The 132,963-nt window shown below is 42.8% G+C and overlaps 1 protein-coding gene across 2 annotated transcripts; it reads left to right on the forward strand.

Annotated features, from left to right (window-relative positions):
• Positions 1–8,781: 8,781 nt before the first annotated feature.
• On the forward strand, positions 8,782–97,609 carry LOC134355256 (calcium-activated chloride channel regulator 1-like). 2 transcript variants are annotated; one of them, XM_063065053.1, is made up of 14 exons: positions 8,782–9,132; positions 9,307–9,450; positions 23,571–23,721; positions 26,633–26,741; positions 36,466–36,631; positions 50,064–50,285; positions 53,710–53,934; positions 54,016–54,193; positions 57,951–58,057; positions 58,143–58,364; positions 73,573–73,834; positions 89,757–89,924; positions 94,424–94,651; positions 97,087–97,609. In XM_063065053.1, the coding sequence occupies exons 1-14, from the start codon at positions 8,971–8,973 to the stop codon at positions 97,146–97,148; spliced, it is 2,406 nt and encodes an 801-aa protein (XP_062921123.1). In that variant the 5' UTR covers positions 8,782–8,970; the 3' UTR covers positions 97,149–97,609. The 2 variants fall into 2 exon arrangements, with proteins under 2 accessions (XP_062921123.1, XP_062921121.1); XM_063065051.1 differs by having other exon boundaries at positions 96,577–97,202.
• Positions 97,610–132,963: the final 35,354 nt, after the last annotated feature.

A 132,963-nucleotide genomic window follows, 5' to 3' on the forward strand; every position in this document is an offset into this window, starting at 1 on the left:
CACACTGAATACTTTACATTACCACAGGAAGTTCATAAAGCATCAGTGTTTTATAAACTGTTCAAGCACTCTGTGGGTGAATCGTGTAACAATCTCAAAGCAGTGTGGCAGAAGGATATTGGAAGCGATACTGAAGATAATGAGTGGTCAAATATTTTATTAAATCTGGGTAGACATATTAGGGAAGCCAGAGGGAAATTTATACAGTATAAGATAGTACACAGATATTATTGGTCACCAACTAGACTCTACAAAATGGGGATTGTTAATAATAATTTATGCTGGAAATGTAAAAATGAGGTGGGCACATATTTTCACATGAATTGGGAGTGTTCCATGTCCGTCCATTTTGGTGTAAAGTTCTTGATCTATTGGGGAATTAGTCAGGTTCCACACTGCCCTTGTGCCCACGGCTTTGTCTCCTAGGTGATAGGACAATGATACCTAATGTAAACAATGACAAATTTACTATTTTAAAGGTGGGTCTCATCACAGTTGCAAGAATTATATTGCAAAACTGGAAAAAACCCAGATGTCCCACTGTGAAGGAATGGACTGAGGAAATGATTAAGATTTCATCAGATGAACACATGTTGGGAAGAATTAACAGTGAGGGAAAAGTGCTAGACCTGTGGGATCAATTTTTGTTGTATGTTAATTTAAACTTAAATTAGAACATATTTCTGTCTCTAAGTTTTATTTGTTTTCCTGCCATGAGATGGCTGTGTAAATATGCTGTACTGTATCTGCTCTATGATATGCTGTGCTGCTTTGTAAAATAAGAATAAATAATAATAAAAAATTGAATTATAAAAAAAAGAAGATACTAAAAGCTTTTTTAAGTATATAAAGGGTAAAAGAGAATTGAGGGTAGGTATAGGACTACAGGTGTTCCCCGCTTTTCAAACGTTCGCTTTACGAAACCTCACTGTTACGAAAGACCTACATTAGTACCCTGTTTTCGCTTTCAGAAGGTCTTTTCACTGTTACGAAAAAAGAAGTAGCACGCGGGGAAAACCAGCGCGCGATAAAAGCCAGCGCACACCCCGAGCAGCCGCTCTCCCCGGATTCGGAACTGCATTCTCGCCAGCATTGCTTATACACGTGCCTGTGAATAGCCGTTAGCAAGATGAGTTCTAAGGTATCGGAAAAGCCTGAAAGAGCTCGTAAGGGTGTTACACTTAGCGTAAAACTAGACATAATTAAGCGTTTTGATCGTGGTGAACGAAGTAAGGACTAAGTGAGTTTGGCTTGTGGAAGCTGACGAAGATGATGTTGAAGAGGTTTTGGCATATCATGACCAAGAACTGATAGATGAAGAGCTGATGCAATTGGAAGAAGAAAGGATAACAATCGAAACCGAATGCAGTAGCGAAAGTGAAGTCGGCCAGAAACTGAACGTGAAGCAACTGCGTGAGATTTTCACCGCAATGATAAAGTACGACTTTAATTTTGAAAGGGTACGTAGGTTTAGGGGATATTTGCAGGATGGTTTGAGTCCTTACAAAGAACTGTGTGATAGAAAAATGCGCGAGGCTCAGCAGTCAAGCAAGCCTTCCACATCAGCCACAGCAGACGATGAATCTCGACCTTCGACATCGAGGCGGGCAGTCATAGGAGAAGATGAGCTGCCTGCTCTAATGGAAACAGATGACGAGATGACACCTCAGTGTCCCACCACCCCGTGATTCATGGAGAATGCAGCGGTAGCCGGGAGGCACACAGCACATCTTTGAGAAAAAAGCCGAAATAAACAAGCTAATTAATTAGGTGTTGCCCGACACATAATTGTTGGCCCAGATCAGAGACGATGCAATCGGCAATCGGCACTGATCTAGGCCGACAATTACGTGTTGGGTGGCACCTAAATAATTAGCATGTTTACTTAGGCTTTTTTCTTAAAGATGTGCTGTGTACTTCCCAGCTACCGCTGCACTCTGCATGCTTCGTGGCAATGTATCAGTCGGCGGCCTGGAGGGTGGGGTCCACTGTACCACCCCAACCTGCGACAACTCAGCCTAACACACCATTGTCCCGATTCGGGTAAGTGAAACTACACTGTACATACATTATTTCTACTTTATATCGGCTGTGTATTTTTACGTGTTATTTGGTATGATTTGGCAGCTTCATAACTTAAAGGTTACTGGAGAGCGCTTGCGCCGTGTTTTTACCAACAGCGCTTGCGTGAGATTTTCGCTACGGAGAACAGTTCAGGCAATGATTGTGGAAAAGTATTTCTACTTTATATAGGCTGTGTATTTATCATATCATTCCTGCTTTTACTATGTTACTGTTATTTTAGGCTTTATGTGTTATTTGGCATGATTTGGTAGGTTATTTTTGGGACAGGAGGGCACAAATTCAGGATTGAAGGATGTCTATTTAGAACAGAGATGTGAAGAGATTACTTTAGTCAGAGTGTGGTAAGGCAGGGGTGTGGTATGACTGGAAGAATTGGATCATCCCATGATGGAATGGCAGAGCAGATTTGATGGGCCAAATGGCCTACTTCTTTGCTCCTGTATCATATGGTCTTATGGTCTTATTATTCAGCCTTGTAGGTGGCTGACAGGTTTTGGGGAGTCAGGAGATAAGGTACATGCCACAGGATTACTAGCCTTTAACCTTCTCTGGTAACCATGGTGTTCTATGGCTAGACTAGTTCAGTTTCCTGTCAATGGTAACCCCCAGGATGTTGACAGTAGGGGATTCAATGATGGTGATACCACTGAATGTCAAGGGATGGTGGTTAGATCTTCTCTTCTTGGAGATGGTCATTGCCTGGCACTTGTGTGGCACAAGTATGACTTGCCACTTGTCAGCCCAAGCCTGGATATTGTCCAGGTCCTGCTGCACTTGGGTAGGAACTGATTCACTATCTGAGACGTCCTGAATGGTGTAGCACATTGTGCAGTCATCTGCGAACATCCCCACTTCTGACCTTAGTTGTGAGTGTGACAAAAGAACCAGTTATCAGAAGATTGATGCCGATAAGAGGACAATGGGTGAACATGCAAGGTGCTAATAAGAGAGAGACAAGAGGGATTAATGAAAAGGAGACACAGATCCGAGTATTGTCAGAGACCGGTGTGGCTTTGAACCCTGAACTGTTTGAAGTTTGATGGACAGGCGATACCCCAGCAGGGGGATAAAAGGGGACAGGTTCGCTAAGGCGAGACACACGACTCCCACGAGGTAATGAGACCCTGGAAGCGGTGTGCCCCCACAAGTTGGTGGCAGTTTTCGAGGTCTGGTCGCGGGACCAGCCATAGACACACAGGGTGGAAAGATACAGTCGGGCGGGAACCTGGTGTGTGTGTCCGCCCTTGCCTGGGTGCCGGGTTCACCGCAGAAGAACGATCGTATCTGGAACGGAGGGGTCACAGTCGGTGACCTCAGAAGACATTACAAAGGGCTCGCCTGAAAGCTAACTGCGAGGAATATCGAAGGTCAGTTTGGAATCCGTTTTGAATATTCATTCGCTTTCGCTCTCTCTCTTCTCCCCGCCCCAACGGCACAACAGCGATTACTGCGAATTGAATTGAACTAAATTGAACTGAATTTAGCTGATCATTTACCCCTAGACTGCGATTGAGCTTGATTGATCCTATTATCCTAGTTCTGTGTACATGTGTGTTTTATCATTGCTAAACTGCTGCATTTATATCCTTTTGATTAGAGTACTGTGTTGCTTATTTCTTTAATAAAACTTTCTTAGTTCCAGTAATCCAGACTCCAACTAAGTGGTCCATTTCTGCTGGTTTGGCAACCCAGTTATGGGGTATGTAACATGAGTAATCTCTAAATTGCACCAATGCTTAATACCTGCAGCGACCATGATCATGTATCTTAATCACATTCATGGGCAACAGATTAACACAGGCATAAGCATTCAACCACTTAATCAATTCTTAGAGCAATTACATGGTATTCAGCAAATCAAAGCCAGGATGACTCCCTCACAATGAAACCTCTCTCTGGGCTGCAGCTTGTTAGCCACTTGCTGAGAGCCACTGGACTCAGTGGTGAGTAAACCACCTTTCTCAGACTCTGTAATCAAAGATCGATATGACTTGGGTCCCACCAAAAACTAACAAATTGGGATGACGCCCATCCAAACTTTGATCTGCGTGGATAACATGTAAATACTGGCCCCATGCAATTGCCTGTCAGCGAGAAATAACAGATCGTACACTGCATACAATCATAAAGGAAGTATATTTATAAATGTTAACTTAAGTAAACAGTAATTAAAGAAGAAAGAAAAAAAAGAAAAGGGCTCATCATAACTTGGGTTTAGGTGCAATCTGCCCCTTTTGTACAGGTCATACCCCCGCCCGCCCCCCCCCCGAAGAAATCCCATTGATCCAAGAATCTGAAGCCCTGCCCCCTGCACCAGCTTCTCAACCACACATTTATCTGCCAGATCATCCTGTTTCTACCCTCACTGGAGCATGGCACAGGTAGTAATTCCAGAAATTATTACCCTGGGGGTTCTGCTTTTCAGCTTTCGGCCTAACTCTCTAAGTTCTCTCGTCAGGACCTCATTGCTTTTCCTTCCTGTGTCATTGGTTTAATATGTATCAAGACCTCTGGCTGCTCTCCCGCCCTTTTCAAAATGCAGTGGACATGATCCAAGATGTCCCTGACCCTGGCACCTGGGAGGCAGCATACCAGCCCATTCATGTCCAAAGAATCTCCTGTCTGTTCCACTGACTACTGAGTCCCCTATCACTACCACTCCCCTCTACATCGACTTCTCTAACTTCCGCTAATGCCCCACCTCCCCCTCGTACCCCATCCGTTATTTATTTATATACACACATTCTTTCTCTCTCTCTCCTTTTTCTCCCTCTGTCCCTCTGAATATACCCCTTGCCCATCCCCTGGGTTCCTCCCCCCCTTGTCTTTCTTCCTGGGCCTCCTGTCCCATGATCCTCTCATATCCCTTTTGCCAATCACCTGTCCAGCTCTTGGCTCCATCCCTCCCCCTCCTGTCTTTTCCTATCATTTTGGATCTCCCCCTCCCCCTCCAACTTTCAAATCTCTTACTCACTCTTCCGTTAGTCCTGACGAAGGGTCTCAGCCAAAAAAACGTCGACTGCACCTCTTCCTAGAGATGCTGCCTGGCCTGCTGCGTTCACCAGCAACTTTGTTGTGTGTTGCTTGAATTTCCGGCATCTGCAGAATTCCTGTTGTTTGCACTCCCCTCTTCTCCCTCTTTCCCTTCCGCACCACAGACACATGCTCAGTGCCATCAACCTGGTCTCTGTGGCAATCCATGGGAGGTCATCCCCCACAACAGTATCCAAAATGATATACTTATTATTGAGGGGAATGGCCACAGGGGTGCTCTGCACTAATTGCCTATTCACCTTCCGATTTCTTCTCCTGACAGTCACACTACCCACCTCCTGCAACTTGGGGGTGAACACTTCCCTGTAACTCCGATCGATGACCTCCTCACTCTCCTGCACAAGCCAAAGGACATCCAGCTGCTGTTCCAGATCCCTAGCATGGTCTTCAAGGAGCCGTAGCTGGATGCACTTCACGGAGATGTAGTTCCCTGGGAGACTTCGGGTCTCCCAGAACTCCAGTATCCGACGTGAATAATGTGGTCAAATGGGTCAGCAAATTTGCAGATGACACCAAGGTTGGTGGTGTAGTGGACAGTGAGAAGACTATCATGGCTTGCAGCAGGATCTGGACTAGCTGGAAAAATGGCAGTTGGTATTTAATGCTGACAAGTGTGAGGTCCAAACAACCAGTGCGTAGTAGGACACTGAGGCGTGTGGTAGACAGATATATCTGGGAATACTGATCCATAATTCCTTGGAAGTAGCATCAAAGGTAGATAGGGATGTAAAGAAAGCTTTTGGTACATTGAAGTTCATAAATCAAAGAATTGTGTACAGAAGTTGATATGTTATGTTGGTAAGGCTTATTTTGGAGCATTGTGTGCAGTTTTGTTCACCTACCTATAGGATGGATGTAAGATTGAAAACATGCAGAGAGTATTTATAATGCTTTTGCTGGGACTTGAGGACCTTGATGGGAAGGATATTGAGGGCTATGGTCCGGATGCAGTTCAATGGCAGCAGGTAGATTAAAGATCTGCACAGACTAGATGGGCTGATGGGCCTGCTTCTGTGCGACTCTGTCTTTGCAACTGTTTTACTTGTATCCTTCAGGACTGTAATGCCTCCATGATATCTCCTTACACCTCATCCATTTCAGAGAGGACCCACTTTCTCTCTTCCATCTGCAGTACATCATCTTCTTCAGATTATAGAAACATAGAAACATAGAAAATAGGTGCAGGAGTAGGCCGTTCGGCCCTTCGAGCCTGCACCGCCATTTATTATGATCATGGCTGATCCTCCAACTCAGAACCCCGCCCCAGCCTTCCCTCCATACCCCCTGACCCCCGTAGCCACAAGGGCCATATCTAACTCCCTCTTAAACATAGCCAATGAACTGGCCTCAACTGTTTCCTGTGGCAGAGAATTCCACAGATTCACCACTCTCTGTGTGAAGAAGTTTTTCCTAATCTCAGTCCTAAAAGCCTTCCCCTCTATCCTCAAACTGTGACCCCTCATTCTGGACTTCCCCGACATCGGGAACAATCTTCCTGCATCAAGCCTGTCCAATCCCTTTAGGATCTTATACGTTTCAATCAGATCCCCCCTCAATCTTCTAAATTCCAACGAGTACAAGCCCAGTTCATCCAGTCTTTCTTCATATGAAAGTCCTGCCATCCCAGGAATCAATCTGGTGAACCTTCTTTGTACTCCCTCTATGGTAAGGATGTCTTTCCTCAGACTAGGGGACCAAAACTGCACACAATACTCCAGGTGTGGTCTCACCAAGGCCTTGTACAACTGCAGTAGTACCTCCCTGCTCCTGTACTCGAATCCTCTCGCTATAAATGCCAGCATACCATTCGCCTTTTTCACTGCCTGCTGTACCTGCATGCCCACTTTCAATGACTGGTGTATAATGACACCCAGGTCTCGTTGCACCTCCCCTTTTCCTAATCGGCCACCATTCAGATAATAATCTGTTTTCCTATTTTTGCCACCAAAGTGGATAACTTCACATTTATCCACATTAAATTGCATCTGCCATGAATTTGCCCACTCACCCAACCTATCCAAGTCACTCTGCATCCTCTTAGCATCCTCCTCACTGCTAACACTGCCACCCAGCTTTGTGTCATCCGCAAACTTGGAGATGCTGCATTTAATTCCCTCATCCAAGTCATTAATATATATTGTAAACAACTGGGGTCCCAGCACTGAGCCTTGCGGTACCCCACGAGTCACCGCCTGCCATTCTGAAAAGGTCCCGTTTATTCCCACTCTTTGCTTCCTGTCTGCTAACCAATTCTCCACCCACACCAATACCTTACCCCCAATACTGTGTGCTTTAAGTTTGCACACTAATCTCCTGTGTGGGACCTTGTCAAAAGCCTTTTGAAAATCCAAATATACCACATCCACTGGTTCTCCCCTATCCACTCTACTAGTTACATCCTCAAAAAATTCTATGAGATTCGTCAGACATGATTTTCCTTTCACAAATCCATGCTGACTTTGTCTGATCATTTCACTGCTTTCCAAATGTGCTGTTATCACATCCTTGATAACTGACTCCAGCAGTTTCCCCACCACCGACGTTAGGCTAACCGGTCTATAATTCCCCAGTTTCTCTCTCCCTCCTTTTTTAAAAACTGGAGTTACATTAGCCACCCTCCAATCCTCAGGAACTAGTCCAGAATCTAACGAGTTTTTAAAAATTATCACTAATGCATCCACTATTTCTTGGGCTACTTCCTTAAGCACTCTAGGATGCAACCCATCTGGCCCTGGGGATTTATCTGCCTTCAATCCCTTCAATTTACCTAACACCACTTCCCTACTAACATGTATTTCGCTCAGTTCCTCCATCTCACTGGACCCTCTGTCCCCTACTATTTCTGGAAGATTATTTATGTCCTCCTTAGTGAAGACAGAACCAAAGTAATTATTCAATTGGTCTGCCATGTCCTTGCTCCCCATAATCAATTCACTTGTTTCTGTCTGCAGGGGACCTACATTTGTCTTTACTAGTCTTTTCCTTCTTACATATCTATAAAAGCTTTTACAGTCCGTTTTTATGTTCCCTGCCAGTTTTCTCTCATAATCTTTTTTCCCCTTTCTAATTAAGTCGTTTGTCCTCCTCTGCTGAACTCTGAATTTCTCCCAGTCCTCAGGTGAGCCACTTTCCCTGGCTAATTTGTATGCTTCTTCTTTGGAATTGATACTATCCCTAATTTCTCTTGTCAGCCACGGGTGCACTACCTTCCTTGATTTATTCTTTTGCCAAACTGGGATGAACAATTGTTGTAGTTCATCCATGCAACCTTTAAATGCTCGCCATTGCATATCCACCGTTAATCCTTTAAGTGTCATTTGCCAGTCTATCTTAGCTAATTCACGTCTCATACCTTCAAAGTTACCCCTCTTTAAGTTCAGAACCTTTGTTTCTGAATTAACTATGTCACTCTCCATGTTAATGAAGAATTCCACCATATTATGGTCAGTCTTATCCAAGGGGCCTCTCACGACAAGATTGCTAATTAACCCTTCCTCATTGCTCAAAACCCAGTCCAGAATAGCCTGCTCTCTATACGCTTTAAACATGAAAAAAGTTTCCAGCTAAATAGAATTTATTATTTACAGGAGGTTTTTGTTGGATTCATTCCAAGATGAACCATTCTTGCAGCTCTGCGTCTGAAGCAGTTCATTGTTATGTTACAGCTTGCCGATGCTGAACAATCGGATTAAGTTAAAAATTCTGAGTCACTGCCATCCCTTTTTTTGTGTTCTGGGGACAATTTTTCACAATTATTTTTGATTTATTGGCAAAATCAGAGGAACATAAGCAAAGGAAGCAAGAGGAGTGGAGTAAAACTTCATTGCAACAATGGTTCAGCGAAACGCTTTTCCCTTGGTGTTCAGTTACCTCCTCTGCGTTTATGCTGACAGCAGCTGTGGAATACATGTGGTAGATAATGGATATAAAGACATTGTGATTGCAATTAAACCAAGTATCCCATATGATAAGGAGCTCCCTGAAAAAATCCAGGTAAGATCTAAAATGAATTCAGATCTGTTGCTTTGTGTCAATGTTGTGTTGTATTACCTTGAAATTAGGATTTGATGACAGGAAGAAGAGCTAAAAGAATATGTATCCATAATTGCTCTGGTCTCATAATTAAAATACAATGAGACATTGGTTTTAAACTTGTGTTTCCTTTAGGCGATGATGATTGAAGCCTCCTCCTTCCTGCATCAAGCTACCAAAAAGTGGCTCTATTTTTCAGATGTTAAAATCCTTTTGCCTAAAACCTGGCCAGTTAGCTCCAGCTTGGTTCAAAGACCAACTAATCAATCATATGAGAAGGTAAGAACAAAGAAATCAGAGAGTGATAGTAAATGATTGTATATCATATTGAACAATGATAGAGAGCTAGTATCTAGTTGCCCAGGGTTCAATACTGAAATGGATGTTTTGGATAACATTTATAAATTTATGGATGAAGGAGTGGCAAAGTGTGAGAGGGTGATAATGTATGCTGATGTAGATGGAGCTGCTGAATAGGCAGCAAGTTACAGGTGAAGTGAAAATCTGAGGTATATACAATATCACACCAGTAATCTGCTGTCTAATCATTCAGAAATTAATCCGAATGAATCCTTCGGAAAGATGGTTCGGCATCTAGCTCACAGATGATGTTACCCACCCCGCTGAAACTCACCATTTCTGTTCTCCCTTCAACTCATCAGGATGTCAATTCATGTGTTTGATTGAACGTACTGGAATCCCTTTTTCTGTGCTCTCTTTATCCTCCCTGGTGCCCCGTCTCCAAAGCCCCCTTTCACTACACTGAACCCCAGTTTCTGCTCTCTCCCTTTCAACTCACCAAGTCCTGGTTTCTGCCCGCCTCCCCAACGCACCGGGACTGTTTCATGTGATCTGTTTAAACTCAATAGCACATTTCAGATCTGATGAGGCATATAAAAATTCAATAAGCACAAAATAGAATAAATATAATTGTACCAGTAATCCTATGAAAGACATAATAGAAATAAAGTGCATTGTTGGGGGTGAGGTTTGAGGGGTGCTCATGGGCTGATGTGTGTGTAGTGGTGGTTTGGGGTGGGGGTGTGAGTTTAATGGATGGAATGTTGATCAGCTTGACAGCTTGGAGGGAAATAATTGATTTTATATCAGATTTCCCAAAATGTTTAGGATTACAAATGCGATAGAGCTTGATTGATTCCTATTATCCTAGTTCTGTGTACGTGTGTTTTACCATTGCTAACCTGCTGCATTTATATCCTTCCTATTAGAGTACTGTGTTACTTATTTCTTTAATAAAACTTTCTTAGTTCCAGTAATCCAGACTCCAACTAAGTGGTCCATTTCTGCTGGTTTGACAACCCAGTTACGGGGTACGTAACAATAGTAACCCCACTTACAGAGACTAGGTCATTGGCAATCCAAACGTTCATCAGATACATTTTAAATATTACGAGAGTACAGTAGTTCTTTTGGTTTCCTTACCTACACCTCCCTGTAATCCGCACCTACTCCTCTTCCAGCCTGGTCATTCACTGCTTGTGATGTGGCCTCTAACGGTGGTGAAAACAAGATTCAAGTTTCAAAATTGTTTATTGTCATTCTTCAATACACCAGTGTAAAGGAGAATGAAGTGATTGTTACTGCTAATCCAATGCAGTGAAAAAAATCATAATAAGCAGAATGAACACAATAAACCCCCAAAAAACACAATAAATATACTGTAAGTATAAAAGCAATCCTATAAAACACAATATACAAATAACTGTTTGAGTGTGGCCACATACACATAAGAATAGCTTGTACTGTAAACATAGTCTGATTGTATGTACATAAGGGCAGGAATCTTTCCACATGAGGTGACCCTAATAGGAAAGAAGATGGGAGATCTTCTTTCCTGTCTGTTAGGAGATAGGACAGGAGGCAGGATTGAAATAAGCTGCAGAAGGTTGTAAACTTAGTCAGCTCCATCATGACTTCCCAGCATCCAGGACATCTTCAAGGAGTGATGCTTCAAAAAGCTGGCATCTATTGTTAAGGACCACCATCACCCAGGACATGCCCTCTTCTCATTCCCACCATCAGGGAGGACTACAGGAGCTGGAAGCAATGTACTGCTGCCACTTAACAAGTTTCATGACATATGCCGGTGATATTGACCCAATTCTGATTCCATTTCTTTGACCGTCTACCATCAGGCAGAAGGTAACGGTGTAAGAACAAGGACTGTCAGGCTGGGTGACAGCTTCTTCCCTCAGGCTGTGAGACTTCTGCAGGTCAGACAGCATCAATGAGAGATTACTAAACCTGATTCTGATTCTGAAATGGTAAAGTGACAGAGTGAATCTTGGCAAGAGGAAATCATTTTGGTAGCAGCAGGGCTACCAGGAACACTCTGACTGTGACTGTGTCAGTGTAAATATGAGGTGGGCGTGTAAGTGTAAAATGACAGTGCATGGGGGGGTGGGGTTGAAGGCTACTGAGGGGCTGGGCAGAGGCGTGGCTAATATGGGTGCGGTGGTCAAAAACATGAGAAATTCTGTAGATGCTGGAAATCCAAAACGTCTCTCAAAAAATGCTGGAGGAACCCAGCAGCTCTGGCAGCAGCTATGGAAATTAAAAAAACAATTGGGCCGAAGTCCTTCTTCAGAACTGGACAGGAAGGGGGAAGATGCCAGAATAAAAAGATGGGGAGAGGGGAAGGAGGATAGAAAGAAGGTGATAGGTAAAGCCTGGTGGATAGGAAAGGTAAAGGGCTGGAAAGGAAGGAATTAAAGGGCTGGAAAGGAAGGAATCTGATAGGAGAAAGGGAAGGAGGAGGGGACCTAGAGGGAAGTGATAAGCAAGTAAGAAGAGATAAGAGGACAGAGAGGGAAATAGAAGAAGAGGGGAGGAGAAGGGTGAGGGATTTTTTTTAACAGATGGAGAAATCTATATTTATGCCATCAGGTTGGAAGCTACCCAGACGTAAGATAAGTTGTTGGTCTCCACCCTGAGGGTGGCCTCATTGTGACCTCAGGGGAGGCCATGGATCAACATGTTGGAATGGGAATTGGAATTAATATATCTGGGAAGTTCTGCTTTTAGTGGATGGAACATAGATTCTCAACAAAACGGTCCCCCAATTTACAATAGATCTTACCACTGTAGAAGAGACCGCATTGGGAGCACCAGACATGATGGATGACCCCAGCAGATTTGCAGGTGAAGTGTTAACTCAATGAAAGGGGCCCTGAATGGACATGAGGGAGGAGGTGAATGGACACCGGTAGTACTTTGGCCAGTTGCAGGGATAAGTGCCAGGAGGGAGATTAATGAGGAGGGATGATTGTACAATTGAATCACAGAGGAAGCGATCCCTGCAGAAAGTAGCGGGTGTGCAGGTAAAGATACCTTTGGTTGTAGGATCCCCTTGAAGATAGCAGAAGTTCTGGAGAATGATGTCTTGGATGTGGAGGCTCATGAGGTGGTAGATAAGGACAATGACTCTTTTCTCAGTTCCTTCTCCTCTATTGCATCTGCTACCAGGATGCGGCTTTCCATTCCAGGATATCAGCGATGTCTTCCTTCTTCAAAGAATGAGGTTTCCCTTCCTTCACCATTGATGCTGCCCTCATTGTGAGGGAGGAGAAGATGGCGGCGCGCCTGTGTGTGCGCAGCCCTCCGGTGGAAAATGATATCGTATCTGTTAAATAGGGGCTGTGGACAATTCTGATTTGATGGAGAATAGACGTGAAAGCACAGAGGGATATCTGGAGAAATTTCTGAAACGCCCATTCGCTGCTGTTGTTACTGCGTGGTCGGGAATCTTTCGGAGGGTAGACTTCAAAATCCCCGGCCTTGCCTGCTTTTGGCGACTGAGAAGGAGGTCGAATTGTTTGGACAGAGATGGTGCTCGGTAATCGGTGTCGGAGAGCTGATCAGAGCTCGAAGTTTTTGGATGACTCAGAGTCGGATTGTGGTCGGCATGGCAGGAAGAGTTTTTCTTCCTTCTCCCATCTGCATGAGATGTGGGACATTTGAGAAACTTTGAACTTTACTGTGCTCGTGGACTTCTTCATCAAGTTATGGTATTGTGCACTGTTGTAACTATATGTTATAATTATGTGGTTTTGTCAGTTTTTTCAGTCTTGGTGAAGCACCTTCAATTACTCCAAAAGACTGAGGTTTGGTAAAATACCAAAAGGCTTTTATTCGCTGTACAATACGACCTCCACAGTGAGTGTCTGCCCCCGGACTGAGGGGGAGGGGCAAGGCGAACACCTTTATACAGGACTCTGTGGGAGGAGCCACAGGGGCAGTCAGCAGATGGGTGTGTCCAGACAGGTAACCCAGTTACAACATATATACATGGTTTACCACATTCACCCCTCATTTTTTTAAAAAGAGTCCCGCGGGGTGAAGTGTCTGACAATATTTACAAGAAGTATATTTACAGGTTAAGTCTATCAGGCGGTCGAGTCCATCGCTGTGATCTACGTAGCACCGGCGATGGCGGTTGTGCTGGCTCCGGCCTGACTTCAGGTGCCAGCACGTTAGGCGTCGGTAATCCCTCGTGCGTGTGCATCGCGCCCGGTATGGGAGTGTCGTGTGGTGTCTGTATAGGGTTTGGGGTGCACGGTGTCTTGTAGGTACATACATTGGTGGGTACGGGGTCAATAGTCACCACGGAGTGTTCAGGATAGGGGCCCGGAGCTCCTGCGGGCACCAGGTCGCGGATGGAGACCGTGTCCTCCCACCCATCAGGTAAAACCACGTAGGCATACTGGGGGTTCGCATGAAGTAAGTGAACCCTCTCGACCATCGGGGAGTATTTATTGCTGCTCGCATGTTTCCGAAGCAGCACTGGCCCCGGGGACGTCAGCCAAGTTGGTAGGGTGGTTCCAGTGGTCGATTTGCTGGGAAACGAAAAGAGCCACTCATGAGGGGTGGCATTGGTGGCCGTGCATAACAGGGAGCGGATGGAGTGGAGTGCCTCGGGAAGAACCTCCTGCCAGCGGGAGACCGGCAGTCCCTTTGACCTGAGGGCTAAGAGTGTGGCTTTCCACACCGTGCCATTCTCCTTCTCTACCTGTCCATTCCCCCGGGGATTATAGCTCGTGGTCCTACTGGTTGCAATTCCCCTAGCCAGTAGGTATTGGCGCAGCTCGTCACTCATAAACGAGGACCCTCTGTCACTGTGAATATAGCATGGGTATCCGAACAGAGTGAAGAGCTTGCGCAGGGCTTTTATAACTGACGTGGTAGTGGTGTCGGGGCAGGGGATGCTGAAGGGGAACCGCGAGTACTCGTCAATTACGTTAAGAAAGTACACATTGCGGTCGGTGGAGGGAAGGGGGCCCTTAAAGTCAACACTCAGTCGCTCAAAGGGGCGGGTGGCCTTGATGAGTGGTGCCTTTTCAGGTCGGTAGAAGTGCGGTTTGCACTCTGCGCAGACTTGGCAGTCCCTGGTCATCATCCTGATCTCCTCAAGGGAGTAAGGCAGGTTCCGGGCTTTCACGAAGTGGAAAAGCCGGGTGACTCCTGGGTGGCAAAGATCTACATGTAGGGCGTATAGCCGGTCAATCTGCGCGCTGGCACATGTTCCCCGGGATAGGGCATCGGAGGGCTCGTTGAGCTTCCCAGGCCTGTACATGATGTCATAGTTGTAGGTGGAGAGTTCGATTCTCCACCTCAGAATTTTATCATTTTTGATTTTGCTCCGCTGCTGATTATTAAACATGAACGCGACTGAGCGCTGGTCAGTTAGCAGCGTGAACCTTTCGCCGGCAAGATAGTGCCTCCAGTGCCTTATAGCTTCCACTATGGCCTGGGCCTCTTTCTCTACCACAGAGTGCCGAATTTTAGGGCCTTGAAAGGTACGGGAGAAGAACGCCACTGGTCTTCCTGCCTGGTTGAGGGTAGCAGCCAGCGCAAAGTCGGAGGCGTCACTCTCTACTTGGAAGGGAATGGCCTCATCCACCGCATGCATTGCTGCTTTGGCAATGTCCCCTTTTATGCGGTTGAAGGCCGTGTGGGCCTCGGCAGAGAGGGGGAATGTGGTGGACTTGACCAGGGGGCGGGCCTTGTCTGCATAGTTAGAGACCCATTGGGCGTAATATGAAAAGAAGCCCAGGCACCTTTTGAGGGCTCTGAGGGTATTGGGAAGAGGGAGTTCCAACAGGGGGCGCATACGGTCGGGGTCAGGGCCAATGACTCCATTCTCCACGACAAACCCAAGGATAGCAAGTCGGGTGGTCCCAAATACACACTTGTCCTTGTTATAGGTGAGGTTGAAAGATTTGGCCGCTTGGAGAAATTTTTGGAGGTTGTTGTCGTGATCCTGCTGGTTGTGACCGCAGATGGTGATGTTATCCAGATATGGGAACGTGGCCTTCAGTTGGCACTGATCCACCATCCGGTCCATTGCCCTCTGGAAGACAGATACACCATTCGTGACACCAAAGGGGACGCGCAGGAATTGATAAAGCCTGCCGTCCGCCTCGAAGGCAGTGTAAGGGCGATCCTCCCGGCAGATGGGGAGCTGATGGTAAGCGGATTTTAGGTCTATGGTCGAGTACACCTTGTACAGTGCTATCTGATTGACCATATCCGCGATGCGGGGTAGAGGGTACGCGTCGAGCAGCGTGAACCTATTGATGGTCTGGCTATAGTCCACGACCATCCTATTCTTCTCCTCGTTCCGAACAACCACCACCTGCGCCCTCCAAGGACTTGTGCTCGCCTCAATGACCCCCTCCCTGAGCAGCCGCTGCACCTCCGACTTAATGAAAGCTATGTCCCCCGCGCTGTACCTCCTGCTTTTAGTTGCCACGAGTTTACAGTCGGGGGTCAGGTTGGTGAACAGCGGTGGGGGAGGGATCCTGAGGGTGGAGAGGCCGCAAGTGGTGTTGGTAGTGTGGCAGTTGGCATGATGTTGGGTGGGATGTGCGGGTCGGTGTGTGTGTGTGGTCAGTAGCGGGGTACGTGACATATCTCTACAAAACAGGGGATTTATGACAGTAATTGGTGGGAGGGGCCCATCATACTTCATTGTCACGCTTTTCAGGTGGCTCTGGAAGTCCAACCCCAACAGCACAGGGGCACACAGTTGAGGCAAGACCAGTAACTTAATGTCCCGATATTCTGTGCCCTGCACCACTAGGGTCACTACACAACCCCCCTGGATGTCTGTTGTATGCGACCCGGAGGTCATGGTGACCCTCTGACTTACCGGCCGTATCCTGAGTCCACAATGCTGCACCGTGGCCAGGTGGATAAAACTCTCCGTGCTGCCTGTGTCAAACAGGCAGCTTGTCCTGTGCCCCTCCACCAGGATGTCCATCATTGACCTTGCGAGCTGGTGGGGAGCGCTTTGGTCGAGGGTCACGGAAGCCAAGGTGGGGTCGCTGTCTTGGTCCGGCGCGGTGGGGTGGCCCGTGAGCACCTGTTGGTCGTAGGCGGTGGGAGGTGGTGCCGACCAAGATGGCTGCCCCCATGTCTCGCACGTGGTGGCGGCGTGCAGGGAAGATGGCGGCCCCCATGTCTCGAACGTGGTGGCAGTGTGCAGGGAAGATGGCGACCCCCACGTCTTGCACGCGGCGCTGCTCGATCCCGCTCGCGGTTTTGACTTACAGACCTTGGCGAAGTGGCCCTTCTTTCCACAGCTGGAACAGGTAGCTTGTCGGGCCGCGCAGCGTTTCCGGGGGTGCTTCTCCAGTCTGTAGAAGTAGCACTTCGCGGACTCACGAATGGCTGCAGCCAAGGTCGATTTGCCGGCGGATTGCAGGGTCTGCGGCGCCCACGATGCCATCGGGGGATCGCATGCCTGGAGAGCCTCGGAGTTATGCAGAGCGGCCTCCAATGTATCAGCCAGCTCGATCGCCGAACTTAGGGTAAGATCGGCTTTTTCCAGCAGCCGCTGGCGCACGTACACTGACCTGGTCCCCGTAACGAAGGCGTCTCTCACTAGGAGTTCTGCATGCTGTGCCGCCGTCAGCTCCTGGCAATTGCAGGCCCGCACGAGTGTCTGTAGGGCCCGGACAAACTCAGCACTCGATTCCCCGGACCGTTGTTGCTGTGTCGCTAAGCGATGCCGAGCATAGACGCTGTTTATCGGCCGCAGGTATTGTCTTTTGAGTGCGTTCATCGCGCCGTCGTAGTTCAGCTGGTCTCTGATCAGCGAATAAACCCGTGGACTGACCCTGGAGAGTAGAACTCTGCGCTTCACTACGGGGTCGGTCGCTTTAATCTCCTCTAGATACGCTTCGAAGCAGGCCAGCCAGACTTCGAAAGCGTTTCCAGTGTCAGGCATTTGCGGATCGAGGTCTAATTTGTCTGGTCTCAGGGTCTGTTCCATGTTTTAAAATGTACAGCGAATAAAATTGAAGCACCTTCAATTACTCCAAAAGACTGAGGTTTGGTAAAATACTGAAAGGCTTTTATTCGCTGTACAATACGACCTCCACAGTGAGTGTCTGCCCCCGGACTGAGGGGGAGGGGCAAGGCAAACACCTTTATACAGGACTCCATGGGAGGAGCCTCAGGGGCAGTCAGAGGAGCCACAGGGGCAGTCAGCAGAGGTGTGTCCAGACAGGTAACCGAGTGACAACATATATGCATGGTTTACCACACTTGGTCTGTCCTGTGTTTTGAGATATCACACCGGAGGAAATAATGTATCATTTCTTAATGCATGCATTACCAAATGACAATAAAAGAGGACTACATGTCTTCATAATCTAATCTAAACCACATCCTCTCCATTTCTCAAACACTCACGTTCATCCCATCTTCCTGCCATTTCAACAGTGATAGAGTTCCTCTTGTCCTTAACTACCACCCCATGAGACACTGCATCCAACACAAGTTTCAAAGTTTACAGTAAAGTTCAAAGTAAATTTTAATATCAAAGTATACTGTATATATGTCACCATACACAACCCTGAAATTCATTTTCTTGTGAGCATACTCAATAAATCAAAAGAATAATAACTATAAAAGAATCAGTGAAAGATTGTCCAACTAGGACATTCAACTAGATTGCAAAAGACAACTAACTGTACAAATAAAAAAGAACTAATAATAATAAATAAACAATAAATATCAAGAACTTGTGATGAAGAGTCCCCTTGAAAGTGAGTCCATTGGTTGAGGAAACATTTCGATGATGGGGCAAGTTAAAATGAGTAAAGTTATCCCCTCTGGTTCAAGAGCCTGACGATTGAGGGCTAGTACGTGTTCCTGAACCTGGCAATGTGAGTCCTGAGGCTCTTGCACTATTTTCCTGATGGCAGCAATGAGAAGGCAGCATGTCCAGCCTGCTGAGGGTCCTTGATAATAGCTGCTGCTTTCCTGCTAGACTGTTTCATGTAGATGTTCTCCATGGTTGAGAGGGCTTTACCCATGATGAGCTGAGTCATTTCCACTACTTATTGTAGGATTTTCCATAAGAGAGCATTGGCATTTCTACACCAGGATATAATGCAGCCAGTCGATATACTCTCTACTACACATCTACAGATGTTTGTCAAAACTTTAGATGTCATGCCAAATCTCCACAAACTCCTAATGAAGTAGCAACACCACCATGCTTTCTTCATAATTGCACTTACTGGCAAGGACAGGTCCTTTGAAATAATAACACCTAGGAATTTAAAGTTGCTAACACTTTCCCATCCGATGCTCTGATGAGGACTAGCCAATGGATTTCTGGTTTCCTTCTCCTGAACTCTATAATCAGTTCTTTGGTGTCACTGACATTGAGTAAGAGGTTGCTGTTATGCCACCACACAGCCAGATTTTTAATCCCCCTCCTATGTGCTGAGTCATCACTATCTTTGATCATAAACACAAAATAATCTGTTGATGCTGGGGTCAAAGCAACACTCACAGTGTGTTGTGAGTGTCACTATCTTTGATCATACTGGTGTCATCAGCAAGCTTGAATATGGCATGGGAGCTGTGCTTAGCCATGCAGTCATAGGTGAATACAAGTAGAGCAGGGGGCTAAGCACACAACCTTGTGGTTCACCTGTGCTGGTGCAGATTGTGGAGGAGATGTTGTTGCCAATCTGAACTGACTGGAGTCTGCAAATGAGGAAATCCAGAATCCAATTGCTCATGGAGGTATTGAGACCGAGATCTTGGAGCATATTGGTTAGCCCTGAGAGGATGATAGTATTGTATGCTGACCTGTAGTTAATAAAGAGCATCCTGATGTATGCATCTTTACTGTCCAGATGTTCCAGGGTAGAGTGAAGAGCCAATGGGATGATGCTGCTGTAGGAAAATTGGAGCAGATCTAAGTCACTTCTCAGGCAGGAGTTGAAATGTTTCATCACCAACCTCTCAAACACTTCATCAGTGTGGATATAAGTGCTTCTGGGCGATAGGCATTGAGGCAGGTCACCATGCTCTTTTTGGGCACCAGTATAATTAAAGCCTGCTTGAAGCAGGTGGGTATCTCAGAATGCTGAAGTGAGAGGACAAAGATATCAGTAAATACTCTAGCCAGTTGATTAGCACAGGTCTTTAGTACTTGGCCAGTACACCATCTGGGCCAAATCCTCTCTGTGGGTTCTTCCTCCTTCAGGATACTCTCATGTCGGCTCAAAGACTGAAATCACAGGATCATCTGTGGATGTGGGATTTCGTAAGGGTTCCTCCATGTTTGTGAGTTGATGAATTTGCTGCAACTTCTGCCATCTCCAAAGGGTTTCTATCACCAAACCTATTTTTACCTCCCCCGCTCTCTTCGCTTTCTGCAAGGATTTCTCCCTCTGTGATTCCCTTATCAATTATCCCTCACCACTTATCTTCCTCCCAGCAGTTATCCCTGCAATTGGCCAAAGTGCTACACCTGCCCATTCACTTCCTCCTTCACTTCCATTCAGGGCCCCAAACATTGCTTCTCTGAGAGGTAATACCTCACCTGTAAATTTTCTTATGTCTGGTGTTCCCAATGCAGTCTCCTCTATTTTGGAGAGATACATTGTAAATTGGGGCACAGCTTTGTCAAATACTTCTGTCAAAAGCGGAACACCCTAGTGGCCAAACATTTTAATTGCAATTCCCATTCCTGTTCCAGCATGTCGGTCCATGGCTTCCTCTGGTGCCAAGATGAGGCCACCCTCAATTATGAGGAGCAACACCTTATATTCCATCTTGGTAACCTCCAAACTGACAGCATGAATATCAATTTCTCCTTTTGATTTAAAAAAAATTCCCTCCCAAACCCTTCTTCTTTTCCCCACTCTGGCCTTTTATCTCTTCTCACCTGACTATCACCTCCCTCTGAATCCACTCTTCTTTCCCTTTTTCCTATGGTCCACTCTCCTCTCCTATCAGATTCCTTCCTCTCCAGCTCTATACCTTTCCTACCCACCTGGTCTTGACCCGAAACATAGACCATTTTTTTGATTTCCATAGATGCTGTCTGACCTGCTGAGTTCCTCCAGCATTTTGTGGATGTTGTGGTGCTAGGGTGTATTAATAGGTGGAGGAGTTCATCATCCTGTCTGCAGAGACCAGGTGGCCATTTTACAGAACACCTGTACTTTGTCTGCAGTGGCTACCACAAGTTTCCAGTTCATGTCATTTTAACCAGCCTTTCCACTCTAACACTGATCTGTCTGTCATCAGCCTCCTCCAATACATTTGAGATGAACAACTTAAAGACACAGCCGCATACAGCACAGAAGTTGGTCTTTTGTCCAACTCATCTATGCTGACCAAGATGCCTACCTGAGCTGGTCCCATTTTCCTATGTTCGTCCTGAATCCTTTGAACACCTGACTGTTCACAAAGGTTGTTGGCATTGTGAATAGTGCAGAAGGTTGTTGTAGCTTTCAATGGGATATTGATATCATGCAGAGCTTAGTTGAGAAGCGGCAGATGGAGTTCAATCCAAAAAAATGTAAGTTTTACATCTTGGAAGGTCAAATTTGAAAGCCTAATACAAGATTACAGTTAATAGCAGAATTATGAGCAGTGGGGAGGAATAGAGGGATCTTGGGGACCATGGCTATAAATCTCTCAACATTTCCACACAAATTGCCTGTGGTAAAGAAAGTATATCGTGTGCTGGCCTTCATTAGTTGGGGAAATGAATTCAGGAGCTGTGGGGTAATGTTGCAGCTCTATAAAAGTCTGGTTAGACTACATATAGAGTATTGCATTCAGTTCTGATCCTCTCATTATAGGAGGGATGTGGAAGCTTTAGAGATGGTGCAGAGAAGATTTACCCAGGTGCTGTCTGGATTAGACAGCATGTCTTATGAGGATAGGTTGAGCAAGCTAGGACTTTTCTCCCTGGAGTGAAAATGATGAGATGTGATTTGATGCTGGTGTACACAATGATGAGAGGCATAGACAGTGTGGACAGACAGTGACTTTTTCCCAGGGTGAAAATGGCTAATGTGAAGGGACATAATTGTAAGTAGATTGGAGGAGTGTATAGTAGGAAGGTCAGAGGTAAGTTTCTCCACAGAGTGGTGGATGTGTGGAATGCACTGCCTGGGATGGTGGTAGAGGCAGATACATTGGTGACATTTAAGAGAATGATAAAAAAAAAAGGGAGGGCTATATGAAAGGGAAGGGTTAGATTGATCTTGGAGTAGGTTAAAAGGTCGACACAATACCCTGGGCCAAAAGGCAATGTTCTATGTTCTATGTACCTGTCCAAATATATTTAAATGTGTAATTGTACCTGCTTCTACCACTCCTCTGACAGCTCATTCTACATACTGATGTGTAAAAAATTTGCCTTCTGATCTCCTTTAAATCTTATTCCACTCTCCTTAATCCAGTGCCCTCCAGTTCTAGACTCTTCTACCTTGGAAAATTATTGTATCCAGGCCCCTCATGATTTAATAAGCCTTTGTAAGGTCAACCCTCAGTTTTCTTTGTCTCAGGAAATCCACTCCCAGAAGTTTCTCCTCATAGCTCGAGCCCTCCAGTCCTGGGAAAAGCGTCATTAAGGTAAGCTAATTGGTCATTGTAAATTGTCCTGTGATTAGGCTCAGATTACATTGGGGGATTGCTGGGCAGCACAGTTTGAAGGGCTGGAAAGGCCAATTCTGCACTGTATCTCAATAGATAAATAAAGAATAATAAATAAATAAAGAATCTTTTCTGCTCCCTTTAAGCTTAATGATGACCTTCATATCACTGAATAACCAGAAATGAATACGATACTCCAAGTGAGGTCGCACCAATGCCATGTTCAGTGTAACACCATGCCTTCCCTATTACCACTCTCAGGTTGGAGCAACAACAACAACATTTCATACTTTGTCCGGGTAGCCTCCAACCTGATGGCATGAATATTGAATGCTCTAACTTCTGCTAATTTCTCACCCATGCCCCTTCTCTATTTCTCCATTCTCCATTCTGGTTCCCCTCTTACCCCTTCACTTCCCTATCACCTCCCTCTGGTGCTCCTCTTCTTTCACTTTCTCCCATGGTCCATTCTCCTCTCCTAACTGATTTCTACTTCTTCAGCCCTTTGCCTCTTCAACAAACCCCTTCTCAGCTTCTCTCTTCATTCCCCTGCTCCTTCTCCCACACACATCCCCTCTCAGCTGGTGTCACCGAACGTCTGCCAGTTTATCCTCCTTCCCCTCTCCCGCATCTTATTCTGGCTTCTTGCCCCTTCATTTCCAGCCTCGGCCTGAAACATCAACTATTCATTCTGCTCCATAGATGCTGCCTGATTTTGTGTGTTGTCTGAATTTCCAGCATTTGCCAGAATCTCTTGTGTTTGTGAACAGTCTCTATTTGCCTGGGTCAGTGTTCTCCAACAACCCATGAAAAGTTTGACACCAACCATAACAAAGCAACCCATCCTTCAGCCTAAACATTTAATCTCTTCACTACTGCCACACATTATCTGCTCTGTGAACTGTCTAAAAAATGGACTGTAATCCAGCCTACTCCAAGAGCACTTCCCAAATCATTGCCCAGCAACCAAATAGCACAAAGAAAGCAGCCACGGGAGAAAACCACCACCTGCAGATTTGCACCAGGACACAGAAATACTACATTGATTCAAGATGCTGGGCTTTCCCAGTTGAACAAGGGCAGTTCAAGGTAGACAATAAATGCTGGTATAGTTAAAGCAGAGTTGTTAGGTTCTTGATTCGTAAAGGCATCAAAAGTTATTGGGAGAAGGCAGCAGAATGGTATTGAGAGGGGTAATAAATCTACCGTGTTTGAGTGGCAGAGCAGACTCTGTTGGACAAATGGCTCAATACTGCTCCTGTTTCTATGGTCTAATGGCCTGGTCTTCAAATGTCAAATAATAAATACATTAGAAAGAAAGATTTGAAAAAAATGTTCATACCAATTCTATCCACTATGTATTTCTTGTATTACAAATTTAGCCTCACAATCCTATGGATTATGCACAGTGTTTCTATTGCAGGGATTTTCAGGTAGAAATGTGCAATTATATTTCACAGGCAAATGTGATCATTGCTGAACCCAATCCTCTGCATGGAGACACCCCATACACCCTGCAGTATGGAGGATGTGGGGAGAAGGGCCATTACATTCACCTTACACCGAGCTTCCTACTAAATGACAGTCTGGTTCAAGTTTATGGTAGAAAAGGTAAGTTAACATCTTTACAGAATATGTTTTAAAGCTGATGAAACTGTGTCTAGTGGTTTCCTGTGACAACAACCTGGGGAAACAACATAGAAAGTTAGTGGGTGAAAAACTTGTGCCAGTCAGGTATGTTAAGTGACTACATATGAACCACCCTTTGTTCAGGTGGGTGACAGGAGAGTAAGGGTGGAGTTGAGGGGGGGCTTGACTAGGACATGAAAAGTGGATCAGGGATGTGGAAATACTAATGGTGGTAATCTGAGAGCCAGAATGTCTCACTGGGCCAAATCTCCTCTTAAGAGAAATGAGACATATTGCTGCAGTATTTAAACATACAGAAATGTGATTTTTAATAGCAGTAAATTAAAGTATTACACTGGAAAATGCATTTTTTTGGTGGGTGTCAGGAGGATTATGCTGGAGTTGCTGGGTGTGAATAAAGTACAAGATAGATGAATGGGCAATGGGACCAAGGTTAGTAATGTAGGTAGGTGATGGGACTTAGATTTAGATTTCTTTATTATTAACCACATGTACATCGAAACATACAGTGAAATGTGTCTTTAGCATTAACAAATAACACAATCTGAGGATGTACAGGAAGCAGCCCGTAAGAGTCATCACACATTCTGAAGCCAACATAGCAAGCTCACCCACTGTGTTCAGCAGTACAACACGGAGACAACATACACCAGGCATCAACAATGAAACAAACTCCTTTACTACCCCCCTCACTTCACACACACACACACACACACACACACACACACACACACACACACACACACACACACACACACACACACAATTGGGACTTCTTCTGGGACAGGTCTGACCTGTAGAAAAGAGACAGGTTGCACTTGAATGTGCGGCGGGGGCGGTAATATCCTTGCGAGCAGGTTTGCTAGAGCTGTTGGGAGTAGTTTAAACTACTATGGCAGGGGAATAGGAACCAGTATGATGGAGCTGAGGATGAATCAGCAGGTTTACAAATAGATAATGGATGTAGTCTAAATGTAATAAAGGACAAACCAACGATTGGGTACAAATGCAGACGCAGCAAAGTTAAATTGTACCACAGAGGCAAAATTCAAAAGGGTGAAGAATGCAAGATTGAAGGTGATCTGTTTAAATGCGTGTAGAATTCAGAAAAAAATGATGGAACTCAAGGCGCAATTAGATTGGTCAGTATAATGTTGAGCATCACAGTGAAGTGGCTGAAAGAAGGTCATATTTGGGAACTTAATATCAAAGGATATTCCTTGTATTGAAAGGACAGGCAGAAAGACAAAGGTGGTGGTGTGGCTCTATGGGTAAGATATGGACTTACATCTTTAAAAAGAGGTGACAGAGGGTCAGAGGATGTCAAATCTTTGTGGATGGAGTTAAGAAACTGCAAGGGTAAAAAAAAAACATTATGGGAATCATATATAGGCCTCCAAACAGTAACCAAGATATGGAGTTGAGATTGCAAAGGGAACTGGAAAGGGCATGTTATAAGGGTAATGTCACAATTGTAATTTGGGACTTCAATATGCAAAGGGATTAGGAATATCAGATTGGTTTTGGATTGCAAGGGAGGGAATTTGTTGAATACTTATGAGATGGCTTTTTAGAGCAGCTTGTGCTTGAGCCTACTTGGGAAAGGCTATCTTAGATTAGGTGTTGTATAATAATCCAGATTTTATTAGGGAGCTTAAGGTAAAGGAGTCAGTGATTATAATAGGATTGAATTCATACTACAATTTAAGAGGGAGAAGCATAAGTCAGATGTATCAGTACCGCAATGGAATAAAGGGAATTATTGAGACAGAAGAGAGGAACTTTATCAGGTGAATTGTAGGGAAACACTGGCAGGGATGACAGCAGAGCAGAAGTGGCTGAAGTTTCTGGGAATAGTTCACAAGGCACAGGAGAAGAAGCTCTCAAATGGTAGGGGTAGGCAACTGTGGCTGACAAGGGAAATTAAGGACTGTATAAAACCCAGGGAAAGGGCATATAGTGTAGCAAAAGTGAGTGGGAAGTTGGATGATTGGGGAGTTTTTAAAAACCAACAAAAGGCAAATAAAAAAGCCATAAGAAGGGAAAATGATGTTGGTGAGATAGTAATGGGGGATAAAAAATGGCAGATGAACTTAATATGTACTTTGTATCAGTCTTCACTGTGGAAGACACGAGTAGTGTGCCAGAGGTCTGTGAGTGTCAGGGAGCAGGACTGAGTGCCATTGTTATTACAAAGGAAAATGTGCAAGGCATCAATCAAAATTGAGGGGCGACCCTTTGGGACAAAGTTATAGAGGGATTTTTCTAGCCAAAGAGTTGTGAATCTGTGGAATGCTCTGCCACAGACAGCTGTGGAGACAAAGACCGTGGGTATGTTTAAAGTGAAAATTGATAGTTTCCCGATTCGTCAGGCATCAAAGGTTATGGCGAGAAGGCAGGTGTATGGGGTAGAGTGGGATCCAGGATCAGCAATGATGGAATGGGCTGAATGGCCTAAATCTGGTCCTATGGTCTTATCTTTAGAGAATGGATGAGACTAACACTGAGTGGAAAAGGTTTTCTGTTTTTACACAACTACTTGTGAACTTTTTCCAGCAGATTAGTACCCTAGTGACAGAGAGCTTTAAGATAGATAATTCTAGGGTAAGCTATTTTTATCCCCTTATTAATTCCTGCCTCTCTTTGTAAGGAGTCTGGACACTTTTCCCATAACTGCATGGGTTTGATTCGCGCACTGTGGTTTCCTCCTATATTCCATAGATGTGTGCATTAGTAGGTTAATTGGTTGCATGGTTGGGGGGGGGTAATTGGGCAATGGAAGCCAGAAGAGCTGTTACTATGCTGTACCTTGAAAAGACACTTTTCGAAGTTTATTGCATTCCGTTGAACAAATATACTCCCTTTCCTACAGGACAGTTATTTGTTCATGAATGGGCCCATCTCCAGTGGGGCGTGTTTAATGAATATGATGATCAGGTGCCCTTTTACCGATCCAGTGATGGAATCATTGAGGCAACAAGGTGAGACAATTCAAGTTAATTTTTTGCATATCATAGTCAATTTCTCTCCATCCTTCCCTATCCCAGATAATTTCGTATCATAAAATTTAGAGTCATAGAATCACAGAAGAGTAAAGCACAAAACAGGCCCTTTGGCCCATCTAGTCTGTGCCAAACCTTTTAAACTGCCCTCTCCCATTGACATGCACCTGGACCATAGCCCTCCATACTCCAACCATCCATGCGCTTATCCAAACTTTTCTTAAACATTGAAACCGAGCTTGCGTGCACTACACTTTCATGACCATGTGAGTGAAGAAATTTCCCCACGTGTACCCCTTAAACTTTTCACCTTTCTCCTTTCACCCTTAATCCATAACTTCTGGTTATAGTCCCACCCAGTCTCAGTGGAAAAAGCCTGCTTGCTTTTAACTTGTATATATGCCTCATAATTTTGTGTACCTCTGTCAAATTACCTCAGTCTTCTAAATTCCAATGGATAAAGTCCGAAAGTATTCAATCTTTCTTTATAACTTAGCAACGTCCTTGTAAATTTTCTCTGTATTGTTTGACCTTTATTTACATCTTTCCTCTTGTTAGGTGACCAAAGCTGCACACAATACTCCACTTTGAATTATGAAGGCCAACATGCCAAAAGTTTTCCTTACGACCCTACCTACCTGTGTTGCCACTTTCAACTAATTATGTACCTGTATTCCCAGATCCCTTTGTTCTACCTTTTTGTTTTATAGTTAACATTTACAATGCAGATATATGTTCACTGTTAACAAGGTTTCCTTCTCTGGAATGCTGACAGACCTTCTGAATATTTCCAGCACTTCTAATTTTTTGCAGATTTAATCTGTGCTTTTTCTGGTGTAAGGATAGGAAACACTTAATTTCAACAACAACTGCCGACCAAGCTGTTGAAAGACTTCACAGCCTATTAATATTCCCAGGCTATTAACTGCTGTTATTTCATATAAAATGTGGGAGGTCAGACAACATCTACAGAGAGGAATTAGTTGATGTGTTGGGCTGAAACCCTTCATCAGTCCAGCATTTTGTGTTTGTTACTCTGAATTCCCAGCATGTGTTTATGCTGTAATTACAACTTGTGTGAAGTTACCTAGTTGTAGAGTATAAATTGACCAGAACTTTCTATTGGACGGGATGTGTGCCCACCTTAAGAAGAACCTTGCAACGCACACACAAAACGCTGGAGGAACTCAGCAGACCAGGCAGCATCTGTGAAAAGTAGTCAGAGTTAGAAGATGGGCGGGAGGGGGAGGAAGAAACACAAGGTGAAAGGTGAAACTGAGGTGGGCTAGGGGTGAAGTAAAGAGTGGGGAAGCTGATTGGTGGAAGAGATACAGGGCTGGAATAGGGGGAATCAGATAGGAGAGGACAGAAGGCCATGGAAGACAGAAAAGTCGGGGGGAGCACCAGAGGGATGTGATAGGCAGTTAAGGAGATAAGGTGAGAAAGGGAAAAGGAAATGAGGAATGGTGGGGGGGGGGCATTACCAGAAGTTCAAGAAACTGATGTTCATAACATCAGATTGGAGGCTACCCAAACGGAATACAAGGTGTTGTTCCTCCAACTCAAGTGTGCCTCTTCACGACAGTAGAGGAGGTCATGGAATAACATGTCGGAATGAGAACAGGAAGTGGAATTAAAATGTGTGGCCACTGGGAGATCCCACTTTTTCTGTGCAGATGGAGCGTAGGTGCCTGGCAAAGCAGTCTTCCCTTGCCACCCCTCCAGGGATAGGGTTCCTCTTGACCTCATCTACCACCTCATCAGCCTCCGCGTCCAGCACATAATTCTCTGTAACTTCTGCCACCTGCAATGGGATCCCACCACCAAGCACACCTTTTCCCCTGCCCACTTTCTTCTTTCCGCAGAGTTCACTCCCTAGGCGACTCTCTTGTCCATTCCTTCCTCCCCACTGATCCCCCTCCTGGCACTCATTCTTGCAAGTGGAACAAGTGCTACACCTACCCCTACACCACCTACCTCACTACCATCCAGAGCCTCAAATGGTCCTTCCAGGTGAGGCAAAATGCTTCACCTGTGAGTCTGTTGGGGTCACTTACTGTAACCGGCGTTCTCTGTGTGGCCTTCTGTATACCAGTGAGACCTGACGTAGATTGGGAGACTGCTTCACTGAGTACCAATACTCTGTCTGCCCTTCCATCAGTATCTCTGTCATTTATCAACTTTCCAGCTCTTTACTCCGCACCCCAACCCCCGCCCCCCCGGTTTCTCCTGTCACCTTGTGTTTCTTCTTCTCCTTCCCCCACCTTTTAACACCGACTCCTTATTTTTTTCTCTCTAGTCCTGATGAAGGCTCCTGGCCTGAAACATCGACTATATTCTTTTCCATAGATGCTGCCTGGCTTGCTGAGTTCCAGCATCTTGTTTGTGTTGCTTGGATCTCCAGCATCTGCAAATTTTCTCTTCTTTGCATTAAGAACCTCATTAATGCAAGCAAACTAGGATCCTGAGACATACTAAATCCCTGATGTAATAGAAGGAAAGTTTGTGGTGTATGTTCATACTGTAAGAGCAAGAGGGTTACAAGGTAGAAGTTAAGACCATTCAAAAACAAAGGAGAGTCTTTATTCCAGGGGCCATAGGAAGTTGAGGAGGTACCAAATGGGTCCTTTGCATTGATATTCAATAAGGAAAAGGACATGGAAAACAGTGAGATCTGTGCAGGTTATGTTAATATTTCAGAGCATGTTGATATCAAGAAGCATGACGTGTTAGGTTTCTTGAAGAAAATTAAGCTGGATAAATCCCCAGGGATGGGATCTATCCCGGATTATTGGCAGAGGCAAGAAAACTGATTGCTGGGGCCTTAACAGAGATCTTTGCATACCTTCTAGCTATATGTGAGGTCCCAGAAAATTGAAGAATAGTCATTGTTGTTCATTTGCTTGAGAATAGCAATTGGTAATTTGGCAAAGTATAGGCAGGTTAGTCTCAGATCACCTATAGGTGTAGGTTGGAAAATTTGGGTTATTCTTTCTGGAGTTGACAAGATAGAAGTACAGTATATAAAACTATGAGATGCACAGATACAGTACACAAGAGTCCTGCAGATGCTGGAAATCTAGACACCCACAAATACTGGAGGAACTCAGCAAGTCAGGCAGCATCTGTGGAGGAAAACAAGAAGTTTATGTTTCAGGCCTTAATTGCTGCAAACAGGAGGTTCCGGTGACATCATCACCCAGAGTGGCTGCCTAAAATAATTGTTCCTCCGAAAAAACGTTTATTTCGCCCCATTAAACTGCCAAATACAAAATCTCTCGATAATACTTGAACTGGTAAGGGGGGCAAGAATTTGGAAAGGGATGGAAACAAAAAAAGCACCATTGCCGGCCTGTAAATGAAGAAAATACAGAGAACAGCTCTGTTACACAGGCACATGATGACGAACTTAACGCTAACCTTCATTCAAATGAAGAACAGACATCCCACCTCTCCCGGAAGTTCCGGGAGTCTCCGACATGTTGATAGTGGCTTCTTGATGCCCGCAAATTATATACAATATCCCGGAAATCAAATTTTTAGAGAGCGAGCGGGGGCGGGGGGGGGGGAGGAGAGAGAGAGAGAGAGAGAGAGATCTTGATTGGGCTCTCTTTGTGCTAAGTAGACCTATCAGTTTTCTCTGTGGGCGGGCTTTACAGTCGATCTCTCTCTCTCTTTCCTTGTCCATCAGTTCAGTTTAGTGTCCTGCAGCGCCATGGCAGAGTGTTTCAAAAAAAGAAATATAAAACGTACTTCACCCCAGACTACTCTAAAGTGTACCCCTGCCCAACAGGGGTCAAAATAATGACAGTGTTGCTCGCTGCACTGTTTGCAACAGTGACTTTTCTATTGCCCATGGTGGGTTAAATGACTGCAAAAGACATGTTGAGGTGAGTTTAATAGGTGTCATTCGTTCATTAGCATAGCTAACGTTATTTAAACTAGCTGGCTAGCTGCTAAGGAGCTACTCTATTGATGTCCTACGTAATGAGGCCAAACTCCCTGTAGACTTGCTTAAAGTTGTAATAGAAGAAAAAAACGACTCCATGATGATATAATATACTATAAATACATATTTTAATGCAACATTTTCTGCATAAGACAATATAGTAAGGATACAGAGAGCCAAGATGAGGTGAATCCAGAGCAGATTTTGACTTTGGCAGAGAGATTTCCAAATGTGATCAAGGCAGATGCAAGAGAACAGCTCAATTTGGAAGTCCTGGATTATGTCTCAACTAACCTTGAAAGACCTGTGCCAAACTACAGAAGTTTGCCAGTTGATGAGTTGATGAAGCTGCTTTTGGTGCTGCCAAATTCTAATTGTGATGTAGAAAGGGCATTCAGCATGGTGCGTCACATTAAGACAGAATTTAGAAGTCACCTGTCTCACAAAACACTTTCGAATCTGATGGCTTGCAAAATTAACAAATTCATTGACACAGACTGCTATGAGGTTGAGACTTCCGGCAAAATGCTCAAATCTGCCAAGCAAGCCATATCACAGGACAAGGAAAGCTTGCAAAAGAAATAGAAAAGCTATTTGCATTAGCATTTAGCTATTAGCATTGAGACTGCCAACAAAATACTCAACAAGGAATATATATATATATATATGTGTGTGTGCGTAAATAGTTTCAATATGTGATCAAATAAATTGTTGTGTTCGGAACGGAGGGGTCGTCTATGGTGGAGTTTGTGGAAAAGTTACTACGGGACACACTGGAACTTGACATCTAGAGAGCACATCAGACGTTTGCCCCAAGACCCTCTGGGGGTAGGGAAGCCACGGTCAATAATAATCAGATTCCTCTGCTACAAAACCAAAGTAGAGATTCTGCGCAAGGCCTGGGAAAAGAAGAAGGTATTTTTGAACGGGAGATTAATATATTTTGATCAAGGTTACCCCCCAGCGGTCCTGCAGAAATGTAAGGAATATTCTGAAGTGAAGCGAGTGTTAAAACAGAGAAAGATCAGCTTCCAGACTCCCTACCCTGCTAAACTACGAGTGTTCTATGAGAACAGGATGCGGCTGTGGAGGAGACGACTGCAGACTTGAAGAACAGAGGACTGCCTGTCAACGTGATCACACCGAGGGAAAGCTTGACTGAGCAGCTATCCCGCTCCACCTGGGAAATGGTGGGAAGACCGAGAAAGCAGGGGACAGAAGAAGAGTGAGAGAAGAATATCAGCGAGAGACTGTGAGTTTTCAGAAGACAGCCCTCACCCGCACCAGAAGAGCTTTGAGGTCTGACTAATCTCAAAAGTGTTGATAAGCTAAACAGAAGCCAAAATAGATGACACTATATTTATCTCAAGAAATACATATTACGCACAATGTGGATTTTCTATTACTCTATTATTTTATTTTTTATTCATTCATTCACTCCTTTTTCTCCACCTAAATGAGAACATATATATGAGAGGAATACATAGGGAAGTCTTTTCTGTGTAATGGACATAGATTTTTTCACTTACTTTTTTGGGTGCTGCAGTGGGGGCCCTCAGCCCATAGGTAGGAGAGGCTATTACCTCACAGCTAGATGTTTCCTCTAGCTCAGCCCAAGATCATTTACTAGAGATCTCAGCCTTGGAATCACACCTTCGTTACCTTTTTTTTTCATTTGTGTTTCTTTGTTCTTACATGTTCAGGGAGTAGATTGGCTAAGTTCTTTTCTGCTAATTTCAATGATACACTGACAGATAAATACACAGGACTAATGATAAAGTAAAATTCATTTCTTTTACTGTCAATGGGCTGTTGAATCCAATCAAACGTAGTAAAATTCTATCTAAAATGAAGAAAGAGCAAGCCTATGTAGTATATTTACAGGAAACTCATTTAAATGATAATGAGCATGGAAAACTAAAGAGAATGGGCTTCACTAATTTGTTTTTCTCCTCATATAAATCAGGACATAGGAGAGGAGTTGCTATTCTCATCTCAAGCAAGCTAAATTTTGAAAAAGTATTCAAAATGTTAGATAAGGAGGGCAGATATATTCTAGTAAGGGGCAATATAGATGGGAATTCAGTTACTATATTGAATATATATGCACCTCCAGGAAGTGATATTAGTTTCTTCCAGAAAATCACTAATATTATGGTAACGGAAACAGAAGGTCTGCTGGAAGGAGACGATAATCTTAGCTATACCGAAAGAAGGCAAGGGTAAAATGGAATGTGGGTCATTTAGACCAATATCTGTTCTTAATGTAGATTATAGATTATTTACCTCCATCATGCCCAATGATTAGAAGAGTTTCTACCCACACTGATACATAATGATCAGATAGGTTTTATATAACAATGCCAAACACAAGACAATGTACAAAGGACACTGCAAATTATGGATCGTATAAAAAAAAATAAAATGGAAGCAATAGTGATAAGTGTGGACGCTGAAAGGGCATTTGATTCAGTTAATTGGAATTTTCTTTACAGAGTTTTACATAGATTTGTTTTACATGACACAATTATTAAAACTATACAGGCACTATATGACAATCCCACTGCTAGGATTAAAATCAATGGATATTTATCAAATAGTTTTACCCTAGAAAGGGGCACGAGACAGGGTTGTGCATGGTCACCACTACTCTTCACATTACATCTGGAACCACTAGCTCAATACATCAGACAAAATGAAGATATCAGGGGAATTACTATTAAAGGGACAGAGCATAAATTGGCCTGTTGCGTGGATGACATTTTGATCTATCTAGGGCAACCAACATACTCTTTACCTAAATTGATGCTATCTTTTGAATAATATGGTCAATTATCAGGATACAAGATTAGCATAGGTAAAACCCAATTACTTTCATATAGCTATAGCCCATCAAGAGAAATTGAAAGTAGATATCTCTTGGCATAGCAAATAGAGTCTTTCAAATATCTGGGAATCATCATGCCAAAAGATTTGGCAAAATTATTAGAATGCAATTATTTGCCTATATATAAAAAAAAAGAAGACATAAAACAAGATGGAATCTAATTCCTTTCTTTAGTCTCAGTTCAAGGATTGAATCCATTAAAATGAATATATTGCCCAGACTACTATATCTCTTTCAGACCCTACCAATAGAGATTAGCAAAAATCAATTCAACGAATGGCACAAAGTGCTATCAAGGTATATATGGCAAGGTAAAAGACCTAGAGTTCATCTCAAGACTTTGCAATTAGCCAAGGAAAAGTGGGGATGGGGCCCACCTTCTCTTCGAGATTATTATTTTGCAGCACAGATGAGAGCTGTGATATGTTGGTGCAACCCATCATATGACACTCAATGGAAAAACATTGAGGAGGGGATACCTTCCATCCCCATACAGGCAATTTTGACTGATAACAACCTACAAAGTTATATAAATACTATTGATAACCCATGGGTGAAATGGACTCTTAAAATATGGAAAACTATCATAAAAGAATATAAACTATAGGGAGATATTGTAATTCTTAAATGGTGTGCGTATGACTCGGATTTTATGCCAAATAAACTGGATGCTAGATTTAAGGACTGGACAGCTAAAGGAATAACAGTTCTATGCAATATAATGAAAGAAGGAATACTGCTCAATTTTGAAATGCTTAAAGAGAAACAATTATTAGAAAAACAAGACTTTTATCTGTATTTGCAGATGCAACATGTTAATAGGAGCGTGAAAAATGTAACTGAAGCAAGCACGTTTGATAGAACTGCTTAGAAAAGCATATAATTCAGATAATGGTAGTAGAATCATTTAAGCGTGTATAAGGGTCTGTCAAATCTTAAAACACACTCAACTTCATACATTAAAACAAAATGGGAGAATGAAGGAGGGATAACCATATCTGAGGAAGAATGGACAATAATATGGAGGTATCAATGGAAGTGTACCAGTTCACAGAAATGGAGGGAATTTGGATGGATAAACCTGATAAGGTATTTTATTACGCCCTCTCAGAAATCCCATTATGATAATAACCTCCCTGTTTGCTGGAGAAATTGTGGAAATCAAAATGCAAACCATTACCATATTTTCTGGGATTGCCCCGTTATCAAAGACTATTGGAGTGGGATACACAATGCCCTACAAGATATTTTTAAATGTGAAATACCCTTACAAAGTAAGACCATATATTTTGGGTATATACCTCAAGAATAGTTGAAAAGAGATAAATAGTTAATGAATATACTGCTGGTGGTTGGTAAAAAGACCCTTACCAGGAAATGGTTATTACAGGAGAGCCCAACTTTAAACGCATGGATGGAAATTACAATGGATATTTACAAAATGGAGACGATAACAGCATCTGTCAATCATAAATTGGATCAATTTGATTTATACTGGGGAAAATGGTTTAACTACATAACACCCCATAGGCCTGATTTTATTCTCACAAATTAATGATTATGTTGTAAAAAAAAAGATCACTCCCTACTTGTACATAGTTTTCCTTTTGTTTGTTCTTTCTTTTCTATAAGTGTATACCTCAGATAAATACTATGTGGAGATTTGTGGCAAATATGAATATATGATATATACATACAGTATCTGAAATACATCTTATGGAAATGTTAGTATAATGCTGAATTTCAATAAAAAAAATTACAAAAAAAATTGCTGCAAACTGCTGTGGATTCCACGTCAATGGACATATTTAAAGTGAAGATTGATCAATTTTGATTCAGAACCATGAAATTAGAACTTCCCTTTAGAACAGGGATGAACAGGAATTTCTTTAGCCAGAGGATTGTGAATCTGTGGAATTCAATGCTGCTGGCATTTGTCATTAGGTATATTTAAAGTGGGAGTTAATAGGTTCTTGATGAGTAAGAATATTAAAAGTTACAGGGAGAAAGCAGGAGAATTGGTTTGAGAGGGATAATAAATCAGCCAGAATAGAATACTGGAGCAGACTAGATGGGCTGAATGGCCTCATTCTGCTCCTATGTATTATGGTCTTATGGGACATCTTTACAGGAAACAATGAAGGGTCATGGCCCAAAATATCAACTGTTTATATCCCTCCATAGATGCTGCCCGACCTGTTTTCCTCAAGCACTCTGTGTGTGTGTCCTATACATAAGGTAGATTGTCAGTCTTTTCCTAGGGTGTGTTTAAGGCAGAGATTGATAGGTTTTTTTGATTGGATATGGCATCAAGGGTTACGGGGAGAAGGCCGAGAACTGGGGTTGAGGAGGAGACAAAAATAAAGATCAGCCATGATTGAATGGCGGAGCTGACTCGATGGGCCAGGTGACCTAATTCTGCTCCTATATCTTATGGTCTTATAAAACGTCAAATAATAGAGAGCACAGACTTAAGGTTATAGGGAGCAAGTTTAAAAGAGATGTGCGAGTTAAGAATTTTTACACAAAGAATGTTAAATGCCTGGAATATTCTGCTGGGAAACCGGTAGAAGCAGATACAGTAGTGATCTTGAGAGGCATTTGGACAGGTGGGCATTGGAGGGAATAGTGAACATGTGCAGACAGATGGCATTTGTTTAGCTTGGCATTATGTTTGGCAGTGACAATGTGGGCTGAAGTGCCTGTTCCTGTGCTGGGCTCTCCTGTGTTCTATGTGTACCTCCCACCTGAGGGAAATTCCAATTCTCAGCCTCTTCTAATAAAGCTGGCACACAATTACTCAATGGTTAATTATTGAAATGTCACTCAGAAACAAATCTGATTTATTTTTGTCATTGGTCTTTCAGGTGTTCAAAGGGGGTAGAAGGAAGCAGAAAAGTTTGCAATAGAGGTAGCTGTTCAAACTGTTCCATTAATAAAAAGACAGGATTGCCAGATGGACATTGTGCATTTTATCCAGAGAAGAACCAGAGTACATCATCTTCAATAATGTATAATCAAGGACTGAAAAATGTAAGTGGAGTCACCGGACTGCTTTCCAAACTGATGATGAACTTTTCTACCTACAGCTCATTGTATTAGTTACAGTTGATCACTGCAGAGCATCGTCAGAATCAGAATCAGAATCAGAATCAGGTTTATTATCACCGGCATGTGATATGAAATTTGTTAACTTAGCAGCAGCAGTTCAATGCAATACATAATCTAGCAGAGAGAGAAAATAATAATAATAATAAATAAGCAAGTAAATAGTTTACAGTATTGAATAGATGATAAAAATGTGCAAAAACAGAAATACTGTATATTAAAAAATGTGAGGTAGTGCCCAAAGCTTCAAAGTCCATTTAGGAATCGGATGGCAGAAGGGAAGAAGCTGTTCATGAATCACTGAGTGTGTGCCTTCAGGCTTCTGTATCTCCTACCTGATGGTAACAGTGAGAAAAGGGCATGCCCTGGGTGCTGGAGGTCCTTAATAATGGACGCAGCCTTTCTGAGACACTGCTCCCTGAAGATGTCCTGGGTACTTTATAGGCTCGTGCAATATCCCAGCCCAGCCTGAATTCAGCTGCTTCAGAATCAGGTTTATTGCTTCAAGTTCAAGTTTATTGTCATTCAACTGTACACATGTATACCTCGCTAAACTAAACCCTATTCCTCCACACTCAACCACACACTACATATAACCCACACAGAACACATAAAGTAATATTACCACAAATAAACTAACAAATACCAAAATATACTCCAGAAGATTGACATCTGGCGTAAGGTGACACTCACAACACGCTGGAGGAACTCAGCAGGTCGGGCAACATCCGTGGAAAAGATCGGTCGACGTTTTGTGGCCGGAGCCCTTCGCTGTTGTGAGTGTTGCTTTGACCCCAGCATCTGCAGATTATTTTGTGGTGGTGTAAGGTGCATTTACAACACAAGTCAAAAAGTAAGCTGCTTAATGTTACTGACGCATTATATGTGAAAAGACCTGGTTGGTAGCAGGGAGTTGATTCATCTCATGGTCTGGGAGGAGAAACTGTTCCCCATCCTAACAGTCACTGTCCTAATTTCTGCCTGACGGTAGGGGTCAGAGAGATGGTGGGATAGGTGAGAGGGATCCTTGACAATGCTAAGAGCTCTGCGTATGCAGTGCTCCTTGTAATAATCTCAGATGGGTGGAAGAGAGACGCCAATGATCTTCTTAGCAGTCATTACAATCCTTTTTAGGGTCTTGTGGTCAGGTGCCTTGCAATTCCAATACCAGATGGTGATGCACCTGGTCACAGTATGCTCCTGTAAAAATTAGTTAGCAGCATGAACAGCAGAGGGTTGAGCATGCAGCCACAGAGGGTGGGTGATGGCGCCAGTTCTCAGTGTGATGGAGCTAGAGGTGTTGCTGTCTGTGGCCTTTGTGTCAAGAAGCCCAAAATCCAGTTACAGAGAGAAATGCTGAGATCCAACGAGGACAGTTTACTCACCAGCTTCTGAGGGATGATCATATTAGACACCGAGCTGAAGTCGATAAACAGCATCCTGGCATATGACGCAACATTTTCCAAGTGGGACAGGACAGAGTTGAGGACAGAGACTATTAGCACTGACTTATGCTATGGAATTTGTTGTTTTGCAGCAGCAGTGCTTTGCAATATAATAAAAAACTGCAAATTACAATATAATATATAAATAATTAATATTGGAAAAAAGAGCCAAATATTGAGGTACTGTTCATGTGTTCGTGAAACATTCAGAAATCTGATGACAGAGTTGAAGAAGCTTATCCTAAAATATTGAGGGCAGTTTTTCAGGCTCCTGAACCTCCAGCTGAATGGTAATAATTGGAAGAGGGCATGTCCTCCAGAGTGAGGGTTCTTAATGATCGGTGCTGTCTTCTTAACTCTGTGAAGATGTCCTCTATTCAAAGACCAAGTAAACTTATTATCAAAGTAGCTACAGTTCACTGCCCTGAGATTCAATTCCTTGCAGGCATTCGTAGAGAACAAAAAGAAGCACAATAGTGTCAGTGACAAACTGCCCTCAAACAAAAATGGAGAAATAACCAATGTGCAGAAGGTATCAAATTGTACAGTTGTAAAAAACAAAAAAAAATAATAAATAAACAAATTACAACAGGGATATTTAAATTATCCTTAGTAACAGGAGAGGTACCAAGGTTTCAAAGGGCATTTATTATCAAAGGATGTATAAATTATACAACCTTGAGATTTGTCTGCTTACAGGCAGTTGTAATGCAAGGAACCCAAAATAACCCAATTAAAAAAAATAAGACCAATCCCCAGTGTGCAGAGAAAAAGAGAAAAAAAACCCCACAAAACTGATCACTTAAACAGTAGAAGCAAGCAACAACAACAGCATTCTAAACCAAATTGATCCCTTAGATCCAAATACCCAAAGCAGCCATATAAACACCGTGGCTACCAGAGCAGGCAAAAGGATAGGAATTCTGTGGTGCATAACTCACTTCCTGACTCCTTGAAGCCTGTCCACCATCTGCAAGGCTTAGGTCAGGAGTGTAATGGAATACTCACCACTCTCCTGGACGAGTGTGGCTCCACCAACACTCAAGAAATTTGACACCATCCAGTACAAGGCAGCCAACTTGATTGGTACCTCTTCCACAAACATCCAATCCTTCCAGCAATGAACGGCTGCACCCATGTGTACTATCTACAAGTTGCACTGCAACAACACACCAAATTTCTTAAGGCAACAACTTCCAGACCTACAACCACTACCATCGAGAAGAACGAGAACAACAACTAAAACGACAGGAATTCTGCAGATGCTGGAAATTCAAGCAACACACATCAAAGCTGCTGGTGAACGCAGCAGGACACTGATGAAGGGTCTCGACCTGAAACGTCGACTGTACCTCTTCCTAGAGATGCTGCCTGGCCCGCTGCGAGAACAGCAACTACCTGGGAACACCACCACTTGGAAATCCCCCTCCAAGTCACTCACCATCCTGACATGGAAACATATCGCCGTTCCTTCATTGTCGCTGGGTCAAGATCATGGAACTCCCTCCCTAACAGCACTGTGAGTGTACCTACACCTCAGGGACTGCAGTGGTTCAAGAAGGTAGATCATCACCATCTTCTCAAGGACAACAAGGGATGGGCAATATATGTTGGCTTAATTGGCGATGCCCACATCCCATAAATGAATAAATTAAAAAAAGCCTGGAGTAGGCTCAAAACCTCAGCATTCAGTTCATCATGTTAGCAGGGCAAATCCCCGCAAAATGCGCAGACACGAAGCACAGCATCTGGGGCAGTCTCACAGCCTTAGCATTGCAGAGGGATAGAAGCCCTCAGCCTATCTGAGCCAGCATTTAAATTGTCCGAACCTCACTCTGGGACCCAGACGCCGCTGCCGGCAAATTGCTCTGGGTCTAGATTTCACTTCCGACGGAACCATTCTCAACCTCTCCAAATTGACTCAGCAACCATTCTCAACCTCTCCAAATTGACTCAGCACTCAGTGATCCAACCATACCTGGCTCTATTTTTTCCAATATTTTTATTATTAATTTTACATATGTATACAGAGTACAAGAAAAAAAATATATCAATACATTGTACTAAACCGCATATAAAGACTCCTTACCCTATATTCATACAGATTAATTAATTCGTAACATTGAAATATAGTAATATTATTATATTAAACAATCTAACCCACTACCAAGACCAAAGCTGATTAGTAAAGAAAAAAAGGAAAAAAAAATTATTAGTCATCATCTGTGCATTAACAGCAAATCAAAGGTTTTGAAGATAATTCAGAAAAGGTCCCCACAGTGTTTGAAAGTATTGGCTAGATTCAGAGATTAAACATCGAATCTTCCCTAAATTTTAACATGACATCACATCACGTAACCATTGAGCATGAATAGGAAGGGCCACATCTTTCTATTTAAGCAAGAGCGTTCTTCTGGCCATCACCTGGCTCTTGACACCCTGCCTTTCCAGTCTATGTGGGTTGACTTTTAGATTGTCCAAACAGTGGATTATGGCCTTGCATTAGGATCCAGGCTTCAGCACAGCAAATCACTCTGGGCCTTGAATTTGCTATGGACCTGGATTTCGCTGGCGAAGGACCCATTCTCGTTCTTTCCGATTCGGCTTGTCATTTAGAGTGTTTCACCCTCATACACTGGTTAGTTGGTAGGAAATCGGATCTCCTCTGTCCCATCTTCTCCCCTCTGAATCATTCACTCCAACCAGCCAGCTCCAACTCCAAGTGTGTTGACTTCGTAATGCAACAGCAGGGCACATCCCACAAATTCACTTTGCTCATTTCTTCATTGTTTGCGGTGAGACTTTATCACAACTTACATAAAAAAAAGTGTTATTAATTATGGTTTTACTTGAATTCATTTGCTTTCAAGCTCCAAGTACACTTTTGCATGTCTTTGGTAGCACTGAAGATTGGAGAATAGCTAATGTTCCACTGTTTACGAAAGCCTCAAGACCTAAACTTGGAAATTATGGGCCAGTGAGTCTGACATCAGTATGGGAAAGTTATTGGAAGTTATTCACTTGATAGAGGTGTAAAAGACGATGAGAGGCATTGATCATGTGGGTAGTCAGAGGCTTTTTCCCAGGGCTGAAATGGTTGCCACAAGAGGACACAAGTTTAAGGTGCTGGGGAACAGGTACAGAGGAGATATCAGGGGTAAGTTTTTTACTCAGAGAGTGGTGAGTGCATGGAATGGACTGCCGGCAACGGTGGTGGAGGTGGATACAATAGGGTCTTTTAATAGACTTTTAGATAGGTACATGGAGCTTAGAAAAATAGAGGCCTATAGGTAAGCCTAATAATTTCTAAGGTAGGGACATGTTCGGCACAACTTTGTGGGCCGAATGGCCTGTATTGTGCTGTAGGTTTTCTATGTTTCTATGTATTCCAAGGGACTGGTTATATAAGTCTCTTTAGATAGACTGGTTATATGTCTATTTAGATAGACATGGACTGATTAAGGATAGTCAGCATGGCTTAGTGTGTGGTAGGTCATGTTTAAGCAACCTTATAGAGTTATTCAAGAAAGTTACCAGGAAGGCGGATGAAGGCAAGGCAGTGGATTTTGCCCATACAGACTTTAGCAAGGCATTTGACAAGGTCCCACGTGGCAGATTGATCAAGAAGGTTCAATAGCTCGGCATTCAAAATGAGGTAGAAAATTGGATTAGATATTGACTTTGAGGGAGAAGCTAGAGTGTGGCAGTAGATAATTGCCTCTCTGATTGGAGACCTGTGACTAGTGGTGTGCCGCTACTGTTGTTTGTGATCTACAGTATATCAAACAATCAATTAGGGATAGTATCAATTCCAAAGAAGAAGCATACAAATTAGCCAGAAAAAGCTGCTCACCTGAGGACTGGGAGAAATTCAGAGCCAGCAGAGGAGGACAAAGGGCTTCATTAGGAAAGGGAAAAAAGATTATGAGAGAAAACTGGCAGGGAACATAAAAGCTGACTGTAAAAGCTTTTATAGATATGTGAAAAGAAAAAGATTGGTTAAGACAAATGTAGGTCCCCTACAGACAGAAACAGGTGAATTGATTATGGGGAACAAGGACATGGCAGACCAACTGAATAACTACTTTGGTTCTGTCTTCACTAAGGAGAACATAAATAATCTTCCGGAAATAGTAGGGGAGAGAGGGTCTAGTGAGATGGAGGAACTGAGGGAAATACATGTTAGTAGGGAAGTGGTGTTAGGTAAATTGAAGGGATTAAAGGCAGATAAAACTCCAGGGCCAGATGGTCTGCATCCCAGAGTGCTTAAGGAAGTAGCCCAAGAAATAGTGGATGCATTAGTGATAATTTTTCAAAACTCTTTAGATTCTGGACTAATTCCTGAGGATTGGAGGGTGGCTAATGTAACCCCGCTTTTTAAAAAGGAGGGAGAGAGAAACCGGGGAATTATAGACCGGTTAGCCTAACATCGGTGGTGGGGAAAATGCTAGAGTCAGTTATCAAAGATGTGATAACAGCACATTTGGAAAGCGGTGAAATCATCGGACAAAGTCAGCATGGATTTGTGAAAGGAAAATCATGTCTGACGAATCTCATAGAATTTTTTGAGGATGTAACTAGTAGAGTGGATAGGGAAGAACCAGTGGATGTGGTATATTTGGATTTTCAAAAGGCTTTTGACAAGGTCCCACGCAGGAGATTAGTGTGCAAACTTAAAGCACACGGTATTGGGGGTAAGGTATTGATGTGGATAGAGAACTGGTTGGCAGGAAGCAAAGAGTGGGAATAAACGGGACCTTTTCAGAATGGCAGGCAGTGACTAGCGGGGTACCGCAAAGCTCAGTGCTGGGACCCCAGTTGTTTACAATATATATTAATGACTTAGATGAGGGAATTAAATGCAGCATCTCCAAGTTTGTGGATGACACGAAGCTGGGCGGCAGTGTTAGCTGTGAGGAGGATGCTAAGAGGATGCAGGGTGACTTGGATAGGTTAGGTGAGTGGGCAAATTCATGGCAGATGCAATTTAATGTAGATAAATGTGAGGTTATCCACTTTGGTGGCAAAAACAGGAAAATAGATTATTATCTGAATGGTGGCCGATTAGGAAAAGGGGAGGTGCAACGAGACCTGGGTGTCATTATACACCAGTCATTGAAAGTGGGCATGCAGGTACAGCAGGTGGTGAAAAAGGCAAATGGCATGCTGGCATTCATGGCAAGAGGATTCGAGTACAGGAACAGGGAGGTACTACTACAGTTGTACAAGGCCTTGGTGAGACCACACCTGGAGTATTGTGTGCAGTTTTGGTCCCCTAATCTGTGGAAAGACATTCTTGCCATAGAGGGAGTACAAAGAAGGTTCACCAGATTGATTCCTGGGATGGCAGGACTTTCATATGATGAAAGACTGGATCGACTAGGCTTGTACTCGTTGGAATTTAGAAGATTGAGGGGGGATCTTATTGAAACGTATAAAATCCTAAAGGGATTGGACAGGCTAGATGCAGGAAGATTGTTCCCGATGTTGGGGAAGTCTTTCTACTGATTTGATGCCATTCTTTACCAGTAGAGCCACAGCACCCCCTCTGCCTCCGGTATAATGTGTAACCTTAGACATTCAGCTCTCAGCTACAACCATCCTTCAGCCACACTTCAGTGATGGCAACAATATCGTATTTGACAATCTGTAATATTACAACAAGATCATCCACCTTAACTCTTATACTCCGTGCACTTGGATACAACACCTTGAGTACCGTATTTGCTATCCGTTCTGAACCTGCATTCCAATGATTTGATACAGTCTGTTGGCTGCAACGAAGTCCCATCACCTGCCTGTCCTTCCTGACAACCTGACTGCATGCCATCTTTATTTGTTTTACCATTCGCCCTATCCTGAGTCCCTTCACACCGGGCCCCACACCGTGCCAAATTAGTTTAAATCCTCCCCATCAGCTGTTTCAAACCTGCCAATGAGAATATTGAATTCCTTGGATTCAGATGCAACCCCTCACTTTTGAACAGGTCATTCCTCCCCCAGAAGAGATCCCAATTATCCAAGAATTTGAAGCCCTGCCCCTAACACCATCTTCTCAGCCACGCATTTTTCTGTCAAATCATCTGGTTTTTACCCTCACTAGTATCTGGTTTCCTCCTCTTCTTGTCAATAATCAGCCCTTTGGTTTTGCTGAAGTGAGTGAGAGGTTGTTGTTGTGCACCTCCACTCATCCAAAATACCTATATTCTGATTCATCATCTCCTTTGATTCGGCCAACAACAGTAGCTAAACTTAAATATGGTGTTGGAGCTGTACTTAGCCTCACAGTCATAAGCATCAAGTGCATAGAGCACTGGGCTAAGCACAGACCCTGTGGAGCACCAGTGCTCATAGTGATTGTGGATCTGATGCTGTTACCAATCTGAATGAACTGGGGTCTGCAAGTGAGGAAATCGAGGATCCAGTTGCAGAAGGAGGTATTGAGGCCTAGGTCCTGGAGCTTATTGATTAGTTTTGAAGGGATGATTGTGTTGACTGCAGAGCTATAAAGAATGAAGAGCATCCTGATGTATGCATCTTCACTGTCCAGATGTCCCAGGCTTAAGAGAAAAGCCAATGAAACGGCATCTGCTGTGGACCTGTTATAACGATAGGCAACTGGAGTGGATTCAATTTGTTTCTGAGAGGAGTTGATAGTGTTCATCATCAATCTCTCAAAGCATTTCATCACAGTGGATATAATTGCTACTGGACAACAGATATCGAGGCAAGTTGCTGCATTCTTCTTCGGTACCAGTATAATTGAAGCCTGCTTGAAACAGGCGGGTAACTTAGTCTGATAAAATGAGATGTTTAGGATATCAGTAAACACTCCAGCCAATTACTTAGCGCAGGTCTTCAGTACTTGGCCAAGTACGCCACCAGGGCCAAATGCTTTTCGTGGGTTCACCCTCCTTAAGAATGCTCTCAGATTTGCCTCATAGACTGAAATCACAGGTCATCAGGGACTATGGGAGTTTGTAAAGGTGCCTCCATATTCTGTCAGTCAAAGGTTAGCATTAATTTTGAGAGTGTCAGAGTATAAAAGCAAGGATGTAATGCTGAGGCTTTATAAAGCACTGGTAAGGCCTCACATAGCGTTGTGAGCAGTTTTGGGATCCTTATCTAAGAAGAGACTCATTGCATTGGAAAGACTTCAGAGGAGGTTGACAAGAATGATTCTCAGAATGAAAGGATTATCTTATGAGGAACATTTAATGGTTCCGGGCCTGTACTCACTGGAATTTAGAAGAGTGGTGGATTGGGGGGTGGTGAATGAACTCATAAAAACCTATCAAATGTTGAAAGACTTGGAGAGAGTGGATGTGGAGCAGATGTTTCCTATAGCAGCGCGGGGTGGGGTGATGTGGCTAGGATCTGAGAGCACCGCGTCAGAGCAGTGGGATGTCCATCTTGAATAGAGATGAGGGGGCATTTCTTTAGCCAAAGGTTGGTGAATCTGTGGAATTTGTTGCCCTGGGCAGCTGTGAAGGCCAGGACATTGGGTATATTTAAGTCGGAGGGAAATGGGTTCTTGATTAATCAGACCGTGAAAGATATGGGGATAAGTCAGGAGAATAGCGTTGAGGAGGGAAATGGATCAGCCATGATGAATTGGCAAGGTAGCCTCGATGGGCTGAATGGCCTAATTCTGCTCCTTTAGGCATTGGCTTTGTGGGAGAAGCCAGAGTGTGGTGATAGATGGTTCCTCTCTGAAATGAGATCTGTATTTAATGTAGTGCTGCAGGGATTGGCACTGGGTACATTGTTGTTTGTCATCTTCATCAATGATCTGGATGATGATGCAGTGAACCAGATCAGCAAATTTGCAGATGGCACTAACATTGGATGTGTAGCAGCCAGTGAGGAAGACTATTATGGCTTGTAGCAGGATCTGGACCAGAAGGGAAAATGAGCTGAAAAATGGCAGATGAAATTTAATACAGACAAGCACAAGATGTTGCACTTCGATAGGACCATTCAGGGTAGGTCTTACACAGTGAGTGGTAGTGCACTGAGGAGTGTGGTAGAACAAAGGGATCTGGGAATACAGGTCCATAATTCATTGAAAGTGGTGTCACAAGTTCTAGGTATCATTAAAAAATCATTTGGCACAATAGCATTCATAAATCCAAGTATCCAGTATAGCAGATGGAAAGTTATGTTGAAGTTGTATCAGATATTGGTGAGGCCTAATTTTGAGTATTGTATGCAGTTTTGGTCACTAACCTCCAGGAAAGATGTAAATAAGGTTGAAAGAGTACAGAGAAATTTTACAAGGATGTTGACAAGGATGAAAACCTGAGTTATAAGGAAAGATTGAATACATTTAGACGTTATTGCTTGGAACATAGAAGATGGAGAGGAGATTTGATGCAGGTTTACAAATTTATGAGGGTTACAGATAGGGTAATGCAAGCAGGCATTTTTCACAGAGGTGCGGTGGGACTACAACCAGATGTCATGACTTAAGGGTGAAAAGTGAGAAATTTAAGGCAAACATGAGGGGAAATTTATTCACTCAGAGGGTCATGAGAGTGTGCATAATTGGTGTGCTGGGATTTCAATGCTTAAGCGAAGTTTGGATAGGTACATTGGATCATAGGGGTGTGGTGGAATATGGTCCCAGTGCACGTCAATGGGAATAGGTAGTTTACATGGTTTCATCATGAAGTAGATGGGCCAAACAGCCTGTTTCTCTGCTGTACTTTTCTCTAAAGTGAACACAAACTGCATGGAGCTCATCTGGGAGTGAAACCTTTTTGTCACATTTGCCATTTGCTTTTACTTTGTCAGAGTTGATAGCATTCAAGCTCTTCCACATCTGTTGAGCATCCTTCTGTGATTCAAGTTTAGTCTGGAATTGCCACTTCTCATGTGAGATGTCTTTCTGGAGATTGTTTCTGGTCTTCTTGTATCAATGATGGAGCTGGTTGAGTCCATAACACTCTGCAGTTTTCTCCATTTCTGTGCATTGGTATCTTCATATCAGGTGGTGATACAACCAATCAGGAATTTGCCAGTGTCAGTGACCTTAACCTCACTGTATTATAGAAACATAGAAAATAGGTGCAGGAGTAGGCCATTCGGCCCTTCGAGCCTGCACCGCCATTCAGTATGATCATGGCTGATCATCCAACTCAGAACCCTGCCCCAGCCTTCCCTCCATACCCCCTGATCCCTTTAGCCACAAGGGCCATATCTAACTCCCTCTTAAGTATAGCCAATGAACTGGCCTCAACTGTTTCCTGTGGCAGAGAATTCCACAGATTCACCACTCTCTGTGTGAAGAAGTTTTTCCTCATCTCGGTCCTAAAAGGCTTCCTCTTTATCCTCAGACTGTGACCCCTCGTTCTGGACTTCCCCAACATCAGGAACTATCTTCCTGCATCTAGCCTGTCCAATCCCTTTAGGATTTTATACATTTCAATACGATCCCCCCTCAATCTTCTAAATTCCAACGAGTATAAGCCTAGTCGATCCAGTCTTTCCTCATATGAAAGTCCTGCCATCCCAGGAATCAATCTGGTGAACCTTCTTTGTATTCCCTCTATGGCAAGGATGTCTTTCCTCAGATTAGGGGACCAAAACTGCACACAATACTCCAGGTGTGGTCTCACCAAGGCCTTGTACAACTGCAGTAGTACCTCCCTGCTCCTGTACTCGAATCCTCTCGCTATAAATGCCAGCATACCATTCACCTTTTTCACTGCCTGCTGTACCTGCATGCCCACTTTCAATGACTGGTGTATAATGACACCCAGGTCTCATTGCACCTCCACTTTTCCTAATCGGCCACCATTCAGATAATAACCTGTTTTCCTGTTCTTGCCACCAAAGTGGATAACCTCACATTTATCCACATTAAATTGCATCTGCCATGAATTTGCCCACTCACCTAACCTATCCAAGTCACTCTGCATCCTCTTAGCATCCTCCTCACAGCTAACACTGCCACCCAGCTTCGTGTCATCCACAAACTTGGAGATGCTGCATTTACTTCCCTCATCTAAGTCATTAATATATATTGTAAACAACTGGGGCCCCAGCACTGAGCCTTGCGGTACCCCACTAGTCACTGCCTGCCATTCTGAAAAGGTCCTGTTTATTCCCACTCTTTGCTTCCTGTCTGCCAATCAATTCTCTATCCACATCAATACCTTACCCCCAATACTGTGTGCTTTAAGTTTGCACACTAATCTCCTGTGTGGTACCTTGTCAAAAGCCTTCTGAAAATCCAAATATTCCACATCCACTGGTTCTCCCCTATCCACTCTACTAGTTACATCCTCAAAAAATTCTATGAGATTCGTCAGACATGATTTTCCTTTCACAAATCCATGCTGATTTTGTCCGATGATTTCACCGCTTTCCAAATGTGCTGTTATCACATCTTTGATAACTGACTCTAGCATTTTCCCCACCACCGATGTTAGGCTAACCGGTCTATAATTCCCCGGTTTCTCTCTCTCTCCTTTTTTAAAAAGCAGGGTTACATTAGCTACCCTCCGATCCTTAGGAACTAGTCTAGAATCTAAAGAGTTTTGAAAAATTGTCACTAATGCATCCACTATTTCTTGGGCTACTTCCTTAAGCACTCTGGGATGCAGACCATCTGGCCCCGGGGATTTATCTGCCTTCAATCCCTTCAATTTACCTAACACCACTTCCATACTAACATGTATTTCCCACAGTTCCTCCATCTCACTAGACCCTCTGTCCCCTATTTCTGGAAGATTATTTATGTCCTCCTTAGTGAAGACAGAACCAAAAGTTATTCAATTGGTCTGCCACGTCCTTGTTCCCCATAATCAATTCACCTGTTTCTGTCTGTAGGGGACCTACATTTGTCTAAACCAATCTTTTTCTTTTCACATATCTATAAAAGCTTTTACAGTCAGCTTTTATGTTCCCTGCCAGTTTTCTCTCATAATCTTCTTTCCCTTTTTAATTAAGCCCTTTGTCCTCCTCTGCTGGACTCTGAATTTCTCCCAGTCCTCAGGTGAGCCGCTTTTTCTGGCTAATTTGTATGCTTATTGCTGATGATTGTACATTGTTCAATGTGATTCTACTCTCAGCCATCAAAGCACTCCTGAATGATGTCCAGGCATGGACTAATAATTAATATTTCAAATTGAACAGGTTAGGTCAGAATCCCTAACACAGGGGGTGGGGAGGGTCGAGGAGCGTCGACTCAGACCATGCGTCGGGCATTTTCATGCCTTACAAGGCGCAGATTGGAAGTCTGTGTGGGGCGCCACTCCTCGCACAGACTAGAGCAATGTGTGATTAAGTGCCTTCTTCAAGGGCACAAACATGCAGCCACAGCTGAGGCTCGAAATAGCAATCTTGAGGTAACTAGACAAATGCCTTACCCGCTTGGCCACGTGCCTAACACAAGCATCCATCCTATTCCAAGAGAATATTCCCTGACTCATAATCCTGAACATTTTGGGAAGTCTGATAGGACCATAAGACTGGAAGACATCGCAGCAGAATGAGGTCATTTCACCTATTGACTGTGCTCTGCCATTTAATCATGGCTGTTTGTTTTTCCCTCTCAACCCCATCACCTGCCTTCTCCCTATATCCTTCGACACCTCAAATACCTATCAACCTCCACTTTAAATACAAGATGTTAGATCTGCAAAAAGAGATTTAAATAGAATATGGTTCCGATGGGGGCAAATGGGTTTAGTGCAAAAGGGCAAAAAGCTGCATGGACAGGTTAGGTCAAAGGGCATATTTTTCTCTTTGACCAGGTGACCTGTTGATTGAAGGATAAATATCAGGTATAAACTGGGAACAATCCCCTTACTACTCTTTGATACAGCTCTCAGAGATCAGTTGTAACCTTCAGGTGAGGACCTCCTTCTGGCTACCCATCTACTTAACACATTTTTTTTTTCTAGATGGACAAGTTCTGCACTGACAAGACTCACAACACTGAAGCACCCAACATGCAGAATAGAATGTGCAATTGCAGGAGCACTTGGGACGTGATCAGCCATTCGGAAGAACTTAGAAGCATTTCTTCGCCCCACACTGGTTCAACCAATCCAACATTCACAATTCTACAGGCCAAGGACCGTGTACTTTGCTTAGTCCTTGACGTATCATCAAGCATGAATGGGGTAAGGTCTTTTATGATCAGGCTATTTGATGAAATGTGTAGATACGGTAACAATAGAGTGACATTGTAAAAGCATTCTGATATTTATTGTTGAACATTGTTGATTTTTGTTGCATATTGTGGCCTGAGCAATACACCACAGAAAATTCCTCAAATATGTAAATTATATGGCAAATAAAGTTGATTTTTGCTTCTTGATTTTTGATCGTTGAAGAGAGGCCACGGTGTGGGAGCTCTGCAATATCTTGTCTGCAGCATTTCACTTTCATTTACTGTATGTGATTAGAAACAAACGTATGAGCACCATTTGTTTCAAATTTATGCAAAATGTTGAAGTGGGCTTAACATTCCTGTTGGACTAAGAGACAGCATTCACTCAGTGATGGGGTGAGATTTTGGCTGATGTGTGTAAATGATCATTTAGGCAGCTTTCCCATCTTATTACTTGAGCCGATGTTACTTCTTTCTGTCCTTTATTTCTTCCAATCTGTAATGATTAATACCACTCAGAGAAAGCACAGAATGTAGGACCACCCCTTGGACCCAGATGGTCAGTGATGCTTTATAATCCAATGGGTAGTCAATGGAAGAATAGAATTGTGGATATGAAGACAGTCTGAGTTTTGGCTGTAACACCCTGGGAAAGGTTTCATTTGTCACGCCAAACAAAGCTATCGGACGATTGAATGCTAATGAGAGAGATAAGAGAGACATGGAGAGACGTTCAAAATGCTAATAAGAGAGGAGAGAGGGATTAACGGAAAAGAAACACAATTCAGAATATTGACAGACCGGTTGCTTTGAACCTGAACTCTTTGAAGTTTGATGGACAGGCGATACCCCAGCAGGGGGATAAAAAGAACAGGTTCACTAAGGCACGGGACACCACGAGACCACGAGATAACGAGATCCTGGAAAGAGCGGTGTGCCCCCACAAGTTGGGGAGAGTTTGGAGGTCCGGTTCGCAGGAACCGACCATAGGCTCACAGGGTGTAAAGGTACGATCAGTGGGAACCTGGTGTGTGTGTACGCCCATGCCTGGGTGCCGGGTTCGCCGCGGAAGAACGATCGTATCCGGAACGGAGGGGTCACAGTTGGTGACCACAGCGGGATAGAAGACATCAAAGGTCTACCTGAACCAAATTGCATCCCCCCCCCCCCAACGGCACAACAGCGATTACTGCAAACTGTACTAAGCTGAACTGAACTCTGCATCACTTAAGACTGATCATTTTACCCCTAGACTGCGATAGAGCTTGGTTTGATCCCTATTACCCTAGTTCTGTGTATAGGTGTGTATTATCATTGCTAACCTGTTGCATTTGTTATCCTTACAATTAGAGTACTGTGTTATTTATTTCTTTAATAAAACTTTATTAGTTCCTAGTAATCCAGATTCCAACGAGTGGTCCATTTCTGCTGGTTTGGCAACCCAGTTACGGGGTACGTAACACATTTCTAACGTAATGGTCTTTCTGTAGAAGCAGTGTTTGGGTTATGGTTAGAGATAACGCGGGCTTTGGAATGTGAGCCATGCAATGAAGGGAGTGTGTTTTCCTGTTGTGTGCCTGACACTGGGGTGAGCTGGTTTTTTGTTTGGCGGGAGATGAAGGGAGAAGACATTGGAGAGAAGAGGTCATAGGACTCAACCCAGAGTGGGGCCGTGATCTGACGAAGCTCAGGGAGATCGAAGGAGGATGGGCAAAGGGGAAACCGTGAGCTCCAACTTGTGTGCATTAGACTGTTCCATTAAAATGGGCTCTTTTCTTTTTTTTCGCTTTTTCTTTTCCAACCCTTTAGGCAAATTAAGAATTATGAAGCTAAATTGTTTAATTGTATGTGGTGTCTGTCTATTATTTTGTGGTACTTCATTGTAACAGGGTAATAAATCACACTGCATCCACACAAACAGGAGGTTTCAGGGTGAGCTCACACTTCAATCTCACAAGTTTGGCGGAGACAGAGATTGTCTTCCCTAGACTTACGCAGCTGACGAAACCAGAGTGTTTCACAGCTAACCAGCCATGAATAATACAGAGACTCAAAGCAATTAGATTCTTTGGACAGTGTGGCCATCTTTATTATGCTGAGGACACATCTCTAGACATTCCAAACAGCTACATATTGTACGTGAATTTACCCACAAACAAGAGAAAATATACAGATGCTGGAAATCTGAGCAACACACACAAAATGCTGGAGGAACTGAGCAGGCCAGGCAGCATCTATGGTAAAGAGTACAGTCGACGATTTGGGCCGAGATCCTTTCTTACCCCACCCTGAATTTACCCAACCTGATCCCTCAGCTGGAAGCTGGGAATGCTTGGATAAAATGGATAGCTTTCTGTGTTCGCTTGTCAGACCTTCGGTGTATAATGGTGCAGAGATCACCAGGTGCTGTCAGTAGGTTAAAGTGTCGGTTGTGGTGAACAGCAAGAGCAAGTGAGGTCGGTGAGCAGCAATGGGCTAAGGTAAGGTAGGATTTTACCTTTTTCCTCAACTCCGCTGGTCCACTGCAAGGGCAGTGGTTGCAGTGAGTGGAGTGGCAGCTCCTGAGAGCAGGGAGAAGTTAGGTGTCACTGAGGACAATTTCTCAGACCATATGGATGGTTGGAGCAGCAGTTGGATCAGTGAGCAGAGTACAGGAGGCAAAGACAGCATTTCCAGGAGGTGGTCAGACCAAAAGTTGAGCTAGATATTCATTTTCTAGGGACCAAAGGACCTACTGTTAACCTTTGTTTCTAGGACAGAAGCCTGACCTTGCCAAGGGAGACTTGTGTTAACTAAGTTAAACTTCAGACCAATATTCCTTGTTCACCCTCACATCATAAACAAAAGAACGAGGTTTGCATTGGAGCACGGTTTAACCCAAAGAAACAATGTGATGCTCCTAGTGTTCACTTAGTGTACATACAGTCTATGTATATAAGCTAATCACGTGTATATGCAGAAAATATTCAACAGTCTGTTTTAAAAATTATTTTTATGTTTAAATTTATTATGTTTTTATGCTGCATCAAATCCAGAGTAACAGTCATTTTATTCTCCTTTATGCACGTTTACTGAAGAATGATAATAAACAACCTTGAATTGAACTGCATTGGACAATTTATGAAAATCAGAAGAAGCTGATTCTGTTTTAGTTGTAGACAGCAGTAGGAACATTGAAAACAGCACTGAATGAATATCCCACACTCTGGGGATGTTGAGCCCCACATTACCAAACAGGTAAATGTGCCGGTCACTTGCTCATCCAGTAATGTGGAGCTGAATTGCAACAACAGCCTGATTCCAGCAGAATGGCCGCAGCTTCATGGTTTACATCTAAAGGCATTAAGATTCAGTTGTATCCAGCACTGTCTGGCCCATTAAACGGGGCTGAGATTAATCTTACATCACACTTTGTGCTTTATGTTGGTGAACAGGAGAATCGCATTGTCAGGCTTCGACAAGCTGTTGAGATATTCTTGCTGCAGGTCATTGAAAAAGGATCACAAGTTGGAATTGTCACTTTTAACCATGATGCCAACACTAAAGCACAGTTAGAAAAGATTGTTAATCCTGATGTGAGGAAGCATCTTGTACAGCTGCTACCAACATCAACTGGAGGGGGAACGAGTATCTGTGCGGGGGTTCGATCTGGCTTTCAGGTAGGTCTGGAAAACTTCATTAACACATTCCTTTCAGGGATTACATTTTACCCAACTTGTTGACAACTCATTGTCTTTCAGGTACTTCGTGGCGATGATGGAGATACAAGTGGTGATGAAATTATTTTGCTTACGGACGGAGAGGACAACAGTATTAGCAGTTGTTTCACAGAGGTGGAACTGAGTAGAGCCACGATCCACACAATTGCTCTAGGGCCAAAGGCAGACAAGGATCTAGAGAAGCTCTCAGCAAAGACAGGTAATCAGCACCAAATAGCCAGATAGTTAGCAACTGGATGAACAGTGTGAGAACATTTTTGGAGGTGGGGCAGAGTTCACCAGGATATTTCCTGGGGTGGAGATCTTCACCAATGAGGAGGGATGACACAATTGTAGTAATACATTTGATTTATAGACTCTGTTCCTTCTGTATTAAAGGCGAATGACTCATTTTAAGGGTAAGATTTATTTCTCCCATGTCATCAAAACATCGAAACATGTGAGTAAATGCATTATTTGTGTCAATTTCCAACACAGTCTGAGTGGTGACAAGGCTGGCTGAATATTGTGGGCCAAAGGGCATGAACTGTTGTGTGTTCTATGTTCTGGCAGCAGCCTGCAGGAATTGTCAAACCATAGCAAACCACAACTTATTAATCCGAACTTGTACGTCTTTGGAAAATGGGAGAAAACCGGAACACCTGGAGGAAGCCCACGTAGACACAAGAAGGAAGTTCAAACCTTTTACAGACTGTGGTGATAATTGAACTCCAATCTTACAGCTGGCACTGTACTGGGTTGCCTTTCTAATGACCTGCTGCACTTGCCTGCTAACTTTTGGTGATTCCTACACAAGACCACAGAAATCCCAATGTCCTTTCATCAAAGTTATGAACCTAATCAAAGTAACATGTCCACCAACTGATCCTTGGCAGACTGTCTAGTTATGTCTCTGCAGCTTAAGAGACCCCTTTATTCCAACCTTTTGTCTTCTATGCAATAACGAATCTTCATCCATGGTAGCACACTTCCCCGAAAAGTCTTGTTAAATCCACACGTGTATAGAAGAGAATGATAGACATTGTCACCATCAGTGTTGAAATAAAGCTTAATCCATTTAGTAGATTTTTTGAACTTCTTGTACATGAAGGTGACTAGTATTCTGGTGGGCAGGTTTGCTCAAACTGTTGTGGTGGGTTTAAAGTCATTTTACAGTGAGTTGAGTTGGCATAGTGATAGATCAGAGGATGAAGCAATTGGTATAAAGGTAAATGCAGTGTGTAGAGAGATTGTGAGGCAGTGGATAGAGCATAATTGCAGTTTGTCGGATTGGTTGAAATGTGTCTATTTTAATGCAAGGAGTTGAGGACAAGGGTGATGAACTTAGAGCACGGGTCAGTACATGGAACTACGACATTGTGGCCATTACAGAAACTTGGCTGTCACAAAGCCTGGAATAGCTAATGGATGTTCTGGGGTTTAAATCTTTCAGACGGACAGGGAGGGAGGTAAAAAGAAGGCATTGCTAATTAGTGATAGTATCACAGTGGCAGAAAGCAATGTCGTTGTGGAAAGATAATCTACTGAGTCAGTGTGGGTGCAAATCAGAAACAAAAATGGAGCAATCACACTGTTGGGAGTATTCTACAGACCCCCCAATAACAGCAGACACCGAGGAACAGACTGGCAGGCAGATTTTGGAAACGTGCAAAGATAACAGGGCTGTCGTCCATGGGTGTCTTCAACTTCCCCACTGTTGATTGGCTCCTCTGAAGTGTAAAAAGTTTTGATGAGGCAGAATTTGTTAGGTGTGTCCAGGAGAGATTGCTAACACAATATGTGGACAAGCTGACTAGAGGATAGACCATACTGCACCTGGTACGAGGTACTGAACCTGATCAGGTGACATTGCTTTCTGCCACTGTGATACTATCACTAATTAGCATTTCGGAGGAGCGACAACAAACTTCTGATGTTACATAACCTTGGATAGGATGGGAGTATGGGAATGTACTTACTTGGGGAAGGGAAATTTTGATCCTAATAGGCAGGAACTTGGGAGCATAAAATAGGAAAGGATTTACTCAGGGAAATGCACAACAGAAATGCGGAGTTTGTTTTTTTAATTTATTTATTGAGATATAGTGAAGAATAGGCCCTTACTGCCCTATGAGCTGCGCCACCCACCAATCCCCCTATTTAATCCTAGCCTAATCACAAGACAATTTACAATGACTAATTTACACACCGACTGGTACGTCTTTGGACTGTGCGAGGAAATGGGAGCACTTGGAGGAAACCCAGGCTGACACATGGAGAAGGCACAAACTCCTTGCAGACAATGGCAGGAGCACTTGCATGGGGTTCTGGATAGGTTTGTCCCATTGAGGCAGGGTAAGGATAGTAAGCTGAAGAAACTATAGTTAACAAAAGATGGTGGAATGTCTAATCAAGAGAAAGAAAGAATTTACTTAAGGTTTCGGAAGCAAGGTGCTCCAGAGTTACAAGGCAGCCAGAAGAGAGCTTAAGAATGGACCAAGGACGGCGAGTAGGGGACATGAGAGGTTTTGGCTAGCAGGATTATGGAACATCCCAAGGTGTTCTATACAAGAAAATTCTGGGAGAGAAGCACGAATATGAGCTACCTCGAAAAGTAAATCAGAATTGAGACGTGGGGCCATGATGAGCTATATTTCTTGCCAATTAAAGCATTGAGGAAAAGTGAAACTTAGAGGCAAATGCAGAGGAGAGTGAGTGGTTGAACGGTCGCTCTCTCCTCGGAAGGCTGCTGGGTTTGGTTCACTGTCCTCGGAAAGGCCACTGTGTTCGAGTCACCATCCTTGGAAAGGCCACTGTGTTCGAGCCGCTCTCCTCGGTGTTCTCAGAGATGTTATCAAACTTGTGAGATTTGTGGATTGAACTGTCGTTCAATCTGACCATAGGTCATATTGGTGTCTTTTTGTTCGATGTGTTTTTTTCCGTGAATTTCGCCCATATTCTTTCTTGTTGCCGATTTGCGGGCTAGGGGTTTGGGGTTTGGTGTTCTCGTTGCTGTTTCTCTGTGTCGGTGACACGTTTGTTTTTGTGTGCGGTGGGGGGGAGTGTTGTTTGGGATTTGAGGTCTGATGTCCTTGTTGCTGTTTTTATTCCAACTGGGCGACCTGCTAGTTTATTGTGTGCGAGAGAGGAGGTGGGGGTTTGATGTAATTGTCACTGTTCTTTTCCCTTGTGGGTGATATCTTAGTTTTTAAGTGACGGAGAGTTGAAGAGATTTGGAGTTTGCAGCTTTTGTTTCTTTTTCTTTTTGTGTGTGGTGGGGGGGTAGATGTGTTTTCTTTGAACAACTCCATAATTTTTCTGCATTTCATGACTACCTGGAGAAGATGATCAGAGTTGTATTCTGCATACATACTTTGATAATAAAATGAAACTTTGAACATATGTGACAAACAGGAGGATAACTAGAGTGAAGATTGGACTGATCAGGGATAAAAGAGGAAACCATGGATAATATCTGAGTTATGGATTATTTTTCCTTTTCCATTAAGTGGGAAGTCAACAGTTTGCAGCCACTGATGATGTGGGCACAAATTCACTAATTGATGAACTCAGTGGACTGGAATCCGGAGATGTTGACATTAACCAATAGTCAATTGAGGTTTGATTAGCTTAGAGAATTAATTTCCTATTTTGCTTATGCTACCAAGTGCACTTGAGAGTGGAGGTTGGAGACTGCTCCAGCTGCTGCACGCTTCTGTCTGTGAGCTTGGTGGTGATTTGTCCCGCTATGTGGTGAACTGGGAGTGAGGTGATGGGCCTACTCCGGCTGTTCCAGGCTCCAGGCTGATGGACTCAGTTTGGTTCAGAATGCTGTCGCTTTTTTTCTCGCTTTCTCTGTGCATTGGATGCTGGTCATTTTTTAAAATTAGTTTCTTTTGGGTTGTGTGGCTGCCTTATTATTCCTTGATAATAAATGTAATTTGAATTCTTTGAAATTTCCATTTTCCATTAATTAGGAGGTCTACAGTTTACAGCCACTGATAACGTGAACACAAATGGACTAATGGATGCATTCAGTGCCTTAGTATCAGGAGATGGTGACATTAGCCAACAGTCAATCCAGGTTTGATTACCTTAGAGAGTTAATTTCCTATTATTTTTAAGTTACCATGTGCTTTGTAATAATATGTTTATTTCCTCTTTTCTAGCTTGAAAGTAAAGGAAGAACTGTTGATGAAAACAGTTGGTTTAATGATTCACTTGTCATCGATAAAACTGTTGGAAACAACACACATTTTGTGTTCACTTGGAAGGAGTCCACACCACAAGTATTTGTACGTGACCCCAATGGAAAGGTATACAGCAACAATGACTTTGAGATAGAAGAGAACATGCACACCGCACGGCTCGAAATTGAAGGCACTGCCCAGGTATTCTCCTATGTACCTGAAAGATTATCTCTATTTCTCTCTTCACAGATGCTGATGGCCCTGTCTAGTTTCCACAGAGTTTTGTAGGTTTACTTTCCGTTAACGTTGCAGTCAATTGCATTATTTGGACTTGTTCATTCAGTCTGTATTGACTGTTCTACAGATCAGATTGGAATATTGAATACAGTTCTGTTTATCACACTACACTCACTTCTCTCACTTTACACTTATGACAGTGAGGCTAATTACAGCTTCAACGCAATATTGATATTTTGCTAATGGCACCACTGTTGTTGGTTGGATCAAATGTGGAGATGAATCAAGAGATTAAAATCTGGCTGAGTGGTGCCACAGCAACCCCTCACTCAACGTTAGCTGGCAAGGAGCAGATTATTGGCTTCAGGAAGAAGAATCTCTCAACCTCTACCTTAAATATGCATAAAGACTTGGCTCCCGCAGCTGCCTGTGGCAAAGAATTCCAGTTTCACCACTCTCTGGCTAAAGAAATTCATCCTCATCAATGAACAAAAAAGACGTCCCTCTATTCTGAGGCTTGGTCCTCTGGGTTTGGATCTACCAGCACTGGAAATATCCTCTCCACATCCACTTTATCAAGGCCTTTCACTGCTCTCCAGGTTTTAATTTCGTCATCCCCCACATTATTCTGAATTCTAGTGAATACTGGCTCAGAGCCATCAAATACTTTTCATATGACAAGCCATTCCATCCTGGAATCATTTTCGGGAACACCCTTTGAACGCTCTGCAATTTTAGCACATCATTTCTAAAATAAGGAGCCCAAACCTGCTCACAATACTCCAAGTGAGGCCTCACCATTGCTTTACAAATCCTCAACATTACATCCTTGCTTTTATATTCTGGTCCTCTTGAAATGAATGCTGACATTACATTTGCCTTTCTCACCAACGTGCAAATTAACTTTTAGGGGAGGAGTCCCAAGTCCCTTTGCACCTCAGTTTTTTGTATTTTTTCTCCACTTAGAAAATAGTCAACCCTTCTATTTCTTCTACCAAAGTGCATGCCAATACACTTACCGACACTGTATTCCATCTGCCACTTCTTTGCCCATTCTCCTAATCTAAGTCCTTCTGTAGCCCCTCTACTTCCATTGAACTACCTACCATTCCACCTACCTTCATATAGTCTACAAACTTTGCAACCTGGCTATCAATTCCATCATCGAAATCATTGACAGATAACATAAAAAGAATTGTTCCCAACACAGACCCCTATGGAACACCAATAGTCACCAACAGCCAGCAAGAAAGGCTCCCTTTATACCCACCCTTTGCCTCCTGCCTATAAGCCACTGCTTTATCCATGCTAGAATCTTTCCTGTAATACCATAGACTTGTAGCTTGTTAAGCAGCCTCATAGGTGGCAATGTCAACGATCCTCTGAAAATCCAGGTACACAAAACCAACCAATTCTCCTTCATCTATCCTGCTTCTTACTTCTTCAAGGAATTCCAACAGATTTGTCAGGCAAGATTTTCCCTTGAGGAAACCATGCTGGCTATGGCCGATTTTATCATGTGCCTCCAAGTACCCTGAGACCTCATCCTTAATAATCGACTCCCACATCTTCCCAACCACTGAGATCAGAGTACCGACCTATAGTTTAATTTCTTCTAACTCTTCCCTTCTTGAAGAGTGGAGTAACATTTGTAATCTTCCAGTCTCTAGAACCATTCCAGAACTTTGTGATTCTTAAAAGATCATTACCAATGCCTACACGATGTCTTCAGCCACCACTTTCAGAACTCTGGGGTGTACACCATCTGGTCTAGGTGATTTATCTACCTTCAGACCTTTCAATTTCCCAAGGACCTTCTCTCTAGTAATGGTACCTTCACTCATTTCATGACTTCTGACACCTGGAACTTCCACCATACTGCTTGTGGCTTCCACAGTGAAGTTGTGTCATCTTGCTTTTCGAATACTTCTTCTTTTGGAAAAATATATCCTGAACCTTCCGAATTGGTTCCTGAAATTCCAGCCATTGCTGCTTTGCCATCATCCCTGCCAGTGTTCTTTTCCAATCAATTCTGGCCAACTCTTCTCTTCTGCCTCTGTAATTCCCTTTACTGCACTGTAATACAAATATATCCGAATTTAGCTTCTACTTCTCAAATTTCAGGGTGAATTTGGTCATAATATGATCACTTGGCCTGAGGGTTCTTTTACCTTAAGCTCTCTAATTATTTCCAATTCATTGCACAAGACTCAATCCAGAGCAGCTGATCCCCTATTGGGCTCATGCACATGCTGCTCTAACAAGTCATCTTGCAGCATTCTAGCAATCCCTCCTCTTCGGAATCCATCACCAACAGCATTTTCCCAATCTACCTGCATATTGAATTTCCCCATGACTATTGTAACATTACCCTTTTAGCATGCATTTTCTATCTCCCGCTGTAATTTGTAGACCACATTCTTATCTTTTTGGGGGTTTGTATAAACTCCCATCAGATCCTTTTACCCTTGCATTCTTTAGCTCTATCCACAATAATTTACCAACTTCCAACTCTATGTCAGCTCTTTCTAATGATTTGATTTCATTTTTAACCAACAGAGCAATGATGTCCCCTCTGCCTTTCTCGTGTATCTTTGGACATTAAGCTTCCAATTATAATCTTCTTCCAGCCATGATTCAGTGATGCCTTCAACATCATACCTACCAATCTGTAACTGTGGTACAAGTTGATCTACATTATTCCATTTACTGCGCAAATTCAAACATAACACCTTCAGTCCTGTATTCACCTTTTTCCATTTTGTCCACCATTTACATTGCAACGTATCCTTTTGACTGCAATTCTTCCATATCAATAGCCTCTCCTCAGTACACATTGCCTCTGTTTGTAAACCAGCTACGTCATCTTCAGCATTATCACTCTTGTTCCCACCCCTCTGCCAAGTTAGTTTAAACCCTCCCAAACAATTCCAACCAACCTGCCCGAAAGGATATTGGACCCCCTCTGGTTCAGGTGTAACCCATCCCTTTTGTACAGGTCGTAGAGGAGAGATCCCAATGATTCATAAATCCGAACTCCTGTTCCTTGCACCATTCATCTGCCATGCATTCACCTGCCAAATTGTCATATTCCCATCTTTACGGGCAGCAATCCAGAGATTACTATCCTGGAGGACCCGTTTCTTAGCTTTCTGCCTAGTTTCATAAAATCTCTCTTCAGGCCCTCTTCACCTTGCCTACCCATGTCATTTGGTACCAATATGTACCAGGACTTCTGGTTGCTCATCACTGTCCTTGAGAATGCCATGTACACAATCCAAGGCATCTCTGATCCAGGCACTGATAAGGCAACATTCTATCCGGCTGTCTCTATCGCGCACACAGTACCACATCTCTGTTTCTCTGACTAGGGAATCTCTTATCAAAACCACAGTCCTCTTCACCTCTCTGCTCTTCTGAGCCACAGCACCAGACTCAGTGCCGGAGACTCAGTCACAATGGTACCCCTGGTAGGTCATCCAACTCAATAGTACTTAAAGTCACCTGCCTCCTGCAGTCTAGGGTCGAATACCTCCCGGTACGGTTTATCTGTCACCTCCTCATTCTCCTGTATGAATTGAAGGTCACAGAGCTGCAGCTGCATTGCCTTAATAGTTCCTCTCAGGAGCTGCTGCTCAATCCACCTTGTGTAGATGTGTTTAGCCGGGAGACTGGAGGTCTTCCTGACTTCCCACATCACATACACAATACAAAACAACATTATCTACGGAGAAGGATCTTGGCGATTGTAGGGATGACTTACAGCGGACTGAAAAACTTGAGCATGTACATATTAAGAAAGAGGATGTGCTGGAGCTTTTCAAAAGCATCAAGTTGGACAAGTCACCGGGACTGGATGAGGTGTACCCCATGCTACTGTGCGATGTGAGGGAGGAGGTTGCTGAGCATTTGGTGATGATCTTTGCATCACCAATGGGGATGGGAGAGGTTCCGGAGGATTAGAGGGTTGCGAAAGTTGTTCCCTTATTCAAGAAAGGGAGTAGAGATAGCCCAGGAAATTATAGACCAGTGAGCCTTATTTCAGTGGTTGGTAAGTTGATGGAGAAGATCCTGAGAGGCAGGATTTATGAACATTTGGAGAGGCATAATAGTCAGCATGGTTTTGTGAAAGGCAGGTCGTGCCTTACGAGCCTGATTGAATTTTTTGAGGATGTGACTAAACACATTGATGAAGGTAGAGCAGTAGATGTAGTGTATATGGATTTCAGCACAGCATTTGATAAGGTATCCCATGTAAGGCTTATTGAGAAAGTAAGGAGGCATGGGATCCAAGGGGACATTGCTTTGTGGATCCAGAACTGGCTTGCCCACAGAAGGCAAAGAGTGGTTATAGACAGGTCATATTCTGCATGGAGGTTGGTGACCAGTTGTGTGCCTCAGGGATCTGTTCTGGGACTCTTACTCTTCGTGATTTTTATAAATGTCCTGGTTGAGGAAGTGGAGGGATGGGTTAGTAAATTTGCTGATGTCTCAAAAGTTGTGGGTGTTGTGGATAGTGTGAAGGGCTGTCAGAGGTTACAGCGGGACATTGATAGGATGCAAAACTGGGCTGAGAAGTGGCAGATGGAGTTCAATCCAGATAAGTGTGAGGTGGTTCATTTTGGTAGGTCAAATACAATGGTGGAATATAATATTAATGGTAAGACTCTTGGCAATGTGGAGGATCAGAGGGATCGTGGGGTTCAAGTCCATAGGACACTCAAAGCTGCTCTGCAGGTTGACTCTGTGGTTATGAAGGTATACGGTGTATTGGCCTTCATCTAGGAGTTTAGGAACCACGAGGTAATATTACAGCTAGATAGGACCCTAGTCAGACCCCACTTGGAGTACTGTGCTGAGTTCTGGTCACCTCACTACAGGACGAATGTGGAAACCATAGAAAGGGTGCAGAGGAGATTTACAAGCATGTTGCCTGGATTGGGGAGCATGCCTTCTGACAATAGGTTGAGTGAAATCAGCCTTTTCTCCTTGGAGCGATGGAGGATAAGAGGTGACCTGATAGAGGTGTATAAGATGATGAGAGGCATTGATCATGTGGATAGTCAGAGGCTTTTTTCCAGGGCTGAAATGGCTAACATGAGAGTGCACAGCTTTAAGGTGCTTGGAACTAGGTACAGAGGAGATGTCAGCGGTAAGTTTTTTACACAAAGAGTAGTGAGTGCATGGAATGGGCTGCCAGCAACGGTGGTGGAGGCAGATATGATAGGGTTTTTTAAGAGACTCCTGAATAGGTACATGGTGCTGAGAAAAATAGAGGGCTATGGGTAACCCTAGGTAATTTCTAAGATAAGGACATGTTTGGCTCAGCATTGTGGGCCTAATAGCCTGTATTCTGCTGTAGGTTTTCTTTGTTTCTAAAACACTTCCCATGTTTTAGCTACTACTCTCACTAAACGAGCATTTAGGAGGGATATTAAAAATCTGGCTGAGTGGTGCCACAACAACAACCTTTCAATCAATGTCAGGTAGTAAGGAGCTGATTATTGACATCAGCAGGAGGAAACTAAATGTTCATCAGTCAGTCCTCCTTTGGAAATTATAGTGGAGAGGGCCAGCAATGTTAAAACTCGGTGTTATCATTTCAGAGGGTTTATCCTGGCACCAGCACATAGATACAATTACAAATAAAGAACGACTTCCTTAGGAGTTTGTGAAGATTCAGCATGACATCTAAAACTTTGCAAGATTTCAATAGATTATTTGAGAGTTTATTTAACTGGTTGCATCACGGCCTGGTTTGGAAACACCAATGCCCTTAAACAGAAAATCCTATAAAAACTAGTGGATACGGACCAGTCCATCATGGGTAAAACCCTTCCCACCTTTGAGCACATTTACACTGAGCGCTGTCACAAGAAAGTAGAATCCATCATTGAGGACTGCCCCCTCCCCACCCTTGCCCCACTCTCTTCTCGTTGTTGCTATCAGGAGGAAGGTACAAGAGACTAAGGCTCCACAGCACCAGGTTCAGGAACAATTATTACCACTTAACCATCAGACTCTTGAACTAGATGGGATAACTTCACTTGTCCCATCACTGAACTGTTTCCACAACCTATAGACTCACTTTCAAGGACTCTTCATATCATGTTCTCAATATTTGTGGCTTCTGTATTTATTATTATTATAATTATTTCTGTTTTGTATTTGCAGTTTGTTGTCTATTGCCCATTGGTTGTTTGTCTGTCCTGTTAGTTGTGATGATTCTTTGATTCTTTTGTGTTTCTTGAATTTACTGTGTATATCCGAAAATGAATCTGGAGGTTGTACTAGGGTGGCTTATGTGTACTTTGATGAGAAATTAACTTTGAACTATAATCAGGAAGACTATAGAAACAATAGGCAGGTTGCAGGAGAGATTTCACCAGGATGCTGCTTGGAATGGAGGGCTTTCTTCACAAAATGAGATTGGATAGGCTCTGTTTGTTCTCACTGAAGCACAGAAGGTCATGGAGTGACCTGATAGACATTCATAATGTAGTCAGAATGTTGTTTATTCCCCGCAGCAGTATGGTCAACAAATAGAGTGCTTAGGTTAAAATGAACTGAGATGAGAAATTTACAGTGTAGGTTCGTGTACAATCATGCGCTTCATTAGAAGTAATACAGGCATAGACAATTTTCCAAGTGGGAGAAAATTCAGAAATCACTGGGGCAAATGAACTTGCAAAATTCCCTGAAGGTTACCCTGCATGTTGAGTCAGTGGTGAGGAAATCAAACACAATGTTAACACTCATTTCAAGAGTACTAGAATATAAAAGCGAGGATGTAATGCTGAGAATTTTTAAGGCGTTGGTCAGACCACATTGTGAGTGGTTTTGGGCCACTAATTTAAGAAAGAATGTGCTGGCATTGCAGAAGGTCCAGAGGAAGTTTACAACAATGATCCTGGGAATGAAAGGGTTAGTACATGGCTCTGGGTCTGTACTCACTGGATGTTAGAAGAACGAGGAGGGATCCAATTAAAACCATAGAAACCATAGAAACTACCGCACAGAAACAGGCCTTTTGGCCCTTCTTGGCTGTGCCGAACCATTTTCTGCCTAGTCCCACTGATCTGTACACGGACCATATCCCTCCATACACCTCCCATCCATGTATCTATCCAATTTATTCTTAAATGTTAAAAAAGAACCCGCATTTACCACCTCGTCTGGCAGCTCATTCCATACTCCCACCACTCTCTGTGTGAAGAAGCCCCCCCTAATGTTCCCTTCAAACTTCCCCCCCCCCCTCACCCTTAACCCATGTGCTCTGGTTTTTTCTCCTCTTGCCTCAGTGGAAAAAGCCTGCTTACATTCACTCTATCTATACCAATCATAATTTTATATATCTCTATCAAATCTCCCCTCATTCTTCTACGCTCCAGGGAATAAAGTGCTAACCTATTCAACCTTTCTCTGTAACTGAGTTTCTCAAGTCCCGGCAACATCCTTGTAAACCTTCTCTGCACTCTTTCAATCTTATTTATATCCTTCCTGTAATTTGGTGACCAAAACTGAACACAATACTCCAGATTCGGCTTCACCAATGCCTTATACAACCTCATCATAACATTCCAGCTCTTATAAACAATACTTTGATTAATAAAGGCCAATGTACCAAAAGCTCTCTTTACGACCCTATCTACCTGTGATGCCACTTTTAGGAAATTTTGTATCTGTATTCCCAGATCCCTCTGTTCCACTGCACTCCTCAGTGCCTTACCATTAACCCTGTATGTTCTACGTTGGTTTGTCCTTCCAGCGTGCAATACCTCACACTTGTCAGTATTAAACTCCATCTGCCATTTTTCAGCCCATTTTTCCAGCTGGTCCAAGTCCCTCTGCAGGCTCTGAAAACCTTCCTCACTGTCTACTACACCTCCAATCTTTGTATCATCAGCAAACTTGCTGATCCAATTTACCACATTATCATCCAGATCATTGATATAGATGACAAATGGCAATGGACCCAGCACTGATCCCTGTGGCACACCACTAGTCACAGGCCTCCACTCAGAGAAGCAATTCTCTACCACCATTCTCTGGCTTCTTCCATCGAGCCAATGTCTAATCCAATTTACCACCTCTCCATGTATACCTAGCAACTGAATTTTCCTAACTAACCTCCCATGCGGGACCTTGTCAAAGGCCTTACTGAAATCCATGTAGACAATATCCACTGCCTTCCCTTCATCCACTTTCCTGGTAACCTTCTCGAAAAACTCCAGTAGATTGGTCAAACATGACCTACCACGCACAAAGCCATGTTGACTCTCCCTAATAAGTCCCTGTCTGTCCAAATGCTTGTAGATTCTGTCTCTTAGTACTCCCTCCAATAACTTACCTACTACCGACGTTAAACTTACTGGCCTATAATTTCCCGGATTAATTTTCGATCCTTTTTTAAACAACGGAACAACATGAGCCACTCTCCAATCCACCGGCACCTCACCTGTAGACAGCGACATTTTAAATATTTCTGCCAGGGCCCCTGCAATTTCAACACTAGTCTCCTTCAAGGTCCGAGGGAACACCCTGTCAGGTCCCGGGGATTTATCCACTTTAATTTTCCTCAAGACAGCAAGGACCTCCTCCTTTTCGATCTGTACAGTTTCCATGATCTCACTACTTGTTTCCCGTAATTCCATAGACTTCATGCCAGTTTCCTTAGTAAATACAGGTGCAAAAAACCTATTTAAGATCTCCCCCATTTCCTTTGGTTCCGCACATAGCCGACCACTCTGATCTTCAAGAGGACCAATTTTATCCCTTACAATCCTTTTGCTCTTAATATATCTGTAAAAGCTCTTTGGATTATCCTTCACTTTGACTACCAAGGCAACCTCATGTCTTCATTATCCTTCACTTTGACTGCCAAGACAACCTCATGTCTTCATAGTGAATACTGAAAGGCCTAGATAGAGTAGACTTGGAGAGAATATTTTCAATAGATCACAAGATACAGGAGCAGAATTAGGCCATTTGGCCCAGAGTGTCTGCTCCAAAATTTCATCATGGCTGATCTAATTTTCCTCTCGGCTCTAGTCTCTTGCTTTTTTCCCCATATCCCTTCACGCCCTGACCAATCTACAGAGTAATCTATTAACCTCTGCCTTAAGTATACAGAAAGATGTGGCCTCCACAGCTGCCTGTGGCAAAGAATTCCACAGGTTCACTACTCTCTGGCTAAAGAAATTCCTTCTCATCTCCGTTCTATAAAGTGCCCTCTGTTCTTAGACTCCCCACCAAAGGAATATACAAGAGATAGTGGGGGAATCCAGGGCCAAAGAGCATGGTCTCAGAGTACAAGGCCATCCCTTTAGAACAGAGACATGAAAGGCTCTCTTCACCCAGAGGGTGGTGAAACTGGAACTTATTGTCACAGAGAGCTGTGGAGGCCAAGTCACTGAGTGTGTTTAAAATGGCAGTTAGTGGTTTCTTCATCGTTAAGGGGGTTAAAGGTTACAGGGAGAAGGCAGGAGAAAGAGATTAAAGAGAAACTTAATCAGAATCAAAATCAGAATCAGAATCAGGTTCAATATCACCGGCAGCAGTACAATGTAATACATAATAAAAAAATCTGAATTATAGTGAGTATACATTTATTTTAAGTAGTTAAAATAGGGTGAAGCTGATAGGAATGCCTTCATCTATGCTAGTGGAGCGTAGGTCTTTGGTGACCTGTCTCCATCACCCTCTGTTCTGAGCCTGTTTCTCAAGGGTGGACCAGGAGTGTTTCCATCACCTAATTTTGGCCTTTATGTCTATCCTCAATGGATTCCATTTTAATGACTCTCTGGTGGTTCTGCTGGTTGGCTTCCTCAAGGAGTGACCAATCCACCACCATTTTCATTTGCATATTTGTACTTCTATGGATCCTTGGTTGGTGTTTTCTCACAGGGTCTAGTTGGTTACTTTCTCAGTCCATGTGATGTTTAGGATCCTTTGCAGGCATTGGCTGATGAAGCCTGCAACTTTTGTAGTGTCCTCTTTGTTGCTCTCCAGATTTCAGAGCCATGTGGGAACACTCTTTTAACATTTGAGTTGAAGATTCTGATTTTGCATTTCCTTGATATGACTCTGGATGTCCACACTTTCTTCAAGATAGTGAAAACTACTCTGGTCTTGTTGACCTTGGCTTTGTCATTCACATCTGTTCCACCACATATAATCAAAACGGTTCCAAGACAGATGAAGGAAGTCTCTTCTTCCAGAGTTGTATCTCTCATCACTATGGGTCTATTGCTGGTGCAGTTTATCTTCATCACTTTTGTTTTATCGATACTTGTTCTTAGACCCAGCATGGTGGAGTTAGCAGTTAAGAGTGGTGATTTCTCTTGCATCTGTTGGTTAGAGCTGAACATGAGGGCAATGTCATTTGCAAACTCTTGGTCATTAAGTTGCCAGTATATGGTCCACTAGATACCATTATGTTTTTCACTTGTGATATATTTCATGATCCAGGAACTGGAAAGGAGCCATCAAACATCCCTGCTTCACCCCATTATTGACATTGAAGCTTTTTGATAGTTGTCATGCATGTATGACTTTGTATGACATGTTGATGTAGTTCCTGATGATATTGATAAATTTCTGTGGCATTCCATAATGTTTTATAACTTTCCATAGAGTGTTTCTGTCTAAGCTATCGAAGGCTTTCTCCTAGTCAATGAAGTTGACATAAAGAGAAGTATTCCAATCAATTGACTGTTCAAGGATTATCTTAAGGCAGCTATCTGGTCTGTGCAGGAGCAAAGCTTCCCAAAGACTCAGTGGTATTATGTCAACAGCTTGTTGAAGGCATTGCAGAATAATTCTGTTTAGCACTTTTACGACCACAGACACTAACGATATTCCTCTGTCATTTTTTCCAGTTTTGTAGGTCACTTTTCTTTGGAAGCTTGATTATGTGACTTTCCTTCCACTCTTATGGCATCTCTTCTTTATCCCAGATGTTGCAGAACAAAGTGTATAGGATATCTGCCGAAAGATAGGGTCTACCTTCAAAGCCTCTGGTGGTACACTGCCTGGGCCAGACACTTTTCCTGACTTTAGCATATTGATTGGCTGTGTGATTTTCTTTATTGATGGCCTGGCACAGTTTACATCCAAGTCTGAAGGTGCTCTTGGAATTACAAGAGATTCTGGAGGAGGTTATCTCTTCAGGAGCTCTTTGAAGTATTGAATTGACTTTATTTCTTACATCCTTCATATATATGAGGAGTAAAAATCTTTACATTATGTCTCTGTCTAAATATGCAACATGCAATTTATAATAAATAGTATGTACAGCAGGATAGTCAATATAACATAGAAATACAATGGTGTCAGCATTTAAGCAACCTGATGGCCTGGTGGAAGAAGCTGTCCCGGAGCCTGTTGGTCCTGGCTTTTATTCTGCGGTACTGTTTCTCAGATGGTAGCAGCTAGAACAGTTTATGGTTGGGGTGACTCAGGTCCCTAATGATCCTTCAGGCCCTTTTTACACACCTGTCTTTGTAAATGTCCTGAATAGTGGGAAGTTCACATCTACAGATGTGCTGGGCTGTGCACACCACTCTCTGCAGAGTTCTGCGATTGAGCGAAGTACAGTTCCCATACCAGGCAGTGATGCAGCCAGTCAGGATGCTCTCATTTGTGCCCCTGTAGAAAGTTCTTATGATTTGGGAGCCCATATCAAACTTCCTCAACTGTCTGACGTGAAAGAGGCACTGTTGTGTCTTTTTCACCGCGCAGTTGGTATGTACAGACCACGTTAGGTCCTTGGTTGTTGAGCCTGGAGGGAATTATAGTGTTGAATGCTGAACTGTAGTCCAAGAACAGCATTCTCACAAGCATCCCTCTTTTCCAGACGTGTAAGGACGGTGTGTAGAGCTCTGGCCATTGTGTCATCTCTTGTGTTGGTAGGTGAATTGTAGGGGGTCCAGTGTGGGTGGTAGCATGCTGCAGATGTAGTCCTTGACCAGCCTCTCAAATCATTTGCTTATTATTGAGGTGAGTGCAACAGGACGCCAGTCGTTCAGACATGATACCTTGGTCTTTTTAGGTACAAGAACAATGGTGGATGTTTTGAAGAAGGAGGGCACTCTACACTGGGAGAGGGAGAGATTAAAAATGTCTGTAAACACACCTGCCAGTTGTGCCGCGCACATCCTGAGTACCCGCCCTGGGATGCCGTCTGGTCCCACGACCTTGTGACTGTCCACTCATTGGAAACACCTGCATACTTCGACCTCAGAGATGACCAAGCTGCCGGTCTCATCACCTGCAGGTCCCCTCAGGGGCTCAGTATTGGTGACACTGAATCGAAAGTAAACAAGATAAACGAGGGGTGATTGATAAGTTCGGGGCCTAAGGTAGAAGGAGATGAGTTACACAGCTCTCGGTACATGCTTATGCAGTTCAACTCTGAGTGATTACGCAGAAAGTTTGAAACTTTGAAATCTCTCTATCTATCTATTGAAGTTAATAACTCATCAGGGGTGATTGATAAGTTCGTGGCCTAAGGCAGAAGGAGATGAGTTATTAACTTCAAACTTTCTGTGTAATCACTCAAAGAGTTGACCTGCATGTGCATGTAATGAGAGTTGTATAACTCATCTCCTCCTACCTTAGGCTAAGAACTTATCAATCACCCTTCCTAGCTTGTCTGGGAGAGAGGCAGCAATGTTGGAAACTTCACTGTGTTTAGCTTTGAAGTCTGCAATGGTATGCAGATATTGCCATAAGCTGCATGTGTTGTTGGAAAAGCTTGTGTCTGGATCTTGTCCGTGTTGTTGTTTCACTGCCTTGATGACTGTGCGCAAATCATAGCTGCATTTCTTGAGCTCCTGCTGATTACCGGCAATGTAAGCTCTGTGTCACGCAGTAAATGCTGCTCACACGGAACTGTTGATCCAGGGTTTCTGGTTTGGATAGACCCTGACCAATTTCTGGGTGTCAACATCCTTGATGCACTTCTGGATGAAACTTATGACCGGAGAGACATCCTCATCATGGAAGACATTCCAATCAACGTCATCAAGGCAGTCCTGTAGCATGGAGGCTGATTGCTTGGACCAACAGTGGATGGTTTTATCTACATGCCCTACGTTGGCTTTGTTCATTTTCTAGGACATTTCTATCTTTATCCTTCTCTTGGGGTTGATCTGGTTGAATTTGTCAGCTAGTTACTTGATAGTACTTATAATTCTTCTATATCCTCATTTGTTGAGTCTTCAGCTTGGAATCCAAGGGTGTTTATGTACACTCTTGTCCGTCTTGATGCTTCTTCTTACTTCCTTTCCTCTCTGTCATGCTCCCTCTGTGCCTCCACTTTCTCATTCCTCATTCTGCTTCTATTGCATTTTAATTTTAGTGTTCTCACTTGCTTATTGTTTCCCTCATTCCTCACATAACCCACTCCTTGTGTTCAAATGTCCTTTTTCCCAGCACTTCCTTGAAAGTTTCATTTATTGCCTTTATGGCAGTAGACCATTCATCTTTCATCTCAAGGACTTCGAGTGCCTCAAACCTGTTGGAAAGTATGAGGACAAATTTCTAAACAGTTTCTTTGTCTTTCAAGTAGATCAGATTGTACTTCAGTCATTGGTTGGGCAGTGCATAGCTTTTGTTTAGCGTCATCTGTACTTTGGCAATCAGAAGATGGTGATCTGGTCCTGCATCTGCACCATGTTTCACTCTTACATCATGGCGTGATCTTCAAAACTTCTTTGAGATGCATATATGATCGATTTGGTTCTCTGTTACCTTGTTTGGTGACATCCATGTTGCCTTGTGCATTTTCTTGTGCAGGAATGAGCTTCAATATCTAGCTTAAAGTTAGCACACGTTTCAGCAAATTGTTCCCAATTGTCTTTCATTTCTCTGAGAAGGTGTTTCCCCATTACCTGCATATTTTGGCATTAAAATCTCCCATGACAATGGTCAGGTCTTTTTCTTCTCCTCTGCTGATGACTCCACTGAGTGTATCTTAGAACTTGACTTTGTCTTCTTTATTAGAGTTGTTTGTTGGCATGCAACATTGGAGGGTCTCGGCCTGAAACGTCGACTGCACCTCTTCCTAGAGATGCTGCCTGGCCTGCTGTGTTCACCACCAACTTTGATGTGTGTTGCTTGAATTTCCAGCATCTGCAGAATTCCTGTTGTTTATTGGATAACTTTAATGGTTATCTTCTTGTGCTTGGTTTTCTACCTAGCAGTGATCATTCTGGAACTAGTGGCTTCCCATGTAATCATTGCTCTATGTGCTTCTGGTGTCATCATGAAGGCTACACTCTCTGTATGTGGTGCATCGTTGCTCTGATGGCCTGAGAAGATGAAATTTATCCCGCCTGCTATTTGGGTCTCTGCAGATGAAGACAAACTTGTTACACCCAGTCCAGAATTGATAATTTGTCAATTTTCATGTTATTTGCTATGATGGTGGATTTTCCTGCCTAGTACGTGGTTCTCACATTGCAGGAATGTTGGTGACAGATAAGATTTGCCAGCTGTGCAGATCCTGCACTGCATCTTATGCTCACTTGATGATGAAACTCTTCTCACAAAGTCAATGATATGGTTGGAGTTCATCGATGTTTCTGTAATCCATTTTATCCAATGTACAGGGATTGTCCTGTACAACTTTCCCAGAGCCCTGTTATCCAATCTTACCTATTTCTACCTGTCATGGCAGAGACATAGGATTGGGCTTTGGGAGGTTGCACCAATTTCCTTCAAAACCAAGAAATTAGAATGTCCCTTTAGCACAGAGATGAGTAGGAATTTCTTAACCAGAGAGTGGTGAATCTGTGGAATACATTGCCACAGATGGATGTGAAGGCCAAGTCAATGGGTAAATTTAAAGCTAAGGCTGATAGGTTCTTCGTTAGAAAGGACATCAAAAGTTATGGGGAAAAGGTAGGAGAATGGGGTTGAGAGAGATGTTAAATCTGCCATGATGGAATGGCAGAGCAGACAATGGCCCAAATTGCCTAATTCTACTCCTATGTGTTATGATCTTGTAGTATCTTAGAGCAGAATATAACGACTCAGCACAACTTTCTCAATGGTCCCCTACAAAGATAACCATTCTTCTATATGTACAATATTAATGATTTTAAATATCACTGAGAAGTTATTCCTGCCTTTGATTATCATAGAACTAACCATAATCATCTTCCAGGAAGGAAGTTGGACTTACAAAATCAGGAATCCCGGAAGTAAGCAGCAAGTAACAGTTACAGTAATATCCGGAGCAGCGAATGAGAACGTTCCCCCTGTCACAGTCAACACGAGAATCACCAGAAAGGATCTCACTAGTCCAGTGATTATTTTTGTGAAAGTCTCCCAAGGATTTTTACCAGTCTTATCTGCGAGAGTGATAATCATTGTTGAACTATCCACGGGGCATACAGAAGAAGTGGAGCTTTTAGATAATGGTGTAGGTAAGTTACATACAATTCTCTTGGAGCTGTTGTGAAATTAATAATGATGTAGTAAAAGTTTGGGGGAGATCTACTGACAGAGTGAACCGGGTGGGTAAAGGACAAATTACCATTGGCAGCCACCAGAAGACCTATTTAACCTATAGATGACCTGATCAAAGTGTGAACAAGACTTCAATGCGCAGTCAAATGCAAAGATCTACAAAAGCCTGAAGGTCAGACAGACTATCTATCTCATCACTATACACAGTAGCGAGCCCAGTGCCAGAGTTTACTAGTGGGTTCCCAATGGAGTAATGGCTTACCGCTCCAAACTCTCAGATTCAGGTTCAACAAAGATTGCCTGCCTTTGACTCACAGAGTGCTTCAACCTGAACTCCGGCCTGACCTCTAGCTTATCCACATCATTGTACCTAAACTCTAACCTGGCTCCAAAACACCAAAATCATCCCTCAAACCTCAAAAACAACTAAGTCTGAGACACAATTTCAAAAGAGGCCGCAGCTTGGCAGCATCTTGACAGAACACAACACAATGCCAGTGAGGGCTGGTGCGTGAATGAGAGATTCATCTGTATGACGGGGTCACCAATTCTGTGGAAAAAAACTGTAAAAGCAGGTAAGGTTCAATCGTTTTACTTTATCAGAATTTTTTCGTTACATACCAGTCAAAGGCTATCAGAACGTTGACCAGCGAGGACCTTTGGTATGGTCCCTGAGGCCAACCTGTTATACAGAGCCTGCACCATCTTGTGGGTGCAGACATCAGCTCATTTGGCCTTCTGCATCCAGCTGAAGGAAGTCTGGGAGGGCTGGAAGTCTGAGCAGGCAGCCAGGTTAAGAACAATTCTGCCCAGGTGTGTGACTTCCAACAATGTGACAACTAAAACAGGAATAATGAATCTTCAGAGGAGCTGTTCATAGAAAGGATGGAAAATGGATATGTAGCCTGGGGAAGAGTACACACTCAGGACAATAAATACTTTTTCGGGTTTTAATTCCTTTATCTGTTTTAGATGTTTAAGTGCCAGAAGAGGGTCTCAAAACAAAACAAACAAATTTACAACCAGTTCTTGCTGTTACAATCTCAGTTTAACTTTCGATCCACACCCTTGTGTATGGACAGAATGGCATATGCGGTATAAAAAATACCAGAACTAATATGGTACTAATACGGTAGTGGCAATCCTACTTGGATGGTGAGGAACTTTGCATAAGCCATGCTATCCAGCGTCAATTTCTTCACTCGTGGAAAACTTTCCTCACCATGCCCAATCTCGGGGAGGAACTCAATTCCAATGCCCCACCAGCGTCCTCAGCAGAAACAAAATGGTCTCCCCACTATCCACATCCTTCCTATAGTGAAGGGACCAGAAATGGACACAATACTCCAAGTGTGGCCTAACCAGAGTTTTATAGAGCTGCATTATTACATCGCAACTCTTAAACTCTATCCCTCGACTTATGAAAGCTAACACCCTATAAGCTTTCTTAACTACCCTATCCACTTGTGAGGCAACTTTCAGGGATCTGTGGACATGTACCCCGAGATCCCTCTGCTCCTCCACACTACCAAGTATGCTGCCATTTACTTTACTCTGCCTTGGAGTTTGTCCTTCCAAAGTGTATCACCTCACACTTCTCCAGGTTGAACTCCATCTGCCACTTCTCAGACCACTTCTGCATCCTATCAATGTCTCTCTGCAATCTTCGACAATCCTCTACACCATCTACAACACCACCAAACTTTGTGTCGTCTGCAAATTTGCCAACCCACCCTTCTACCCCCACATTCAGGTCGTTAATAAAAATCACGAAAAATAGAGGTCCCAGAACAGATCCTTGTGGGACACTAGTCACAATCCTCCAATCTGAATGTACTCCCTCCACCACGACCCTCTGCCTTCTGCAGGCAAGCCAATCCTGAATCCACCTGGCCAAACTTCCCTGGATCCCATGCCTTCTGACTTTCTGAATAAGCCTACCGTGTGGAACCTTGTCAAATGCCTTACTAAAATCCATATAGATCACATCCACTGCATTACCCTCATCTACATGCCTGGTCACCTCCTCAAAGAACTCTATCAGGCTTGTTAGACACGATCTGCCCTTCACAAAGCCATGCTGACTGTCCCTGATCAGACCATGGTTCTCTAAATGCCCAGAGATCCTATCTCTAAGAATCTTTTCCAAAAGCTTTCCCACCACAGATGCAAGGCTCACTGGTCTATAATTACCCAGACTATCCCTACTACCATTTTTGAACAAGGGAACAACATTCGCCTCCCTCCAATCCAGCGGTACTATATCTGTGGACATAAAGATCCTAGCCAGAGGCTCAGCAATCTCTTTCCTCGCCTCGTGGAGCAGCCTGGGGAATATTCCGTCAGGCCCCAGGGACCTATCCATCCTAATGTATTTTAACAACTCCAACACCTCCTTTCCCTTAATATCAACATGCTCCAGAACATCAACCTCACTCATATTGTCCTCATCATCATCAAGTTCCCTCTCATTGGTGAATACCGAAGAGAAATATTCACTGAGGACTTCACTCACTTCCACAGCCTCCAGGCACACCTTCCCACCTTTATCTCTAATCGTTCCTACCTTCACTCCTGTCATCCTTTTTTTCTTCACATAATTGAAGAATGCCTTGGGGTTTTCCTTTACCCTACTCGCCAAGGCCTTCTCATGCCCCCTTCTTGCTCTTCTCAGCCCCTTCTTAAGCTCCTTTCTTGCTTCCCTATATTCCTCAATAGACCCATCTGATCCTTGCTTCCTAAACCTCATGTATGCTGCCTTCTTCCACCTGACTAGATTTTCCACCTCACTTTTCACCCATGGTTCCTTCACCCTACCATTCTTTATCTTCCTCACTGGGACAAATTTATCCCTAACATCCTGCAAGAGATCTCTAAACATCAACCACATGTCCATAGTACAGTTTCCTGCAAAAACATCAACCCAATTCACACCCACAAGTTCTAGCCTTATAGCCTCATAATTTGCCCTTCCCCAATTAAAATTTTTCCTGTCCTCTCTGATTCTATCCTTTTCCATGATAATGCCAAAAACCAGGGAACGGTGGTCACTGTCCCCCAGATGCTTACCCACTGAGAGATCTGTGACCTGACCCGGTTCATTACCTAGTACTAGATCTAGTATGGCATTCCCCCTGGTCAGCCTGTCCACCTACTGTGACAGGAATCTATCCTGGACATACTTAAACTCTGCCCCATCTAAACATTTGGAACTAATCAGGTGCCAATCAATATCAGGGAAGTTAAAGTCACCCATGATAGCAACCCTGTTATTTTTTGCACCTTCCGAAAATCTGCCTCCCAATCTGCTCCTCTGTATCTCTGCTGCTACCAGGGTGCCTATAGAATAACCCCAATAGAGTAACTGCTCCCTTCCTGTTCCTGAGTTCCACCCATACTGACTCAAAAGAGGATCCTGCTACATTACCCACCCTTTCTGTAGCTGTAACAGTATGCCTGACCAGTAATGCCACACCTCCTCCCCCTTTTCCACCCTCTCTATCCCTTTTAAAGCACTGAAATCCAGGAATATTGAGAATGCATTCCTGCCCTGGTGTCAGCCAAGTCTCTGTAAGGGCCACTACATCACAATTCCATGTATGTATCCAAGCTCTCAGTTCATCACCTTTGTTCCTGATGTTTCTTGCATTCAGATACACACACTTCAGCCCTTCTACCTTACTGTCTTTACACCGTTTATTCTGCTTCTCTTTCCTCAAAGCCTCTCTGTATGTTAGATCTGGCTTTATTCCATGAACTTCTTTCACTGCTCTATCGCTCTGGGTCCCATCCCCCTTGCAAATTAGTTTAAACCCTCCCGAACCATGCCAGCTAACCTACCTGCAAGGATATTGCTCCCCCTCGCGTTCAGGTGCAAGCCATCCAAACTGTACAGGTCCCACCTTCCCCAGAAGAGATCCCAATGATCCAAAAATCTAAAACCCTGCTCCAACTACTCAGCCACGCATTCAACTGCCATCTCCTCCAATTCTTACCATCACTGTCACGTAGCACTAGCGGCAATCCTGTGAACACCACCCTTGAAGTCCTGTTCTTCAGCCTTCTGCCTAGTTCCTGAAACTCACACTTCAGGACCTTATACCTCTTCTTGCCTATGACGTTGGTCCCAACATGTATCACGACTTCTGGTTAATTTCCCTCTTGTACCAGGATGTCGTGCACCCAGTCAGAGACATCCCGGACCCTGGCACCCGGGAGGCAACAAACCATGCGGGTGTCCTTCTCACGTCCACAAAATCTCCTGTCTGCTCCCCTGACTATAGAGTCTCCAATGACGACAGCTCTCCTCTTCTCTGTCCCATGCTTATGTACCACCAGGTCAGACTCAGTGCCGGAGGCCCTGCCTCCATGGCTCACACCTGATCGGTCGTCCCCGCCAACAGTATCCAGGACAGTAAACTTATTATTCAGGGGAATGGCTACAGGGGTGCTCTGCACGACCTGTCTGCTCACCTTCACTTTCCCCCCTCTGACTGTCACCCAACGACCTGCTTCCGACAGCCGAGGTGTGACTACCTCCCTGCAGCTCTCATCTATGACTGCCTCATTCTCCCTTGTGAGTCGAAGGTCATCCAGCTGCTGCTCCAGATTCCTTACGCGGTCTTTGAGATCGCCCAGCCGTATGCACTTCTGGCAGATGTGACTCTGCAGGAGAGTGGCATTCATCCAAGACAGCCACATCTCACATGAGAGGCACATCACCGTTTCAGGAGACATTGTAAAGACTAACCGTGAGCTAGCTCGTCCTCCGCCTCTTCTCGTGGAAGCCTCTCGTATCAAAACCTCAAAGCTCCACTCCTTCACTGGCCCCCTCACTCACTGGTCGCTTTCCACAGGCCACTTCACTTGAGCTATCCCTCTATTTATCTGTTTGAGCTTTTCAAAATGCTTGGTCACCTGACCTCGACTGCCCAATCAGCTACTTTCTGCTGAGTCTGAGCTATTCAGATCTTGATTGTCTAAGCAATGGCTTTCTGCTGATCTATTCAAATCTTGATTGACTTGATTGCACAGACCAACTGCCAAAACTGCCAGAATCGCTCGAGTCAAAGCCTCAAAGCTCCACTCCTTCACTGGCCCCGAGCGAAGTGCGAACGACGAGCGGAGGGAGTTAGCTCGACTGGAAGCTGGCTGTGTTTTGCTTGATGCGTGAATGTGGTTTGGAACCTGTTGAGGGAAAGAGAGTGGGGAAGGAACGGAAATTGCTGGGAGGGGGTCGTGTGGGTCCGGTAATGGCGGACAAGATAAGAGGCGGGGTTGAGGGAAAGGAAGTGGAGAAGGAGAGGGATAGAGACTTGGGACCAGAGGTAGGCAGCTGGGGAGAGGTGGATTATTGTGAAGGGAGAAATAAAGGGAATAAGGAGGTAGTGAGGGGTCGGATGAATAAAAACCAAGACAAAGGGAATAAAAGAATAAGAAATGATAGTGGAGAAAGCTCTGAAAGTGAGGAAGATGAACGAGCTCAGAGAGGAGGTGTAGTCATAATTAGGTTTAATGAGAAGGCTCAGGGGCATATGAAGAAAATTAACCCGTTTGTGCTAACAACAACTCTGACAAATAAGATAGGGGAAATAGTATTTGCAAAAGTCCTTAATGATGGCAACTTATTGGTAAGATGTGCGAATGAGGAACAACTTGAGAAAGCACTCAAGCTAAAAGAGGTAGGAAAATGCAAGGTGGAATACACTGGGAGGGTGGGAGCACAAAATAGTGGTTGTAAAGGAGTGATCACGGGGATACCAATGAGTATAAATGTGGTGGAGATAAAGAGGAATATTGAGAAAATTAGAAGTAACCTTTATGATTCTTCATTTAAATTTGAACAGATTTGGGGACCTTTTATTCGATATTTTCATTTAATGTAATATTTACCCTTCTTGGTTTTTTTTCACTGTTTTTAATGGAGGTCGGGATTGAGGACGTGATTTTAAGTTTAACTCTGTTTGGTTTCAAGTTAGCCCATTGCTTTGCCTTGCTTTTAGTTAGTTGCATGGTGGGTTTTTTTTGGGGGTTTTTTTTTTCTTTCTTTCCATTGATATATATAAAATTTAGTATACTATTATGTTATCTTGGTTTCTTATGTTTAAATTACATTGTTTGTAGTATTTTTTTTTGGTATTGATACCTTTTGGAATTTTATTATACTTTAACATTGTATTAATGTTTATATGGCTTACCTTTTTTGTATACTTACTTAATAAAAAGATTTAAAAAGAAAGAAAGAAAAGAGGAATATCAAAGGATGGAAAGTAATGAATGTTCAAAGACTGAAAACAACAAAGGAGGGAGTGAAAAAGGAAAGTGAATCAGTATTGATTGAATTTGAAGAAGAAAGAGTGCCAAGGAGGGTGTTCCTGGGTTTCATGAGTTACCCAGTAAGGGTGTATGTGCCAAAACCACTGAGGTGCTATAATTGTCAAAGGTTTGGACACGTGGCTAAAAACTGTAAAAGGCAGAGGAGATGTGCTAGATGCGGGAGTGATCATGATTATGGAAAGTGCGGAACAGGAGTTCAACCAAAATGCTGCAATTGTGGAGGAGCTCATAATGTTGCATATAGTGGGTGTGAGGTTATGAGACAGGAGAATAAAATTCAAGAAATAAGAGTGAAAAGAAAGATCACTTATGCAGAAGCTGTAAGAATGTCAAGAGAACAGAATAATGCTCCTAATGAACAGGGAGCAATAGGGATACGAGAGATGCAACCAAGAACAAATGACAGGATTTATGTAGACAAAAAGGCTCTAGTAACATTCATTGCAGGAGTGATTAATAGTACGGCTGGGGTAAAGTCAAAAAATGACAAAATTCAGCTGGTGGTCAAAGCAGCAGTAAACCATCTAGGGTTAGTAGGACTGACATGGCAGGAAGTGTGGGAGAACCTCAGTAATCAGTCAAGCCAGGAAGTGTCATGTGTTGGTTAATACTAATTATGGTGATTCTTTTACAATGGAATGCAAGGAGCTTACTGGCCAATAGCCAGGAATTCAAGCACTTTATTAAAGAAATGGTTGTAAAACCGGATGTAGTGTGTATTCAGGAAACTTGGTTGAAACCAGCTTTAGACTTTGTGGTATATGGGTATACAATGATAAGGAAAGATAGAAATCTAGGGGGAGGAGGGGGTTGTGCTATGTTAATCAATCAAGGTATACCATATAGGGTACTGGAAAAAGGAGATGATCAGGAATACATAGCGGTGGAAGTGTGGGAGAGCGGGGAGGGAGTGGTTATAATTAACTACTACAATCCATGTAAAAGGTTGGATTTGGACAGCCTATTAAAGATACAAGGACAAAACAGACATAAAGTAGTGTGGTGTGCATATTTCAATGCTCATAGCACAATATGGGGGGATCAGATTACAGATCCAAATGGAAAGGTAATTGAAGATTTGATGGAAGAAAGGGATTTGGTGTGTATGAATGATGGTAGCGGCACAAGGATAGATATAACAACAGGAACTGAGTCAGTGTTAGATATTACGTTAGTGTCTAATACCTTGGCTGGCATTAGTAACTGGAGAGTTTGGACTGCTTCAACAGTAGGCAGTGATCACTACCCAGTTTTGTGTTCAGTGGGTGAAAGAGTTGAAGTAAGACCAGGTGGCGGAACCCCAAAGTGGGTGTTTGAAAAAGCTGATTGGGGTAAGTTCCAGAAATTGAGTGAAGAAGGGTTGACAAAGACTGATATTTCTGGAAATGTAGATGAATTAAACAGTCAGGTGACTTCAGCAATTATCATGGCAGCAGAAGGATCTATACCTAGGAGTAAAAATAGGATGAATAGAAAACTGGTACCATGGTGGACAGAGGAATGTTGTCAGGCTGTGAAAAACAGAAATAGAGCATTCAGGCTAGTTAAAAGAACCCATAATATGCAACATTTGGTTCAATATAAGAAAGCACAGGCAGTGGTGAGAAGAACTATACGTCAAGCTAAAAGGGCAAGTTGGAGGAGTTTTTGCGACAAGGTAGGAAGAACAACATCTGTGGGAGAGATATGGGGAATGATTAAGAGGATGGAAGGAGATAGAAGGGAATGGGAATATCCAGTAATGATATCTGAGGAGGAAACTGCAGTCTCCAGTAGGGATAAGGCTGAGGTCACGGCCAAGTCATTTGTACTGATACACAGTTCAGAAAATTTGTCTGAAGAAGGGAAAGAATAATGAACCAACACCCAGATGTGTTAAGCAGGAGGGAAGGAACGGATGATATAATTGATGATCCATTTACATTAGCAGAAATGGTGAGAGCAATAAAGAGATCGAGACCAACCTCCCCAGGGAAAGATCTGATATGCTCTGTGATGCTAAAAAATCTAGGAGAAGGAGCGCTCTTGAAGTTGCTGCATTTTTATAACAGAGTGTGGGAGGAGGGAAGATTACCAAGTGCATGGAAAGAAGCAGTAGTAATTCCAATAAGGAAGCCTGGCAAGGATCTGTCAAAACCCACTAGCTACAGACCAATTGCATTAACATCAAGTATATGTAAGATAATGGAAAGGATGATAACAGAAAGGTTATCATATGAGCTTGAGAAAAGGGGAATGCTGGCAAGTTATCAGAGTGGTTTTAGAAAGGGAAGGAATTCCATGGACTCAGTGATAATGTTAGAGACTGAAATAAGGAAGGCCCAGGCAAATAGAGAGTCAGTAGTGGCAGTGTTCTTTGACATTGAAAAAGCCTATGATATGATGTGGAAGGAAGGATTATTAATTAAACTGCACAAGATGGGGGTTGGTGGGAGAGTTTTTAATTGGATTAAAGATCTTTTGTTTGGTAGAAAAATTCAAGTTCGGATTGGATCAGAATTATCAAAACAGTACATAGTGGAAAATGGCACACCTCAAGGTAGTGTGATTAGCCCGTTACTTTTCATCATTATGATCAATGATGTCTTTACAAAGGTACCAGTGGATATAGGTAGGTCACTGTTTGTGGATGATGGGGCCTTGTGGAAAAGAGGCAGGAACATGGACCATATAATCAGGAAACTACAAGAAGCAATTGATGAAGTGGTGGAGTGGGGTTATGATTGGGGATGTAGATTTTCAGTAGATAAAACTCAAACTGTATTTTTTACCAGGAAAAGGGTTGAGGTAGGGAAGAAGTTAAGGATGTATGGGGTTGAATTAGAAAGGGTTGCATCATTTAAATTTCTGGGAGTTATATTTGATTCACGATTAACATGGGCAGACCATATCAGGAAAGTTGAGGAGAAATGTGAAAAAGTAATAAATGTGATGAGATGTTTGACTGGTAGGGAATGGGGAGCAAGTTGTTCAGCTTTGAAGAGAATGTATGTGGCTTTGGTGAGATCTGTATTGGATTATGGAAATATAGTATATGGATCAGCAGCTAGGTCTCTTATAAGGAAACTGGATGTGATTCAGGCTCAGGCCTTGAGAGTGTGCAGTGGGGCTTTTAAAACGTCACCAGTGTCAGCCCTACAGGTAGAAATGGGAATAATGCCTTTGGAACTAAGAAGGATGCAACTGATGGCAAACTACTGGGCTAACTTGCAGGGGCACAATGATTCTCACCCTACTAAAGGAGTGTTGCAGGAGTGCTGGGAAAATGGGAGGATTCAGAGGGATACCTTTAGTCGGGTAGGGAATGATATCGCGAAAGAATGTGGAGTGTTTGATCTGAGGATAAGTCCTTCAGTAGTTTATCCGGTTATAGCTCCATGGAAGCTTGTATGGCCTGACATAGGCTGGCATTTGTTAGAGGTAAAAAGGAAAGAAAGATATAAAACAGATTTGGTAAATGCATTTAACTGTCATGTGATGGAAAAGTATAGTGATTATACTCACATTTATACGGATGGTGCGAAGGAACCTGAAACAGGAGTGACAGGGTTTGGGGTGGCTATACCAGCAAAAGAAATTGGAATCAGCAGAAGAACATCTAATAAGTTAGGGATGTTTACAGTGGAGATGCGGGCAGTGTTGGTTGCGTTGCAATGGGTGCAGAAAGCCAGACAAGCCAAAGCATTGATATGTTCAGATTCATCCTCAGTTCTAGCAAGTTTAAGGTCTTTTCACACAAACAGTCGGCAAGATGTACTTTATGAAGTCCTTCAGTTAGTTACAAGAATTCCAAATCAGGGAGGTCAGCTAAAATTTCTATGGGTTCCAGCACATGTCGGGGTAAAGGGGAATGAGAGGGTGGATGAGTTGGCAAAGAGGGCATTAAAGAAAGAAAATGTGGAAATGCACATTAGTATCAGTAAAGCAGAGGTTAAGTGTGTAATCTGGGAAAAAAGTCAACCGAATGTGGCAAGAAAGATGAGACAGGGAGGGGAAAGGGAGGCATTTATATCAAATACAAAAGAGTGTTGCAGTTACTAGGGTAGGTAATGGAAACAGAAGAGAGGAAATTGTGTGGACTAGGTTAAGGCTGGGGCATTGTGCATTAAACAAAACATTGAAAATGATAGGGAAACACCAGACAGGATTGTGTGAGGAATGTCAGGAAGAGGAGTCAGTAGAACATGTAGTTTTGTGTTGCAGGAAGTATGGGATACAGAGAGAGAGATGATAAGAAATAAATTAAGGGAGTTGGGGATGCAGGAATTTACATTAAAAGGGTTGCTGGGCATGGGTGAGAGAGCACAAGTCCGGGTATTTTTAGCGTTTTTAAGGGGTACGGGGGTTTTTTATAGGATATGACGAATAAACAGGAATAGGATACTAGGATGGTCAAAGATGGGAGGGTGAAGTGTAGGTTTGTGTGTGTAGGCGCGCGTGCACGTGATTGGGTGAAGGGATTTAGAATGTATGTCTAGTGCACATTCCGGAGCAGAGGGTGCCGGTAATGTACCATTAAGCTGGATGCCAACCGCCGTAAAACAAGATACAGACAGACAGACCTTCATTGGCCCACTCACTCACTCACTCACTCACTTTAACACATAAAGTGACCCTCAGAGGATTCTTGCTGCAAGTTCTTGAAAAAAGGAACAGGGGTGGGTAATTCCCAGCAGGAAGCAAAATGTTGTTTCATGTAACTCCACAAAAAAATCAGCAAAGTGAATGGGGCTTTATCTGCATCTACCAGAAAAATATATCCTGATTCAGGATTTTGACCTAAACGATTCCTTTCCTGTCTCAGATCCTGACTGCCTCATTGAGTTCCTCCAGCAGATTATTTGTTGCTCTCGATTTCAGCATTTATTGAAATAATAATAAAATAATATTCATGAAAATAAGAAAAATGCTTGATTACTTTATCATTAAATCTTTAAATACTTACCATAAACAGATCACTAGGGAAAGGCTGTACTTCTACTCCCAGGGTATAAGCAGAGACTGAAGACTGTAGCACCAGTAGTGAGGACCAACAAGGTATGGACAAGGGAAGCACAGGACCGCCTACTGGACTGCTTTGAATTGGTGGACTGAACTGTATTCATGGATTTATCTTTGACTCTGGATGAGTATGCTGCAGTTGTTACCGACTTCATTAAAACCTGTGTGGATGAGTGTGTGCCTATGAAAACTTGCTGTACATTCCCAAACCAAAAGCTGTGGATGTACCAGGAGGTATGTCATCTGCTGATGACTAGATCTGTAGCATTTAAGTCTGGTGACCCAGGTCTGTATAATAAAACCAGGTATGACTTTCACAGGGCTATTTCAAGAACAAAGAGACAGTTCTGAGCGAGGTTAGAGGTGACATCAGATGCACAACGCCTCTGGTAAGGTTTACCAGACATTACTTCCTACAAAATGAAACCCAATAGCATGAATGGCAGTAATGCTTCACTACCAGATGAGCTCAATGTCTTTTATGCCCGCTTTGAAAGGGAGACCATCACTCCAGCTGTGAAGAGCCCTGCTTTACACAGTGACTGTGTGATCCCTGTCTCAGAGGCTGATGTCTTTAAGGAGGTTGAACGCTCGGAAGGCGGCAGCCCTTGATGGAGTACCCAGTAAGTCACAAAAAATTGGAGCCAACCAACTGCCAGGAGTATTCAAGGACATTTTTTCAACCTCTCACTGCTACAGTCAGAAGTTCCCACTTGCATCAAAAGGACAACAATTATAACAGTGCCTAAGAAGAGTTCTGTGAGCTGCCTTAATGACTAGCGTCCAGTAGCACTCACGTCTACAGTGATGAAATGCTTTGAGAGTTTGGTCATGACTAAACTGAACTCCTGCCTCAGCAAAGACCTGGACTCTCTGCAATTTGTCTCTTGCCACAATAGGTCAATGGCAGATGCAATCTCAATGGCTCTTCACATGGCCTTAGAACACCTGGACAACACAAATACGTATGTCAGGATGCTGTTCTTTGATTATAGCTCATTTTTAACACCATCGTGCCCACAATCCTGATTGATACTGTACAGAACCTGAGCCTCTGTGCTTCACTCTGCAAATGGATCCTTGACTTCCTAACCAGAAGACCACAATCTGTGCAGATTGGTAATAATATCTCCTTCTTGCTGACGATCAACACTGGCGCACCTCAGGGGTGTGTGCTTAGCCCACTGCTCTACTCTCTTTGTACCCATGACTGCGTGGCTAGGCACAGTTCAAATACCATCTATAAACTTGCTGATGATACAACTATTGTTAGTAGAATCTCAGATGGAGATGAAAGGGCTTACAGGGGTGAGATATAGCAGCTAGTTGAGTGGTGTCGCAGCAACAATCTTGCACTCAACATCAGTAAGATAAAAGACCTGATTATGGACTGCAGGAAAAGTAAGATGAAGGAACATGAACCAATTCAAGTAGAGGGATCAGAAGTGGAGAGAGTGAGCAGTTTCAAGTTCCTGGGTGTCAAGATCTCTGAGAATCTAACCTGGTCCCAACATATCGATATAGCTATAAAGGGGGCAAGATGACAGCTATATTTTATTAGGAGTTTGAAGGGATTTGGTGTATCAACTGAAGCATTTGAAAACTTCTATAGATATACTATGGAGAACATTCTGACAGGCTGTATCACTGTATGGTATGGTATGGGGATGGGGGGGGCTACTGCACAGGACCAAAAGATGCTGCTGGAAGTTGTAAAATTAGTCAGCTCCATCTTGCGTATTAACCATAGTACTCAAGACAACTTCAAGGAGTGGTGCCTCAGAGAGGCAGTGTCTATTATTAAGGACCCCCATCACCCAGGAAATGCCCTCTTCTCATTGTTACGGTTAGGAAGGAGGTATAGAAGCCCGAAGTCACAAACTTTGATTCAGGAACCGTTTCTTCCCCTCTGTCATATGATTCCTAAATGGACATTGAATCTTTGGACACAACATCACTTTTTTTTTAATATACATTCTTTATGTTTTTGCATTATTTTTAATCTATTCAATATACAAATTTAGTGTAATCAATTTATTTATTTATTTTCTTTCAATATTATCGTGTATTGCATTGAACTGCTGCGGCTGAGTTAACAATTTTTATGACACATACCAATGATAATAAACCAGATTCGGATTCTGATTCGAATAATAAAAATATTTATTACTTTGATAATACATTTACTTTGAACTGAGAACTTTTGCAGCCTTTTGTGTCTCCAGGCATTAGTGTCTGCAATCTGCTGCATGTGGGATCTCCCTGAATGTCTAGGCCTCAAAATAAGATTTGGGAATGGGAGCATTGAAGTAGGGGTGGGTGTGGTGGGAAGTGGAGGACAGGCTGTGGGTGCTGTGAGGGAGGGTAGGAGGGTAATATTTTTACCAGATTTGCGTGCGTGCGTATGTGTGTGTGTTCAGATTGAACTGAGACAATGCTGAGAAGGATCAATATAGGATTAACGACCAATTTTATTTGCCATATACATTTACGTGTATGAGGAATTTGCTCTGGTGTGTTGGTCAGACTTGGTCAGGTGGGTCAGCTCAGCACTTAACACCATCATTCCAACAATCCTGATTGAGAAGTTGCAGAACCTGGGCCTCCATACCTCCCTCTGCAACTGGATCCTCAACTTCCTAACCGGAAGACCACAGTCTGTGCGAATTGGTGATAACATATCCTCCTCGCTGACGATCAACACTGGTGCACCTCAGGGGTGTGTGCTTAGCCCACTGCTCTACTCTCTGTATACACATGACTGTGTGGCTAGGCATAGCTCAAATACCATCTACAAATTTGCTGACGATACAACCATTGTTGGTAGAATCTCAGATGGAGATGAGAAGGCGTACAGGAGTGAGATATGCCAACTAGTGGAGTGGTGCCACAGCAACAACCTGGTCTTCAACGTCAGTAAGATGAAAAGAGCTGATTGTGGACTTCAGGAAGGTAAGATGAAGGAACACATACCAATCCTTATAAAGGGATCAGAAGTGAAGAGAGTGAGCAGCTTCAGATTCCTGGATATCAAGATCTCTGAGAATCTAACCTGGTCCCAACATATCAATGTAGTTATAAAGAAGGCAAGACAGCGACTATACTTTATTAGGAGTTTGAAGAGATTTGGCATGTCAACAAATACACTCAAAAACTTCTATAGATGTACCGTGGAGAGTATGCTGACAGGCTGCATCACTGTCTGGTATGGAGGGGCTACTGCACAGGACCAAAAGAAGCTGCAGAAGGTTGTAAATCTAGTCAGCTCCACCTTGGGTATTAGTCTACAAAGTACCCAGGACATCTTCAGGAAGTGGTGTCTCAGAAAGGTAGCGTCCATTATTAAGGACCTCCAGCACCCAGGGCATGCCCTTTTCTCACTGTTACCATCAAGCAGGAGGTACAGCAACCTGAAGTCACACGCTCAGCGATTCAGGAACAGCTTCTTCCTCTCTGCCATCCGATTCCTAAATGGATAATGAATCTTTGGACACAACCTTACTTTTTTTAAATATACAGTATTTCTGTTTTTGCACGTTTTTAAAAATCTATTCAATATATGTAATTGATTTACTTGTTTATTTATTATTATTATTATTTTATTTATCATTATAATATTTTTTCTCTGCTAGATTATATATTGCATTGAACTGCCGCTGCTAAGTTAACAAATTTCACGTCACATGCCGGTGATAATAAACCTGATTCTGATTCTGATATGCAATAAAAACCAACATTCAACAGTTATGAAGAGTAAAAAATCACATAAAAATAAAGAATTATACAGCATATAAATAAAAAAGCAAATATATTTGGAGGTTAAAGAATGGATATGGATGGGAAGAGCAGAATAAAGGAATTACTTACTAGTTTCAGACGTATATGGATTGCAAATGACTGGATCAAACTTACCGGCCTACTGCTGTTTGGAAACTTTCTCAACACTCACAACATGCTGGAGGAACTCAGCAGGTCGGGCAGCATCCGTGGAAAAGATCGGTCGACGTTTCAGGACGGAACCCTTCGTCAGGACGAGTTTCCTCCACCGTGTTGTGAGTGTTGCTTTGACCCCAGCATCTGCAGATTATTTTGTGGAAACTTTCTCATCTATCCATCCAAACAAATTAAAAAGTGATTCAGATTTATTTATCATCTTGTATAATAAATCAGGTATTGAACTTGACCGATGATGAATATGCAGGGTAGCCGGTACGTATGCCAATAGTGTCTGTCTGGGACCTTTTTGCAACTCATTCAGATGTCACAGCTTCTGTGGATATGATGGAACAGCAATTTAATGTAAAAAATTCCCATTCTTGTATCCTGTGATAAATTGTTCCTGCTCAATGCATCACACCTAGGTAGTATACACAGCAATAAAAACATCTAAAATTTGAAATTTGTTCTTGACCTGAGGACATCATAATGGACTACCAATGAGATGAGTGTAGGAAGTTTCTATAGGCAGCTTTTAACTAAATTGTATTATTAGTGCTGCAGTCTCTCCTCAGCTGAAAATCATTCACCTTTACTTACTTTTAGGTGCTGATACTGTCAGCAATGATGGGATTTACTCTAAGTATTTCCCGAATATTACTGAACATGGAAGATACAACTTCAAGGTGCGGGCAGAGGGAAAGGAAGGGTCTACCATGACGAAAAACAGAAGAGATGGGAGTGCCATGTACATAATTGGATACACAGAAAATGGTAATAAATATTTGGCATTTCACAATAAGACAACATGGGTTTGTTTATCATTATAGTGTCAGAGAATAATTGAGCTGTACAGCATGCAAACAGGCCCTTTGGCCCAACTTGTCCATGCTGACTATCCGAGTGCCATTTGTCTTCATTGGTTTACATCAATCTGAGCCTTTCCTGGTTTGTGATGTAATGACAGGGTGAGCCATTGAATTGTATGCTTGCTTTGTGAACTGGTGCCCGTTCCTCCAGCAATCTTGCCTGTGTTTGTCCGGTCACTCCTTATCAGGAAGAGCACAATCCCACATCTCCACCTGCTCAGTTTAATAGGATGGTATTCAGGTAAGTCACTGTTCGTCTACAACATGCAGGCTGGTATGGATTACTGTCTGGTGTGTCCAAATTTAGAAAGAACATCAGATGTAGAACATTACAACCCAGGGCAGGTCCATTGGGCCACAATGTTCTGCTGACCTCTTAACCTACTCTACGATCAATCTAATGCTTCCCTCCATTTTTCTATTATCCATGTGCCTACCTAAATGTATCTTAAATATCCCTAATGTATCTGCCTCTATCGCCACCCCTGGCAGGGCATTCCAAACATCCATCACTCTCTGTGTAAGGAACCTAACTCTGACATCCCCCTACACTTTAGTCCAATCACTTTAAAATTATACTCCTTTGTATTAGCCCTTTCTGTCCAGTGGAAAAAGTCTCTGGCTATCAACTCATTGAATGCTTCTTATCATCTTGTAAACCTCTGTAAAGTCATCCCTTCATCTTCCTTCACTCCAAAGTTATACATTGTGAAGGCTATGCTACCCAGACATTGGATCCTTCAGTAAAACTCTGAAAATATGCTATTGGTCTAATTGGAAGTGCCAGTGGTCCCATATTTGACTCAGTCAGTGACATATATTATGTTCCCCATCCACTCACTGGAGTACTGATTGGCACAATCGCTTTAAACTCATCTGGTCCTGTTTCCCGAGGTCTACTGGAGCTTTGTTTTCCATGCTGTCTATAAACTGTGTTACACAATAAAAAAAAAAGATTTAGAAGTATATTGGTGTTCGAGTAGAGTAACACCTGAAGTTCCAGAAAGATGGCAGGTGTCATCTTTCCTGAAGGACAATACTGAAAGAGCAATGTTTCAAGATGATCACGCAGCTTCATTGTTAATTTTACTGGAACTCACCTTTTATTTAAAATTTATTGACTTAACTAGAATTAAATTGAATGTGATTCAAACCGTCTTCCAATCATTAATCTAGTACAATCTCATCAGGCAGGCAGTAAATCTGACAGAGCAGCATTCCCACAGTTCGGTGTCAACTTAGATGCAAGTTACTGGCGGGAATTTGTGACCTTCAGGCAGGAACTTGCTGTGGGTTGAGTGAGAATAAGATGGCAGAGATGGAGAATGGAATTATGAAGCAGCGGTGAGAAAGAAGAGGTCGGGGAAAGAAAATGGAACAAGTAGAGGAAATGCAGGTAGATCTAGAGAAGGACAAAAGAACCACATCCTATAAGTTCTCAGCAGTTCAAGCAACATCTGTAGAGAGCGAGATACAGTGCTAACATCTCTGGCTGATGATGAGACCACCTTGCTTGATCTTTTGAGAACTTCCAGTGTTTCTGCTTCAAATACAGATTTCCAACATCCATGATACTTTGCCTTTGACAAAGGATATCAAACATAGAACAGTACAGCACAGTACAGGCCCTTCGGCCCACAATGTTGTGCCGACCCTCAAACCCTGCCTCCCATATAATCCCCCACCTTAAATTCCTTCATATACCTGTCCAGTAGTCTCTTAAACTTCACTAGTGTATCTGCCTCCACCACTGACTCAGGCAGTGCATTCCACGCACCAACCACTCGCTGAGTAAAAAAACTTCCTCTAATATCCCCCTTAAACTTCCCACCCCTTACCTTAAAGCCATGTCCTCTTGTATTGAGCAGTGGTGCCCTGGGGAAGAGGCGCTGGCTATCCACTCTATCTGTTCCTCTTATTATCTTGTACACCTCTATCATGTCTCCTCTCATCCTCCTTCTCTCCAAAGAGTAAAGCCCTAGCTCCCTTAATCTCTAATCATAATGCATACTCTCTAAACCAGGCAGCATCCTGGTAGATCTCCTCTGTGCCCTTTCCAATGCTTCCACATCCTTCCTATAGTGAGGCGACCAGAACTGGATACAGTACTCCAAGTGTGGCCTAGAGTTTTATAGAGCTGCATCATTACATCGCAACTCTTAAACTCTATCCCTCGACTTATGAAAGCTAACACCCCATAAGCTTTCTTAACTACCCTATCCACCTGTGAGGCAACTTTCAGGGATCTGTGGACATGTACCCCCAGATCCCTCTGCACCTCCACACTACCAAGTATCCTGCCATTTACTTTGTACTCTGCCTTGGAGTTTGTCCTTCCAAAGTGTACCACCTCACACTTCTCTGGGTTGAACTCCATCTGCCACTTCTCAGCCCACTTCTGCATCCTATCAATGTCTCTCTGCAATATTTGATAATCCTTTACACTATCTACAACACCACCAACCTTTGTATCGTCTGCAAACTTGCCAACCCACCCTTCTACCCCCATATCCAGGTCGTTAATAAAAATCACGAAAAGTAGAGGTCCCAGAACAGATCCTTGTGGGACACGACTAGTCACAATCCTCCAATCTGAATATACTCCCTCCACCACAACCCTCTGCCTTCTGCAGGCAAGCCAATTCTGAATCCACCTTGCCAAACTTCCCTGGATCCCATGCCTTCTGACTTTCTGAATAAGCCTACCGTGTGGAACCTTGTCAAATGCCTTAATAAATCCATATAGATCACATCCACTGCACTACCCTCATCTTCATGCCTGCTCATCTCCTCAAAGAACTCTATCAGGCTTGTTAGACACGATCTGCCCTTCACAAAGCCATGCTGACTGTCCCTGATCAGACCATGATTCTCTAAATGCCCATAGATCCTATCTCTAAGAATCTTTTCCAACAAATTTCCCACCACAGACGTAAGGCTCACTGGTCTATAATTACCCTGACTACCCCTACTACCTTTTTTGAACAAGGGGACAACATTTGCCTCCCTCCAATCCTCCGGTACCATTCCCGTGGACATAAAGATCCTAGCCAGAGGTTCAGCAATCTCTTCCCTCTCCTCGTGGAGCAGCCTGGGGGATAATCCGTCAGGCCCCGGGGACTTATCCGTCCTAATGTATTTTAACAAGTCCAACACCTCCTCTCCCTTAATATCAACATGCTTCAGAACATCAACCACACTCATATTGTCCTCACCATCATCAAGTTCCCTCTCATTGGTGAATACCGAAGAGAAGTATTCATTGAGGATCTCGCTCACTTCCACAGCCTCCAGGCACATCTTCCCACCTTTATCTCTAATCGGTCCTACCTTCACTCCTGTCATCCTTTTTTTCTTCGCATGATTGAAGAATGCCTTGGGGTTTTCCTTTACCCTACTTGCCAAGGCCTTCTCATGCCCCCTTCTTGCTTTTCTCAGCCCCTTCTTAAGCTCCTTTCTTGCTTCCCTATATTCCTCAGTAGACCCATTTGATCCCTGCTTCCTAAACCTCATGTATGCTGCCTTCTTCCACCTGACTAGATTTTCCACCTCACTTGTCACCCATGGTTCCTTCACCCTATCATTCTTTATCTTCCTCACCGGGACAAATTTATCCCTAACATCCTGCAAGAGATCTCTAAACATCGACCACATGTCCATAGTGCATTTCCCTGCAAAAACATCATCCCAATTCACACCCACAAGTTCTAGCCTTATAACCTCATAATTTGCCTTTCCCCAATTAAAATTTTTCCTGTCCTCTCTGATTCTATCCTTTTCCATGATAATGCCAAAGGCTAAATATCAGAGAGAAAATGTCAGAATAAATATCATTGAGCTTGTGTCCCTTCTGCCCGCTATTCCCCAATAGCAACATGACCTTGGGGAGAGGGCTGTCAGAGTGACCTTGCCCCTCACTCTGTGAGGAAGCAATGAACTTCGACTCTCCACATCTCCCACAATATTGGAAGAAAATGAGGGCTGGAGTCATCCTTGGCTCAGCCATGGTTCACTCTATATAATCTGTGTTCTGGAGAAAATATCTTTCACATCTTCCCTTTCTTCACCACTCTTCCATTGTGCAGAAGATAGAAAATCCTGAAAGTATGTACCAGCAGGCTCAAGACATCTTCAACCCTGCTGTTGTGAGATTATTAAATGATTACCTGATACGATAAGATGGACTTTTGTCCTCGAAGTCTACGGCATTATTTTGCACCTTTTGTCCCCCTGCAATGCACTTTCTCTGCAACTGTTACACTTTATTATCATTTTACCTTGTTCTATCTTGATGCACTGTATAATGAATTGAGCTATATGAACAAGGTTTTCAATGTACCTCAGCACATGTGACAAGAATAAACCAATCCCAATTCCAATTCTAGTTTCTTTCCTTCTATGTAGGTGTTATTCACCTAAATCCACCAAAGCCTCGAGTTAGTAAAGAAAATTCTTCAGCTCAAATAGGAATCTTCAGCAGGGTGAAATCAGGAGGAGCACTTTCAATTCCCCCTGGTGCACCTACCATCAACTTTCCACCGTGCAAAGTCACAGACCTTCAAGCAACAATAAATAGAGACAAAATTGAGCTGCAGTGGACAGCACCAGGAGCAGACATGGATCAAGGAACAGGTAAGTGTTCCTTCATTTTAATAATTTACATGGAATTTTTCTTCCCAGCAATGAAGTGATCAGATAGTTGAGAAATCTGCTGACCAGCTGAGGTTTGACACAATGAAAACACATTCCCCAGGATGAAAGAACAAGAACAAATAAAGGATGTGACTCTGGTGAATTACTTAAAAAAATATTTAGAGGTACATCACAGTACAGGTCCTTCTACCCCAACAAGGCTGTGCTTCCCATTTATTCACATGTGACCAATTAACCTCCTAATCCATACATTTTTGGAGTGTAGTAAGAAACCAGAGCACCCGGAGGAAACCCACGCGGTTATGGGCAGAACATACAAACACCTTACAGAGAGCAGTGGAATTGAACCCAGTCACTGGATTGTAATAGCATTACACTCATCACTACATTACTGAGCTGGCTGAAACAGTAGAAGAAGTCCTTTGTTAAAGATAAAATATCATTATTTGTGGTTTAAAGATTTATGGTAATCCCCCTGTAACAGCTGTCACTACTTTACACCTCCTTTACTCTCATCACTTACAATGCTATACTGAAAAAAATGTTTAATGTTACCAAATCACAATTATGGATTACATTCCCTGTGGTGAAACATTATTTCAATGGTTACATTTAAGTAGTCTTCAATAACATATTAGTTTAAAGGGTTTTACATATTCACAATGAGATAGATTCCAGGTGGGGGAATATAAGTTCTAAATACTTCCCAACTCCTGCTGTTCATACACACAGCTTCAATGTGACAATTTTAGCTGCATATCTGTAGTGGTCTTTATGGTGGGTTTTACCAACAGCTCCTGACTCAATACCATTTGGTTACTGAAGTATATTTTATGACCATGTTGTGAGCATTGAAAACCACAGTCAGTCAACGACCACAGGGAATACGATACATGTCTTTCCCTTCCAGTTTCTTTCATACATCTTCACAGCTGTTACTTTTCATGAAACCTTTGTTCCCTCTAATCCCAGTTGGGCATTACTCTTTCAATATTTTTATTAATATTATATAAATTGCATAAATACAAATATAAAATTCATAAGGATACAAGTAAGTAATTACAACATTTAAATCACAGTAATATGATCACAGTATCCCATATTCTAAATCAATCATGTAGAAAAAAAAGATTGAATTATGACAGATGGGCGTTACAGTTCCAGTCAATGTCTGGTACTGAAGATGACAAACTGACTCATTGTCTCTGACCACCAGTGCACACTAACACACACACAGTGGCCCAGGGAGTTAAGGAAGGTACCGTTGGCCTCTCTTTCTGCTGGAATTGTTACAGGCAGGGAATCCTCCCTGTGTTGTGCAGCAGGTAGCCCATCACTTTACAGTGCAAGTGATCACTGATCAAGGTTCAGTTCCCAGTCCTGCCTGTAAGGATTGTGTATGTATTCCCTGTGACAATGTGGGTTTCCTCCCACATTCCAAAGACATATGATTAGGGTTAGGGAATTGTGGGCATGTGATTTCGGTGCCCGAAACATGACAAATTTACAGGCTACCCAGCACAATCCTCAGTGATTTGATTTGACACAAATGACATATTTCACTGTATGTTTTGGTATTTCAATACACACATGACAAATAAAGCTAATCTAATCTGAATATACTGAACTGGAATAGAAATAATTGAACAGATAAGGCTTCAAAATTAAAATGCATTACATTGTTCTGATCTATAATGACAACTTCACTTGAATGCAAAATATCCTAAGTTGCTTACCAGCACTTGAAAGCCCACGCGAAAAAAGAGTGCTTTCCGCATGCAGGAGCCACAATCGATTTACCACGTAATTGATCAGCCATATAAGCACTCACCACATTCTCACATCTGTTCAATACCGTTCAATATGTCAATGCAATCACTCACAGTATTTCCTTTCTTTATCAGCCTCCTACTATGAGATGAGAATGAGTGAGAAACTGCTGCAGCTACGGGACAGTTTCTCAGGAGCTGAACAGGTTAATTTGACAAGTTTGAAACCACAACCATTTGGCTCCAAAGAAACATTTATAATTTCCGCTAATAGTTCAGGACTTAAAAGCACGACCACGCTCTATTTCGCTTTATGTGCTTATGATGAAAAGGATCAGTCTTCCAATATGTCTAATGTTGCCAGCGTTTCTTTCTTTGAACCTTTGCCTGACAAACCGGAAGACAATAAAGTACTACACAGTATTTGGGTTGCAGTAGTCGTGGCAGTTATTGTATGTTTGATTATTGGGATTACTAATTATGTTGTACAGAAGAAATGCAAAAAATAAAAGGTTGCCGGAAGCAGCAGCTACTTAAATTTACTAATCTGAGGATTACTGTATTCTGAGTCATTATTGCTGCAGATTAGGTTGAAGATCAAAGGATTTTTCTGATATTTTCTAAGCTATCTATTGTCATTTCCAGACAATTGGAAGATCTCCTTTGGAAATTCAGTTCAAGCTAATTGCTTAGTCTCTTGTGCTTGATTGGAAGATTGCTTGCTTTGGATTGGTGACACTGTTTTTGGAGGAGGATGTGGTTTTCTACTGGGGTAGAATCTGTATTGTTGAATAATCTTGATGTAGCTCTGCACCAATAAAAACAATATTTTCTGGAATGGTAGCATTACTTTACTCATTTTTTGATACTACCTTTTAGGAGTTCATAAGGAAGGTCATTTTTTGGAGTCTCCTTTATCTCTATATATACCAAGATCTCATACATTGAATGTTCCATCTTTCCCACCAGAAATAGCAATAAATTAGAATTAAATGGAGCTATTTAACATAACATGATGCATCTATGATATTCAAGAAGAACAGTAAAGTTGGAATTGGAGGCCTAGCAGAAGATGGAGAGGGCAACTGACCACATTTCTGGTCAGGGAAAATTATTCATAGAACATAGAACAGTACAGCGCAATACAGGCCTTCAGTGCAAGATGTTATGCCAACGCTTTAACCTGCTCCAAGAACAATCTATCTCTTCCTTCACCCGGGTTTTATCTTTTCAATTCTTTGACTGTTCAGGAAGTGTCGGAGAAACCCAGAAGGTGAACACACAGGCATTTATTTTCTAAATTCATGTGCTTGTTGTGAACTGAACCAATAAAGATATTTTTCAGTAAATACACCTTCTCCCTGTGCCTAACTGATCTCTATTGTTGAGGGTTAATACCTGTAATATCCTCTAAGGAAACGTTACACATAAATGCATTATTCTCCACATCCTTTCGAATAGAAGGTAGAGTGAGGGAAATAAAAAGGGCTGATTATTTTACTAGAAGGGAAAAAATGTATTTGAGGCAGAGAAAGCGGTAACACCTGGGAGATTAAGAAGTGCTGGAAGTTTATCTGAAGATATGTGAACTTTGTGTACCATATCAGAAATTAATACCTTATGTTTCTGATTCCAAAGGGAGGGATGAAAGAGTAACAGGCAGACAATATGTGTGTAAATTAACTACCCGAGGTACATCAGTGATTGAAGGTGGGAAGTAACAATGGCTGATGGAAGTCAGGAAAAGCCAGCTAGAGTAAAACATAAACACAAGAGATTCTATGGATGTGGGAATTTAGAGGAACACAGTCAAAATGCTGGAGGAATTCATCAGGTCAGGCAGCATCTATGGAGAGGAAGGATTAATGTATCGGGTTGCGATTCTTCATCAGGACTGAAAAGGAAGGGGCAAGAAGCCAGAATAAGAAGGTGGAGGGTGGGGAAGGAGTACAAGCTGGCAGATGATAGGTGAAGTGAAGGTGAGTGGGTGGGAGAGGTGATAGGTGGAAAATGTAAAGGACTGAAGAAGAAGGAATCTGATTGGAGAGGAGAGTGGACCATGGGAGAAAGGGAAGGATGGGAAGCCACCAGAGGGTTAGTGTAGACAAGAACAGGGGTCAGAGAGAAGCCAAAAAAATTTATGTGTCCCAGTGGGATGCAGAAGCTGTCTCCTGTTTTTAAAATAACTAGTCAATAGCTTAACAGAGGGATAGCCAAATTCCTATATATTACTGCAGTAATATATTGGATGCAGATTGAAAACCTAGGCTTGCAAAGTCAGACTGCAAACCAGAGCATTGAATTCATACAACCATGAAGAAATTTCAGCTGAGGATATTGTAACATACTTGATTTAATTTTGCTTATAAGGTGATCCACCATCTAATCATCTGGAAACAAGTATTGTGATTCTCTGTGCCTGACCTTGTGATACCATGAGCTGTGTCAACATTGGTGTCATCCAATATGATCATCAGTTTTGGCTCATCTGTGTTCACTAATGAGTGGAAATATTACAGCTGGTGTAGAATTGTATTGTGGTTATGGAAGGTTTAGCTTGTATAACTGATTCATTATACAAAACTGCTGAAGGGTGAGCTAAGGCTGATATCTCACATATCTTGGACACAAGATACTTAGCAGATTCTGGACAACCTGAGAAACACACACAGCATGCTGGAGGAAGTCAGCATATCAGGCTGCATCTACAGAGAGGAATAAAGAAGTCCTGATGAAGGGTCTCAGCCTGAAACATTGATTGTATATTACTCTCCATCGGGCTTCAGGTAAGAATCCATCCCAAAATTTTCATGTAGTAAAACAGGAATAATTTCTTTCGGTGTGCCTGTTTAAATTGTCACATCTGGGCCACACTGGCATGTGTCGTACCAGGGAGCTTTGATATACTGCCTCCCTTTGTAATGCTTGATATCGTTCATATGGAGGAGACGGTACGACCATAAAACATAGGAGCAGAATTAGCCCATTTGGACTAACAAATCTGCTCTGCCATTACATCATGACTGATTCATTATCCCTCTCAACCCCATTCTCCTGCCTTCTCCCTGTATCTTTTGACATCCTTACTAATTAATGAACTATGAACCTTTGATTCCGCTATCTTTAAGAGCTCTATCCATCTCTTTCTTGAAAGCATCCAGAGACTAGGCCTCCACGGCCTTCTGGGGCAGAGCATTCCATATATCCACCACTCTCTGGGTGAAAAAGTTTTTCCTCAACTCCATTCTAAATGGCCTACCCCTTATTCTTAAACTGTGGCCTCTGGTTCTGGACTCACCCAGCAGCAGGAACATGCTTCCTGCCTCCAGTGTGTCCAATCCCTTAATAATCTTATATGTTTCAATGAGATCCCCTCTCAGCCTTCTAAATTCCAGAGTATACAAGCCCAGTTGCTCCAATATTTTGACATATGACAGTCCCGCCTTCCCAGGAATTAGCCTTGTGAACCTACGCTACACTCCCTCAATAGCAAGAATGTCCTTCCTCAAATTTGGAGACCAAAACTGCACACAGTACTCCAGGTGTGGTCTCACCAGGCCCTGTACAGCTGCAGAAGGACCTCTTTGCTCTTATACTCAATTCCCCCTTGCCATTAGCATGCCATTAGCTTTCTTCACTGCCTGCTGTACTTGCATGCTTGCTTTCAGTGACTGATGTACAAGAACAGCTAGATCTCGTTGTGCTTCCCCTTTTCCTAACTTGACTCCATTTAGATAATAATCTGCCTTCCTGTTCTTACCACCAAAGTGGATAACCTCACATTTATCCACATTAAACTGCATCTGCCATGCATCTGCCCACTCACCCAGCCTGTCCAAGTCACCCTGCATTCTCATAATATCCTCCTCACATTTCACACTGCCACCCAGCTTTGTGTCATCGGCAAATTTGCTAATGTAACTTTTAATTCCCTCATCTGAATCATTAATAAATATTGTAAACAGCTGCGGTCCCAGCACTGAACCCTGTGGTACCCCACTGTCACCGCCTGCCATTTTGAAAGGGCCCCGTTAATTGCTACTCTTTGTTTTCTGTCAGCCAGCTAATTTTCAATCCATGTCAGTACTCTGCCCCCAATACCATGTGCCGTAATTTTGCCTACTAATCTCCTATGTGGGACTTTATCAAAGGCTTTCTGAAAGTCCAGGTACATTACATCCACTGGCTCTCCCTTGTCCATTTTCATAGTTACATCCTCAAAAAATTCCAGAAGATTAGTCAAGCACGATTTCCCCTTCGTAAATCCATGCTGACTTGGCCCAATCCTGTAACTGCTATCCAGATGTGTCGTAATTTCATCTTTTATAATTGACTCCAGCATCTTTCCCATCACAGACGTCGGGCTAACTGGTCTATAATTCCCTGTTTTCTCTCTTCCTCCCTTCTTGAAGAGAGGGACAACATTAGCCACCCCCCAATCCACAGGAACTGATCCTGAATCTATAGAACATTGGAAAATGATTACCAATGTGTCCACGATTTCTAAAGCCACCACCTTAAGTACCCTGGGATGCAGACCATCAGGTCCCGGGGACTTATCAGCCTTCAGACCCAACAGCCTATTCAACACCATTTCCTGTCTAATATAAACTTCCTTCAATTCATCCATTACCCTAGAATTTCATGGAATATTGTGATGGGATAAAAGCAGGGGGATAGTGATTGTAGAAGAGGTTGGGAAATCAGTACCAGCAATTTTGGACTTCAGAGATAGGCAGGTAGTACATCAAAGGTTCTGGTCACAGGTCAGGGAATGGTAAGGGGAAGGGTGAAGCATAACGAGGATAAAGAGAAGAGGTTTTCTTATTTTGTCCACCTCCAAGGTTGACACGGATGTCTTAAACAACATACACAAAATGCTGGAAGAACTCAGCAGGCCAGGCAGCATTTGTGCAAAAAAGTTCAGTTGATGTTTCGGGCTGAGAACTTTTGGCAGGACTGGAGAAAAAAGCTGAGGAGTAGATTTAAAAGGTGAGGGGAGGGGCAAGAGAAACATCAGGTGATAGGTGAAACATGGAGGGGGAGGGATGAAGTAAAAAGCTGGGAATTGATTGGTGACAGAGACAGAAGTCCATGGAAGAAAGAAAAGGCGGGGGGGGGGCAATGGATGGGCAAGGAGATAAGGTGAGCGAGGGAAAGTGGATGGGAAATGGTGAAGGAGGGGAGATAGGGGGCATTACCGGAAGTTTGAGAAATCGATGTTCATGCTATCAAGTTGGAGGCTACCCAATGGAAAATAAGGCATTGTTCCTCCAATCTAAATATTGCCTCATCACAACAGTAGAGGAGGCCATGGATGGACATATCGTAATGGGAATGGGAAGTGGAATTAAAAGGGGTGGCCACTGGGAGATCCCACTTGTTCTGGCAGACGAAGCAAACTCTCAATCTACATTGGGTCTCAGCGACATACAGGAAGCCACACTGGGAGCACTGAACATAGTATATGACCCCAACAAACTCACAGTTGAAGTATTGCCTCATCTGGAAGGACTGTTTGGAGCCCTGAATGGTAGTGAGGGAGGAGGTGTAGGGGCAAGTGTAGCACTTGTTCCATTTGCAAGGATAAATGCCAGGAGGGAGATCAGGGGGGAGGGACGAATAGACACGGGAGTCGCGTAGTAAGTGATCCCTGCATAAAGCGGAAAGTGGGGGCAGGGGAGGGAAAGATGTGCTTGGTGGTGGGATCCCATTGGAGGTGGCGGAAGTTTCAGAGAATTATACGTTGGGTGTAGAAGCTGATAGGGTGGTAGGTGAGGATAAGAGGAACCCTATCCATGGTAGGGTGGCGAGAAGATGGGGTAAGAGCTGACGTGTGTGAAATTGAAGAGATGCGATTGAGGGCAGTGTTGATGGTGGAGGAAGGGAAGCCCCTTTCTTTGAAAAATGACATCTTCTTCATTCTAGAATGTAAACACCTTATCCTGAGAGCAGATGCAGTGGGGACGAAGGAATTGAGAGAAGGGGATGGCGTTTTTACAAGTAGCAGGGTGGGACAAGGTATAGTCTAGCTAGCTGTGAAAGTCTGTGGTTTGTAATAAACATGAGTGGATAAGCTACCTTCAGACAGAGACAGTGAGATCAAGAAAGGGAAGGGAGGTGTCGAAAAAACACCAGGTGAATTTGAGGTCAGGGTGAAAGTTGGAGGTAAAGTGGATGAAGTTGACGAGTTCAGCACGGGTGCAGGAAGCAGCACCAATGCAGTTGTCGATGTAGTGTAGCAAAAGTGCGGGACAGTCACTAGTGTAGTCTTGGAACATGGACTGTTCCACGTAGCCGACAAACAGGAAGGCATTGCTGGGACCCATGCAAGTGCCCATTGCTACCCCTTTTGTTTGAATGAATTGGGATAGCCAAAGCAGAAATTATTTAGATTGAGGACAAGTCTCACTAGGTGGAGGAGAGTGGTGGTGGAGAGGAACTGGTTAGGTCTGGTGTCCAGAAAAATAGATGTCCATATCTGACAGGAGGAGCATTCAATCCTGACTACTCTATACTAAAAAAGAAAAAAAGCCTGCTTCTTAACTGTGCCTCTGCCTGTTCACGCTGAAGCCTGTTAAGGCAAAGCCTTCACACTCTATCACTGGCATACTCCGACATTGGCCGCCCCAAACGATAGCCCCTTGAGCCTGCCCTCCTTTTATTTGTGGCTGACATTAAGCCTCCTGCACCAACACTTTCCACACCTGCTCAGTTCAAAAAGACCATCCTTTCCTGAATCTGCTCTTTTTCTCCTCTTTCCCAACTTCCATAGGTTTCTGACACAGACACTCACACTCGTCTCGCCTGAGCCACCGAGGAAAGTATACTCATAGAGATAGCAATGCAGTAGTGATCGCACATTGGCTTGTAATAATTCGCTAAAAACTTCAAAGTACTCTGACTGCAGAGATCCAGTAATCGCCTCAGTACTGATCCCTCCTTTTCCAATGTTGGCTGCTCATGTTCCAGTTAACCCACCAATGGGCAGGAAGCGTAGTGCTTAGCGCAAAACTTTACAATGCCGGTGATCACAGGTGCCGTGAAAAACCTATTACCTGCAGCAGCATCACATTCCTGTAGTATCATATAAACAGCATTCACAAATTAAATATAATCATCATTTTTAGAAGGACACAGAACAAAAATAAGTTAATTTTAGTGCAAAGTGACTATAGAGTTGCTAAACTCTAGTGGTGAAGGTTTTGCCGGTTGTTCCAAAAAATTGAATGGTGTAGGGAAGTAACTGCTCTTAAACCTTTTGGTATGGAACCTCAGGCTTCTGTACCTCCTGCCGGATGGCAGCTGTGAAAAGATAGCATGGACATGATGGAGAAATTAAAGAAAATACATATCATGGTCCAGTCCGTGAAGTCCACATTCTGGTTCACGGTCCGGTCCGCGGACTGAGCACTCCGGGTCTTCCAGCTATCCTTCATTTGGTTGAGTTAATCATAGGCACCTGATCCCCATCTTTAGCTTGGAATATAAGTAGCCTTGGGGTTGAGTGTGGGCTGCTGGTTTGTCTTGTTAGTTCCCCTGGGAGGAACCTGCTGATGGAAGGCTAGTAAAACCATTTGTGATCTCTAGGCCTGGTTGGAGGACCACTGCTTCATGAAGCCTTGTTGCCACTTGTTTGAGTAGTCTTTGTGGTATGGATTTGGATGTTTCCTGGGCCAGCTGAGTGGCTGTCAGCCATTCTGGCTAGGTAGGGATCTGGCTGTTTATGTAGCCAGTGGAGGTTACTGGCTGTAACTGTGACTCGGAGTAACCCTGAAGCAGAGATGAAATTGTCTGTTGTTCTTTGGTGTTTGTCTCTCCTTGTCCTTTTCTCTGTGGGGTAAGTCAGGCTGTTCTGCTGTTGCCCTGTGGGGGGGGGTCTTGTCTTGTCCTTGCCTCTGTGGGGTAGTCAGGCTGTTTTGCTGTTACCCTGTGGGGGGACAGGTCTTGACTTGTCTTTGCCTCTGTTGGGTAAGTCTGGCTGTTCTGCTGTTACCTAACAGGTGGACCTGTCCCACCTTGGTGTGGAGAGAAAGTTGAGTCCTGGCTTGTCTATGGATGAGTCCCAGCTTTTTGTCTATGTACTGTCCTGTCTCATGTTGGTGTTGTGTTAATGATGAGTCCCCACTTTTTGAAGGATGAGTCCTGGCTCTATGTTGATGTTCAGTTCCAAGTCGGTGTCTCAGCTCCAGCCTCTGAGTTATCAGCCTCTGCATTTCAAGATGAGGATCCCGCAGCCAAACGCCAAGAGCCTGAGCTGCGAGGATCCCGCAGCCAAGCGCCAAGAGCACGAGCTGTGAGGATCCCGCAGCCAAGAGCCCCAGCTGTGACCCCAGCCTCAAGCTGTAAGAACAAAGACCCCAGCCTGTTTCCAAGCTCGGGCCTCTAGACCCCAGCCATGTCCTGTCCTTGCTCAGTTCTGGGGTCCGAGCCCACGGCAAGACCCAGGTTCTAGGGTCCGAGCCTGTGGCAAGACCCAGGTTCTGGGTCCTTGTCCAGTCTTGGGCTCAGAGTCCAAGCCTTGTCTCCTAGTCCATGGTTCCTAGTCCTGGTCCCACTTTCCCAGCCCAAGTCTGCATTCTTGTCCCTTCTCCAGTCAAGTCCTGTTCCTTGTACTTCAGTGTCTGTGTCTTGCAGTTGGGTCTGTTACCAGCACCCCACTGTGACAACACAAGAAGTTTTATTTTGCATAAAGAGGAATTAATTGGGTGTTATGGGGAGAAAAATGTCGTAAAGGCAGAAGATTTGGAATGGGTTCTTGATTGTTTTTGTTGCTACCTTTAAATACAGTGGCACTGCCAATGCAATTAGTAAGGAATTCTTGAAAATATTTAATTGGATAGCCAGAGAGGAAGGGTCAAAAGTCATAAATCACAAGGCTGTGCTGTTCCAGCTGTAAAAAGAAAAACAAGAAAAGATTTTGTAATGCTTGAGCATAAGAAATTTGTTATTGTTGTACCACAGTTTAAAAAGACAGAACAGGGTAAATCCAGTAAATGCAGGTGAGTGAGTGTAACTTCAGGGTGGAAATATTTGAATCATTCCTGAGGGACACCATAAAGCTTCATCTGGAAAGACCCAGAATAATCAGAACTTGGATTTTCAGAGGGCAGCTTAAGTCTAAAGGATAGAATTCTTCGAAGATGTTACAAGAGGGTGTTGTGTTTGGTACAGTTCACAGGGAGATCAGCAAATATTTTGCCAAGGTCTCTTAAGTGTCACGTTCAATAGTTAAGAAGCAAGTGATGGAAGAATGCTGATTTGGTGCAAATTATTATGATTAATGGGGACTTTATCACAGGAAGGCTGTGACCACTGAGTTTCCTCAACACTTTGTGCTTAGTTCCTTGTTGTACAGATTCAATTTATTTATCACATGTACATTGAATCAATCAACACAAGCCAATGATGCTGGCAGCTGCAAGTGTCATTACACATTTTGGCGAAACACAGCAAGCCCACAATGCTTGGCAGATCAACACCGAACACAACAAGCAACAGAACAGCAACAGCAAAACAGGCCCTGTTTCTCCCTCCCACCCACACACATACGTGCATATACACAATCCTCTGACCCCAGGACCAGCCACCTTCAGCCTCAGCAGACACCTGGATCCACAAAACTGGCTTTGGCTTCTCCAGAAGAGTCACAAACTCAGGCCTTCAGACTTCTAAACTTCCAATCGAAGTTCAATGTTCAAAAATAAGGCTCCGAATTTAAATATAGGAAGCACAATAAAGAAGTTTGCGAATAATTTAAAAGTTGGTTGTGAGGAAGTAAACTTTTAACTTCAGCATCGATGGCTGACCAGGTGGGTGGAATCCTACAAACAGCATTTATTTCAGACAAGTAGGAAGTAATACAATAAATGGAAGCAAATTGAGAAGACAAGGACCTTGGCTGTATGTCTATAAATCCTTAACTGTTAACCAGTCCTGTGACAAGATTTGGAATAATTCATTTATTAGCCAAGACATTGATTATAAGTGTAGTGAGATTACTCAAAATAATCACTTTGGAAATAGGTGCAGGAGAATACCATTTTCATAGACATCATGGCTGACCTTCCACCTAAACAGGCATTTTCCCACTTGATCCCCATATCCTTAATCCTGAAATCTCTTGATCTCCATTCTGTTTACGCTCTATGATTGAACCTCTATAAAATGGAGGTTGATAGGCTCTTGATTAGTAAGGGTTTCAGGTTACGGTGGTAAGGCAGGAAAATAGGGTTGAGAGGGATAGTAAATCAGTCTTGATAGAATGGCAGAGCAGATTTGATGGGTTGAATGGTTTCATTCTGCTCCTATGACTTGGGGTCTTTTGGAAAACCAGTTCCAAAGACTCACTTCACTCATTCTTATTTTAGTCTTGAACAGCCTGCATCTTATTCTTTTTTTTAATTTTATTTTTATTTGGATAAGGAATTCACAATTATCATTTACTTTTTTCACACACATAACCTTTTCCATTTTTTTTATATGTATAAAACTACAATTATTTATACATTCTTAAGTACACATTGAGATGATATAAAAGGAAATTAAACATTTAAATAGATAATTATGTACTGTGGTAAATCTAACCTATTAGGCTAAGTAATGAAATTAGTTGTTAAGAAAAATGATAATAATAGTTTCCATACAACCCTTCTGGACCATTTCCACTGGTCCAAAATGTTGCATACAAGCCTATATACCAACCATTGTAGGTGTTTATATCCCAATTTGTTCGTGCTTGTTCCTGCCCGCAGACATAATTATCCAATCCCTATGTGCTTATTTACTTAATTTTTTCATTTTTGTTTTATCCCTTTACCAAATCTTTCCCTTTACTTGTGTTAATTCTCTATTTTCCAAAAAAAACCAAACATTTAGACTAGGGGTGCTTACGTTAGCAATATTACTGTGTTGATGAGAAGAGCAATATAAATCATTAGGAGAGTCATCTAAAGTCTGCTCGCATTGGGGTTATATATTCAATCCATTTATTCCAGATTTGATAAAATGTTTCTTTTTGAGTTCTCAGGGAGGAAGTCAACTTTTCCATTTTAAATATTTCCAAGATAATTTCGTACCAATCTTCTAATGTAGGTGGTATTGGATTTAGCCATTTTCTAGTGATTGATTTCTTACTTGCCGCTAAGAGGGCCTGCAGCAACTTTATATCTTCCTTCTGTTCAAGGAACAATACATGCCCCAAGTAGAGCGTCTCAAAGTTCAGAGGTATCTGGGACCTAAGTACCTTAACTAATGTTCTATGAATACCTTCCCAAAATAGACTTAATTTAGGGCAATCCCAGAAAATATGAAAATGATTTGCCTCCTTGGAGCCGCACCTTCTCCAACACATCACATTTGTATCTTTATATTTTTCCTGATATGGGGTCTTGAAGTATCTTATAATGTTTTTCCAACAATGTTCTCTCCAAGTCAAAGAATTAGTCGAGGACCATTGAAAGCTGCAGATTTTCCCCCAAGCCTCCTCTGAAAGTACCAACCCCGCTTCTTTCTCCCACTTCTCTTTAATATACAGTGTATTTACATTTTTAGCATGGGAGAGTGCATTATATAGGCGAGAAACTGATTTACTAGGTATTGAACTGCAAGCCGAATTCAGAATCTTGAAAAATTCTAATTCTACTGTTGATAGGTCTGTATATCTACAACTCTGGTTAACATAGTTTCGTATTTGAAGGTACCTAAAAAAGTCATTATGTTCTAGGCCATGTTTGTCCTGCAGGATTTGGAAACTTTATAATACTCTTTTATCTATAAATGAGAGGTAGGTTGTAAGACCTTTCTTTATCCATAGCTCAAATCTTTTATCTCCTCTGTTGGGAAGGAATTCGGTATCATATGCACACCATCTAAAGAGTTTTAACATGTTATTAATTCCACATGAATTAACCACCTTCTGCCATACTTTTAATGTAAGATTTATCCAAGCATTATTAAATTTTTCCAACTGGGCCATCAATCCTTTGTCAGCTATTGAGGCCTGAAGAGGAAAACTGTCAACTAATCCAAATTCTATTTCCTTCCATCTAGCCTTATATTCCCTATTACACCAATATAACAGAGGGGTTATCTGTGAGGCATAAAAATAATTTCTCAGGCCAGGAAGAACCATACCTCCTCCTTCCTTCCCTAACTGTAAGGTGTTATATCGAATTCTAGGTTTCCTTCCTTGCCAAATGAAGCGGGAAATCCATTTGTCCCATTCCCTGAATTGATTATCATCCACCTCCACTGGTAAAGTATGGAAAAGATATAATAACCGAGGAAGAATATTCATTTTTATAGTATTTATCCTTGAATTTAAACTTAAAAAGGGGATAAGATTCCATCTATGCATATCTGCTTTTATCTCTGAGACTAATGGCCCATAATTTACCTGTGACAGTGTTGAAAGATCCTTCGGCAGGGTTATTCCTAAATATTTTAATGATTTAGCTTCCCACTTAAGATCGTATGCATCCTGCAATTTTTTGGATGGTGTATAATTTAGGGACATAACCTGTGTTTTCTTTACATTTATTTTATAACCTGATATTTTCCCAAAGTCATCCAACAGTGTAAACAATCCTATAAATGATTTTTCTGGTTCACTTAGATAGACCAAAACATCATCTGCGAATAACGCCACTTTCTGTTCAATCCCTGCCACCTTGATACCTTTTACGATTTCGCTCTGTCTTATTAGTTGGGCAAGTGGTTCAATATATAGCGCAAAAAGGAGAGGAGAAATTGGGCATCCCTGTCTAGTGCCTCTCTCTAAAATGAAGGAGTCAGAGAGGTCCCCATTTATCTTAATTCGGTCTGTAGGGCTGTCATATAGAGTCTGAATTACTTTAATAAACCTTTCTTGAAAGCCGAATCTTCCTAACACTCTGTATAGGAATGCCCAACTAACCGAATCAAAAGCTTTCTCAGCGTCCAATCCTACTACCATTGTCTCTGTCTCGTTCTTATTAACCTGTTCTAATATGTGCAGAGTTCTCCTTATGTTGTCCTGTGTTTGTCTTTGTTGAATAAATCCAGTCTGGTCTAAATGGATTAGGCCAGGTAAAAGCTTTTCCAATCTGCGCGCTAATATAGATGTAAATAGTTTGTAATCTAAATTAAGAACACTAATTGGCCGATAATTGCCACATTCTAGTTTATCTTTACCCTCTTTAGGAATAACTGAAATAATCGCTTCTCTCCAGGAAGGTGGAGTTTCTCCTCTCTGCAAGATCCAATTAAAGGTGTTAAGTAGTAATGGGGCTAACTGTGTCTTCAGGGACTTGTACCACTCTGAGGTAAACCCATCAGAACCCGGGGACTTTCCAGCCTTTAACCTAGAGATGGCCACGTTCAGTTCTTTGATAGTTACTGGTTCTAATAAACTTTCATTTTGTAAATCTTTAAGTTTAGGTAGATCTAAAAAATTCAATACACTGTCTATATAGGGCTCATTGGGGGCCCGGGGTTGGGAGTACAGCTCTCGATAATACGTTTCAAAACTCTCCTGAATTTTCCCTATTGTACTCTCCACAAGCTTTGTCTTTGGATTCTTTATTTTATGAATTGTATTGTCTGCTTGTTGTTTTCGTAATTTATATGCTAATAATCGAGCTGATTTACCTCCTACTTCATAATTCTTTTGTCTCAGGTAAAGAAAATTTCTTTGAGTTTCCAACGTATAAATATCATCAATTTCACTTTGCAATTTCCTAATTTCCTGTTTTCGATTTGAATTACTTTTGTTGCTATCTCCAACTTGAAGTTGTTTTAATTTTCCTTGAAGGTCTGCTAATTTTTGTGCATTGATTTTTTTCATGTGAGTAGTAATGGAAATAATTTTCCCTCTCAGTACAGCTTTCAATGTATCCCATAAAATCACTGGTGATGTTTCTCCCGTGTCATTAAGGTCTAGATATTCTTTGATTTCTCCCCTTAATCTCTCCATTACTTTTGGGTTATTAAGTATATGTGAGTTTAGCCTCCATAGTGTTTTCCTCATTTTCCTTTCCAGGATTAGAGACATAGAGACTGGGCTATGATCCGACAGATCAATTGTTGCAATATTAGTTTTTTATCCTGAGTCTATCTGTATTAAAGATAAAGAAATAGTCTATCCTTGAATAGGCTGAATGAGGGAAAGAGTAATATGTATAATCTTTACTAGTAGGGTGTAATTCCCTCCAGACATCTATAATTCCCAACTCCTCCATCAATGAATTCACTTTCCGAGTCAGAGGTTTATTCTGAGTAACTATTCTTGAAGAATCTAATATAGGATTTAATCTAATATTAAAATCCCCTCCACAAATTACTACCCCTCGAGAACTGACCATTAGGTCAAAAATGTGTCTATAAAATGACCATTCACTACCTGGAGGAGCATAAACATTCAGCAATGTTATTCCTGTACCTTCTATTCTTCCTGTGATTTTTACAAACCGTCCTTCTTTGTCTCTAGTCTCTGAAATATGTTCATAATTAAGAGTAATTGGATTCAAAACCCCATTAACATTATAGGAAATTATTTTTACCAATTCAGTTTGCATTTTTCTCTAGTAGAAAAAAAGCACTCTCCTTTTCTAACCAAACAGTAAGCAATCCCTTCTCAACAGTAAACCAAGACATATAACCACACCCTAGACATTTCTGAACGTATAACATTTGAAAATTTTTCCCGACTTCCCACAGTGAGGCCTGAGCACCGACCCACCTCAGTTCAGAGGGATAACCTCTATCTTCACCCTGTGTTAGAGGGCCCTCAGCAGTTTGAATAATCATAGAGAATTTTCTCCTATTTATGTCTCGACCATATTGCTATCATTCAAGTTATTCCGCCTAGTTTATTTTCAGTTACCAGTTTTCATTTTACTTTTAAGTCCGATTTACTCTTTTCAGTCATTTCTCTTAATTAATCTGTATTCTCTGTACATTCGCATCTGAATATTTGCAGCTTTTCCTTGTAGTTTGACACTCTGGTTCGAGTGGAGCGTCCTCGCCCCACTAACTGCCACGACTTCTGCCGAATCCTCTCCAGTAGCGACTCCGGTTGGGTGATAACTTTAATAAGTAGTCCCTGGTCTGCCAGGTCCAACGTTGCCTCCTCCACCGTAGCGTAAGTTTTTGTCCCTTTGTCGTAAAAGACTCTCAGCCGAGCTGGATACAGGGTCTGGAATCTGATGTTGTTTTCCTTCAGGACTCTCCGTGTTTCCGTATATTCCTTCCGTCTGGCAGAAATCCCCGGTGCGTAGTCGTGGTCTAAACTGATTTTGCAGTTGTTCCACATGAAACCTTTCTTTTGCCATGCTCTTTTAAGCACCTCTTCCTTCGTTCTGTAACTGAGAAATCTGATCAGAATCGATCTGGGCTGGGCGCCTGCCGGAGGCTGTGGTGCCAACGCGCAGTGAGCCCTTTCTATCTGTAGGTCTTTTGCGGCCGGTATATCAAGGTTCTCTCTAAGTAGCTTCTCCACGAAGGGAATCATCAATCCGGGTTTACCTTCGGTTCCTTCGGGAACTCCGTAGATCCTCACATTTTCCCTTCTCGAGCGGCCTTCTTGATCTATTAGTTTCCACTGGAGCTGGTCTTGTAGCTTCAGCATTTCTGCTATCACTTCCTCGGCGTTTTGTAGCTTCTCTTCAATTCCAACAATCCTCGCTTCGGCTTCATCTATCCGCGAGTTAGTTTTTACTATTTCTCCTTTAATATCTTCCAGCTGTTTGCTGTTATCTTGTCGGAACTCGCGAATCTCTCCGAGAATCAAAGACAGTCACCGATTCCCCCTCATTATCTCTGTCCTGGCTTGCCGTGGGGGAACTAGGCCCGTCGCCTTGCTGCGTCTCTTTATGTTTATCAGCCTTCGAAGTGGACTTGTTAATCTTGTTCTTAGACATCATTCTTGCCCCTTTTATTAATATAGTTATGCAATATTAAGTATTTGTCTAAATTCGATTTTGGGGCAGTTTACCTTCTTTTTTTGTCGAGAGACCTTTTCCTTACGCCGCCATTCCCTTGATGACCCGGAAGTCTACCACAGCCTGCATCTTATTCTAAGGCTATAACTCTGGCTCTAGGCTCCTTGTCCAGAGGAGAATTCTTCCTTGCATCCAGATGGTTGCAATTATCTTGTACCTTTGCTTGGATGAAATCTCCTTTCATTTTCCTTATCTCCAGAGAATACACTACTCGATCTCTCCTCATACAAAACAAAACTGCTTTCATTTAACTCCTCCCCGTGAACAATACCAAATCTCTCACCACTTCAAAATACTCTGAGCTTCTGTTATATGCAATAAGGTGATACACACATTGTTTTTCTACATTATATTGCATCTGCAATATATTTTCCATTTTTGTCTATTTCCCCATGAAATCCATTTTGATCCTCTTCCTTTCTCATAATTCCAGTTGCTGGAAATCTACAGATCCACTCTTTCCTCTCTATGGATGCTGCCTGTACTGGTCAGTTTTTAGGCTTTCTGTTCTTGTTACCATCATAATCTTGAGGCTTTCTCCTTGCAAGTAGCCAACTCTAGCAATCAAGCCAGGGGCTGACCTAAATGTAAGAGCGTGAAGATGAAGGCACACTGTGACTTGGCAGTCTATGTCAGAGAGATAAAATGCACAACATTTGGGATTAGAGGGAGAGAAAGAAAAGTAAGTGGAAGCAGGGGTAAGAAAGCTTTTAGTCATTCTGTGGAAAGTCTTGTATTCAAAATTTCAAGACATAATACGGTGATAATAAAACTGATTCTGATTCTTATCCAGAAGGGTCATCCTGAGTGCCAGCATGAACTTGAGTGATGGCCTCCTATATCACAGGAAATCTCTGTAGACTAATACTAGGTTTGAGCTAGAGAGTCACAGTCCATATTCTTAAAGCAACTCGATTATGAAGTTGAAGCCAGGAATCTGAAAGGAGTACCAGTTATCACCTTAATATTTTTACTCTGTCAGAACTAAATTTAATTTTTATACATGTACTGCATTTTATATTGTAATTTATTGTATATTTTATGGATTACATTGTACTGCTGCTGCCAAATAGCAGCTGAATCTTTGCAAAACATGGTGGGAAAAGAAGCCATCTTTACAACAGGTCAGCGGGAGTAAGAGAAATAAAATAATAGAAACGTGGCTTGCGAAGGGTTAAACACCAGCATCGCCCAACACAAGAATGGACAGTGCTTTCAATTTGAACAAGCATTCAGACCATAAGGTACAGAATATTCCTTCATCCTGAGGCTGTGCCATCAGATCTAGGACTCTCCTACTAAAGGAAACATCCTCTCCATATTCACTCTATTCGGGTCTTTCAGTATCCAGTAGGTTTCAATGAGATCCCCTCATCCTTCTGAACTCATCCGAGTACAGGCCCAGAGCTATCAAATACTCCTTGTACATGAAACTTTTCATTCCTGAGATCATTCTTGTGAACATTTGTTGGACCTCTACAAGACCAGGCCATCTTGCCTTAGATACAGGGCCAAAGATTGCTCATAATATTTCAAATATGGTTTGACCAACACCTTTCAAGTTTCAGGAGTACTGTGGAAGTTGCAGCAAGGCAAGGGTAGTTTACAGATAATGTGCAGTCAACCTGGGCAAGAAAGGCCTTTGAAGAACAGAGCATTCCTTTACACAGCAAAAGATGGCAAACATTTAGCATGTCAAAACAAGCAAAGAATCTAGGGTGACACTTGCTGGCAGCTAGTTTCTTACTCATTCTGAACTATTATTGGCCTTTAGCATGTAGATTCTATTAGCTATTAACTCCTGTATTATCATATTGTGATTGACAATTTGATTATCCTATTTCAGGTTCAGTTGCTCTTCTTTTAACTGCTAAGTTGTCAGTGTGCTGTGGTATACATTTCCATGATAGAGATACAGCCCCAGCACTGATTGCAATGACAGAACACTCATCACAGTTTCCCATCTCCATTTATTCCTATTCTTCACCTTCTGTCTGTTAGTCAGTCACTGACAGACATTCTCAGAGTATAGAACAGAGTAAAAAGAGTAATGAGGTCATGGCCTGTGTCTGGATCACAGAGGAGGTGGTGCTGGCAATCTCGAGGCAAATTAGGGTGGATAAATTCCCAGGGCCTGACACGGTGCCCCTTTGACCTAGTGTGAGGCTAGTGCAGAAAATGCAGCGGCCCTAGCAGAGTTAGTTAAACTGTCCTTGGCCAATAGTGAAATGCTGGAGGACTGAATGTTGCTTCATTGTTTAATAAATGCTCTAAGAATAAAGTGGAAATTTACAGGCCAGTGAGTATGACATCAGTAGTTGGAAGGTATTCAAAAGGTTATGTATGTACTTGGATAAACATGACCTTATTGGGAACGGTCAACTTTATTTATTGCCACAGACAGCTGTGGAGACCAAATCATTGGATATATTTGAAGTGAAGCTTCTTAATTAGTAATGATGTCAAATGTTATGGGAAGAAGGCAGGAGAATGGGGTGAATAAGGATAATAACTCAGCCATGATGGAATAGCAGAACATACTCAATGGACTAAATGACCTAATTATGCTCTTAAGTATTGTGGTTCTATTTCAATGTTACCATTCTGTATTCCAAGCAGTTTTCGAAGGTAACAAGCAGTGCACCCATTATTTTCATGAATGCCTCCTTCCATATCTTCATCTGGATATCCATCTGAGCTCTGAGGTTAGTGTCAAAAGTAGATGCTACTGGACGCATGGTCCATCAATATGTGATTTCATATTTAATTTAAGGGTCAGTCTAGAGAAAGAGAAGCAATAGACAGACTGATAGAATGCAAGCTCGGTTACCAGCCCCTACCTCATTTCATAGTTGCATTCAATACTCCCCCAGCCTCATTATCCTTTGAAGTGACTCACAGCGCTCTCCTACATCACCATCCAATTGTTCAAGCCAAGAAGGGCTTCTGGAAGGTCTCCCAGTGTTTCTGTTCTTTGGAACTGGAATTGGAATAGTTTTATTGTTGCCACATGTATCTCAGTACAGTCAAAAGCTTTTGTGACATACTGTTCATACAGCTCAATTCATTTCATAGTGCATTAAGGTTAAATAATAGAATGTGCATTAAGATTAAACAATAGAATGCAGAATAAAGTATAAAGCTGGTGAATGTGCAGCGTAGGGAGACAATAAGGTGTTAGATCATAAGGAGGTAGATTGTGAGCACAAGAGTCCATCTTACTGTACTATAATTAGGATCAGGTCATCACCAGTAAAACTACCATTTATTGCCAAAGATTTTTAAATTTTATTTGTCACGTGTACATCAAAACACAGTGAAATATCATTTGCTAAATGACCAAGACAGATTGAGGATGTGTTGGGAGTATGTTCCCAAGCTTCTGGTGTCAACACAGTATGCCCACAACTTACTAACCCTAACCTGTACATCTTTGGAATCTGGGTGGAAACCAGAGCACTTGGAGGAAACCCAAGTGGTCGCCAGAGAAAACCTACAGACACCTCACAGACAGTGGCAGGAATTGAACCCTGATCACTGGCTCGGTAAAGCGATATACTTTCTGCTACTCTATCGAGCTCCCTTTTTGAACAGCTAATAAAGGTGCTTCTGTGGTGTCATTGGATAGATAGTTCCAGGATTTAGACCCAGCCCTAATATAGGATCATTAAGCCAGGATTTCGTGGCGTTAGTGTGACTCCATTACAGATCGGTCGTTGGAGCTTGGAGATCAATTCTAATATCATCTATAAGGAGTTTGTACGTCTTCTCCATGGAATACATGGGTTTTCTCCTTTCCTCCAGTTTCATCCCACAGTCCAAGGTGTACCAGTCAGTTGGTTAATTGGTCATTGTAGACTGTCCCGTGATTAGGCTAGAGTTAATTTCAGGGTTGCTGGGTGGCGCAGCCAGAAGGGCATATTCCACACTATGTCTCTAACTTACTAAATAAATGAATTATGGTAGACTTCTGTGACATAATTCCCATAGTTATGCAGCACACGTTAAAATCAGTAACAAAGCACATTAGCAACTATTATTGGATGACTCACATTACTCAGAAAATACAACTCAACACTGTGGCATGAATCAACCTTCCAATCCCAGTCTAATTTCCTTGTCAGGTTCTCACACAATGGAATTATTGCCAAGGCAATCCATTTCTGGAACTTTAGATGGTAATATTGGCCAGAGTGTCCTGGGATTCCTTTTGCTGGGACAACTTGACTTTAAGATGTCAGTAACAAGAGAAAATCTGCAGATACTGGAAATCTGAGCAACACACACAAAATATTGGAGGAGCTCAGCAGGCCAGGCAACATCTATGGAAAAAAGAACAGTCGACGTTTTGGGCCGAAACCCTTCAGCAGGACTGGAGGAAAAAAGCTGAGGGGTAGATTTAAAAGATGGGAGGGAGGAGAGGGAGAAATCCCAGGTGATAAATGAAGCCAGGAGAGGGAGGGATGAAGTAAAGGGCTGGGAAGTTGATGGTGAAAGAGACAGAAGTTGCCATGGAAGAAAAAGAAAGGGGGGAGGAGCACAAGGGGAAGGTAATGGGTGGGCAAGGAAATAATGTGAGAGATGGAAAAGGGAATGGGCATGGTGAAGGGGAGGTGGGGTTGAGGGGCATTACCAGAAATCAATGTTCATGTCATCAGGTTGGAGGTTACCCAAACAGAATATAAAGTGTTGTTCCTCCAACCTATGTATGGCCTCAGCACGATAGTAGAGAGGGCCATGGATGGACATGTGGGAAAGGGAAGTGGAATTATTATGGGAGATCTTGCTTGTTCTGGTGGATGGACGTAGATGTTCAACAAAGCAGTCTCCCAATTTCTGTCGGGTCTCAATGATATACTGGAGGCCACCTCGGGAGCACTAAACACAATAGATGACCCAAACATATTCATAGATGAAGTAGTGAGTGAGGAGGTGTAGGGGCAGGTGTAGCACTTGTTGCACTTGTGAGGATAAGTGCCAGGAGGGTGATCAGTGGGAGGGATGAATGGATAAGGGAGATGTGTAGGGAGAGATCCCTGTGGAAACAGAAAGTGAGGGGGAGGGAAAGATGTGCTTGGTGGTGGGATCCTGTTGGAGGTGGCGGAAGCTTCGGAGAATTATGTGCTGGCACAGAGGCTGGTGGGGTTGTCAGTGAGGACAAAAGGAACCCTATGGCGGGTAGGCTGGTGGTAGTGTTGCATTGGGCAGTTTTGACTACCCGTCAAAGAGCTTTCTTGTCCACCGCAGTGCAGGCTGTACTGCATAAAGCAGTTCTCCTTCCATTGAAGGTCCTTTGGCCACTGACATAGAAACAATTTGACATTGAAACAAAGAGTCAAAGAAATTTGGGGAGGCTTTTAGTGCAGAAGCAGGCACTATGGCTCATTATTTCCTTGCTGACAGCCGCACCCATCTAATTTACCTTCATTAAATCCATAATCTCTGCAGCCCTGGTGTGATCACGCAAAAGGAGGCTTCTCTTACTGATAAGGCACAACTTCAGAATAGAAGGATGTCCTTTTAGAACAGTGATGAGGGGCAATTTCTTAAGCCAGATGGTGGTAAATCTGTGGATTTCATTGCCACAAGCAGCTGTGGAGGACAAGTCATTGGGTATATGTAAAGCTGATTGTGATAGGTTTTTGAATAGTAAGGGTATCAAAGGTTATGGGGAGAAGGCAGGAGAATGGGGTTGAGAGGGATGCTAAATCAGCCATGATTGAATGGTGGAACAGACTTGATGGGCCAAATGGCCTGATTTTGATCCTAAGCCTTATGGTCTTGTACCTGTCAGGGTGGCAGGAAGATGGGGTAAGAACAGACGTGCGTGAAATGGGGGAGATGTAGTTGAAGGCAGCGTTGATGGTGGAGGAAAGAAAACTCCTTTCTTTGAAAAAGGAGAACATCTCCTTTGTTTTAGAATGAAAAACCTCATCCTGAGAGCAGATGTGGAGGAGACGGACAAATTGAGGGAAGGGGATGGCGTTTTACAAGTAGCAGGCTGGGACGAGGTATAGTCCAGGTAGCTGTCAGAGTCCGTGAGTTTGTAACAGACATCGGTCAGTGGTTGGGAAGATGTTGGAGGCAATTGTTAAGCATGAGGTTGTGGACACAGGACAAGATAGGACAAAGACAGCGTGGTTTCCTTGCCTGACAAACCTGTTGGAATTCTTTGTTAAGTAGGATAGATAAAGGCGATACAATGGATGTTGTATATTTGGACTCCCAGAAGGCCTTTGACAAGGTGCCGCACATGAGGCTGCTTACCAAGCTAAGAGCCCATGGTATTATAGGAAAGTTGCCAGCATGGCTAAAACATTGACTGATTGGTAGGAGGTAATGAGTGGGTATGGAAGGATCCTTTTCTGTTTGGTTGCCAGTGGTGTTCCTTGGGAGTTGGTGTTGGGACCACTCATTTTTATGCTGTATATAAATGATTTTGATGATGGAATAGATGGCTTTGTTGCCAAGTTTGCAGGTGATATAAAGACCAGTGGAGGGGCAGATAGTTTTGAGGAAATAGGTAGGCTGCAGAAGGACTTAGACAGATTAGGAGAATGGGCAGGAGAGTGGCAAATGAAATACAATGTTGGAAAATGCATGGTCATTCACTTTGGTAGTAGAAATAAATGTGCAGACTAAATGGGGAGAAAATCCAAAAATCTTAAATGCAAGGGACTTGGGAGTCCTTTTGCAGAACACCCTAAAGGTTAACTTGCAGGTAGAGACGGTGATGAGGAAAGCAAATGTAATGTTAGCATTCATTTCAGGAGGTCTAGAATACAAGTGTAAGGATGTTATGTTGAAGCTTTATAAGGCACTGGTTGATGAAGGCCAATACACCATATGCCTTCTTAACCACAGAGTCAACCTGCGCAGCAGCCTTGAGTGTCCTATGGACTCAGACCCCAAGATCCCTCTGATCCTCCACACTGCCAGGTGCTTTACCACTAATACTATAATCTGCCATCACATTTGCCCTACCAAAATGAACCAACTCGCACTTATCTGGGTTGAACTACATCTGCCACTTCTCAGCCCAGTTTTGTATCCTATCTTTGTCCCAATGTAACCTCTGACAGCCCTCCACACTAACCACAATACCTCCAACATTTGCGTCATCAGGAAATTTGCTAACCCATCCCTTCACTTCTTCATCCAAGTCATTTATAAAAATCATGAAGAGAGGGGTCCCGGAACAGATCCCTGAGGCACACCACTGGTCATCAACCTCCATGCAGAATATGACCCATCTACAACTACTCTTTGTCTTCTGTGGGCTAGCCAATTCTGGATCAACAAAGCAAGGTCCCCTTGGATCCCATGCCTCCTTACTTTCTCAATAAACCTTGCATGGGGTACCTTATCAAATGCCTTGTTGAAATCCATATACACCACATCTACTGCTCTACCTTCATCAATGTGTTTAGTTATATTCTCAAAAGAGTCAATCAGGCTCATAAGGCACCACCTACCTCTGACAAAGCCATCCTAATCATATTATGCCTCTCCAAATATTCATAAGTCCTGTCTCTCAGGATCTTCTCCATGAAATTACCAACCACTGAAGTAAGACTCACTGGTCTGTAATTTCCTGGGCTATCTCTACTCTCTTTCTTGAATCAGGGAACAACATCTGCGGTCCTCCAGAACCTCTCCTGTCCCCATTGATGATGCAAAGATCATTGCCAGAGGCTCAGCAATCTCCCCACTTGCCTCCCACAGTAGCCTAGGGTATATCTGGCCCGGTTCCAATGAAATATCCAACTTGATGCTTTCCAAAAGCTCCAGCACATCCTCTTTTTTTAATCTGTGCTCAAGCTTTTCAGTCCGCTTTAAGTCATCCCAACAATTGCCAAGGTCCTTTTCCATAGTGAATACTAAAGCAAAATATTCATTAAGTACCTTCACTACCTCCTCTGGTCCCATACACACTCTTCCACTGTCACACTTGATTGGTTGTATTCTCTCACAACTCATCTTCTTGCTCTTGTTCTTCCAGAAAATCAAATTCTGATTCTTCGAATGAAAATAACTTGTACAACCAAGCATATTATATCCTCTGCGTCATTCCACATTTTGTTCCCGCTCTGGGTCTTTATCTTGGGTGACTCGCCGTCTTGGAATGAAGTTGTCTGTCATCCACAGAAAGTCAATTCGTAAACTTAGACAAAAACTTGACCAAATGCCTTGGTGTGATTCTACAGAGCTAATTCCTGACTACACGGTAGAGATTTTGGACACTGGTCTCTGCCGAGATTGTCTCCTTAAGGTTGCTGCATGTTATAGGTGTAGCTTCAGTAAATCTTTTATTGCTATTGTCTCTCCTCCAGGGGTTTCACCCTGAGGTTTTCAAGTTAGGGTAAAGATGCTTACTACTAATTCCACTCTTAACAGTTCATATCTTCAGCTTCTAACTGTTGCTTTGCCTCTCCTTGTCCGTCCTGTGTCCAGCCTGTCTCGCCCTCGCAAGGTGTTTTTGTTCATATTCTCCTTTTTTTAAAAAATCGATATACCTCGTTTTCATCCCGCCACAGGTAGACCTTTGTAACAATACATCTTTGGGTTTAATTAACTGGGGTTACAGTAGTCAGAGGGACAGTCTCTTCAGAATAATCCCGTTCATCTATCCTTCCCCTTTCTGTTAATTGGTCATCGAGTCAAATCGCCAGGTCCATAAGATCTTTCAGATCCTCCTTTGGGTATCAGGCCACAAGCAAGCGAGTTCGTTTGTAAAACACTTTTCAAACACAGGGCAGTTCAAAGTGATTTACATAGAACAACATATAAAACTCAAAATCAAATTTCAAACAATATATAAGAAAATAAAATCACACAAAAATTTATATGAGAAATAGAAGTTACAGTGCAGAAGATCCTAATTAAAAGTTACAGTGAAAAGCAAAAGTTTTAAGCCTCAATTTAAAGAGCTTAAAGTTCAGGCAGATTTCAGATCCTCTGGAAGGTCATTCCAGATATGTGGAGCATAGTAACTAAAAGCTGCTTAACGATGTTTAAGTTTGACTCTGGAGACGGAAAACAGGCCAGCCACAGACGACTTGAGATCTCAGGAAGGTTCATAAAGCAGCAAGAGATCGGAGAAGTTCTTTGGCCCTAGAAAATTCAGTGTTTTATAAACCAGTAGTAACATTTTAAAGTCAATCCTCTGATGGACAGGATGCCAGTGTAGCGATCTGAGAACTGAAGTATGTTCTCTATTTGTGAGGAGTCCAGCTGCAGCGTTCTGAATGAGCTGCAGCTACCTGAGCAATTTTTACAGAGACCTGTGAAAATGTCATCACAGTAGTCAAGCCTACTAAAAATAAATGCATAGACGAGTTTTTCTAGATCTTGCTGAGGCATAAGCCCTTTAATTCTCACTATATTTTTAAGATGGTAGTAGGCTGACTTTGTAGTTGTTGTAACGTGGCAGTTAAAATTTAAGTCCAGTCCATCACAACATCAAGGTTTCTGGCTTCCTGTGCAGTTTGTAACGACAGGGATTCTAAGTGAACACTGACTTTTAATCGTTCTTTTTTTCCAAGTTTTCTCTTTGTTTAACTGGAGGAAATTTTGGCTTATGCAATCAGTGATTTGTTCAATACAGTTCTTTTGGTGATTGTAAGGGATCATAGTCACTTGATCACGCTGTTATTTAAATCTGAGTGTGATCCGCACAATTAAGGTAACATATTTTGTTGCTTACCATGATTTGAGCTAGAAGGAGCATGAATATGTTACGCAGGAAGCCCTGGTGTTGTCACAGTCCGGATCGTTAATTCCTCTAATTATCCTAATTCCCTTTTCCCAGTGTCCTCCTGGTCTCCTTGATTGCGACACTTGATTCTCTTCTAAACCTAAACCTGCTGCATAAAAACCCCAGCTTTGCATACACTCATTGCCAGACTGTTGTTTTAGCCAGTGCGGTAATTCACGTTCCCAGCCACTCAGAAGGGTGTATACTTCCGTACCGAGGTTTATTTGTGAAACTCTATCTCTCTGTGTCAAGATTAGTATTCTAAGTTTTACTTCAGTACCGAGGTTTACCTGTGTAACTCAGTCTCTCCATGTTAAGAAAAGTGTTGTCTCCTGCTTGCCTTTCTATGCTCCGTGTCAAGATAAATTTTGCCTGCCACCTGTCTCCTGTTTGCCATTCAGCTCCCGCAACGCCCTATGTCAAGAAAAGTTTTGCCTGCCTGCCTCCTGCTTCTCCGTTCACCCGCGCTGTTTGCTGGTGTTAACCCTGTCTCGACTGCTAAGAATTGTGTATTCCAAGTTCTGTTTCCGCGCTGTCTTCCTGTGTTAACTCTGTCTCTCCGTGTTAATAGGAGCATTGCATGCCGCCTGTCTTCCCGTTTATCCTTCCGCCTGCTGTTCTCCTCAAGCCACGCTCGCACCCTAGTCTGCATCCCTGCTCTGCCTCGTCCACCGCCCACCTACACTCCCCGTTGGCTCGATGGTTAAACGCCGCGTCCCACCATAGCGACCCGGGTTCGATCCCTGGCCAAGCCGTCCTCACTCCTTGGCTTTCCCTGTAACTGTTAATAAACGCTGTAGATTACCTCTGTGTCTGTGTTCTGCGTTTGGGTTCGCCCCATTCTATTGCAACAGGTATGGACCCCTGAGGCATGCCGCATGTCATTTTAGTTTGGTCAGATGTGCAGCTACCAATCGATACAAAATAGCCCCTGTCCTGTAAATACGACTTAAACCACTTTAGCACTGTGCCGCAAAGTCCCACTCAGTTTTTCAGTCTGCCATGATCAATGGTGTCAATAGCAGCACCAAGATCCAGTAAAAGCAAAACAGAAATTTTATCATCATCAAGGTTAGGCACAGAGCGTCATAGGAAGTCATTCCTGCCTGTGGCCATCAAACTTTACAACCCCTCCCTTGGAGGGTCAGACACCCTGAGCCGATAGGCTGCTCCTGGACTTATTTCATAATTTACTGGCATAATTTACATATTACTATTTAACTATTTATTACTATTTTTCTATTACTAATTATTTCCATGACTTACTATTTACTAATATTAGTATTATTATTACTATTTCTATTGCTATTTATTATTTATGGTGCAACTGTAACGAAAACCAATTTCCCCTGGGATCAATAAAGTCTGACTATGACTATGACTATGGATGCCATTTAAAGGTCTCGACCAGAGCATTCTCAGTGTTGTCGGAATCCAGGCTGATAAACATCCGCACCATTGCTTAGTGCCAAAAAGCTATTAAGTTGTTGATAAATAATCTTTTCAATGACTTTACTTAAACATGGTAAGTTTGATATAGGCCTGTAGTTATTAATTACTGAGGCATCTACGTTGATCTTTATTTAAAAGAGGCTTAATAACTGCAGATTTTGGAAAGCAGCCTGATAGAAGTGTTGACTCTGCAGATTGCTAACACCATGCAACTAAAAACATTTTTTAAAGAGGTTGTAGGTAAAATGTCAAGAGAACAGGAGGAGGATTTCAGGCGCAGCACAATTTCTTCTATTGTTTTATAGTCAATAGATTTGAATTGTGTTATCTTAACTAGATTAGCTGTGTGAATGAAAGGATGCCACTGACATCTGACCTGAGGCAGAGACACTGACACCGTGTCTAATCTTCTGAATTTTGGCGGTAGTAAAGAATGCAAGGTCTTTACATGACTGTGTAGATAGAAGTTCAGGTGCTACTGATGTATGAGCCCATCAACTGTAGTCGATAAAGCATGCGCATCTTTGCTGGTTTTGTTAATATTATCAGAGAGGGATTGCCTTGCACGTCTCAACTCTAAATCATAGATGCAAAGACTTTCTTTATAAATGTTGTGATAGACCTGGAATTTTGTTTTCCGCCTCCTGTGTTCAACTTTCTGACACTCTCCTTTTTGGAGTTTAAACAGGGAGGTGTTTCACCATGGTGCTTTTTACTTCCCAGAAGCTACTTTTACTTTTGTGGGGGCAATTGCATCAATGACATCTATAAGTTTAGAGTTGAGATTGTCTACAAGATCATTGACAGAGTTCGGAGAAAGGGCAGGTGTCGGACAAATGGCCTGCGTGGATACTACCTTGGTGTTTTCAGTGATAGACCATTTTGTGATGACCTCTGCTTGAGCACCAGGGACTAGAGACCATAATTTTAAGGAAAACACAGAAACGATCAGGAAGAGCAACATTGGTTACCACAACCTCAGAGGTGTTAAGACCTTTGGAAATTAGTAGGTCAAGGGTGTGGCCCTTGCTCTATGTGGGCCCTGTCACATGCTGTGTCAGTCCATAATCACCTATGATGCAGAACAGTTCATAAGACCATAAGACATAGGAGCAGAATTAAGCCATCTGGCCCATTGAGTTTGCTCCGCCATTCAATCATGGCTGATCCTTCTACCTCCTCCTTAAAACCAGTTGCCAGCCTTCTCCCCGTAACGTTTGATGCCATGTCCAATCAGGAACGTATCAATCTCTGCCTTAAATACACCCAATGTCCTGGCTTCCACAGCTGCATGTGGCAACAAATTCCACAAATTCACCACCCTTTGGCTAAAGAAATTTCTCCGCATCTCTGTTTTGAAAGGGCGCTCCTCTATCCTGAGGCTGTGCCCTCTTGTCCTAGACTCTACCACCATGAGAAACACCCTTTCCACATCTACTCTGTCTAGGCCTTTCAACATTCGAAAGGTTTCAATGATATCTTCCCTCATCCTTCTGAATTCCTGCGAGTACAGACCCAGAGCCATCAAATGTTCCTTGTATGGTAACCCTTTCATTCCTGGAATCATCCTTGTGAGCCTCCTCTGGGTCCTCTCCAATGCCAGCACATCTTTTCCAAGATGAGGGGACTAAAACTGTTCACAATACTCAAAGAGAGGCCTCACCAGTGCCTTATAAAGTTTCAGCATCACATCCTTCCCTTGTATTATAGACCTCTTGAAATAAATGGTATTTGCCTTCCTCACCACTGACTCTACCTGCAGGTTAACCTTTAGGGTGTTCTGCTCAAGGACTCCCAAGTCCCTTTACATCTCAGATTTTTGGATTTTCTCCCAATTTAGAAAATATTCCACACATTTATTCTACTACCAAAGTGCATGGTTGTGCATTTTCCAACATTGTATTTCATTTGCCACTTTCTTGCCCATTCTTTTATTTTAAGTCCTTCTGCATCCTACCTGTTTCCTCAACATTACCTTCCCCTCCACCAATCTCTATATCATCTGCAAACTTGGCAACAAAGCCATCTATTCCATTATCTAAATCATTCCTATATAACGTAAAAAGAAGCAGTCCCAACACCAACCCCTGCAGAACACCGCAAGTCACTGGCAGCCAACCAGAAAAGGATCCTTTTATTTGCACTCGCTATCTCCTATCAATCAGCCAATGCTCTAACCAGGTTAGTAACTTTCCTGTAATGCCATGGGCTCTTAACTTGGTAAGCAGCCTCGTGCGTGCCACCTTGCCAAAGGCCTTCTGAAAATCCAAATATACAACATTCACTGCATCTCCTTTATTTATCCTACTTGTAATCTCCTCAAAGAATTCCAACAGGTTCGTCAGGCAGGATTTTCCCTGAAGGAAACCACGCTGACTTTGTACTATCTTGTCCTGTGTCACCAAGTACTCCATCACCTCATCCTTAACAATTGACTCTAACATCTTCCCAACCACTGAGGTCAGGCTAACTGGTCTATAATTTCCTTTCTGCTGCCTTCCTCCTTTCTTAAAGAGTGGAGTGAAATTTGTAATTTTCCAGTCCTCTGGCACCACGTCAGAGTCCAATGATTTTTGAAAGATCATTTCTTATGCCCCCACAATCTCTAACACTGCCTGTTTCAGAACCCAAGGGTGCAGTTCCTCTGACTGGATGTATGTTTAGGTCTTTAAGCTTTTTTCAGCACCTCTTGTAACAGTAATTGCACCAACTTCTCTTACTTCACACACTACAACATCAAGCATACTGCTAGTGTCTTCCACGGTGAAGACTGATGCAAAATACCCATTTTAGTTCATCAACCATCTCCTTATCCCCCTTTTTATTTCTCCTGCCTCATTTTCTAGTGGTCGTATATCCACTCTCATTTCTCTTTTATTTTTAAAATACTTGAAAAAGCTTTTGCTATCCACTTTGATATTATTTGCTTTCATATTTCATCTTTTCCCTTCTAATGATCTTTTTTAGTTGCTCTCTGTAGGTTTTTAAAAACTTCCCAATCGTCTATCTTCCCACTATTTTTTGCTTTGTTGTATGTCCTTTCTTTTGATTTTACAATAGCTTTGACTTCCCTTGTCCGCCACGGTTGTACTATTTTACCATTTGAGTATTTCTTCATTTTTGGAATACACATGTCCTGCACCTTCCTCATTTTTCCCAGAAACGCACACCATTGCTGCTCTGCTGACATCCCTGCCAGCAGCTCCTTCCAGTTTACTTTGGCCAACTCCTCTCTCATACCACTGTAATTTCCCTTACTCCACTGCTACATCAGACTTTACTTTCTCCCTGTCAAATTTCAAGTTGAGTACAATCATATTGTACAATCACAATCTGTGATACTGCAACAAGATCATCCACCTTATTTTTTATACTATGTGCATTTAGATACAACACCTTGAGTACCGTATTTGCTGTCCTTTCTGATTCTGTATCCCTAATGATTTGATACTCAGCCTGCTGGCTGCAACTAAGTCCCATCACCGGTCTACCCTTTGTCCTGACGAAGGGTCTCAGCCCGAAACGTCCACTGTACCTCTTCCTATAGATGCTGTCCGGCCTGCTGCGTTCACCAGCATTTTTTTAAGTGTGTTGTTTGAATTTCTAGCATCTGCAGATTTCCCTGTGTTTACGTTCTGGATTTGACTTTGCCTGACATGAAACAGTTATCAAGCTTTGTAAGTTTGCGGAAAAAGTGGGAGGCACTTTGTTTACTCTTTTTCTTATCAGAACAGGAATGTTAGAGGTCCCAGGGAAAAAACAGGAAAACCAGCGTATCCCGCTCTGCTATCGTAGCAGTAAGGAACCCCCTTGGATTCTGCTCCGCAATCAGGGTTTATCACGCACATGAACTCATCAGAATGAAATTAAAATGTTTAGTGGATAATATCTGTGAACATGATTTGGGTAGAGTCCATCTTTTTTAAAGACTGTCGAGCATTCCCAAAATAAATTAAAATTGAAGGACAGCTCACCACTCTCTGGGGAATTGGAGTGCCAAAACTTGGATGCATATCTCTGTGCCTTCAGGACCATGACACATATAGAGAACCATTAACAAGAGATTAGGTCAGATAGCACTACGTATGTGATTTGCCCTGGAGGGTGCGCTGGTTCCTAGGCCTGCCGCAGAAAGAATGGAATAGGAGTGAGCATTGCTGATATTATCTGACAACATTCCCAATCAAGTCTGGCTTTTGCTGTCATTACCCTCAATGGTATACTTGTCTGAGGGGGGGAACAGCCACTGGTGAATTCTATACTCCCTGTCAACCTGTTTGGTAGTCACTCATATCTTATGATGATATCAGTCCACCATCCTCAAATTCTAAACACAGTTGATGAAGCCAATGCACTGCATGCCTTTTTAACCATACAGTCAACCTGTGCAACAGCTTTGAGTGTCCTATGGACTTGGACCCCAAGATCCCTCTGATCCTCCACACTGCCAAGAGTCTTACCATTAATACTATATTCAGACATCATATTTGACCTACCAAAATGAACCACTTCACACTTATCTGGGTTGAACTCCATCTGCCACTTCTCAGCCCAGTTTTGCAACCTATTGATGTTCCGCTGTAACCTCTAACAGCCCGCCACACAATCTACAAGACCCCTAACCTTTGTGTCATCAGCAAATTTACTAACTCATCCCTTCCCTTTCTCATCCAGGTCATTTATAAAAATCACAAAGAGCAGAGTTCCCAGAACAGATCCCTGAGGCACACCACTGGTCACCAATCTCCATGCGGAATATGACCTGTCTACAGCCACTCGTTGCCTTCAGCGGGCAAGCCAGTTCTGGATCCACAAAGCAAGGTCCGCTTGGATCCCATGCCTCCTTCCTTTCTCAATAAGCCTTGCATGTGGTACATTATCAAGTGCCTTGCTGAAATCCATATACACTACATCTACTGCTCTACCTTTATCAACGTGTTTAGTCACATCTTCAAGAAATTCAGTCAGGCTCGTAAGGCACGACCTGCCTTTGACAAAGCCATGCTGACTATTCCTAATCATATTATGCCTCTCCAAATGTTCATAAATCCTGCCTTTCAGGATCTTTCCCATCAACTTACCAACCATTGAAATAAGACTCACTGGTCTATAATTTCCTGGGCTGTCTCTACTCCCTTTCTTGAATAAGGGAATAACATCTGCAACCCTCCAATCCACTGGAACCTCTCCTGTCCACAAAGATGATTGCCAGAGGTTCAGCAATCTCCTCCTTCACTTCCCACAGTAGCCTGGGGTACACCTCATCTGGTCCCGGTGATAAATCCAGCTTGATGCTTTCCAAAAGCTCCAGCATATCCTCTTTCTTAATGTCTATATGCTCAAGCTTTTTAATCCACTGTGTCATCCCTACAATGGCCAAGATCCTTTTCTGTAGTGAACACTGAAGCCAAGTATTCATTAAGTACCTATGCTAGGGGTAGGCAACCTTAAGCACAAGTGATTTTCTAGCAACACACATGAAAGTTGCTGGTGAACACAGTAGACCAGGCAGCATCTCTAGGAAGAGGTACAGTCAACGTTTCAGCCTGAAATGTCGACTGTACCTCTTCCTAGAGATGCTGCCTGGCCTGCTGCGTTCAGCAGCAACTTTGTGTGTTGCTTGAGTTTCCAGCATCTGCAGAATTCCTCGTGTTAATGATTTTCTAGTATGTGTTATTCATTAATTTGAGGCAAAACATAACTAGATGTGTTTAAATAGATAATTCCCATATTTCAAGTTGTTAAGGCATTTATCTGGCCCACCAGCCGCTCATTAATACACGATCTGGCCCACAGAGGCAAAAAGGTCGCTGACCCCTGACCTATGCTATCTCCTTCAGTTCCATACACAATTTTCCACTGTCACACTTGATTGGTCCTATTCTCTCACACTTTACCCTTTTGCTCTTCACATACTTGTAGAATGCCTTGGGGTTTTCCTTAATCCTGTCCGCCAAAGCCTTCTCATGGCCCCTCCTGGCTCTCCTAATTTCATTCTCAAGCTCCTTCCTGCTAGCCTTATAATCTACTAGATATCTATCATTATGTAGTTTTTTGAACCTTTCATAACCTTTTCTTCTTGACTAGATTTTTAACAGCCTTTGTACAGCACAGTTCCTGTACCCTACCATCCTTTCCCTGTCTCATTGGAACTATCCCTTGATATTTGTTACATTTCTGCCGTACCTTTCCCTGAGAACACCTGTTCCCAATTTATGGTTCCAAGTTGCAGCCTGATAGCTTCATATTTCCCCTTATTCCAATTAAGCGCTTTCCTAACTTGTCTCCTCCTATCCCTCTCCAGTGCTATGGTAAAGGAGATAGAGTTGTGATCACTATCTCCAAAATGCTCTCCCACTGAGAGACCTGACATCTGACCAGGTTCATTTCTCAAATCCCTTGCTCTAGGGAAGTGCCAATCGATGTTTAGGAATTTAAATTCTCCCACCACGACAGCCCTGTTATTATTGCACCTTTCCGGAATCTGTCTCCCTATCTGCTCTTGATGTCCCTGTTACTATTAGGTGGTCTATTAAAAAAAACACCCTGTCGAGTTATTGACGCCTTCCTGTTCCTAACTTCCACCCACAGAGACTCAGTAGACTATTCCTCCCTGACTTCCTCCTTTTCTGCAGCAGTGATGCTATCTTCGATCAGCAGTGCCACCCTCCCACCTGTTTTGCCTCCTTCCCTGTCCTTTCTGAAACATCTAATTCCTGGCACTATAAGTAACTATTCCTGTCCGTGAGCCATCAAAGTCTCTGTAATGGCCACAACATCATAGTTCCAAGTACTGATCCACGCTCTAATTTCACCTGCTTTGTTCATGATGCTCCTTGCATTAAAATAGACACATCTCAAACCATCGGTCTGAGCATATCCCTTCTCTATCACCTGCCTATCCTCCCTCTCGCACTGTCTCCAAGCTTTCTGTATATGTGAATCAACCGCCCCCTTCTATGTCTCTTCAGTTCACTTCCACCCCCCAGCAATTCTAGTTTAAACTCTCCGCAATAGCCTTAGCAAACTTCCCTGCCAGGATATTGGTCCCCCTCAGATTCAAGTGCAACCCGTCCTTTTTGTACAGGTCACGCCTGCCTCAAAAGAGGTCCCAATGATCCAGAAATCTGAATCCCTGCCCACTGCTCCAATCTCTCAGCCAAACATTCATCCTCCACCTCACTCAATTCCTATACTCACTGTCACATGGCACAGGCAGTAATTCTGAGACGTCTACCTTTGAGGTCCTGCTACTCAGCTTCCTTCCTAACTCCCGGTTGTCTGTTTTCAGGACCTCCTCCCTTTTCCTACCTATGTTGTTGGTAAAGAGTGAATTGAAGTGTTGAAAGTACAGGATATTTGTGGTGCCGTGGGGCTATGGGCTGAATGGAGACAGCGGGGCCAGGACCCAAAAGGTGGAATGAGCCAATGTTTGGCCATTGGTGGAGTGGACTTGGGGGTGATTCGAAGAGGCAGACCCAAGTTGAGGCAGAATTGACGTGGCAGGGCTTGGACCCAAAGTGAGGAAAAAGCTGACGTTTGACCAATTTACATGCTGGGCCAGATAGGAAAGGTTGGGTGAGGGCTGAATTGAGCCAGCGAGGTCCAGGCCAGAGCGTATTTTTTGTTTTACTTTTTTTCTTTCTGAACATTGGGCGTTTCATAGTCATTTTGCTAATTGTCTGTAAGGAGACAAATCTCAATGTTGTACATAGTATACATAAGTTGATAATAAATGTACATTGGACTTTGAATTTTGAACTTTTGAATTCTTCAAGGAAGAACATGCAATGAAAAGTACAACATTCAACAATTTTAAAGAATAACAAATTATATAAAAATAAAGACATATATAAGTATAAAAGCTATTGAAGTTAGAGGATAAAGGATGGAGATGGAATAAAATATGCATAAATAAATAAATTTCAGCATGCATTTACAATGTCACTCTCTTGTTACCCTATCTACACAATTCATCAAATGGCCTGATCATAAAAGACCTTGCCCCATTCATGCTTCCTGAAACGTCAAGGACTATGCAAAGCACACGGTTCTTGGCCTGTAGAAGTGTGAATGTTGGGATGACTGAACCAGTGTGGGGCAAAGAAATGTTTCTGAAATCTTCCAAATGGCTGATCACGTCCCAAGTGCTCCTGTAATTGCACATACTGTTCTGCATGTTGGGTGCTTTGTTATTGCGGGTATTGTCAGTGCAGATTTCAGCCACCTAGAAAACATATAATGTGTTAAACAGGTAAGTAGCTATAAGGAGGTCCTTACCAGAAATTTACAACTGATCTCTGAGACCTATTTCAAAGACTAGTGTACGGGGTCTTTCTTTTGTTACATTTAAAATGGCGACTTTGTTATGTTAATCTGGAGAATGCGGCTTTGTTGTGCTTTAACACTGAAGAGAGTTAACAGTTTGTTTTACTTTAAAATGAGATAACAGGATTCTATTAGCCAATGGGTGGTTATGTATCGTTTTGTTTTCGGATGCCATGCTGTATGATATGACTGTGGACTGAGTTTTGGCGGGGAGTCGGAGGAGAGACGAGGAGGACCGCGGACGTGTGGAGAGGCTCCGGTCGATCACTCAGGGTGGTCTCGAGCCGTGAGTCCACGGAATTCGAGTGGTCGTCTGAAGTCGAATTGAGCTCCAACGTAGTGCGCGAAGAACTTGGACTTTGATAAGTGTTGGTGCCTTTTTTTTTTCATTACTTTCCTCTCTGTATCAAATGTATATTAATGTCATAGAATTAGTAATATCTATAAAGTGTATTTGTTAAAATTTACTGGGTGTGCTGGCTGATGATTGATGTTTGTGATTGATTCGGGTGGCAACCGACCCTGTGGGGAGTGTTGAGGTGGGTGCTGGGCTGGATTTCCCCTAGACATACACGAGCTAATATAACTGAACGTTACACTAACCAGGGGATTATTCCCATTTTATACCTGATAGTTACTCTTCAATCAACATCACAAACAGGTCTTCTTGTCAAAGACAAAAATGTGCCCTTTGACCCACTACGTCCGTGCAGATTCCTTTGTCCTTCTACACTAACCCCACTTGCCCCCATCTGAACCATATTCTATTTAGAACATTATAATATTAGAACAGTTTTAACAGGAACGGGCTATTTAGCCCAACAAAGCTTGCCAAATTCCTATTCACATTGTGTCTTGAAATAACTATCGAGTTTAATTTTGAAAGTCTCTAAGGTACTACTTTTATATACACAACCAAGTACTATGTTCCGTGTGTCCACAACTCTCTGTGTAAATAAATGCTTCCTGATGTTGGTCTGAAATCTCCCTTTAACTAGTCTCCAC

This window comes from Mobula hypostoma, chromosome 12 (assembly GCF_963921235.1).
Source record: "Mobula hypostoma chromosome 12, sMobHyp1.1, whole genome shotgun sequence".
NCBI lineage: Eukaryota > Metazoa > Chordata > Chondrichthyes > Myliobatiformes > Myliobatidae > Mobula > Mobula hypostoma.

What these genes read in the sequence shown, in the direction of transcription:
- LOC134355256 (XM_063065051.1), top strand. Translation starts at nt 8,971, where the DNA reads ATGGTTCAGCGAAACGCTTTTCCCTTGGTGTTCAGTTACCTCCTCTGC. An exon ending in ATAATCAAGGACTGAAAAAT is followed by an intron (nt 36,632 to 50,063) that starts GTAAGTGGAGTC and finishes TTTTTTTTCTAG; the next exon opens with ATGGACAAGTTCTGCACTGA. An exon ending in GCTTTTAGATAATGGTGTAG is followed by an intron (nt 73,835 to 89,756) that starts GTAAGTTACATA and finishes ACTTACTTTTAG; the next exon opens with GTGCTGATACTGTCAGCAAT.